Source organism: Pezoporus flaviventris, unplaced genomic scaffold (genome assembly GCF_033815535.1).
Source record: "Pezoporus flaviventris isolate CSIRO_AGI_PZ_B2104156 unplaced genomic scaffold, CSIRO_AGI_Pfla_v1 ptg000045l, whole genome shotgun sequence".
Taxonomy (NCBI): Eukaryota; Metazoa; Chordata; class Aves; order Psittaciformes; family Psittacidae; genus Pezoporus; species Pezoporus flaviventris.
This window is the reverse complement of record NW_026892593.1, coordinates 2,573,063-2,705,071: the sequence shown is the minus strand read 5'-3', so window position 1 is coordinate 2,705,071 and position 132,009 is coordinate 2,573,063. Positions and strand designations below refer to the sequence as shown.

Genomic DNA, 132,009 nt, shown 5'->3' with positions numbered 1-132,009 from the left:
CTTGGCACCTGAGAAACCAGGCTCCCAGCCCTTCCCCACACACCTCCTGTGGACTCTTTGGAATGCCTGTGTTCTCTCTGAAGCTGTGGAATAGATTGAATGTGCACTGCAAACCTTAAGATTTGAGTCTTTTCCTTCCTTCGTGGCTTGGAGTTGCCTGTCTTAGGCAGGGGGCACTGCTCCGTTGTGTCCGTATCGTAACCCTTCAGCAAAGGAATCAGCATTTTGTACCTTTGGAAGATTGCATTTGTGTTTCCTTCCTGTGACTACTGTTGAGACTTTCTTCAGAAATCTTTTTATAGGTTTATTAGAGAAAAAAAAAGAAGGATCATTCCATATTTAGGTAAAAACGTCTCAATCTTCTGTATATATGTTTTATTAATATGTAAATATTTAGCTATTTTTAAATGACTATGTTCTTAATAAAGCGACAAGGGACTAGTTGTGACATGGTGTATAACGTTGTGACGTGGTATGGATCTCTGGGAAACCCTCTTTGTCAGTTCAAGAAAAGAAAACTACAATAAATAACTTTAATTGCACGTGGGTTCCTGTGTTCTGTGCTGCATTCCCGTATTCCAGAGGAATTATCCACCCATTAGTGGGTGGAAAACCCTAAACCTTTACCACCACAACACTACTTTCCCAGCTGGCTCAGAGGAAAACCATGCCACCTGCCAATCACAGCAACGTCTATATCCAATCGCATAATAACTCTCGAGTATTAAGTGCTGATATGCTCGAAGTCTAATTTTAATTGAATTAGGTGCCTTTATAATCTGCACTTAAAAGGTTAAGCTCTGCTTCTATGGAAACAACACAGAGGAAGGACAAACCAATACTCGTAATTTGGAGTAGCTGCATAGAGGGATGCGTGGTAATTTATTATCACACCCTTATCAAACACTGTTTAGCCCTGGAAAATACTTCCTCCAAAAAACATGTTCCTGGTAATCTTCCATCAATTACAAGGAGCCAGTGAAGTGTGAGAGCAGCTCGGCGCACCTCTGTACTCTATGTAAAGAGCCCCAGGGATAAATGGCTGGTGAAATGTCTAGTGAGAGTTTCCCTTATGGTTTGGTGGCTGCACAGATCTGCTGAAGCCAACTGAACATCTTGTATTGGTGTGACATGGCCTGAGTCAGCACAGCCATCATCACTTGGGAGTACTGAAAGAGCTACTAACACAGATCATAGAATGGTTTGGGTTGGAAAGGAGCTTAAAGCTCATCCAGTTCTAACTGCCTGCCACGGTCAGGGACACCTCACACTAGACCAGGTTGTAGGCAGTTGTAGAGAGAGATAGGGTCCCCCCTGAGCCTTCTCTTCTCCATACTGAACCCCCCAGGTCCCTCAGCCATTCCCCATCACACTTGTGCTCCAGGCCCTGCACCAGCTCTGTTGCCCTTCTCTGGCCCTGCTCCAGCACCTCAATGTCTCTCTTGCAGTGAGGGGCCCTGAGCTGAACACAGGATTTGAGGTGCAGCCTCACCAGTGCCCAGTGCAGGGGCACAGTCACTGCCCTGGCCCTGCTGCCGCACTGGTGGATACAGGCCAAGATCCTCTTGGCCTTCTTGGCTGCCTGGCCATCTCAACAGGGCTGCTCCCAGTCCATTCACCCCCAGCCTTTACTGATACAGGGATGCAGGACCTTGCACTTGACCTTGTTGAACCTCATGAGGTTTACATGGGCCTGCTCCTTCAGCCTCACAAGGTCAACAGCGATTGCCAGCGCCTTCCATGTGCCTACAGACTGGCTTCAGATCTGAATGTAACCCATTACTCACACAATGAGGGATCTTCCAGCTGGATGGAACAAATCCATCCTTCACTAAACAAGTATTTTGACTCACCTGCTCTGCACTCCAAGTCGTGCTCCAAAATGTGGCTTTGTTTAGCTTGGGTTTTAAAACAGGGGACAGGTTTATACACCACCTGCACCCACATGTGGGCTCCAGCTGAGCTCCAGCATCCTCATGGGGCCATTCAGCCACTGCATCCCTCTGTGCTGTGCACAGGACACTAGAGATTAATGCTTTGGGTGAAAAAGAACCCTTCTGAAGCTTCAGAGGAAAAAGGATATCCTGCTGCAACATGAAAGGAAACCGGAGCCTGGGCTTTATAAAAGATGCATTAATTGCGAGACAAGAAGAAAGTCATCTCGAGTGCCTGTGACATGTTGGTTTAAGGAGGGATGGCTGAGTCTCCTGGGGCAAACAAAAGGATGGGGATGGGTGCTCCTGACACAGCCACCTCCTCCTGGAGAGAAACCTTCTCCCCCAAACCCTACCCTGTGTGGAGGTCGTGATGCCTCACTGTGAAGCACATCACTCCTTCAATAGGGATGGTCCTAGGAGAAACCTATGGGGCCACATCCTGCACAAAGAGAGACAGAGGTACCTCAAAAATAACACCACCCCCCTCCCCCCCGTGCATGTTCCCCCCAAATCTAAAGCAGCAAAATGCCTCATAGGAGGTGCTGAGACATCCCTTCTCCCTCCACTGCCTCTCCCACTGCTCCAGCATTCCCACAGCAGGGCTGGAGCAAGCACCTTCATCCTTCCCACCACACTGGGGTGCGAGAGGGGCTGGTACAGCTGGGTCAGGTGTAATTTCTCACCCATTGAATGCTAATAAAAGCCACCAGAGTGAAACCTGTAACATTATGTGTATAAATAATTTAGCTCCAGTGGGTAAACATTGACTCTGGGCTTTTAAAATATGAAATAATCCCATCAGCTTTTTCCCTTCCTCTCCATGCAGATGCCATTGCTGCCAACAGGAGCAGAAAACAGCTAACACTGAGGTTACTCAGAAACCAGGGAGACACATCTCTTGTGTGTTTGCACTGGCTCCTTCCTCCACCCGGATCCTCAGAGGTACAGGGGAATCAGGATAAGCAAGGCAGCTAATTAGGAATGAAGATGTCACTAGCTTGTAATTGCAAGTAACTGTTGACCAGAGGGATGGGTGTAAGAGAAGAGGCTGCGTTCTCCCCTTTGCTCCTCTCGCTCCCTCAAGTGGATGCAGACATCAAGCTTGCCCTACATCGCACCCATCTGACCTGTCCAGCTGCCCTCAGATGATCTATTTTGCCCCCAAACTGCCCTCAAAACGAATCCCCCCACAGTGTCCAAGCCCACCTCAAGCTGACCCTGTGGCTCTCCAGCACCGGATGTCCTCACTGCAGCAGAGCAGGGAAGGTGCACCTGGCAAATGGTAATAGCATCACTTGGAGAGCAAGTTCAGCCATCAAGGCCCTGTGGCTGGAAACACTGGGCCTAGGCCAAGAAGGAGCTGCTTTGGGTCACCCTTGCCCTGTGAGATCTTCTGGAGGGACCTTTGCCAAGGATTAGAACCAGTGTGGCAGATAGTGTTGCCAAATTGGTCCATAATCTTTCATGAAGGTCTGGGGAGGTGAATGGTCCACTGATGGCTGCTCTCCCATGCAGCTCATCCCAGCACATCTTTGTGTTAAAGTGTTCACAGTGCCACGGTGCCCCTTAAGATACCAACCAGATTGGGGTGAAGACCTTCATCTACCTCTGCCAAGCAAGAGCCATCACAGCTGGAGGACCATGGTGGCCCATGTCTCCTGCTGGAGCTTGGCCATGGAGGCAGCTTGAGGTGGCAACCACCACCATGGCCAGGGATGCCCCTAGTTGTGTCCATCACCCACACCCAAGAGAAATGTCACCTTCAGGTGATGCCTGGACAGGTCAGGGTGGATGGAAAAGGCCGACCTGTGTAGCCCTGCCATCCACAGACACTCAGGTGGCCTCGAGGACCTTCTCTGCCCTGGGCTGGATCATCAAACCATCATATGGACAGCACATGCACACACTGGGAGGTGGTCCTGCGCTCCAGCAAAGGAAATCAGTCCAAAATATCTCATTGGCACCAATGCTTCCACCCCACAGCATCCCTGCTCTGCTTTAGCCCCATGTCCAGCATTGTCCTGGAGGCACCAGGTGACAGCAAATGTGGGCTGGAAGGGATGAGGGGAACATGTGTCAGGACACTGTGAACCCATGCCAGCTTCACGACATGAAGTTAGCAGGGAGGGACCTGAACAGGACCCAACGTGGCTATTGCTGTTACCACGGCTTAGGGAAAGCAAAGATTAATGTAATCATTTAATCCCGAGAGATTTCAGGATTCACCGACTGGATCTCATGTCTCCATTCACCATGGCACAGAGCACATGTGTGAACTGCTCTGCTCTTAGCTGGACGTCTCTTCCCTTCTGCTTTCCCTTTCCCTGAGCTCCTGCATGTGTGCTTAGACCTCAGCTGCACACAGTGGTGGTGGTCCTGCCTGCAGCATCCAACCCACTGCTTGGCTGTGAGAATGGGGACACCATCCACCCTTGGTCTTCCTGACTTCTTGCTTGGTGATGGCTCAATGCCCAAAGCCTGCAGACCTCTCCACCTCCCTGCAGCACACGTTGTCCTGCCTGATGCTGGTGGGGTATCCATGTTCTGCATCTCCATCCTCCCTGCCTTTACTGATGCTGCGGAGAGAGCCACAGGCAGCCAGGCTGGGCTGGACACTGCAGGGAATGGGGTTTGTCTTCAGGTTAAAAACACCCTTTGCCTGCATAAAATACACTCAACCACCACGGTCTGGCCAGGCCACAGGACAGCATTGGTGACACCAGGTGACTCACAATGCATGTGTCCTTTCTGTCCCTCTGATTCAGGCTACCACATGCGGTCCAACACCATGGGAAGATGCTCTGTTCAGGGATGTTGTTGTCCTTTGCTCCTTCCCCCTGAGCTAAGGGGACACAGGCAGAGGCTGGTGATTGGCCCATGGCTGCCCTGAATAACGCAGGTGCTGCCAGTCCCCAGGGACGGGAGCCAAGATATGGCAGTGGATGTTCTGCATCCCACAGGGATGGAGTGTTGGGTACTGCTGCAAGACCTCCTCCATTTCCTGGCTCCTCTGCTCACTAGAACATCACCTTCCCACCTTCATCACCTGGAGAGCATAAATTGTGCCAACCCCAGTGCATTAACATAGATTTTGCATTTAACGTTTATTACAGCCATGAGCTCCTGCGTGGCTCCTTCGCTGCCCTTCACCGAGTGTGATGAATCACTCCCACCTCTCATTTAATGTCCCTTTGGAGAAGCCTTAGAGCAGTGGAGACTCCTGCTTCAACCACAGGTCTCCCAACACCCATCCCAGTGGGGTGGCATCCCTGAGGTGTACATCCAGCCCCATGGCTAGGGCCAGGCAGTGAGGACCTTCTCCTTCCCCTGGCTGTCTCCCCTCTCCCTTGGTTTTTATTCCCATCTCCTGCTCTTTGGCAACATTCTTCCTTTCCCCATCCTTCTCCACAGCAGAAGGGCTGCCCCTTTGGGGTGGCAGGGAAAAGCCCAGGCTGAAGCTGTATCTGCGGGTCTGATGGACTTGCAACAAGGATGATGATGTCCTGGGCTGCATCAAAAGGAGTGTGACCAGCAGGTCGAAGGAGGTGATCCTGCCCCTCTGCTCTGCTCTTGTGAGACCTCACTTGCAGCACTGTGTGCAGTTCTGGTGTCCTCAAAATCAAAAGGACATGGAACTGTTGGAACAAGTCCAGAGGAGGGCCACGAGGATGATCAGGGGACTGGAGCACCTCCTGTATGAAGACAGGCTGAGAAAGTTGGGGCTGTTCAGCCTGGAGAAGAGAAGGCTGCATGGAGACCTCATAGCAGCCTTCCAGTATCTGAAGGGGGACTGTAAGGATGCTGGGGAGGGACTATTTGTTAGGGACTGTAGTGATAGGACAAGGGGCAACAGGTTCAACCTTAAACAGAGGCAGTCCAGGTTAGATATAAGGAAGAAGTTCTTCCCTCTGAGGGTGGTGAAGCAGCTCACATCCAGTTTTTTGTCCATCTCTCCCCAAGTCCTCTGCAGGGCTGCTCTCAATCCATTCATCCCCCTGTCTGCATTGATACTGGGGATTGCCATGACCCAGTTGCAGGACCTTGCACTTGGCCTTATTAAACTTCAGGTTCACATTATGTGCACTCCTCAAGTGTGTCAAGGTCTCCCTGGATGGCATCCCTTCACTCTAACAAATCAACTGCACCACTCAGCTAGTGTCATCTGCAAACTTCCTGAAGGTGCAATCAATCCCACTCAGTCCCACTGTCTATGTCATTGATGAAGATATTAAATAGTGCTGGTCCCAGTACAAATCCTGGAAAGTCACCACTTGTTACAGGTTTCCACTTGGACATTGAAATGTTGACTACAACAGCTCTTTGGATCTGGCCACCCAGCCGATTTTTCATGTATCTAACAGCTCACCCATCAAACCCATATCTCTCCAATTTAGAAGCAGAAGTGTTGGGGGGTGACTGTACCAGAGGCCTTACAGAAATCCTGAACCCCATCACTGCAGTTTGTAGGATCTAACACTGTTTGAAGAGCCATCAGGTAGCAACCTGTCTTTCCCTGTCTATCCCTGCCACGGAATCAGAGATGCTTCAATCCACTGCAACCCACTCCCTGTTGGGTCTAGGGGTGCTGTGGGGCTGAGATCTCTTCTCCTGACCCCACACATCAGGTGTTGGTAGATGCATGCAGCACCACACCTGCCTTGCAAGAGGAAGGCCCAGGAAAGCCCAACCTTTGTAGCCACAGCCAGGACTCAGAAGATCCATCTCCAGGCTGTGTTTCAGGCTGCACGTTTTATTCCAAGAAACAGGAGCACTGCTGGGCCGACCTTGAACAACTTTGTCATCTCCATCCTCCTCCATCCCTGTCTCTGTGGGGAAGATGAACCCACACACAAACTTCTTTGCTTTCGTCCAATACAAACACCTCTGCAAGAGCAAAGGTTAATGCACAGTCAGCGTCGTGCCCTTCCAGAGCCGGGTGTGCTGGTGAATGCCAGATCTCTTCCTCCAGAAACAAATTGCTCTTCAACTATTGCCATCTTGTGGCGCCTGTGACCCGTTACGTGTTCCTTTTATCTGCTAATGGTGTTGGTGAGAATCAGCAGTGTACACAGGCAATTTGAAAATGAAATGGAAATGAATCAGAAATGCCTACGGAGGAGCCATTAGCATAAATCCAATCAAAGGGCTTTGTTTAACTTGTTAAAAATGACTAAATATTTAGCAGATGTGGGTGGCCGAGGTGATTCTTGCTCACACTCGGGAAGTTTTAGAAGCAAAACTAATACTGATATCTTAAATGGCTGAATTTAAAAGCAATTTCCTACCCTGAACTCTGCCTCCTCGGTCTAGAACTCACCGGAAGATTGTTGCCCGTTCAAGGAGATCAACTCTAAAGTATTATCTTTGCTTCTGATAGCAGTCAACTCACACAAGGATATTTGGACTCTATGTTGTGAGCACTGCAGGGTCTGTGGGCAGTGGGGAGTCACTTGGAGCAAACCGTGCCCATCCCAGTCATGCCAATGGTGCCCCTGGGTGGGATGCTGGGGATGCAGTACAGGACAGCACCACCAGTTGTGCAGGACCACCCTGACCCGCCTGTGTTATGCACCACCAAGATCATCATGGGCATGGCCATGATAGACTAGATTTAGGAATTAATGTTCTATGATGAGGGTTGCCCAAGGAGTTGGTAGATGCCCCATCACTTGAAACATTCAAGGCCATGTTGGACCGGGCTCTGAGCAACCTCATCTCTTTGAAGATGTCCCTGTTGGACTAGATGAGATTTAAAGGTCCTTTCCAACCCAAACCATTCTGTGATTCTATAAGCAAGAGCCATGCCAGTGCTTATAGTCTTTGTCCAAACTGGTAAGATTGGGTTGGTTTGCTCTGTCTCTGGCGCTATCGGCTGAGTATCAGGAGGTGCACATGAGGCTGATGTCTGGTGGCAATTTCAGTGGTGGTTGGTGGCAGTTTAGGTGGCACAAGCAGACCTGCCAGCAGCCCCCTATGTTTCTTTGCTGCAATCCACCCATCCCACAGCTGATCTTCACTCTCCAACTTCCACAGCACGTTTTGCAGAACCACCTAAATTAAATCAATGCCCCTAAAAGGGCAGAGAACCCATTTATTTGGAGCCCACATCTATTCCCTGACCCACCAGTTACACCATAGACACAAATAGTTCTAAGAACATTAGTCATAGCAAGGTTTGGCTCTACAGCTTGGATTAAATGCAATAACTGAGTTAAAAACAATGCTCAGACTTGGCTCTGCAGTGACTCCTTGGACTCCACAGGCATCATTCGAGCAAGCGGTGGATGGGGCTTGGGGCAATGCTTTGCATTTGGGAAGATCAGCCCTTTCCCGCTGCTTTGCTCTCAGGCACGGAGTTGCATCAGTGCAGGTGTTAATTGCATTTCTGGAAATCAAAGCAGCTTGGCACTGGGGCTGTTTGCTGGGTTTTGCTTTGCTGCTTACCCCCCAAGCACTGCCCGCAGTCACCTTTGCCTTCCCATCCGCATAGGACAATACTCCACCTGGAGGGATATCCATCCGCAGGGGCACCCACGCTGCCCCTGGGCGTTCGCCTCTATGGGCTTATGCTGCTGCCCAAGCATGAGGTCCTGCAAAGGCAAGTTTATTTTGTGCCAGTCCTGGGGAAAAGCATTTGGAATTGGCTGCAGCAGGGGATGGGAAAGCAGTGGGATGCAAGGGATGGATAAATGGGAAGATTTAATGGCATGATCATTGCTCTCCCTGTGTGTTTTGGTGGGTTATTTTCTTCTAAATGCTGGAAAAAAAGCCCTTAGAGAGGATGTGCACCACCACACTGCAGCACTCCCCACTGACACGGGCATGCCCACAGAGTGCAGGGCTGCATATGGGGGTGCAGAGGCTGCAGGGAGCCCCAGTGCCCTCCTCCATCCATCCATCCATCCATCCATCCATCCATCCATCCATCCATCCATCCATCCATCTATCCATCCATCCATCCACATGTCTCAGCATGGTGGGCATCCATCCATCCATCCATCCACATGTCTCAGCATGGTGGGAGATCCAGCCCCACCAGAGAGACTTCACCTCCTGGCAGCTTCACTGATGGTCCCTGTGAGACTATAATGGTAACAAGCTCACATTCAGCCCCTCAAGGAGAGCAAACCACTGAACCCCTGCTCAGGGATTTGGTCTGTTTTTGCTTTTCCAATGGGAAAAATACACCATTGTACAGCAGTGATCACTGCAGAGACAAGCAGTTGCATCGGAAACATGTGGCCTCTTCCAGGGCACCTCACCCGCAGCCCTGAGAGCACTTTGCTGGCATGGTGCCTGTTTCCCAAGGGAGGAATTTGGGGTATAAACCTCTATTCCCTGTTAGCTCAAGTTCTGGGTGCCTGGTTGCATGATCCCAGGGTGGGATTCAGCTCTACTTCAGCAACCAATAATTCAGACGTGTTAAATGGATCCGTATTAGACATTTATTAGTGGATACTCCTGGGGCAGAAGAAGGAGCAGAGGCAGGGACAGACCTGGAGGGCTCTGTGTCACCCAGTGGAGGGGAAAAGGAAACAGCTGCAGCACCACTCATCACCACCCTCTGGTTCCCAGCAGGGAAAGCAATCAGGGTTGCTGAGGTTGTTTTGCCCCTTCAACAGTTGCTTTTCTCCCTGGGAGCTGCTTGCTTTGCTCCCACATCCAACCAACCTCAGTTCAGCATCAGCAAGTGCCTGGAACCTCAAAAAACAAAGCACCCAAAGCAAAACGGAGTCCAAGCTGAGGCCGTCAGTGGTGGTGAAGTGGCGCACATCCCACCTGCATCTTGATGGGACTTGGGCAAACTCCTCTGGATGAAGCCCCAGCCCCTCTGCACCACTCCTGCTGGAAGGTCTGAGAGGTCTTTTAAGATGAAAGAGGGTAGATTATGATTGGATAGATTATTTGGATTAGATAAGAAATAAGTTTTTAATAATGAGGGTGGTGGGACATAGGAACAGGTCACCCAGAGAAGCTGTGGATGCCTCATCCCTGGCAGTGTTCAAGGCCAGGTTGGATGGGGCTTGGAGCAACCTGGGCTAGTGGAAGGTGTCCCTGCCCATGGCAGAGGATTGAAACTAGATAACCTTTAGAAGTCCTTTCCAACCCATTCTGTGATTCTACAATTACATGGTTTAAACAGCACGTTTCCCTTCTGCTGTGCTCTGGCAGCAGGACAGCATTTCTCCCATGGGTCCACCTAAACTCCCACCCATCAGCACCAACCCCCCCCAGCTGCTAGGTCAGGCTGGCAGCAGTGGGAGGCAGAAAAATCCTGGATGAAGAGTAAGTAAGAAGACTCCTTGCCAAAGAAATTTTCTGAAGCAGGTGGTTCCAGCTCGGAGGAACTCAATTTATATTCCCAAACAACACGCTGGGAGCTGCTCACAGCTTCATCAACAAGCACAGTGCAGGCGAGGCAGATGTTCCAGCGAGTGCCAGCAACTGGAATAGGATAGCTGGCTCAGCTCGGCTGCACCCATCGCTCCAGACTGTAATGTGGGAAGTCAAGGCTTATCCCAAGGGAGCCTGTATCGGGTGGCTGCAGGTCTGGCTGGCAGGATGGCAAGCCCTATCTGAAACAAAGAAGGGAGCAGCTCACAAAGCCAGGCAGGAGGAGAGGCTCCTTGATTATTTATAGGCTCAAGCCTTGGAAAGGATCTTGGTGCAGGAAAGCACAGGATGTATGGGCTGTGCATGGGGCAAAGCAGCCTCCTGATGGTGATCATGGGGTTGGGCTGGTGCCATCTGTGTTGCAGAAGCAGCTCTCCTCAGGGCATGTCTCTGCCAAAGCTTTTTTGGCATGGGGGAATGCCCAGGCTCAGCATGGTGCGATGAGACTTGGGAGAAAGAAGACCTACAAAGGGTGAAGGACACAAGCAGCATGCTAGTGGGCAATGCAAGGCATGAGGCTCGCCTACCAAAGCACATGTCATCAGCATGGGGCTGGAGGGGAAGGAGGTGGCTCATTGTAGGGTGAGCAGCAGCGCTGCAGGGAGTGTGGCAGAGGGGCATCGCCCAGCCCCATGTGCCTGGTTTGCTTCCCATGTGGTAACCAAATGGGCAGTAACAAAGAGCAGCTCTGCATTGAGAGCACTTGGGCACGAATTACCACCTTCCCAAACTGCTCACAAGGCTTCATGGAGGAGGCTCACTTCTACAGGAGGCACAGCTCAGCCTGCCCACCCCGTGGAGAGCCCTCACCGCCCCAGCCCAGAGCTGGTGGCTGTTCCTACGAGCCATGTGGATGTCTGGGCAAAAAAGCAGATAGAAACTGGGATGTGGGCTTTCCCTTGGGGCTTTGGGGATGGCTGAGTGCAGAAGCAAGGTAGGAAACACTGCAAAAGGGACGAGGAAGAGACGGACATTGTGAGGGTGTCTCTAGGAAGGGTCAGATCAGCTTTAAAGCACAATGGTATTTAACTGCTGGTGCAAAAGCAGACAGCAGCCCCTGGCCCAGCCCACAGAGGAGAACAAGCACCGATACCCCAGCAGCATTTGTGTACACACCACCCTCCCCATCCAACATCAGCAGTCATTGGAAAATGAGGTCCAATAAAGTCTAGTTGGACCCCATAGACCATTTGTAGGCAGCATCACCTCATTGGACCGGTACACAGTGCAGGTGGGTTAGGGGCTGGTGCTGGAGCAGCACCCACAACTGCAGACACCCTCCCATGGGTGTTCCCTCCACAGTAGATGCTAACCTCGGTGAGGGAGCTCAGCACAGCCTGAGGCCACCAGGGCTGGGGAAAGGGCACCCAGGCAAAGGGAGCACTGAATAAATAGACCCTGCAAAAACACAGAGGAAACTGCCCTACCTTAACTGCTGTAAACCACGATGGAAACATCTAATCCAAGCTGCGAGGCAGGTATCATTTCTGTGGCTTTTGCCAAGGCTTTTGATAAAATCTCACGTCAGAGACTATTAAAGTACCTTATCAAAGGTTAAAGGGGCAAAGTCCCCGTTTGGCAACAGAAAACAAAGACAGGGAACATCTGCTCCTCGAAGCAAAAAGGAGCAAACGCTGAGGCACAGCAGAGGCCACTACTGGCATCATTATTATTTATTTAATACCACTTGTGTATTAATGAGAAGCAAGAAGAAGAGAAAAATGAGGCAAGGGAAGCTGATAATAACACAAACTTACTTTGCTTTGTCAAAGCATTTTGAGGTGGGGGGAAAGCTATGCTGAGAGATGTGTTTTAACATGTGAAATATCACACCAAAGTTAAAGCTTTTGCATCAAAAACACATGCCCAGCCACACACACCAGTGGAAGTAGTTTCAGCACATTAAATCCAGCGTTCAAGCAGAGCTGAACCAGCTGCTCCCATTTTACCAGCCACTTCATTGTGAATCCTGCAATGAGGAAAAAACACAAAGATCACTTTCGCTGTCAGTTCTTACCCTGGTTTTAATCAGCAAGATTTTCTCATGCTCTTGTGGTGCCACAACTCCTTGGTTACAAACATTGCAGGGGGAGGCTGCATTGTTTTGTTTAAACACAAAAGTTTCTGCTCACATTTAAGAAACAGAAAAGGGAGAGTTCAAATGTAGAGTATTTTGTACACGCCAAAGACGCAGAACCAAGTCAAAAGCTTACACAGATCAGAAACACTGCTTAGATTTAACCTGGATGTATTGCAACAAAGCACTTTGGCCAAGGAAATCTGAGCTGCTAATAATCCATGCTCTGAGTCATCCAAGGGAAAAAGACTGAAGAAATACAGGCCCTGCACCTGTAAAGGTGAAGGACATGGGTTGTGTTCCTTATGTCAGCACAGGAGGCAGTGGCTCTGATAAGACTGAGAAATTAGGAGGGCTCCATCTTCTTGTCTTTTTCCTCTTTGCACTTCCTAAGGTGTGCAGAGCAGACCCTTCTCATGACATTAGACCAAATCACTCCAGATTACGGATTCCTGCTGGAGATTTTGCACACAGATGGTGATAAAAGCCCTTGGGAATAAGAAAAAAATAGAGAAAAAAAAAAACAAAATAAAAAGTGATGCCATTTGAGAATTTTCTAACTCTGGAAAACCATTACTTAACTCCAGGAAAATGTCAGATAAACCAGGTGGTTCCAGCAGTGCCAGCTCTCCCCAGGGCTGTTGGATCCATCACTACACTTTTAGGGTTCTGCTTATGATCCTGCATCAAAAGGGTGGTTTTTTTATGGCCCGGCACAAGCAATCCAGTATGTTCCTCGACTGTGTGGAAGACAACTTCCTTCTGCAAGTAATAGAGGAGCCGACAAGGAGAGGTGCCATGCTTGACCTCGTGCTCACCAACAGGGAAGGGCTCGTTGGAAATGTGACGCTCCAGGGCAGCCTTGAATGCAGCAATCACGAGATGGTCAAATTTGAGATTCTCAGGACAGTGAGAAGAGCGTGCAGCAAGCTCACTGCACTGAACTTCAAGAGAGCAGACTTTGGCCTCTTCAGGAACCTGCTTAGGAAGGTTCCATGGGATATAGCCCTAGAGGGCAGTGGGCCCAAGACTGTTGGTTGATATTCAAGGATCACCTGCTACAAGATCAGGAGTGTTGCATCCCAACTAGAAGGAAGCTCAGCAGGAGGGCCAGGAGACCTCCTTGGATGGATAAGGAGCTCCTGAGGAAAATTTGAAGGAAAAAAGAGGCTTACAAAAGGTGGAAGCAAGGACAGGTGGCCTGGGAAGAGTACAGGGATGTTGTCCGGGAAGCTAGGGACCAGGTTAGGAAAGCTAAGGCCCAGTTAGAATTAAACTTGGCTAGGGATGTTAGGGATAACAGGAAAGGATTCTGTAGGTACATAGCGAATAAAAGACAGACTAGGGACAACGTGGGCCCTCTATGGAAGCTCTCAGAACTGGCTACCCTGGATTTGGAGAAGGCTGAGGTTCTGAATTTCTTTACCTCGGTCTTCACTGGCAAAGGCTCTGCCCACACCACCCAAGTCGTGGAAGGCAGATGCAGGGCCTGTGAGGATGAAGACCTTCATATTTGAGAAATCATGGCAGTCAGGTGAAGTTCCTGATGACTGGAAAAAGGGAAATATAGCCCCCATTTTCAAGAAGGGGAAAATGGATGACCCGGGGAGTTACAGACCAGTCAGTCTCACCTCTGTGCCTGGCAAAATCTTGGAGCATCCCGGAAGGCATGCTAAGGAACATGAAAAACAACAAGGTGCTTGGTGACAGCCAGCATGGCTTCACTAAGGGGAAATCCTGCCTGACCAATTTGGTGGCCTTCTATGATGGGGCTACGGAACTGATGGATGGGGTAGAGCAGTTGATGTCATCTACCTGGACTTGTGTAAAGCATTTGACACTGTCCCACATGACATCCTTGTCTCTAAATTGGAGAGACATCAATTTGATGGATGGACAACTCGGTGGATAAAGAACTGGCTGGATGGCTGCACGCAAAGAGTTGTGGTCAATGGCTCAACGTCCAGCTGGAGACCAGTAACGAGAGGTGTCCCTCAGGGATCGGTGTTGGGACCGGTCTTATTCAACATCTTCGTCGCTGACATGGACAGTGGGATTGAGAGCGCCCTCAGCAAGTTTGCCGATGACACCAAGCTGTGTGGTTTGGTTGATACGCTGGAGGGAAGGAATGGCATCCAGAGGGACCTTGACACGCTTGTGAGGTGGGCTGATGCCAACCTCATGAGGTGTAACCATGCCAAGTGCAAGGTCCTACACCTGGGTTGGAGCAATCCCAGGCACAGCTACAGGTTGGGCAGAGAAGAGATTCAGAGCAGCCCTGCGGAGAAGGACTTGGGGGTGTTGGTCGATGAGAAAATGGACATGAGCCAGCCTCAGTGTGTGCTCGCAGCCCAGAAAGCCAACCGTATCCCGGGCTGCATCAAAAGGAGCGTGACCAGCAGGTCGAAGGAGGTGATCCTGCCCCTCTGCTCTGCTCTCATGAGACCTCACTTGCAGCACTGTGTGCAGTTCTGGTGTCCTCAACATAAAAAGGACATGGAACTGTTGGAACAAGTGCAGAGGAGGCCACGAGGATGATCAGGGGACTGGAGCACCTCCTGTATGAAGACAGGCTGAGCAAGTTGGGGCTGTTAAGCCTGGAGAAGAGAAGGCTGCATGGAGACCTCATAGCAGCCTTCCAGTATCTGAAGGGGGCCTATAGGGATGCTGGAGAGGGACTCTTCATTAGGGACTGTTGTGATAGGACAAGGGGTAATGGGTTAAATCTTAAACAGGGAAAGTTTAGATTAGATATAAGGAAGTTCTTTACTGTAAGGGTGGTGAGGCACTATATGGGTTGCCCAGGGAAGCTGTGAATGCTCCATCCCTGGCGGTGTTCAAGGCCAGGTTGGACAGAGCCTTGGGTGACATGGTTTAGTGTGAGGTGACCCTGCCCATGGCAGGGGGGTTGGAACTAGATGATCTTAAGGTTCTTTCCAACCCTAACTATTCTATGATTCTATGATTCTGTTCTATGTTCCCCTGGATGCACCGGATTCCCTTTCTGATCCCACATGTCCTCCAGCAGCCATTCCAGCAATGCTGCCCCAGCAGTATGTGGTACACGACTGCTGGTTGCAGCCACAGTGACCCAAAGCTGCAGCAGAGATGTGGCTCACTGCTCCTCTTGGCGATTTTTGCTGGCAAAGCTGCTTTCCTGCCCCTTCTTTCCTGCAGAGACTGAACCTAGCACAGGCAGGAGGGACCAGGGGACATATGCAGATCTATGTGAGGATGCTTCCCCATGGCCCATGCCAAGAACTATGCTTTTAATTAACCAGTGCAGTCAGTTATGCTCAGTGCCCACTTCCATACCCTGGTCTTGTTTAGTTTCAGCTCTAGAGGGTCACATCCATACCGGTACTAATGGGCTGCATGGATACCCCTGCATGTGTTTTCCTTCGTGGAGACACTTTCCCACATTTCTGTCTTCAGATGTGGCCATCCTAACCTCAGAATCAAGGGAAGAGACAAGGTCAGACCCCGGCATAGCTCCCGCAAGGCAGGTACCTCCCTCCCACTCCTGTACCTGACACAGGACATGAGGCAGCAACACCCGACCTCACTACTTTGGCATGAATTTGCATGTATTTGGCTTTTCTTTCAGTCATGTTAGCACCTGAAAATATTAATTTATTATTTTTTCCCCTAGAATAATTCCTCTATAATTTCTGCTTATTTCCAGGAAATAAGAGTCTACTCTCCTCTTGAGAGACCTCCACTTGCAACAGTGTGTGCATTTCTGGTGTCCTCAACATAAAGAGGACAAGGAACTGTTGGAGCAAATCCAGAGGAGGCCATGAGGATGATCAGGGGCTGGAGCACCTCCCATATGGAGATAGGCTGAGAAAGTCAGGGCTGTTCAGCCTGGAGAAGAGAAGGCTGAGTGGAGACCAGATAGCAGCCTTCCAGTATCTGAAGGGGGCCTACAGGGATGCTGGAGGGGGACTCTTCATCAGGGACTGTAGTGATAGGACAAGAGGGGAGTGGGTTCAAACTGAAACAGGGGAGGTTCAGCTTAGATATAAGGAAGAAGTTCTTTACTGTGAGGGTGCTGAGGCACTGGCACAGGGTGCCCAGAGAAGCTGTGGCTGCCCCATCCCTGGCAGTGTTCAAGGCCAGGTTGGAAAGAGCCTTGGGTGACATGATCTAGTGTGAGGCATCCCTGCCCATGGCAGGGGGCTGGAACTGGATGATCTTAAGGTCCTTTCCAACCCAAACCATTCTGTGATTCTATGAAAACATGATCCAGGCCCCTCGTCATCGTTGCCCCCCCCCCCAAAAAAAAAAAAGAAATCAGAAAGGAAAAAACTGTAAGTCAGGGCTTAAATATCAGCCATGCTCATTTCTGCTTTTACCTCCCCCTGCTTTATTTTTTTTAAATGAGGCACTGGTGGTAGAGGCAATGGCTAAATGGAGAAATGTAAGATCAGAGCATCCCATTACCACTTCTCAAGGTACTTAAGGTTTTTTTTTTCAGATTGAAATCCTCTACCAAGGAGCATGCAGACATGATCTTGAGGTCATTCCCAACCCTAACTATTCTATGATTCTACAACACAAAGCCAACACTCAGCAAATCAGCTTGGATCAATGGCAATCAGATGTCGAGATCTTCTGCCCCCTCTCTCTCTGAGAGGAGGCAAAGGCACTGAAGAAGAGCTCAAAACCTAGGTCAGGACTGCAGCACCACATCCTTGATTCATCTCTGCTGTCAAAACCATCAGTCCAATGCCCCACAGCTGCTCATGGAGAAACAACTCCTGTGTGTTGAGCTTGAAATGCTTCAGGAAATCAACACAGAGAGCCTGAAAATCAATTAATTATAAAAATAATTAGTGACTTCCTGAAGGTGCTGGGAGCTTCCATGCGTCTATGGTCCTCTACACCACAGGCCAGGGGTGCTATGTTTGCTTGGAGATAAAAAGAGTAATTAAAATCAGGTAAGAAAAGCAACATTTTAATTTCTTCTCTTTCTACTTGTTTTTAAGCAGGGTTTTTCAAAGAGAAGGCAGGCTTTGAATTAATGGCAATTATTTAATTAGGTAATTAATTGCAAATTACAAGAAGCAACGTGCCTTTTTTATCTATTAGCTATGTAAAACGGGTCTTATGCTATCTGTAACTCTGAAATCATAGAGTCACAGAATGGCTTGGGTTGGAAAGAACCACAAGATCATCCAGATCCAAACCCCTGCCATGGGTAAGGACACCTCGCCTAGACCATGTCACCCAAGGTTCTGCTCAACCTGGCCTTGAATACCACCAGGGATAGAGCATTCACAACTTCCTTGGGCAACCCATTCTAGTGCCTCAGCACCCTTACAGTAAAGAACTTCTTCCTTATATCCAATCTAAACTTACCCTGTGTAAGTTTGAACCCGTTACCCCTTGTCCTGTCACTCCAGTCCCTAATGAAGAGTCCCTCCCCAGCATCCCTATAGGCCCCCTTCAGATACTGGAAGGCTGCTATGAGGTCTCCATGCAGCCTTTCCTTCTCCAGGCTGAATAGCCCCAACTTTCTCAGCCTGTCTTCATACAGGAGGTGCTCCAGCCCCTGATCATCCTCATGGCCTCCTCTGGACTTGATTCTGTATTTCTGTAACACCTGAGGGCTCCTCTGGCTCTGTGCTCCTGTCTCTGCATCCAGAAAAACTGAACACTGGCCAAATTTTGCCCACCATCAAGTCAACCTGTCCCTCTTGGGGTCCTTCTTGCCAATCTTTTGTTCACAAGATGGATCAAACTATATCAGAGAAGGGCAACAGAGCTGGTGCAGGGCCTGGAGCACAAGTGTGATGGGGAACGGCTGAGGGACCTGGGGGGTTCAATCTGGAGAAGAGAAGGCTCAGGGGGGACCTCATCGCTCCCTACAACTGCCTGACAGGAGGATGGAGCCAGGAGGGGCTGGGCTCTGCTCCCAAGGAACAAGGGATGGGACAAGAGGAAACAGCCTCAAGCTGCACCAGGGCAGGTTTAGAGTGGATATTAAGAATTTCTTTACCACAAAGGTTGTCAAGCACAGGAACAGGCTACCCAGCACCGTGGTGGAGTCACCGTCCCCTGAAGCGCCCAAAGCCATGTACATGAGGCCCTCAGTGACATGGTTTAGAGGTCAGCTTGGCAGTGTTTGGGTTAACGGTTGGACTTGACCACCTTAAAGGTCTTTTCCAACGTACTTGATTTCATGACGTTAAAGGGAACGTTTTGCCCAGTTTCTGTAACGTTCCACACGGATGCAGCACCCTGTGTGAAGAGCTCAGGCTCCCCTCAGCTCCGGCTGAAATTTCCCGCCCAAAAACCTCCCAAACCCAGCGCTTTCCTTACTGAAGGACACCACCTCCCACCACCGAGTCCCACAGAGGACACGTTAACACTGGGAGCGCGGGGGCTCTCCACGCAGAGCCCACCACCACCGCGTCCTCTTCTCTGTCACACACCGGGTCCGCGCTCAAATCCCATTTAAAAACGCGTTTTGCTCCCCCATAAACCCACAGTGCCGGGGGGGGGCGGGGGCGCGCCGCCGCTACGCGGGAACGCGCGGAGAAGCTGGCTGGAGCTGATGGGGAACGGGGCAGAGCGGGGCGCGCGCGACCGGTGAGCGGGAGGGGCGGGAACCGGAGGGGAGGGGCGGGGGGGGTGGGTGTGTGTGTGTGTTTAACCCCTTCGTGCCCGGCGGCGGCCGCGGCGGCGGCATTTCTATTCAGGCGGCGCTGAGGGAGCCCGTCGCGCCCGGTGCATTGTGGGACTGGGCTGGGAGTCCCGTTCGCGGGAGGAGGCGGAGGGCGAGGAGGCGAGCCGGTAAGAGGGAGACCTGAGGAGGGAGGGGGGGTGCAAGGCGGGGAGATTTAAAGGGGAATTCGCCTCCGCCGTTAATGCTAGGCCGGGCGCGAGGGGCGGCGGCGGCGGGTGGCGCTGCACGGGGTGAGGGCTGGCCGCGGGCCCCGCCGCCCTCCCTCAGCCCGTCCCCGGGGGAAGGGCGGGGGAAGAGTCTGGGGGGGGGGGGGGGGGGGTGCGCTTCGCCGCGCTGCGGCCGCTTTAAAAGCACATAGCGCCGGCAGCGGGCGGGTTAAATGTTTCGTCCGCCGACATTTTTCTTTTCCCTCCCTCCTTTCCTCCCCCCCCTCCCCTTTCCTTTTTCCCTCACAGATCGGCGGGAAAGGGGGGAGGGGGGGAAGGCCTGGGCCCGGCGTCCCGTGCCGCCCCCGCGTGCTTGAATCCGTCCTAACCCGCCCTGCAAAGGGTTAACCCCGCCCCGGTGGCACTGTACCTGCGCGCACGTGTGCCCCGCGCTGGGGGTTGCAGGTTCGACCCCCGCCCGGGTGAGGACGGGGAAGCTGTGCGAGACCAGCTCTGCGCTGGGAGCCGGTTGCGTTCTTCCTCCTGCCCCCCCCCCCCACCCAGCCGCCTCCTCCTCCTCGCCGGCTGCACAAAGAGCAACAGTGGAGTGAAGGCCCTGGGTTGCCTTTAAAGGCAGCGGCTGGGAATTTAAGGTGTCCCTGAGCCATGCCTCCCCGCAGCGCTGCTCGCCGCATGCCGTGGGTAAATGGATGTTGCAGTTCCTCGCCCTGTAGGTCTCGGGTGGTTGTGTTGCTGTTGTTTGCTTTAGGGTTTGTTTTGGGTAGGTACCGAGCTCCGGTTCTTTCTCGTTCTTCCCCCTGTGCTCTCTTCTCTCTGCTCTTTAGGGAGGCAAGGGTTAAGCTTTAGCTTTTAGTATTATGCCGTTCTTTTAAAGTAAGAAACATCTGGGTTACGAGGTGCTTTCCTCTCCTGGGGTGGGGGATGCCTAACGCGCAGAAATTGCATGCTTGCACACTGACAGGAGTCACAAGGAGCTTGGTCTTGTGGGAAAGGTTACTCCCATGGTAGCCTCCGAAGTACACAGTTGCATGCAGGTTTATTCACATCTTCATTTAAAAGTTATTGTGCGCTTGTGGAGGTTTTCCATTGAATAAATTCGTCTTGTTTGTTTCAGTATTTGTTTTCGAAGGGGGGAACTCTGTCTCTTTACAGTCCTCAAGGCTGCAAAAAGTTCTTGGTAGGCTGTGGCCTCTGAATCCTTTCCTATGTAAGTAGGTAGGGGGTGCTAAGCATATTGCAATTAGTAGATAGATGAGGGGGAAATGTTTCCCTTGTGGGGCAAGCTGCTTTTTATACATTTCTGGAATTAATTAGAATGAAGTGTTAAAAAACACTGAAGGGGGGGTGGGAAATCCCCCTCCTTGAAAAGCTTTTGTCTCCCTTTTCTGTTGACAGGTTGTTTTCCAGACGCTATCTTCTTTTCTTTCATTGCAAGCGTTTAGTGTCTTGCACTGGAAGACAACAGCAACGAGCTGAATTCATTGCTCATCCAAGACACGTTCTTCTAGCTAGAGTTTGGATTACTGCCCGTGCCTGGGCTTTGGAAGATTGGTTTTAAATAAGCACCACACCTCCCAGAGAAGGAGGGAAAGCACCGCAAAGGGGAGTCAAGCTCCACATCAGAAGCTCTCAGGGAGCTTAAAACTTCAATTCTGACAAAGTGTATTCAATAAATCGGTAGACTTAAAGGTTTATGGGACAGATGCACTTATTATAAGTGATGTACAGTGGAAATCAGTTGCACAGTGTGTACATTTACTTCTTATATTTAAAGCAGTTGAATTCAGTGAATACCAGTCACTTGTATTCATTTCTTTTCCTTTTCAGCTTAACCTCATAACGATGTGACCATCAGTATCAGACTTTGTCAGCGATGCTGCTGAGCCCTGTGCTTGTTGTTAGGCAGGACCCTGCTTTCTAAGAAACTCCTGCAGGCAGGTCGTTTTTAGTAATTCCTGAAAACTTTTCTGGGAAAGATGTTTTTTATCACAGCCATTCCTGTTTAGGAGTCAGTAGCTTGGTTAGGCTTCTTATTAGTTTTGGAGTGTGGTGTATGTGAGTCAGAGTGGAAAAACGTTCTAAAATTAGCCATGCATTGTTAAGAATTTTATTAAATGAGTTGCATCAGTGTCTTTTTACGTTACCATTTTAATGGGCAATTCTCTATTCTCAGCCCTAAAAAAAGGGCTCGAGAAGCAAGAAACTTTTCAATGTTTTAATGTCTGCAAGCGTGCTAAGAGGTGAACTGGCATGTTTGTAGGTAAACCAGTCTGCTTAAATGCAGCCTCTTTGTTCTTCCGTTACTTGTGTTAACAGAACACTGGGACTGTGTTTTCCCCCAAAGAGAACAGGTGTATTACGGAGTTTCAGCTTCTTGCATCAGAACTGAAGCCAAGCCATGATTTGAAAAGCATCTTATTTTTGAGATTAATATGTTAATGTCTAAAATTATGACCCTGCACTGAGCTGAGTACAAACATATGTCTCTGCTGAGTGGGTTGCAGGATCAGGGTCCAGGTTGCCTTTTGGAAATTGGCCTTGGTGCTCTGGGAACTATTACTACTTTCATTACCTCTTTGTTAAATGAGGGCAGTAAGTGTGTTAAATTCTTTTTAAAATGAAAAACTTATGCGGCATATCTGGAAAAGAAATGCACTCTGATCCTCCTGACATAGGCAGAGTTTTAAATGTTGGAAGGTATGAAGAGGAGTCGTTCCTTTGTAGTCTTAGAGAAACAAGTTGTGTGAGATGTGCCCACCTGTCTTAACATGTGAATGATGACATTAAGTGCTTTCTCTTTCTTTTAAACTTTGCTCCATGTGGAAAATGTGTTGTCTTGCAGGTCCTAGGAATTTCTAACATTCCCAATTCTCATTTCTATTTCTAATTAGACTGATCAGCAGAGAAATTGATCCCGTAGCTCTGGGGTAGGAAAGGCCAGCAGTGTGTGAGAGAGAACCATGTCTGTGCGGGAGTCATTTAACCCAGAAAGTTACGAACTGGACAAGAACTTCCGGCTGACCCGATTCACTGAACTGAAAGGCACGGGCTGCAAAGTGCCGCAGGATGTCTTACAGAAACTGCTTGAATCTCTACAAGAAAACCATTTTCAAGAAGATGAACAGTTCCTGGGGGCAGTTATGCCCAGGTTGGGTAAGTAATTGCTTCTATAGACATATGTTGGGTCATCTTGGTGACATGATCTCATTTGCAGTTTGTTTAATCAGTTTGAAAAGTGTGTGTTGTACAATGCATGCACAGTGTCCAGAAGTCTGAAGAATGAATCTCGTGTTGTCATTTGTTGGCATCTGGGATACAAGAATATTAGTTTAATTATTTAACATCTTGCAGTATGCTCGACTACAAAGAGAAATCAGTCAGGAGTGGCCATTGTGATAGGCACATGCTTAAGCGTTTGTCTCTTCTTCCCTTTCCCCAGCAGATGCTTTGCAAACTGAAGTTCTATCATTTAATTTCTGGACTTTTCTATTAATACATTGCCTTTGGAAATTTATGCAATGAATGCAATAAATTTTAAGCTATTAGATGACTCACAGGTGAAGTTCCCCTCTCCCTCCCCTCCCTGCTGTTCTTGGGTCAGAGAAAGTGAGCAAGAGAAAAATCTCGCTTCAGCTGATGGGAGCACATTGTTTCACAATTGTCATTTTCCCTTTCCGTGCTTTCCTTGTTCCCCACTCTGCTTCACCTGTAGAAGGTGCCTGGGAAAGGCTGTCTTTCCAAGACCTCTCTCTGCTTGACAGCTTCACTTTCTCTCTGATATTTGCACAATGTTGCAAGCAGTAAGGGAAAGCAGCCTGCACAAGCCACCTACGTGGGGAACAAGGCGAATGGAGGCATTTTCATACCAATTACTGTACCTCATATTGATATAGATAAATTAATGTAGATAATGTGTTTAATGACACTTTTAATTCTGTCTATTTACTCAGCCCTATGTATTCAGTCTCTGCTTTGCAGCCCAGAATGATTATGGTTTTTCCTCAACTTAGGAATGTCAATGTAACATTTATTCTGAGTTATTTAATTATCAACCTAGTGTCCAATGGCCTTATTTAAAATTATTTTAATATTGCTAATAGCCTATTAGCAGGCTAACGGGTTGCAACCTATTACTCTGGTAGAGATTGAATTCAGTGAGAGATTAGTAAGGAACCCATGTTCCTGCTTAAACAATGGGGATCTTTGTATGAAATATCTAAGCAGCAATTGTGTGTGGAGCTGGGGGGGGTACTATAATTTAATATTCCCAATGAAGGACACTTCCAGCTTTTTTTATCCCCAGTTTGCTATTTAAAGGTTTTTGCTAAATTAAGTTGTTCACAACAGCATTTCAGTTTGGCACATTACTAAAATCGGTAATAGTTTGTTTTAGATTAGTTTATCTAGCTGTTTGTTTTTTCTCTTACAAACTTACAGGATCTAAACAGTAGAGGAACTGCAAATAGATTTTTCTCCAGGTATACGAAAAGGTAAAAAGCAGACTAGTGCAATCAATACATAGGTGTGATATTATGTAACAGGAAATCTGTTAGTAATAGCAAGTGAAGAGTTCAGATCTCTTCAAAAATATGCTGTTGTGATGAGTATCCTTTTAACAAATGTGTCTTTAGACAAGTTTGGTGTGATTTGCCTCTGATGCCTTGTGCATCAGGTATAGAAAGGTAACTGTGCATCCTGTGCATATGCACAATGCTTTTGAGATGCAGTCAAGAGGGAAGTTGCCAGTATCAAGCTCAAGCTCACTCCTCCTTAGTTCTGCAGCTGGTGTTACCCAGAGCAATCTTAAATATGGCTGTGAGTATATTTGTCAGTAGGAAACTGAGTTTGATATTAATTCTCAGAACTGTTACGGACCTTGAAATCGCTGTTTTCAGTCACCTCTCTAGATTAACTTTAGTCCTTTCTTGGTGGGACAGAAATGTAGCCGCAGAAGGACTGTCACAGCCCCTTGGCCTGTGTCAAACAGCACTTCTGCTATCGTTGTGAAAACCTCACAGTGACATCAGTCTTGCAGCATTTGGCATGTATAGGTTAACTGAGGGAAAACAGCTCCTATACACAAGCCACTTCTCTGTAACTCCTTACATGCACTTCTCTGGAGACATTGGACCAGTGTGTAGTGTGGGTTGATAGCTTCTATGGAGGGTGTGCAACTCTAAATTACTGCTTACAAGCTTCTGTCAGCATCCTTTCTTTTCCTAGGCTAGATCTAGTGCTTCCATAGGCAGGAGAGGCCGAGATCCTCTAGACCTACATACCTGCTCCCTGGCAGACCTGCTCTGTGTCCTTAGTAGGACTTGATGGAGCAGCTCACTCTATTGCTGTACAGCATACTGCCAAATACTGGCTTGTAGGTTTTGCTAGGTAGTGTGTTCTATAAATCCACGGGGAAAAATGACTCTGTGGCATCTGCTCCCTGAAAACTGGCTGGTTCAAGACCTTTGCCCTGTGAGGTATGCACAGCTTGCTGCCAGCCCAGGTAGGAGGGAAGCTATCTGCCATTGCCACGGGGATATTGACAGGGAGTGCAGCTCAGGTCGCATGTTGTGATTTGTCACCTTTTGTGCAGGCTCTTGCATCACAGCAGATGCCACATGGTTTTAATATTGCTTATTCTGTCTGAAGTATCCAGCAGCAGGGTAGAGGCTGTGCTTGGTAGTGTGGCTTTCCCAAAGGAGTTTCCATATGCAGCAGGTCATCTCACAGCCTCTCAGCCTCACAGAAATAAGGCCTGGAGCTTAGCCAAGTTGCAAAAGGTCCAAGTGGGTGAATCGTCTTTCACTGGGGACTTCAGCTGTGCCTTGGGCAGTTCTTTTTGTTTCTGCTGAAGTAAGGAAATGCCTGTTAAGAGAGGTTATGTCCTTTTAAAACTGTCACTATGATTTTGTTGAGAACACCTATTGAGTGACAGGAAAACCTATTTGCTTTTGACAGTATCAATGTATGTAGCTCCTCTTAACTTTAAATGTACATACATTCAAGCACAGATGTTCTTAATGCACTATTATTATGCTGCAGAAGAAGCAGAACACTGTAGTTCAGCCCTTTGCAGTCCTATTCAAGTCAAGAGTTGTCATTTTTTGCTTGGTTTTCCACTTTATTTGTGCTATGTGCTCGCTAAGGAAGGAATTTGCCATGTCTGTTTAGGCAATATTCAGAGTTCTGTTTCACAGGCATGTTTTATCTGTTGCTCCTAACAAGAGAACTTGTAGTTAAGAGCAGACTTAACCTCACTGCTGGATTTCTGTCTTGCAGGAATTGGGATGGACACGTGCGTTATTCCATTAAGACATGGAGGTTTGTCGTTGGTGCAGACAACAGATTATATTTATCCTATTGTGGATGATCCTTATATGATGGTAAGTTGGCTAAACTTAATTGTTATCAATATGGCTGAGTTGATTTGTGCTTTTCATTTACCAGTCTTATGGCAGTTTTGACCATTTCTTCTAGATGTGCAGTGCTTCCCTGAAGTGTTCAAGCGCAGGTTTGATGGGTCTTGGAGCAACCTGGTTTAGTAAAAGGTGGCAGGGAGTTGGAACTGGGTGAGCTTTAAGGTCCCTTCTGGCCCAAACCAGTCTGTGATTCTAATTGACTAACTGCAGTCTGAGACTTTCCTAAATACACATGAAGAAGGAAAGGCGTAGTTTCATCCTTAATCTTTTCCATGTTGTCCAGGAATGCTGCAGTGCTGCTTTCTATAGGTTGAAAGCTGGGAGAACTGCCACCTTTAATTCAAATTTCCCTCCATCTGTTGTTCTGTGGGATTTGGCTTGAAAAAGTGCAGAAGGAGGAAAAGGAGCTGTCTGTGAAGCAGCAGACAGTAAACTCTGCTTAAGAGCAGAACCACATTTTAATTGACTTTTTTTGAGGTTCTGAAACAACCAGGCAACGTGTTAGAACTGGAAATGCCTAAATGACAGTAGCTGGCAGTAACACCTGGCAACTTCAGGGTGTTTTGTGAACATCATTTTACCTCTGTCTGCAGACAGTAAAAAGTTGAAAGAACTTGTTGGAAGTCGTGTGCACTTGGACTTTGGTTCCTTTTGTGTCTCCGTTTCAAGTAGTCAGCCTCAGTAAAGATTCCTCTTTGGTGGTATGTGTGGTGGTGATCAGTATTGACTTGAACAGAAGGTCATGATGAAACAAATGAACTTTAAAGGAAGGACTTAGTAAAGCTGTAAAGAATTCTACAAGAGTTGTTTGTTAAATGAAAGTCAAGAAATGCTATAACTCATGTTTCCTGTGGTTTGGATGTGACTCCTTTGCTTTAAGGCATGCTTTTACTGCCGCTTATGCGATTGCATGCTTTATTTGCTGTAGTTGGTTGTTCTGTGAGACCCACTGGATAGGTTTTAGACATGCAGTTTGAGATCAGGAGTGACTTTCTTTCTTAAGCATGCTTGCCCAGGTGTTGCGCACATATGCGAGCCTGGCTCCTTGGGTTTCTGTTCCAGAGGAGCTCTCTTACTGCAGACTGAGCAGCCAAGAACTCAGGCTGGCTTCTGTAGTACAGAGTTTTTGAGCTCACCTGAGAAACCCGATTCAAGTGGCTTGCTTTAATATCATGTGGGAACTTGTCTGGAAAACAATAAATAGATATGTTGTTGGAGAGCTTTGTTCAAATTCATCAGCTGAGAAACTCTTTTCTCACCTTGTAGCAAAAACTTGTGTGGGACAGCGTGAGAAGTCTGTGGTGAAGGGGGAGGGCTGTTTTGTTTGGAGATACAAAGGGCTTGAGATGCCGCAGGAGTAGATAAATGAGCCTGTGCCCAGATGAGGTTTAGGCCAGTGTGGCTGGAGTGGAATGTAAGTTGGCCTTAGTCCAGTTTTAGTGGTTGCAATCAAGTTACAGGCTATACTGTGATCCGCATGCACCAGCAGCTGTAACTTTGGTATTTTCTAGCTCTCAAATCCCACTTTTCATTCTTGTCAACATTCGTTTTAGTGTGGTGGCTTGTCCCTTCCTAATCTTCTTGTAGATGTGTATTTCTTCTTAAAAGCCGAGAAGAGGGATTCTGTCACAAGCCTTGCTGACAGCTGCAGTGATGATTCAGCAGGGTTGGAGCTGCTGAATCCTCTACTTGGACCGCTCTGTCTTGGGGACTAGAGTACCTAGGGGCAGTATAGATTGCCATATTCTTGGGTGGACCAACATCAGTCAAATACAGTTTGCCATGTGTTTTATGGATTGTTGTTGAGAGCAGAGGAATAGTGAGACTTGGAAGTTTTGAGTTTCTGTCCAGGCTGTATAAAGGGTGTGCTCTGCAGTCCTCGCTTAAAAACAAGACCGCTGCTGCTGTGCTCCTCCAGCTCCTGGTTTCCCTGTTTTCAATCTGGATGCCCCCGGACCAATGCTTGTTCTTACCACTCTCTTGTTTTTGTTATCACTCTATGCAGTCCACACTCTGCTCCTTGCTCTTCTAGCCTATTTCCTTACGTAGTAAACTCTAGGCTGTTCCCTGGTTTAGAGTCTCTTCCTTTCTCTGTGCACACTGTCTTAACTGCAGCTCCCAATCTGATCTGCCTTTCTAGCTCGTGGGAGAGGAGTCAAGGAGGGAATACCAAAAGTCCACATGGACTCAAGCTGTGGCAGAAGGGTGCTGTGGCTGAGGAGGGTAGAGCTGCTTGTGGACTCTGCTGAGCTTCAGGTTTCTACTTCAGAAAACAGCCTTCTCTCACTCTCATTGCCTGTTCTAAAACAAAGTTCTGCAGTTATGTGCAAAAACCTCTTCATTCTTTTGCCCTTTCTCTTTGGCTTTGCTCTTGAAAACACTCAGTCCATGTTGTGCAGAGTATCTCTGGGATGTTCACTCGTAAAATCTGTATCCAGTATAGGACTGTTCAGCTGAAATGGACTGATACTGGAAAAATGAAAAGCAACTGAAAATAGGTTTCATAGGAAGTATCAAGCCTCTGGTAACAGGACGGGCACTGACCTCGGTTGTGGCACGTCAGACACCTTCAGAGTACAGGAGCAGGAAACCAGCTGGTTTGAGAGTGGACTTCCTTCCCCCTCAATTCCAGGAGCCTTCTTGGTGCTCTTTTAAGAAGAAGCTCCACTCTCGACGGGGGGTGGATGCCTGATACTTCATCCTTTGCCCTTAGTTCTTAGTATTGCACATAAATACTTGTGTTCCAAGGGGACCAAGCAAGCAGTAGTGTGCAGGATCCAGCCAGGTTGACCCCTGTGTGTGAATCCTGTTGTGTTTATCACTGCTTGAGAGCTGTATGTTGTTCCCTCTGCTTCTTCAGACTCGAGACTTGCACTCCCTGTATTTGTTTCCATAGTGATTTTGCCAGTTGGCAAAAGCAGTGTTAGGCTGACCTCTTACTACTGGAATGGAGCACTGTTGTCAGTGTGGTTTCAAAAACTTATCTGTCATTCCTAAGAGGGCATAAACGAGCAGTTTGCTTGGTAAATACTGCAGATAGCTGAGAACAGTCTGATAGTCCCCTTCCAGAAAAGGGAGATGCCAGGCTTTAGTGTTCTTAAACATCTAGAGTTTAACAGCCAATATCCATCAAACCTGCAGTACACAGCTCTCTTGTCTTAATAGCTTAAGATTTAAATGATTAAAACATATTGCAGTTCCAAATGGAAGGGATTCCCCTGATGCCACTGGAAGCTCTTGAATTTATGAAAGAAATTGGGATTATATCTAATTGTGATTTGCAGGTGTTATTTCATGTCATCAGCAAGTGAGGTAACTGCCTGAAAATACTAATCTCTATGCAAAACTCCTGGATGTGTGATTAGACTGTAGGGTTTTGGAGAGGGTGGAAATGTGTTTTGATTCAAACCCCACCATTTGTCATCCAAGTAAAGCATCTTTCTGTAGGCCAAACTCTGTCAAATAAATGTGTGTTTGTTATCAAGGTTCTGTTGTTTCTGAACTTCATGAAAGCACAGATTTATAATGGTAATACCAAATGTTGGTTCCAGTTGTGCAGCTGTAAACCTAAACCAGTTTTACTAAAAATGTGTGGAGTTTTCCAGAATAACCCAACAGAATTTGTCCTGTATTTTAAAATGATCTTGCCATGTCCTAGGGCTCATTCTGTACCAGAAAGTTCTTTCTCTTCATCAGGAAACTTGATATCTTGTCTATGTTGGGTTTGCACCCCAGTGAACCCTGACTCAGGTCCATTAATGCAGTAAAATTAGATTAGCTGAGCTCATGTGATGCAAGTGATGCCTTCTCAGTTCTGTCAGCTTCATGACTTTGTAGAGGAATCTTCAGCACACGACCAGTTCTGTCTCTTGGACCAATTTTTGTTAGTGGTGATGCTTACACACATAAAAAGAGAGGAAGGGTGTTAGAGCACCTCTGCTATGGAGACGGGCAGAGAGCTGGGGTTGTTCAGCCTGCAGAAGAGAAGGCTATGGGGAGCCTTTAGAGCAGCCCCCAGTGCCTAAAGGGGGGCTATAGGAAATCTGGGGAGGAGCATTTTACAAGGGCATGTAGTGAGAGGACAAGGGGGAATGGCTTTAAACTGAAAGAGGGGAGATTTATATCAGATATCAAGAAGAAATTCTTCCCTGTGAAGGTGGTGAGACACTGGCACAGGGTGCCCAGAGAAGCTGTGGCTGCCCCATCCCTGGCAGTGTTCAAGGCCAGGTTGGACACTGGGGCTTGGAGCAACCTGCTCTAGTGGAAGGTGTCCCTGCCTGTGGCAGGGGTTGGAACTGGATGATCTTTAAGGTACCTTCCAACCCAAACAATTCTGTGATGCTATGAAAAGTGAACAGAAATGTATGTGTTGTAGCAAGATTCAGCCTTGTCACTTGAACAAGTGACAGAATAGATGTTTCCCTCGCTGCTCAAGTGGTGAGGGATGGATATGGCCCCTCACTCAGTAGCTGTGTGTGCTCCTACATGGTGACAAGGCCAGTTCCTGGGAGCCCTCAGCTCCTCAATGCCTGGCACATGCTCTCTTTGCAGGCAGCTTCTTACTGATGTCCTGACATAAAAAACACCCCAGTGTGGCTGCCTGCTGCAGCACAGCTGTATCCTCCAGGAAGAAGAATACCCTCCTAGAACCATGAGTGTAGACATTGCCTCCAGGGTAGTGCAGAAGAGCAAACAGCTTTCCCTTCAAGGTCCCTGTCTCCTAAGTATTCCAGTGCGGAAGAGGTACAACAATGTATGCTTCTTGGATTAGCTCCCTAGCAGTTGTGAATGGTATACAATGGTCATCTTCAGTGTGTACTATTGAATAAAATTCCACTGTGCTGGAATAAAATTAATTGAAACATATCAGATTAAGTAAACTGAGCTTGTTATCACAGCTAGGCTTTGTCAAGCTTAACTTCAGCTTTCCAAATCAGGCAGCCACCCTAACCTCAGTGTGGGATTCCCAGGTAGTTGGTGAGAGTATGTTGACCAAGACATGGGACGACTTTTCTCCTTACCTGTAAAGGAAACCAGTATCTGCACTTTCTAGGTGGGCATATTGCACAAAATGCATCGTACGCCACATCCTTGGCTGGGTTTCTTAATGTGGGAGCATGTAGAATAAGCAGCTGTCCCAGGGTGCAGAGTTAAGCTGGGAGTGTTGTTCTTGGCAGGTGTTTGAACATCCACAAACATTCCTGCAGGTTTATTTTGTCTTTGTTTTTCCCCAGGGAAGGATAGCATGTGCCAATGTCCTAAGTGACCTTTATGCCATGGGGGTCACAGAATGCGACAACATGTTGATGCTGCTTGGAATTAGCAATAAAATGACAGATAGGGTAAGATTTTTCACTACTTTCTTTTGAAGGAAGTCCCAAACAGCTGAACATCTTGGAATGTCTTTACCTTCAGTGTACTTTCTCCTCAAAATTTGAACCCTTTTAAAGGAGAGATGGTTTTATTGAATGTTTCAGTTCATAGCTTGGGTCTTGTCTCATAAACATTCTGACTTCACTTGCTAAAGGCTTGGGTTTTTTGTGGCATTGTAATCTGCTGCTGCTAATACCTTCATGTCCACCAAAATGGGGTCTCTGCCTCCATTGTCAATTCAGGACAATATTGCTCCAGTGCAGCATTTGATTACCAATTCCTCCATCAATCTAGATGGATACTTATGGTCTGTAACAGCTCTCTGAAGCAGGAAAAAAATGAAATAATTTCTTTTTTCCTTTTTTTTTTTTTTTATTTTTGCTTTCTCCTTTTCTTCCCCATGGAAGTTACAGGCATGTGTTTTGCCCTAGAAAAAAAGGGATGTTTAGTCTTAGAAGTAAGTTGAAACTTCACTGGTTAGTGGAGGCTAAATGCAGCTTGGTTCAGCTTTGCCTTACTGCGTTGTGCTGCAGTGCTGTGGCTGTACCTGGTTACAACAGCAGGATAGTTGTTCTGAGTTTCCAGAACTCTGATTTCTTTACTTGTATGTGACTTTTTGGAGACTCTTTCTTCAGTGTAAGAGTGTCTCTTCATTTCTATTACATAGAGCTGTAAAACCATAGCTCTGTGTGGTAATATGGCCATTTTCAGGAGGCCAGCCTCTTCTTGGGGCTGGCTTTTCTGTCACGAGTTATTTGGCTGCAGTGATTAAAGCCCTCAACCAGTCTTGAAATGACTAGTACTGCTGTGTATGGAACTCTGACTTCTGTTTTAATCTCTAGGAAAGAGACAAAGTGATGCCTCTAATTATCCAGGGTTTCAAAGATGCAGCAGAAGAGGCAGGAACATCTGTTACTGGTGGCCAAACAGTGTTAAATCCCTGGATTGTTTTAGGAGGAGTGGCCACGACAGTCTGTCAGCCTAATGAATTTATAATGTAAGTTAAATCACTAAACAATCAAAGGCACTGGCCTGAAGGGATACAGTAAAAATCCTTTAAATACTCTGTTGTGATCTTGTGATCTGTCTCCTGATGAATAAAGCAGTCCCTTCTCCTGCTCCCATTTGTCCTTAGTGCTCAAGAGATACCGCATCTTGTGTACATATTTGCTTTCTTAAACAGGATGTCCTTTTACTTTTCCCTATCCTCCAGTATCTTTTGATCCTATTCTCCTTTTGACAGGAGAGTTATGCTTCTGACCTTTAAAGGTACTGAAGCCTGGTTTTGGACATAAATTTCTGTCATATTTACACATCCATTTTAAACCATCTCCCAATTAGCCTATTAATGGCTGCAGAGAACTACAGAATTGCTGTCTTTACAGCTTTGTGTCCATTTAACAGTAGCTGATTTTGAACGTCCCACTGTGGCATGTTACACTACACAAATGAATTTGTTCATGGTCCTAGTGCTGGTTATCTTATGCCCCAAATAAGGTCAGTCTTTTTCCCTATCCTATCTTAAATCTCCAGTAAACTGAAAGAAAAGATGTAATGTCATGTGTCTGACTGCAAACATTCTTGTATTCCAAGAAAGATTAGCACTTTTAAACAAGTCTGCAGCATTTTGCTCAATAATGTGCATGGCAATGAGTCCCAAAGTGTAATCCTGCCATTAGTCAGTTTAGCTGTGGAACAAGATACATGGGTCTGTGAAAACATAACTATCAGCACTTATTCCTAATAACGTGTGTGAATCTCACTGTGTAATTGATATATGAATTCTTTGTTTTCAGGCCAGACAATGCAGTGCCAGGAGATGTGCTTGTATTAACTAAACCCTTGGGAACACAAGTGGCTGTAGCTGTTCACCAGTGGCTAGATATTGTGAGTACACTGCAAAAAAAAGAACTAGGGAAGAGGGGTGTGAATTAAAGGTGACCTTCTTCATTCCCTCAAAATGGCAAAGTTCAGTGGTGTAATAAGTACACTGAGGGAGTGATCTACCACGTCTTGCTCCTCCTTCCTCAATGTCTCAGCCTAACCTGCTTATATACAAAGTTCCTTTGGAATCAAGGCAGTTTGCTGTTTTGTGGTTAGTGAGCCAATCTTAATTGCATCTAATTCTTAGTTAGTTCTCAAGTATTGCTGTAATAAACAACATTGTTTATCAACAGAACAACAGACTGGAACCCTGGGTAAAATTACGCCCTCCTCCACCTGCTAAAGTAATCGGCAAAAGCTTATTTATGTCAATTAGGCTAAGATTGCTGTCTGTGTTCATGGGCTTTCTGCCTCTGTATGTGGAAATGTATCTACGTTTCACATGTATTACCCTGTGCATTCAGTAAGAATATTTCTAGCAGCATTATGTATATAGACATACTTCCATCTGTTACTTCAGGCAAAAATGTAACTACTGAACTGAAAAGTGACTGCAAAATTGGCATCTGCTTATGTTGTCTGGCTCCCAGTCATGTGTCTTCAGGATGAGAACTGCTCAGTTTACACTTTAAAAAGATCCATCTTTTCTACTTTTGGGACTGCTGAGCCAATAGACTGGCAGAGGAGTGAGCTGGAATCTACTTAGTTTTGGCAGTTAGCCACTACATTGTCATTTGAATTCTAATTACACAGCTCGTGTTGGCAAAAGTGGGAAAGAACCAGCTTAAACTATCATTGAAGTCTGAAGTGTGAGCAACAAGAAAAAGTCTTTTTCTCCTTCTCCATAGGGCCTAGACTGGCAATTCTGACCTCAGCAGAATCCTGCATTTTCCTATCAGATATAAAGATCAGGGCCTCAGATAATCTTGATATGAAAATGAAGTGAAAGAACAAGACACCAATTTTACAGTATGTTTTCTGGCCATAATCTTCTTAACATATGTGTTATTGTGCTGACAAAGAGACTTGCAAATTAAGGACATTCTGAATTTCCACATATTTCAAGTACTTTTAATTTCCTTGACTGTCAACCAGAAACACCTTCTGGTCTGATAAATGAGGACAACAAGGAAATCAATCCTCTTATTACATGTAAACAGAATATATCTTTGATTGTGGTAGGAAAATCTCTGAGTAGCTGTGCTGCCTTTTTTTTGGCTTTGTTCCGTGAAAGAGCAGGGAAAGTGAAACTAGAATTACCCATCACAAATTCACCCATAAATCAAATTTTGATAGGGAATTTGACATGGTATTAAAAAGTATGTGGGAGAAGGTCCATAATACAGCAAGTTTTTGTATAGGCAAGAAAGGAAAACTGGAGCGTAGAGAGATGTGGCTGCAACACAAAAAAACAAACACCAAAACAACCTAAAAGCTGAGTTTTTTTAACCAGAGCAGTAACAAATGAGCTCCCAGTAACAAGTGAAAGGAAGATCCATAAAGAAACAAAACTTACCCTCCTTGCTTGGTAGCTGCCAGCATTATTGCAGTCAGGCCCCAGCTGTGTTCCTGGCAGCAGCTGTAGGGTGCAAAGGAAGAGACTGCAAAGAGTGTGCAGGGAGCTGGGCCCCACTGAGGGCTGGGTTAGGGATGTGCTGGGGGTGATGGAACTGTTCACTGTGGTTTCAGCTGCCAGGCTGATGATCTGGATTGATTCAGCTGGGCCACAGCTGGGGACTGGCATCCCTTTGCCTTTTCCTCTTTCAGCTAAAAAGCAAGATAGGGCTTGCTGTGCTGTGCCCCTTCAGAAAGGGTTCTACAGACCCTTCTTTCGAAATCTAAGCTTGCTTTTACAAGTTGTTTAGGGATTTTCATGAACTTTTCTGCCTTTGTTTCCGTTTTACTAACCAAAGAATGTAATTGCTATAGTGGAGAGGAGCTTAATTTGTATCTTACCTGTGTTTGTGGCTCTTCCAGCCTCCACCTCCACCTTGAGCAGCTCATTTGTAATATCTATGGAATGGCCTTGTGGCTTCAAACATCCTATTCTTACTTACTTCTAGTTCTCTGTTATTTCCAGTACAAAAGAAAAAGCAAATTAAACAAGGTTGTAGTATTGCTTCTAACAGTTAAATGGTTACTTTGTTTCATTCTGAATCTGAGATTACTTCAGGGTCCAACGAACCAACTGCCCTTTATAAAGGTACCTGTTCCTAAATTGCTCTGAGACCCTTTTGGGATGAAAAGCTTTGCTTAAAATGTGATGGAGACATGAATCCATACAAGACACCAGAGAATAGGTGGAAGGAGATCCTGGTATTAAACTGGTATTAAAGGAAGTTTATGAAACTGCCTTAGTCCTAACTCACTAGAGCAATTACATCCTGCCTTAGTATGCATTCCTCAGACCTGGACTTGTGGATGTCAGTGGCCTTTCCTGATCAAAGTGTCCAGATGGGAGATCAAGAATTTTTCCTTAAAGGCCCAAGAAGCCAGAGATTACAAATCTCAACGTCAGCCACAAAGTTCTGTTTACTTGGCTGCCAGAAAGTTGCTTTGAAGAAGTTCTTTGCCCTGGGGTAGGGTATTCCACTCCTCTCTGCTGCTGAAAGCTTAGTGCCTAATTGATCTTTCAGTTCACTTTGCTTAGGAACAGCAGAGTAGAGCACCACCTCTGACCGATGAACCTTTGCCCCTCTGAGTTAAAAAAAAAACCCAAACATTTAGCTGAGTTAAAAAAGTACATTTTGGCTGAAGGGATATTAAGTGGTAAAGGTGTATTTTAAAATACACATCTGCAAATCTAAAAGAATGATCTTTATTTTGTCCATTAGCCAGAAAAGTGGAATAAAATCAAACTAGTGGTAACGCAAGAAGATGTAGAACTAGCGTACCAGGAGGCGATGATGAATATGGCACGACTGAACAGAACAGGTAAGAAGAGAGGCGTGTGTTGGGGAGGCAAATGGGAGATGGGGTTTATCCAGTTCCATACTTAATTCCATTTCATTGCCACAGGGAAGTGTGACACAGCCACTTCATCCCTCCTGCCCCATAGTTCTGTCGTTCACTGTTTGTGAAGCAAGCAATTTAAAATCAAACACCCTCTTTTAATTACACAGCAAAAGCACAAATGCTGCTGGAGATGATTATGACTCATGTGAATGCTGCAAGTAACATCCCAGTGAGTTAGAGGATGTTTTAAAGGGCAATATATTGGATTTGTTCCTTATTTTCTGAGCCTGGAGAACTTGTGAGGCCTGATTGGAAAAATTCAGAATAAAAAAGGCAAAGCTTTTCAGTTTTGTACACTTCAATTTAAATTACTGCTTTTTAATTTTCTTATGTCATGTGCTTCACAAAGTGTGGAATGTGTAGCACATGGTTGTTGGGGGGTTTTGGAGTTTTCCTCTTCTGTTTTCATAGGTGTTTGTGGTGTTTTGTTTGTGTGTTTGTTTCTTTTAAGTTTGCTTTTATCCTGGAAATTTTAGTCCAGGATTTTCCTTCTTTGTTCAAAGTACCCTTGGAGGAGTGGAGAATTGAACTAGGTGTTCCGTTACTTCTCAGTTGGAGGAACAGGGATAATGAAATAGCTCTTCTCCCATTTTATTCAGTTTTCATTTGGCATTTGTTGTCATGTCACTGGTTTTTCATTCTTTCTCTAAGTATTCCAGGACAAATAAATGACCAGGATTGTCTTGTAGAAAAGAACTGGGGTCCTACTCACATATATAGAAGCAGCAAAGAAGGGCAAAACATTCTTGGTTTTGTTTTGTCCACTTACTCTTGTCAGGCACCTTTAACAATACTTAAATATTTTTAATAGGAGCCATTGTCCTTCATGCAGAGGTACCCTTTTCCCACCCAGGGCTCTGTAGCTGTAAATGCCCAGGAATTCCATGAATGCATAGATGGGAAGCTGGGGCCCTTCTCTCAGGACCTGCAGGATTTGATCTTAAGCTTTAAACTCAAGTGTTCAGAACTTAAGTTCTGATGTGATGGCTTTATGGAGTGGCAGGGGAAGAGATGTGAGAGAACTGACTCGAATAAACCTGGTCCTTGCCCTTACTGAAGCAAAGCTGAGCTCAGAACCTCTCTGGCTCTCAACTTTGGATCTGCAGCAAATCCCTAGTTCTATAGACTAATACAAATTAGTAGCACATGTCTAATGGAGCATGCTCATAAATATAACTGCAGTGCTGAATTTTCAGCATGATTTAATACCTTAAATAGAACTTTTTTATGGGTTAAATCAGTATTGGTGAACTCCAGTTCCCTTCAACCATGATTACTTACTTTATTAATTTAAACAGTAACCCAATTTGAATTAAAGGTATGCAACTTCATTGAAACTATGCATAATGTTGTTGAAGCATTGCTTTGCCTCATAACTTCCTTTCTGGTTTGGTTTTGGTTTTTCTCTCCCTCTCTTGTAGCTGCTGGACTCATGCACACCTTCAACGCTCACGCAGCTACAGACATTACAGGGTTTGGAATCCTTGGGCATGCACAGAACCTTGCCAAGCAGCAGCGAAATGAGGTGTCCTTCGTTATTCACAACCTTCCTGTTCTTGCTAAGATGGCTGCTGTCAGTAAGGCTTGTGGAAATATGTTTGGCCTCATGCACGGGACTTGTCCGGAGACTTCGGGTAGGTGACACTTGTACCACTCTCTTCCTTCCCCACACCTCCACATTAGAATTTAGTAACTTTACAAATGTACAAACCATGTGTTTTGCATTCAAAACCACAGTTGGTTTGGCATACAGCCAAGCTAATGAGCATTATTAGCCACACAACTGTTCACAATTCACTTGTTCAGTCTAACTTCCAAACCACCATCCTATTCTGAATGCCTTCTGCTTCCTTATGAAACAGTATTACACAAACCCTTGCTGTATCTAGAACATTTGGCAGTTAGAAGTTAGTGATGATTCTGAATTCTTTTGAAACCTGATTTGTTATATTAGCTGTTAACTCCAGAACAGCAAATAGCTGAAATTCCCAGCACTGCTGACAGGCTTTTCTCCACAGTAAAGCCACCTGCAGTAGGTTTGCCAGCCAGATGAGTATGGGTTTGGTTCTCATTATGGGTATGTGTGAAGTTTAGTGCTGAATGGACCAGTCTTGGTGACTGGGGGCTTCTGTTCACAGAATACAGACACCCAAGAATATAGATATTTTTTTTTTCCCTTATATTTATGAAATCTGACATTAAGGGACTGTGACTCGCAGCAAAGAAAAGAAAAAAGAAAAATAATTTGTTCTCTGATCCACTCGTTTCACTTGAGTTCTCTATTTAAAAGTGCTGCCACTCACAATATGATCCTATGACAATGAATACAACAGATGTGTACTGAGAATCGGGGTATGGACAAACAGTTAAGCCACCATCAGGTGATAAGAACTTCTGATGGGTTAGAGATTGCCCTGTTATTAGTGTAGGCCACTTTGCCAACTGGCTTGATCACTGTCTTCTCCTGGATGTGTTTATGCTTTCCCTTGAATCTTCTGTCCTGTTCTATTTTGTTTATCTTGTTTAATCTCACTTCTTTTGGGGAAATGGAGAAGATGTAGCAACAAATCTGTCTTTTTCTCTTGTCTCATTTCCCCACCCTCTTCCTGCTCTCCAAAAGTGTTATCCAAGTTCTCTGCAGCTCACAACTGAGGGGGCCTCTTGAAGCAAAACAGTCTGAAGATCTGGAAAGAAGCGTCACAGTGAGAGCCATAAACTTCCCCCCTAGTGAATACACAGCTTACCAGGATCTGCTGAACTGTTCCTTAGCCATCTGTATTTAAACAGACACTCTGTCTTACAGCGACAGTGTGGCTCAGATGATGTGTAATAGGATATGGGACATGAATCCTTTCAAGAGTTCAAATCCACTGTCAGTCAGCAGGGACCAGAAATATCTGGTGGCACTTTGGCAAGCTGCGTCAGTAAGGTTGGTAGTACCAGACAGATTCTTACTACCCAGGAGCCTGCACAACCAGAGCACTAGTAGCATTTGGTGTTGGTTGCAAGGAGTCCAAAACATAGCATGGGCACAGATCTGGGATTGCAAGATGCTCTTTCAGACGAGTGGCTGTGGCAGAGGTTTGTATGGGAATGGTTATGGAATGCTGCAGTCTTCAGAGCTGCCTGTCTTGCACCCTGGGGATATCCAGTTCTGTCCTTCCACTGAAGGAATATAAAGCAGCGCGGATGTCCGCACTGCTGGCAGAGTACTTGGAAGTGGAAAACAGCTGACTTGGAATTTCTTCTGGGACTGAGCAGGAGGTGTCTTTGAAGTGCTGACAGGTTTCAACATAGATGCTGATGGGAAAACCAGGACATATCTGGTCATTTGTGAACTTTGGGTGCCTCAAACATGTATATTTGATTTCATCACAGCGCTGCATTTCTTGCATTAGAGGTGGCTGGAGGGATTTGTTACAGGGCTGTGTCTGCTAAGTGTTAGAAAGATCCATAGCCACGTGGATGCAATAGCTCTGCTCTGAAAGCTCTGTAAGTGCATTCCCATAGGCTTTCAGCTTATGCTGGATAGCCTGACACATTGCAGCAATGTGTGTTAGTTTGGGCACAGTGTGCTGGGATGGCTCCTTAGCACTCAGACCTGGGCTGTTAACACACTTCATGTCCTGGGATTGATTTACATGAAGCATCTGCCTTGCTGTGCCTGTATACTCAGTTGTGAGGATGCCTTCTGGGGGAGCTGCTCAGGGCTACTCATACCACAGTACACATACACTCTTTCGCTATTGGCTTAAACTTCCAGAAATGCTGTCTGTGGCTTCTTCATCTGGGAACAGATGTTTTTCAGCAGTGGGAAGGCAATGAGAAATTTACTGGAAAACAGTTTGGATATTAAGACTCTTGTGTGGTTTTTTTTTTCAGTGCACATTTGTTGGGCACCTGTTGACAAAAGTCAGTGTTGGAAGGATCTATGATGTGATCTGTTCCATCCTCCAGGCACTCTTGCTTATGGTGTATTTTCTTCAGATTGCCATTTTACATGATTTTACACTCTCTTTTAGGTAACTCTCTGGCAATAGCTAAAGCTGCAGTCAGGCAGTTTGTTTCAGAAGAATTAGTTCTGTGTATTAGACTGGCTATTTGCAGAAACAAGTTAGAGTTACTGTGTGGGGTATTTATACATGTGTGTATTTTTGTCAGTCCTGATAACTTCAGAAGCTGTTGAATGGTGTCAGCCACCTTTTTTAGTGTAGTAGAAGTATCTCAGCAACTTAGTGTTTGTGCCGACTTTGTGGAAACAGGCAGATGGGTAGAAAAGAAGGGCTGTGGTAGTGCCTGACAAGAGGCAAGGAATTATCTCATCCTTTCATAAGTCACTTTGGGAGGAAGCCATTAGTAGGAGCAAGGACAACTTGGTTTCAATTGTCTGTTCTGCTTTTGAAGTCTTCAGTGTCCACTTCCCTGCTTGCAAAACAGCTGTTAAAACAGCAATGTTCAAAACCTCTTACCCAAAAATAAACCTTCATTTTTAAAAGTAAGGTAAATGAGGGCAGACACCAAGTACCTGCATCCTTCCAGCCCCCAACAGCAAAATGCAGCCAACTCTCAAATTGCCACAGCCATTCGTGTATTCAGTCTACAGCTCATGTGCTTTGTCTTCAGCAGTGGCTGATGCAGACCTTAGAAACGTGGCACCGTGAACTGCTGCTTGCTTCAGTGCAAGTGACACTGGGGCTTCATTTTCCACAGGCAACAACTTAAACTCCCTGGGGGTTTGACCTTGCACCGGTGAAGACTTCTTGTGGTTGTCCAGGGGACAAAACCCAGAGCAGCTGGGAACACCGGTAACATAGGCTAGACTACTTAGTGCAATACCTTAAGGACTTACCCAAAGGGTTAAAGAGACTGGTCAATTTAGCAGAAAATAATTAGAATCCCTACATACAGGAATCCTGTTGCCCACTGAGAGTAGCCCACAGCCTTTAATAAGGGTTATTGACCAAGCTGTGGGATTCAGTCAGTGGGTGGGAAGTGATTCTTGATTGGAAACTAGGATTTTGTGCATTTTTTCTGACCTTGCCAAAGAATGCTAACTGGGTATGTGTACAAGTGATGCAAATTAGCAGGAAAAGCGTGTGTGGTGAAAAGATAATGGAGTGAAGGTTACTCTTGTACTCTTCCTTATTTCCTTTTTCACCATACTTCTGTTTCTGTCTTCTGGCTAGTTCGCACATTCTCTGCACTACCACTTGTAAACCTCTTTCCTGACTCGTACCATGACATAAGTTTATCTTCAATTTGATTTAGAGCCTTCCATGGCAGGGGTACATAATTCCTTTGCAATCAGTTTGTGTCTTGCATCTGGAGTAGCTTAAACATTGTCTTCCAAGAGAGAGGCATTTTCTGGTTGGAACACCCATTTGCTTCATATAGAACCTGAAAAATAACTGTCACAGCTCCACACATCCTCATATACAATTCTCATTTCAGTAATTGCTTCTTCCTCACAGTCTCTTTAGTCACTACGAGAGGACTGTTTGCTTGGAAAAGCAAAATAAAGGTGCCCAAGGTGATGATAAGCTGTCCAGGGGCCACAGAGGAGGAGGTGGCACCCAGCTTAGGGTGGCTGGCTCAGCAGGTGCCCTTTCACCCCCAGGGTTGGCTCAGAGCTGATGGCACCGTTTGTGCTGCTGGCTGATGCCCATCTGCCCTTTGCCCCGACCAGAAGACTTGGGGTCAAATAACTCCTTAAGAGTAAGCAAGGTTCAGCGTGTGCCCAAATTCCTGTTTGTGTAAATGTTCTCTCTTGTCCAAGTTCTTCTATGTTTTCCAATGGGAGAAGATAGTTTAACATCCCTTACAAGAGGCTACTGTGTGTCAGAATATAGCATAGTGTATAGACATGAGCTGTGCAGTGCTTTGAGCTTTAATCAGAATTACAGACTGGTTTGGGTTGGAAGGGACCTTAAAGCTCATCCAGTTCAAACCCTCTGCCACGGGCAGGGACACCTTCCACTAGAGCAAGTTGCTCCAAGCCTCTGTGTCCAACCTGTCCTTGAACACTGCCAGGGATGGGGCAGCCACAGCTTCTCTTGGCAACCTTTACCAGTGCCTCACCACCCTCACAGGAAGACCTTCCTAAGATCTAATCTGAATCTCCCTTCTTTCAGTTCAAATTAAACTCTAATTAAGCATCTGCAGATGAGATCACTGCTCTGGGTTGCAGTGCTTCACATGTTTGCAACATAGCATAAATGTGAAAAAGGGATAGAGAAAAGCAGGATTCTCTTGTAATAAAGGGCAGCACCAAAACACCTAATGATGTGGTCAGAGCCTCCTGCAAGTCTGTGCCAGAGCTGCCAGTGAAACTCATTCTAGTAAATGCACTTGCCAATCTGCCTTTTTCAGTGCTCTTGGTTTTGGAATAGAAGCATTGTTAGGTTTAACAACTGAATGGGGAGCTTGCTCCCTGATTATTGTGCTGCTTCTGAAAAACAGTAGGAAATCAAATATTATTCAGCTGTCTCGGAGGAAAAAATCTCATGGGAAATGCTGAAAAAGGTTAGAAAACTCTGAAACAAAGGGGTCAAAAGGGAGCTCTGGATCAAGCCTCTGTTTCATTTTCTGCTTCTTGCCTTCTCTGATACTAGTCCCTACTCTGCTGAATAGTTTCACTGTGGACAAGAGGATTGCTTGCAGAATCAGCTGCTACCAGTATGTGCTTATAGGTGTCTGAAGATGACCTTTACCCAAAACGCTTCTGTGCAGAAGCGCTTTGCAGTCCTCTGTTGGAAGTTCACAATGCTGATGTTGTTTCAGTATGTCATTTGTTGGCATCAGTAGGGTGTCCTTTTGCCAACATCTTTTGTGCGTGTTTGGCTTCACTTACATAGCCACTAAAAGTGAATCCAGGCACAAACCTCTTTCTGTAAAGCAGGAGCTCAGACTTCCACCATTGTCTTTTCTTGGAGTTTGACAGATTGAAGTCACCAGGTGCTTGTCAAAAGAGGGATCTGGCAGGTCAAGGTTAAAATGCTTTGCAATCAGACCACTTAATGCTCTTTTTTACCTTCACAGGAGGCCTCCTCATCTGTTTACCACGAGAACAGGCAGCACGTTTCTGTGCAGAGATCAAGTCCCCAAAGTACGGCGAAGGCCACCAAGCATGGATCATTGGCATCGTAGAGAAGGGCAACCGCACGGCGCGGATCATTGACAAGCCTCGGATCATCGAAGTTGCGCCTCAGGTGGCCACTCAGAACGTGAATCCCACGCCCGGTGCCACCTCTTAATGTAGATGAAATGGCTGTTTTGTTTTTAAATAGATCTATTCCTTTATCATCCTACAATTTAAAGAACTGTAAAGAGAAAACTTGTTGTGTCTGCACATCTGGTGGCCTTCGGTCAGTTTATGAGTGGATACAATTAATGAAATAAAATCCATTGCCTTTTTTTCCTGTTACATTAACTGAAGATGCACCTAATCTTGAGGCAGCTTCTGAGTTGAGAATTATATTGTTATCCAATACTGTTGATTCATTTTGAATCTTTAGACACTTATCTCTTGCCGCATAGGCTCTTTTTAAAGGTGCTTTCACGTAGCACAGACATTACCAGTAGTAGTGTCAAATAGCAGTTTGTGTCCTTTCATTATATGTATATTTATCATAAGTCTAATTTTGATGCCTTGAGTGATATTCCAGAAAGGCAATAAATTGAGAAGTGACACCATGGGTATACCCAGTAGAAAGAAGGTTGCATGATTACATTCAATCTTTGATTTTTATTTCTATTTCTTTTGGGTTTTGTTGGTGGTGTTCCTTAAGGTTTAGTCTTACCAAGAACATCCACAACCCTGGACATTGCTTGGTAGTGCACTCTCTTTAAACCAGCAAGTGCTGACTTTGCATGGATAGCACTTCAGAGTAGAAGGAGTCAATTTCTAACTTTATTATTTGTAGACCTGACAATATTTACTGTATTATCAATGATTTTTTTCTTTCTTGAGAGTATGGAAAAAATAATTCTTTCTTTCTTTTGCAATGTGATTGGATGTGCTATAGTGCAACAAAGGTTTTTGCAGACCAAAAGGAGGTTCCTGTATAATATTCATTTACAAGTCGCTATATAAATAACTACACAAATAATTTTTAAATATAATCAAACTAAAATAAACCTCTGTTCTGTGGATGGTAGTGTTTAATACATTTTATATTTTGTATAGTGATTACCAGCCTTCTTTTTTTTTTTGTTCTTCCTTTAAAATCAGCAGCTGTTTAGTATAATTCCTTAGTATTATTTTGTTCTTTGCTCAGATACATTTTTCTGCACGCTTTTTGTGATCTGTGTTTAAAATCTACATTGCCAACATTGCAGCTTGGACTTCAGCTTGTTATTCAAAATAAATATTTAATTTTTTTTATTGCTCTTGTAGATGTGCATCAACTTTTTTGCTTCCTACCTGAATGACAGACTGGAAAGAGGAGAGCTCCTCAGGGGGTTTATTTGATTGCAAGTGTAATTATATTGATAGTTGTTCTTTCTCCTTTGATCACGTCTGCAAGCTGTGATGGCCAGTGGTAATCTGGAGTATCTCCCTCCTGCATACCAGAGCTGGGGACAAGCAGGTTATTTCCAAGTATACTATCTATTTGGTTAGCACAAAGCATGCGGTGGTTCTGAATTGTTTCTTCTGCCAGACAAGGGGTTGAGAGTAGCCCTGGGAGTGGAAATGATGCTGAAACCCAGCTTTCCCCAACAGCAAGAGGATCTTAGATAATGGTTACTGGTACCAGCAAGAGTTACAAGGGCTTCTGTCTGTGAAAAGTGAGTCACTAGAGATGAGCCAGTCCAGACATTGAGCAAGGTTCCCAGCTCCAGTCTTGCTCCTGTGACAACTGGCAAACATGGCTCATCTCTCTTCCACTAGTTGTGTTCTCAGCAGGTATCCCTTGCAAAACTAGATTTCATTTTATTCTTCCCCTACTTTGTGAGTAGCCTAAACCACACAGAGCCTCGTGCTCCTGAAGAAGACAACTTCCCAAAACCTCAAAGCCGTAACTGAGTTTTTGGCTTTGCTTTGGAGAAAGTTTTTTCACAGCAGTTCTGAAAATAAAGCCTCACAAACCAGTTGTCTGTGCAAAAGATACTGATTTTAATACCTTTTTTCTCCCATTTTTGAAGTGTGTTCTGTATCATGATACGAAATAGTGGAGCTGGCTTCTGTTTGTTTTCTTTGTGGTCAAGATTGCTAGTACACAGGTCATTTTATTAGATTAAAAAAGCAAAACAGTTGGGTACTTACGTGTGAAAGTGCTTGTTACAAACCTGTTGTATTTTAAACTGGTGCTAGCTGCAAGTTCACCCTCAGCAGAAAATCATACTAGTTGGTGGATATTGGTGTTTTTCTCATGCTTAGTTTATCACCCAGGTGTGAAACCAACACTGCTCCTTCCCCAGATGGGCCTTGATTAGTGGAAGGTTCATCGCTGGGAGGAAGGAAGGCTGCTTTTTCAACAAGGTGAAATGAAATTCACAGCCTTGGCACCAACCTTTCTAGCAGGAGCTGTTTGGACTTCCAGAGGAACACTTCCATTTGCAGTGGCTGGAGTCAGCCATGAGCAAAACCCCTCTCAGGTGAGCGGATGGTGGAAGCCTCTCCTGATGTTTCCTGATGACTGGAATTTACATCCCAAAGTGCTTCCTGGCTTGGCAGGCTGGTGATAATTGAGTTGGGAAGCCCTGTTAGCATCACATCAGCTGTTCAGGAGTGTGGTCATTTGTATAAGCGATTTATGATTTGTTTTGCTAAGTAAGAGTTGTAGATAAAGCATAAACTGTAGGAAGGCACAGTTTGGGCTAGCAGGTCCAAAGTTGTGTATCTTTAAATTGAGACAAGGAGGCACAAAAGCACAAAATGTAATCAGTTCTAAGCAATGTTAAGTGTGATGGCTTTGTAATGGAAAATAACTGCGGTGCTTGCAGGCAGTTGACATCGTTTCAGGTCCCTAGGACCTTAGTACAAAAGGTGTACAGAAAAGCAGAATAGAAAAACAGGATTTGGGGATGGGGAATATCTGGGACTAGCAGATGTCCAGGGTGGGCACCATTAAACTAACTCATAAGTAAAAGGACAGGATGATTGCTATGTTTGGGGTGTTAATAAACCCATTAAGCTGGTGTAAGCACCTATCAGGGAGTATCCGGGACTAGCAGATGTCCAGGATGAGTGCAGTTAAACTAACTGATAAGTAGAAGGACAGGGTGATTGCTATGTCTGTAATATTAATTAAGCTGGTTATGAACATTGTTGAGAAAAACGACCTTTAAAGACCACCATCACATTTCTGTATGCATGCCGGAAACTTTGGAAAATGATGTAATATGCTCAGTGACCATATAAGGATGACCTGTATAGCAATTCGGGGACGCACGTTAGGAGGAGCTATCCCCCGTGTCTCCCGGCGCCGCAATAAAGAATACCTGCTTGTCAACTTGAAACTCTGTTGGCGAGTTTGTCCCTGGAGTTTTCTCCGAATCAAAGTGTGGATCTTAAAGATCTCCTTTTAAACAGTTATTTAAGATTCTGGCATCAAAAAGCCATAACAAAGCAGCAGAGAAGAGTTGTTTGACCTCTCTTCAGTCATTGACATAAATGTCATGTACTGTTGTTTGCTCACACAGGTACCTCTGCATGCACCAGCTTCTATCCCTCAGTATGAGGAGACTGCTTGCAAAACTGCATCGAAGTTGTGAGGAGAGTGGAGATTAAAGACTTTTAACAATTGGAATATCCACCAGCCTAATCAACAAGTTTAATAAGTAGTAGATGTTCTTGAAAAGCCGGTATCTGTTCTAATGTGATCTAGTTGAAGATGTCCCTGCCCACTGAACGGGGGGGGGGGGGGGGGCGTGTTTGGACTTGAAGGTCTCTTCCAACCCAAACATGATTCGAATATGGTGGTTTCCTCAGCCTTTTGCTTCCCCCCTTGCATCAGGAAGGAATAACACTTTATCTGTGGCAGTATATAAAGTCCAAGGAGTTTTAGCCTTTCCTTTTTAGATGTTATTTTGAGCTCATGTTTGGCTACAAATTCAGGACTGACCTTTTTCTTCTTAATGATACAAAAACTACTGTGAATGCTGCAATGAGAGGGCAGCAAACCTGAGTGGGTGAGGGGGGGACAGATGGGCACCATGGCCAACCTGTGCTGTACTGATTTGTTACTGAATGTCTGGTAAACAGGCTGGAAGAGACCTTGGCGTGCATCTGCACGCTGACCACAGGATGTGATTGGGAATCTCTGTGGCTGGTGCTTGAAGAGGAGAAAGGTAACAAAATACCTTCTTACTTGGCTTTTGGACAGGAATTTTCCCAAGGCTGGTGGTCAGGAGGGGGAATACCTAAAGGGGGCCTATGAGAAACCTGGAGAGGGACTTTTTGCAAGGGCAGGTAGTGACAAGACAAGGGGGAATGGCTTTATACTGAAAGAGAGGAGACTTAAATTAGATATTAAGAAGCAGCTCTTCCCTGTGAGGTTGGTGAGGGGCTGGCACAGGGTGCCCAGAGAAGCTGTGGCTGCCCCATCCCTGGCAGTGTTCAAGGCCAGGTTGGACACTGGGGCTTGGAGCAACCTGCTCTAGTGGAAGGTGTCCCTGCCAGTGGCAGGGGGGTGCAACTGGATGAGCTTTAAGGTCCCTTCCAGTCCAAACCAGTCTGTAATTCTATGAGAAAGGAATCCCTTCTGGGAGCCTCAGGACCTCAACAAAGCAACATCTCTGTGAAGGAGGCTTCCACACATTAGGTATCTAAGCTGGAATTGCAAGACCAAACCACTAAGGAAAAACTTGGGTATTTTTAAGCTTTTGATGCTCAGAGCTGGCTATGATGGCTCCAGCCATCTCTGGCACTTGTGAAGCTGTCTGTGTCCATAGGAGTATGTTGGACCCACAGATCAGAGGTGAGGGACCACTGTAGCCCTAAGACCCCATTTCCCATGCTGGGGAGAGGGAAGCCAGGTTGCAGCATCTCAGGAGCTGCACAGGGGTTGCCCAAACCCTGAGATTCAGGAGAGGCCAGGAGCCAGAGGTAGGACTTTGCTTTCGTGAAAGGCAGTGCTGCTCGACTTGTCTCTCAACACATCATGTATCCTCTGCTTGCAGTGTCTCAACTGGCTTTAATCAGGCTTGCTCTGCTTCCAGCAGCAGCATTTAAACTTCAGCACAGGCTTTGCTGCTCCAGACATATTTAAGCTAATGCTGATATTACAACCACTGCTGTTTTGTGCCTTTTCTTGCAATGTTGACATATTTGCTGTTGTGTCTTTCTAAGGCACGAGAAAGCTGCTGCCCCACATCTCCAACCATCAGAGAAGGCAAAATCATAACAACAGAAGAATGCTCTTGAGACTCCCAAGGTAAAAATAGATTTGTCTTCAGATGCACGTTCCCTATGTAGTAGGTCACCTGGGGGATGCTCCTACCACTGTAACTGAACTCACAGAACAATTTGACTTAGAACAGATGTCTTGCAGTCTCCTGGTCCAAAGCAGGGACAATCCTGAAGTGAAATTAGGTTGCTCAGGCCTGTGTGCTGTCAGGCTTTGAATACCTCCAAAGACAGGGATTTCAGTCTCTCTGAACCCCTTGTTTCAATGCTGGCCTTCCCATTCCTGCAGGATTTATATCTAACAGGGTATTTTCTTACTGCAATTTGTGCCCATTGTCTCTCAATTTTGCTGTAAGCTTTCAAGAAGACTGTGGCTATCTTCTCTGTTTCTCCCCATCAGCTACTAGCAGGTAGCTGTAGGATCTCCCTGGAGCCTCCTCTTCAAGCTGAGCTATTTTCTCAGCCTTTCCTTGAGTACCATGTGCTTCAGCCCCCTCATTTTAGTGGCTCTCCACTGAACTCACTCTAGGATGTCAGCGTCTGTGCTGGGGAGCCCCAAACTAGACCAGATGTAATTGCACAAACTGCCTTATAGGAGGGAAGAACCACTTCCCTTGACACTGTGGCCACACTCTTGTCCATGCAGCCCAACACACAGCCAGCCCTTTTCCTCACAAGCACACACCACTTGCTCATTTTCAACTTGTCCATCGAGTACTTTCTTGCAAAACAGCTTTGGAGGCAGGCAGGACCCAGCTTGTCCTGCAGCACAGAGGTGTTCCATGCCAGGTAAAGCACTCTGCTGAACTTCCAGGGGGTTCTGCTGAGGTCCCTCCAGCCATCAGGATGGCTCCCCCAGCTTCCTGAGGATTCATTCTTGTCCAGGTCAGTAACAGAGATGTAAACCAGCATCAGTTCTGCTACTGAATGCTGAGAGATGCAACTAGTAACCAAGTGCACTTCATACTGCTCATCACAGCCCTTTCTGTCCCAAGAAGTCTTCCCAAGGTCAAGATGCAGGCTGCTTGTTGCTCTACTCTAATCCACAGTCATTCCATCACAGAAGGTGAGGAGACTGGCCAGGCCCAATTTGCTTTGGTAAATCTGTGCTGGCTGTTCCAAATCATGTTGTCCTTGGTAAACATAGACACAGTAAATCCAGGAGGGTTTACTGGACTGTCTTCTAGGAGACAGGTTGAGAAAGATCCTTCTTTTACCCCCCTTGTGAAAACAGGTATGATATTTGCCTCTTCCCAGTCATTAGAAACCTTTTCTGGTACCAGGGAAGACACAGCAGCTTTGCAGTCACGTTGCCTCCTACAGATAAAGCCCACATGGTCCCATGGGCTTGAGAATGCCCATCCTGCTTCAGTGGTCTCTAGCTTAGTCTGCTGTAGTGTGGGTGATGCTCTGTGGCCCCAAATCCTACTGCTCAGCACAGGGAAGCCAAATAACAGACCAGACCAGCACAGCCCAAGGCAGAGAAGCCATCGAGACCATTGACCTTTTCCATGTCCTTTGTCCCGACATCCCCCTATTTTGTTCTTCATTGTGTCTGCACTTTCCTTTGCCTCTTCTTAGCTGCTAATGTATCTGTAGAAGTCCTTCTTGAATCTTCTGGTGATGAGAAGTGAACCTGTGCATTGGTGGTGGATTTTGTTGTTATTGTCTCATCTACATCTGTTTTTGCTGGCATCTGAGTTGAAAAAGCTAATTTTGCTGGGTTGGAGCAGCTGCCACTTCCCACCACAGTAAATTAAGCTTTCCAAAGGCCTCATCTTTGGAATTACAGTTCCGATCATAATGTGGGTTTTAACAGTCAATTGAGATGCTTATTAAATTATAACACTGTGCATTAGGACCATTCCTGTACTGCTGGAGAAATCTCAATCATTTAGGTTTTATTAGTTTTGTGATTTAATGAACAGAAAACATTAAAAGCCAAATGCAAAACAGCTGTATAAAAACGTTCCATAAAATTCAGGAAACCAACAGACATAGCTGTAAAAGTACTTTGCAGAGGCACAGCCCCTCTTCAATGCCATTAATTTTAATAAAAGGATGAATGCCACCATCAGTTTTCATAATGAAGAAAATCTCTCCCTTGTTTCTTTTCCTAGGTTCATGAGATTCAGTCTGTACTTGAGTGAAGCTTACCAATGGACTGGAAAAATTGCTCTGGACTGGTTTGGGTCCGCATGCTTCTCTGTTTAGAGTACACGGCTACACCACGACGAGCCGTCGTGCTGCTGATGCTACTGTGTGGTTCTTAGCGCTGCAGCCTTGAGTGATGCCAGCAAGACCTGACATCAGTCTTTTATTGTATTGAAGTCTGATCATGGTCTTTATGAGTGTGAGGGCACCATAATCACCCACTTCTCCACGCCAAGGTGGAGGAGGTATCCTGTATTATTTAGCAGTTTGATGTGACACGGTGGTCCAGTGACACTGCACAAGCCAGTATTACCAGGTCTTACCAGCAGTATTATCAAGATTACCAGAGCAGCAGTAAGTAAAAAGGAATAATTGTATTCAGTGCACAGATTAGCTTTTTGAGGTTGCTCTTGTTGGAAAATTTATATATATGTCTATGTAAATATGTATTATGTATGTATAAAAAGCATCTTAGTTCTCAAACTCCTAAATCAAGACAGCAGAGTCACTAAGCACTTCTTATTTATTTTTCCCAGGTATCAAAGACACCTTTGCATAAGATGCTGTCAAACATGTACCAGTGGAAGAAATATCTACATTGCAAACAGGTCGGTGTCAGAACTGGTGTGTGTAACATTGTTCTGCTTTATCTTTTGAATGGAAATCTCACCTGGCTTTTGAAACAGATGAAGATTTATTGAGGTTTCTCTTTCAGTTTGGATTGTGAAGCCAATTGCAGCATATATCTGAATTACAAAGAGACCTTTCAGTGCAGTTCTAATTAGGACTTTGGTAATAAAACTGTTGTTCTGGTTGCTCTCCCCTCACTTGCATTTGACTTGACTTTTAATAACTTTGTTTACCTGTAACTAAGAGTTTTCCTATAGCTCTGGAGTCAAAGGTCTGATTTCGTTGGCAATAAAGGGCTGGTCCTGCCACTGCTGCTACTTCTGAGTACACAGAATGGTTTTGAGAGGTTTTTGTCTGGGTTCCTTACCTTGTTTGTCCCACTCTTGTGAACAGACCACGTTTTGTTGTAGCCCCCAAGGATGAGACTCCACTGAGCACACACGGAACTGCTGCCTATGGGAGCCATAAATATGGACGTACCCCGGTCCAGGCAGCTGCCACAAATAGAGTAGGTAAACCTGCTCTGGTACATCTTTACTTAAATCATTGGGAGTTTTGCTGCTGAGTTTTAAAGGAAATCAGCTTTTAAGATACAGGTTAAGTTCAGAAGCACTTCCTATCCATGCCTTGGCTTCTGTTTATCTGTAGCACCAACACAAAGCTTAGTATATTGACAGCTGACATCAACATGTCGCCTTGGGTTCCAGAAAAACCTGCTGCAAAATGCAGTTAAGCTTCCTGAAGTATCTGTGATGTAAAGATCTGGTGTACACCCTGTAATCATCAGACTGCCTGGAGCAACAGGGGATTTGCTCTTTGTGGTGCATCTTTGGGAGCAGGGCCTGGCTGGATCACTCAGGAGCAAGCAGTTTATGAACAAACCATGAGGATCTATGTGCATATACTGGGTTGGCAAAATAATGCAGATTCTCAGCATAACTCACCTCCAGTCCTGATGCTGCTCTCTAGCTTATTATAGGGTATTTGTTACTGGATTTGCTGCCCTCAGTTTACCACTAGTCTCTCATCCAGATCCCCAACTTCTCCATCTCCTGGGAGAGCGCCTGCAAGGCTGGATGTGGAGCAGGCAGCACAATGTCTTCCTCCCACCTTCACCCTCCTCAGAGCTGTTACCTCTGTCCCCACCTCCCTGCTCTGTCCTGCTCAGAGATGAATCCCCTTGGCCAGGACAGCAGATTCCATCAGGGAATACCTGATCTTCAGCAGCATCTGCTTTGCACAGGGCTGGAGGGGATGAATGACCATCACACCAATGGCACAAGCCAGCCTGAACCATGACACAGGGGGCCTGAAGTCCACTTTGCAGAAGGTGTGAGGCTCTGTGGTGCAGCAGCAAGAGGGAGACATGCAGAGATGATGCAAACCATTTTCGTAACTGTGCTGCAGGCCCTGGAGCTGTGTTCAGTTCCTTAATATCCTTCTCTTCACGTGTCAGTCAATGCACTCATGGAGTTAATTAATGCAGATGAGAGTGTGCTAAGGACAGTGTATGCTGAATACACTTGTAAGTGTATTCCAGCTTCAGAGGAATACCAAGCCGCTATAAAGTTTGTTCTTTCCAGTGGCTGTTTGTAGCTCCCCATTTTTTATGCTGCTTCCCATTCTCCTTACACCAGGTTTTCCACCCCTGAGTGTTTTTTTTTTCTTCCTCCCCAGTGCACTGTGACTCCTGAGTCCTTTTGCTCCTTCTCTTCTCACTGGAAAGCACCAGAGCTGTCCCAGAAGGCTGGACAGAAATGCCACCCAGCACAACACCCTGTATGTGGATTTAATTCCTGATCTCCATCAGTGCAAAACACACTCTGCCACCCTATCAGGGTGACAGCGGGGCCATAAAGAACGCCCCAAAGTGATTAATGGAGGGATGAGGCAAGCTCTGACAGTCTCCTTAGAGACAGGAGATAAAGAGATACGGGATGTGAGCCTCAGCCGTGCCCTGTGCTCATGGGAGCGCCTTCCCACAGGCCGGATGGAAGTGCCCCACCACAGGCACTGCTGTCAGAGAGGGGGAAGCCCCGGGTAGGGGCTGGGCGGTGCTAGGCCATGCTCTGAGCCTTCCCCACGTAGCCCCAGCCTCCGCCTGCCCTCCCGGCCGCAACCCCGCCGGCCTCCCGTGGAGCTCTGAGCATGCGCAGCTGCCGGCGCATGTGCAGCAGGGGCTAAAGGCGCCGACGGGGCTCTGTTGCTGCCCGGCTGCGCTCCTAAGGTGAGGCTGGGCACCGGGCTGGGGCAGCCCCGGCGCGATGGAACGGGTCCGGAGGCGGTCGGCGGCTCGGCTGGATGCCATCCTCCGGCACCTCAACCCGCGGGTGGGAGCAGCCCCTGCTCCTGTATCCTTTATGATGTGGGAGCGGGGCGGGGGCATGGTGGGCCTGTGGCGGTCAGGGCTGTACGTCCGCAGCCCCAGTGACTCCCAGCACCTTGCCTGTGTGTGCGGGGAGGGGTTCTGTGGTGGTGTGTCCTTCAAGGACAGCCTGCCTGGGAAGGAGGCGCCACTTATCCCTACGGTTATAGGGTGGTGACTTGCGGGGGGGGGGCATGTCCCACACAGCCTCTCAGCAAGCAGGGATGCACTAGGGCAGCGCTTCCCCATCACCCCTGACAGGTGCTTTGAGTTCAGCACCCATCCCACCCCAAAAACCTCTTTGTCTCTGACCTTCAGCCCTGCAACCGGCTGGGTGCTGGGAATTGCATCTGATGAACCACCCGTGGCACATATCTGCCAGCACGGAGCAGGGGGGTTTCCTGCAGAGGATTCTTCTGGAGGTTTGGGGGTGATAGACTCTGCAAGGCTTAGCAGCTGAACAGCAAGCCTCAGCCTCTGTTGGGAGGTACGGACTCGACTGGTAGCCCAGCAGCAGGAGAAACATCAGGGTTTGCTTTGTGAGTGGGAAATGGGGTGGAAGTGTTGGAGACTGGCAGCTTTATGATAGACCACAGAAAGGAAACCAGGGCAGAAATAAGTTTTCATGTTGATCTGTCCCATGTGTCCACAAGTTAAATAAGGGCTGTGTGCGGGTGGTGTTTTTAAAGTTATTGCCTTAAATGTTGCTTTTTTAAAACATAAAAAATGTTTAAATGCTGCTGATTCTCAGTGAGAGCTGAGTGCTGACAAGTTTCATCTGAATTACACTAAATTGGCAAAAAGGATGGGATCAAACAGGATGTAGGAGTCTTCAGATCTATTGAAAACTAAGAAGACGGATGGCAGTGACTCACACTGCTGTAAGGCAAAGGTGCAAGTGGGAGCATAACATCGGAAATAAATGAAGGAAAATGTTATGGTTTAACCCCAGCTGGGAACTAAGTACCAGACAGCCTTGTTGTAAAGAAGGAGAGGCACTGCCCAAGGTGTTTTGGCTTTAAATCCAGCTGCAGTGGTCCTGATGTAAAGAGATTTGGACAAAAACAGAACTAAGCTGGGCTGGAGCAAGAAAGGCATGTGGATAAAGTAAATGGCAGAATCTAATAATATGTTTATTTGATATAACTTAAACAGGGGAAGTTTAGATTGGATATAAGGAGGAAGCTCTTTACTGTGAGGGTGGTGAGGCACTGGAATGGGTTGCCTCATGAAACTGTGAATGCTCCATGCCTGGTGGTGTTCAAGGCCAGATTGGACAGAGCCTTGGGTGACATGGTTTAGTGTGAGGTGTCCCTGCCCATGGCAGGGGGGTTGGAACTGGATGATCTTAAAGTCCTTTCCAACCTTAACTATTCTATGATTCTGTGATACATGTTACATCAGGGCACTGATTTTGTCTTTACCAAAATGAGCTACCAGAGATGGCAGCTGCTTCCCAGTCTGTGTACCTCTTGTTTTCAGTTGTCCAAGCAACCCAGACTTATCCTTTGAGTGTTGTAAGATGGAAAGAGCAAAAACAGTGAGAGGAAGAGGTGCTGCAAAGCCCAGGAGGAAGGTGTTCAATGGAGCCCAGCTCTTCGTGGGGGGGATTGTCTGTTATATCCCTCTTTGAGGAAATGGAGGTTGAACCACAGCTGGGGTTCAGCCAGTGCCTGTGTCTCCATCTGCTGCCTGTGGACGTTTAGGAGTCTGAATCCCATGAGTCCCATGCCAGGCCAGAAGTTCCATCTGCACTGAAATTGGACCTGAAATATGGTGTGTGGAGCAGCAGTGCCCTCAGTTGGGGAATCCCTTGCTTTGGGACTCGCTGTGGTGGTTTCCACCTTGTCTCACCATGTCCTCTTCCTTCCCACTCTCTTCCATCTAGTTGTCAGCAGTTTTTCCTCCCTCTAGCTCATCATTTTTGCTACACGTGTTGTGTTTCTTCTCCCACTGTGTGTGACTCCGGACCAGCCAACATTTAAGCTTCCTGGGGTAGGAACCACAGACGCAACTGTTGTGATGAAACCTATTCCAGAAGCATGCCTGATTTATGGCATGTTTAAAAGGTAGTGGTAAGCAGTAGAGGAAAGTCTTTGGTTTACATAAAACCCGAAGCACAGGGGTCTCCAAACATGTGCATGCCTGAAGATGCTCTTTTTTGTCCTTGTACCTGAGTGATGCTTCAACCCCATGCACAAACCTCTTGTGAGGCTCCATTAACAAGTGGGATTTAATTGCTCTGTCAAGGAGAACACCTCTCTTTGCATAGGAGAACACAATTGTGTGTATTTAAAACCTATTGAAATTAATTGAGGGTGATGACAAGCCCATAGCTCTCCTCTTGGTGCTGTCCATGTCAAGTCTGGGAGGGACCTAATCTCTGCAGTAAGTGAAGAGAAGGTGAGGTTTTGCACCACCCCATAGGAATTTGAAGTTCCAAGTTCACCCCATGTGGCTTCTGGCTCTGATTTTAGGAGGGCAGAGGCAGGCAGTGCAGGTTTTGGGTAGGTCTGGCTGCTCTCTGGAGCATAGGGAGGTGAACTGGGCAAGTAAACATCTCCACTGAGCATCTCATTGGGTGTCTTGACATTCTGAGTGATGAATCAAGGCATGTGGAGTACTCTGGAGTCTCAGGCATTTTATACTGACTTTTCTTTATGTGGGGACAAGACTTCTATACTGTTACTTTATGCTTCTCTGCCAGACCTGCTACTCCAAAGGTGGGAAAGACTGTTAGAAGCAAAATAGACAAGAGCATGAATTGCATGTCCAGCACAGCACTCATCTTAACGCACTGCAGGATTCAGGATGCATGTGTAGCTGTTTTTCTGCTCCGTAGTGCTTGAATATATATTCCTTAATTTCCATCCCAGACAAGCGTTCCTACTTCAGCCCAAGTGAGTGCAGTTACTGAACCAGGGAGGTTTTGGTAAGCTGAATCTTTTTTCGTAGAGATTAAAAAGAAATACGACCTGTAGAACTCAATCCTTTTTTCCATGCCAGCACATGTGTTGATCACCAGACATTGTGTAGTCTTTTGTATCTTGCAAGGGTATAATCTCCTTTGTTTAATAAAGAAGCTCAACCATTCGTCTTGAAAATGTCTGCATGGACAGTGTGACTCCAGAGGCTGTTCCCATGTGCTTCAGAATCTCTGTTGAGAGTAAAGGCTGCTGAGGACCGAGCCCAGCTTTGGGAGGGTGCACAGGGGATGCTTTGAATCCTGTCGCAGACATGGCGGGAGGCTTTGTGCAGAGATGCTGCACAGCCATGGACACACCATGCTAGAGCATGGGGAATGCTACAGGCCTGAAGAGCTGAGGTCGACATGGAGATGTGAAGAATTTCCCACTGATTCTCCCCAGCAGCTTCTAATCCCCCACGTCACCATCTTCCTGCCAGGTCTCACCAACGTTGCTCCTGTTCTGCCCTACTAATGTGTTTCTCCTCTGTGTCTCAGCTATACCCTGGACAATGATGTCCTCACCACAGAGCAGAGGCAGTTCTATGAAGACAGTGGGTATCTGCTCATTAAGAAGCTCGTTTCTGATGAAGACATTGAGCGCTTCAGGTATGGGGTACTCACTGAAGGCACTGCGGGTTCCTGAGTGCAGCAGCATCCGGAGGGAGCTCTGGGAATCTGAAAGAAGCTGGACTCTCCCGTCATGGACATTCCCTCTGCTTTGCAGGAAGGAGTTCATGAGGATTTGTAGAAGGGAGGTGAATCCACCAGGAGCTATGATTATGAAAGATGAGTCCTTGAGATCCCAGTATGGTCAGTCTGAAAAAGTGGTTAATAAAGTGCAGGACTTCCAGGAGGATGAAGAGTTGTTCAGATACTGTACTCTGCCAGAGGTAACACTAAAAAGTAACCACAAAAAGGGGGATGATGGTGGAAGAGCCTATATGGATGTATCTATGTTCTAATGCCAGTGTGAAGAAGCTGATTTTTGGTTCCGCTAAAGCTATATCCTTTATCCCTTAGAGCCCCTTTATGTCACTCCTAAGGAAGGAATATCATTCCATCTTTTAAGAGTGTTCTGCATGAGCATGGCATGGATGGACTTTGGTCAGGGCATATGTAAAGCAGTGCTCCTCAGTTCATACGTTGCGGAGACAGTCAGGAATGTGAGAGCCCAAACCATGCTGGTCTATGGACAGAACAGCGGCGCTTTCTGAATGTCTTTTATCCAGGCAGTTCACCGGCTCTCTGGGCAGGTCCAGCTTTGCAGCCAATGCTCATGTTATGGCAGACAGCCACAGTAGCTTTGTGGAAGTATGACCCTCCCCATCTCTTCAAGCCCCCACCCAGCAGCCTGCTGCACCATCTCCTACCACCATGCCCATTCATGTGCTATGCCTGATTCTGCCTCCTGTCCTGCATCCCCCTATCCCAACCTCCTCCTGTACCCTAGTAAACATCCAGGTCCCAGTGCTTCCTGAGCAATCTTTCCTCTTGTCTTCATGCTTCTAATATCTATATTCTTAATGTTTTCTTCCCTGTAGGTCCTCAAATATGTTGAGTGCTTCACAGGACCAAACATCATGGCAATGCACACCATGCTGATAAATAAACTTCCAGATTCTGGTAAGGAAAACTTGGATAAGAGGAAAATAGAGATACTACTGTGCTGTCTACCCGGCTAAGATTTAACTTAGTGGTTTAGAAAAGCTGTTTGAAAAAATAAGTGAGACAAATCAAAACCAAGTAACTGAATATTTATGAAGCCACTTTGTTAACTGTTTTCTTTTGACCATGGCTAAATGCGATGAAGTGTCTTGTCTTTCAATGTTTAGTGGATGTTTGCCGAAGATGGTGGTTGTCTTGGATGTCTTTAAACACTCACATGTTCAAAGTGAGCAAGCAAGCTCTCTGTTGTTCTTTATGTAAGCACAGCTGGCTCAGGGTTTAAAACATGGCGTGGTTTTAAGCTTATGAACTTATTATCATTAACTTTTCATTAACATTTTCAAATGTGTTGAAAATGAGAGCTCCTGTGGACCTTGGTGAATAGAGATAACTACAGAGATCATCCATTGCTTGGAGTTTGTATGCTCCTGATCTCACTGACAGTGGGTGCAAGCTCAGCACTTCGATAGGAAGATACCTGAATAGGTGCCAAACAAAGGAACTTGAAGCCAAGCTCGTGCTGCTGAAAACAGATCATCATTCGTGCAGGGGTGGTGGGCAGGGAGAGGACGAGAACTGGACTGACCATGTTACAGTTCTTCAAATGAGCTTTAACTCTGCATAAGCTGCTTTGGTTTAGCAAAATTGAGACCTGAGCCTCAGGTTATTACTTTTAAGGTGTTTCTTCTCATGTGTGCAGCTTCTGAGCAGGTACATAACACTTGAGTTATTGAAACACTGACTTGTTCACGTCATCTCCACTTGGCATCTTAAATGCCTCACAGAAAGCTGTCATTTTGGCTTGGAAATTCAACAAAAGACTGTGGATTTTTAACGTAAAAACAAAAAATTAATGGACAAGAGAAGGGAAGCTGCTCTGTATTTGCAAGGTCTCCATGCAGTATCTTTGAGGAGTACTTTAGGAGAGGTGCAGATCTCAGGAGAGTTTTTGAGGCAAGTAAGGCCAGTGGAAACATCCTCACTATATCTATTTGAGCAGCAAACTCAATGGCAAAATAAATAATAGCTATAAAAGGCTGTTTTGGTGTGGATGATGTTTCCATTTCCATAGAGGGAAAAGAAGTAACAGAAAGACTTTCACAAGTATTTATGCTTGTTTAGACTTTAGGGAACAAAGCCTCTAGAGCAAAGGCTAATGGATTGCTGATAGACTGTCTGGGGAGGCTGCAGTCCATAAATTGAGATTTATTTTCTTAAATGAAGGCTAAATAAATATGTGTTGGGTGCAGCAAAGACTGGGCTGGTGCCGCTTGCAACACAGCCATAGATCAAGTGACTGCAGACAGCAACGGCTCTTTGGAAGTCCTTGTGCTGGAAAGGTTTGTGCAATGCTGTGCTGGTTAAAGTCCACATAGCTGGGGAGCAGCCAAAGGGAATGGTGAAAACTTGGCAGGGGGTGGCAATGATGGCCAGCAAAAGGAGTCTTCTGTGGGATCATGCAGCCTTCTGGTATTCACTGTGTCCTCATTGCTGTCCCAAGAGCTGCTACCGTGCTCCTTGTCCTTAGGATAGGTTTAAGCTAACCCATTTGGCTTCCATGGTGTACTGGTGTAGACCCTGAGTACATAAAATCTCTCCAATGTCAAGCAGCAGCTTCTTAGGACACATTACAACAATGGTTTTAATGGGAAGGAAAAGGCTGTGTCATGTTTGATGAGGTTAAAGGTTTTGAACCTGTGTTGCAGATAAACAGACTTTTCTCCACCCTATGCATCAGGACTTGCACTACTTCCCCTTCCGGCCCGCGGCCCGCATCGTGTGCTCCTGGACCGCCATGGAGAGGGCAGACCAGAGCAATGGCTGCCTGGTCGTGCAGCCAGGGACACATAAGATGCCCCTGAAGCCTCATGGCTATCCAAAGCAGGTAGAGCAGCACAGGGGGCTTGGGGAAGGTGTGCATGAGGGGATGGGAGAGCTCACCCTGGAGGGGTGATGGTCAAAGCTGGGGTTTTCAGTGATGGATCCTCTTTATGCAAACACTGACTTGAAGCTTTGGGTGTGAGTTGCTTGGCTGGCATCGCTCCATGTAACCTGGGTAGATTTGCATCTGCTCCCACCTTTGTGTGTGTCACGGCATAATGGCATAGACACACAAGTCTGAGGACTCTGTCCTCCTGTGAACTGCTGCCTGGTAGCGTGTGCATGATCCTAAAGAGGAGAAATTGGGTAGTGAACAACTGGATGCAATTACATACAAGGCAGCATCTTGATTCTTTGCAGCTATTCTATGATTCTACGATCTTCCTCCTAAGAATGGGTGTTTCCTGAGCTGGCCTGGTGTTGGTGATGATTATACTGGAAGCAGAAGGCTGGAGCCCAGCGGTGGCATCAGGTCACACTTAAGGGATTCTTCTCTGTTCTCTCCAGCCAAGAAATGCTCTTAGTTGCCTGAATCCAGCTTCAGAACATAGAGAAGTTGTTGCTGTAGCTCAGGCTTGAAGTAGGAAGACTTGTAAACAAGTTGGCAGGCTCTTAGGTGGGCACTGCCCTGAGGAAGGCAGAACAGTGGCTACCCCTTGCACTGAGAACTGGCACTCACTGTGATCTTAACTGAGTGATTTCAACTCAGCCTTCTTTTCTAGGGTGCAGGCAACAAACTTTTCCATGGGCTGCTTGATGAGGATGAGAAGATTCCCAGGGTTCACCTTGTCATGGAGAAGGGAGACACGGTGTTCTTCCACCCCCTGCTCATCCATGGCTCCGGGATAAACAAGACAACAGGTTTCCGAAAGGTAGGAAAACATCTCGATAGAACTCAGGATATTTCTGATTTTTAATAAGCTCATGAGTATGTGGATAATTTTCAGATGAGTTTTTATCTTACTGATACACTTTTACACACTCTATGTTTAAACATCTTTGTCTTTTGGGATAAGCACATGCTGCGGTGCTGCTTGAGAAAAACAGGACAGGAGTAGAAATTGGATGTAGAATCTGTGTTTGAAGCCTGGCTGCCTATATTTGCTTTTCCAATAGTTCCCTTTTAGTTGTCCCAAATATCAGAACTTCTCTGACTTTATTCCCCCTGCCTGCTTAGTATCTCCTCTCTGGATAGTAGGACCCTCCATCATCCAATATATAATACTGATTTATATGATAACACAGTCCATTTTCCTATTTAAGATTTGATCCCACACCATCTATTTATATTACATCATGATCATTTAACTGAAACAGGCAAAAGTGCCCTCCTTTGGAGGCCAGATCCTTCATCAGAAGTGGATTCATCCAGGCACGTTAGGGAAGTGTAGCCTCTACTGCAGCCACTAGTAACAATGCAGACATTTCCCCCCCAACCCCAGAACTGCAGCATGGGCTGCTCTATTTTTTGGTTTTGCCTGGATTGACTGCTTAGACGGCCCATTCCTTTAGCTCCTGTAGAAGTTTGCTGGTGTGGAATTCCTTCCTTCTGCAATACTGCAAGCAGAGAGAGCATCAGGTACAGAGTCTCATCTGCTGGCTCTTTCCCGGCCAGTGGAGCAATAGTCCTCTTTAATATCCTGCAGAAACACAAGAGCTTCCTTGTAACTGTGCCAGATCCCAGCATTTGTCTGTTTTTGGGGCAAATCAGTGACTATCCTGGAGCTCTCTGAGCCAGGTTATGGTCCAGCTCCCTCTGAGGTCTGGCATGATCTCACCTGCAGCTGGCACAGCTCATGTAATGAGAGCTTTTCCAGTGGGGCATTTCTGTTTATTTCCTCTGGACTCTGCTTAAGCAAGAGCTGATTGCAAAATGAAGTGGTTGATGTGATTGTCTGGGTGCAGAAAGTAAGCACTCTCACTGGGCACACACAGGTCTGCTCCAGCCCTGACTCTGGTTGCTGATACTCGCAGAATCCCAGACTGCTTTGGGTTGGAAGGGACCTTAAAGCTCACCCAGTTCCAAGCCCCTGCCATGGGCCGGGACACCTTCCACTAGAGCAGGTTGCTCCAAGCCCCGTCCAACCTGGCCTTGAACACTGCCAGGGATGGGGCAGCTGCAGCTTCTCTGGGCACCCTGTGTCAGTGCCTCAACACCCTCACAGGGAAAATCTTCTGCCTGATACCTAATCTCAATCTCCCCTTTGTCAATTTAAAGCCATTCCCCCATGTCCTATCAGTGCACACCCTTGGATCAAGTAGTGCAGTTCATGCTGGAGGAATGTTTGGGAGAGAAGGAAAGGAAGAAGAGCATGTCAGTAAGCGGGATTATTTCCCAACAAGAGTATTTCTCCAAGGGAAAACCCTCAGGAGAGTAGGAGTGCTCAGAAAGGAGGAATTCGCTGACATGATAAGGGGTGAGGTGTCCATGACCTGGGATGCATGAGGTTTGCTTCCACCAGTCATTCACAACTGATGTGGTATTGAGTGATGCCCAGTTTTCTCACACAGAGCATAAGCTGCCACTTCGCCAGCTCCGAGTGCTACTACATTGATGTCAAGAACACAACCCAAGAGCACCTGGAGAAAGAGCTGGCAGAAATGGTTCGCAAGAAGTACAACATGACTTCTGCGGAACTCAGGGTAAGACTTGGCTTTATGTTTTTTAGGTCCATTCCCTTTCCTAAGGGAGAATCCCTTGTGTGACAGATTTGTGCTTTTTACTATGCCCACTTTGCACATCAAGCTGTTTGATGCAGAGGGGTTTGGCAGAACTAAAGACCTGATGTTCACAGGATAACCAGTAGGCTTTCTGGATGCCTTTCTGCTCATAAGGCTGCTTCTCACTATGATGGAGAAGTGGCCTTGCTCTCTGGGCAGCTCCTTCACATCCGTTGAGCTCTAGAAGTTCCTCCTCCAGCTCTGTTTGTCACAGTGGGGTTTATGAGCATGCCTGGATCCCTTCCAGTACTGGCTGAGCTGGTGGAGTTGAGATCAGCACTTTGTTATGTGGCTGAGACTGATGTTGCAGCATAAGCGAGGAGGAGCTGCAGACCGCTCTTGTGACGGCTTAGCTCTGATGCTCCTCAGGTGCCCTTCTTAGAGCATTGGAGGGGGTCTGGCTTTCTCCCTGTGCAATGGGGTGGGCTAAAATGGCAAGGCAGGAATAGGGTGAAGTCCATGCAAGCTTTGCCCTTCACTGCATCTCCTTGTTCACAGTTGTCTGAACCAGTGCTCCTTGCAATTGTATTTGGACTGCATGATGTAAATAGGAAGATGTGGTCATCTCTTGCCCTGAAATTTCAAGTATAAGAAGGTGCAATAAACTCAGTGCTCATCCACAGCTTCTATGGCCACAGTTCTTAGAGTTTCCCTTCCAAATGGCAGATTTTCCCTTTAAATCAAGTAGCCACACCTGACTGCAATAGCAGACCAGATTTGTTTGGTTAAACATCTCCCGTCAGTTTACACTGAAGTCTACAGCAGGTATGTTGGCAGCAGCATACATCTGCCTCAAAAGAAAACTAAATGTGGGGTAATGGACTTGTGGTGAAAAACTGAAACCACTGTGTGAAATGGAGAGCAAAGCTCAATTCTTCCGGGATTTGGCGACTGAAAGAACACTAAACTTTGTTACTGGAGGGGAAATGTGCTGAATTTCTTCATCCACAGCAGTTCCCAAACACAGGCACAGCTGGGGTCAAGGCAGTGAAGTCTGGAAGTGATAGGCAGTGATTTTCCTTTTGAATGTACATATTTTACAGCTATTCCAATATCAAGAGCATTGTGGAGGAGACTCTCCTTTGGGGATTGTTGTGTTTTGTTTTCCCCATGCTGTGCCTGGGTCTGATGGGGTGTCCAGCTGTGTTTTGCAATCCTGTTCTTACACATTGTCTGCAAAGTTACAGCTTGCTTGGCTTTGGATTCCTGGAGCTATTTGGGTATGCAGTGAAACTCAAAGTGAACGCAGTGAGGCTCTTGCCTTCTCATGAGTAGAAATGCCATTGTGCCCATTCAAACCTCAGATGAGTCTGTGTTCATGTAGCTTTAACCTTTTCACCACAGGTGGAGCTTTTTTCCAGAGGATTGCTCCATAGCTCTTACATTTCACCTTCAAAAGGCTAATGATAAGAAGTAATCCTCACCCAGAGAAACTGAGGTAGCAGCTTGCCCAACATTTATCACCGTGAAGCAAATAGCAGTGGTTTCTGCTTTACAGCAGTGCCTGCCCAGCACCTGACTTCTAGCTGAGGACTTGCATTCATACCCATTACTTGGTTCCTGCTGCACAAGGACTATCACTTGCTCATGGGCAGCAGTATGCAAGATGTAGTCAGTTGGGAGCTTTTCTGACCACCCAAAGGCACACAGGGAAGGCTCTGTGACTTCTGCAAGGGTGATGTTCTTTGTGCTGCTCATGTTTCCTCTTCTGACCCCCTCCAGCATTGAACCATGGACATCTTGTCATCCAACAGCCTTGCAAACAAGCTGTCTCTTTGGAGTGGAGATTGCACCTCTTCCTTACTGTGTTTTTGTTCTCGATATTTAGGATTTGGAATGCTATTCAGTGAACGTTCTGGTGTGTTTCTATGGATAGGCAGCTGTATCTATATATATCTATTTCCATGTCTGTACACTGGAATCCTGGTCATTGTTTCTGCTGGCCCTTAAGATTTTCTGCTTTGTCCCATTTTTGTTTTAAAGGATATTTGGAACATCCGAGCACGGCTTGTGCAAGGGGAAAGAATTAATCTGTAGAACAACCCCTGAAGAGCAGGATGGAAACCATGGGCCTGAGAATGAGCTTCTCTGATCGGAGGGTGCAGACCTTGCCTGTGCTTTGTTGACCTCTGGATTGGTAACTTAGCCAAAAGCTGCATCAGGAAATCATTGTATGCTAATATGAAGTAATTGCACTGAGGTTGAAGAACTGATGTCAAGGGAAACTAACCTAGAAAACTGGATTGCTGTATCTTAGAAAATCAAAGAATTAAGGTGTTGAAATAGCACCTTGATTTCCTTGATGTGTTTATTCTTGTTTTTAGAAGTTTCTCACTGACACCCCTGTGTAATGATGCTAGATTAACATAAGATTTTATGCAAGAATTTCCAACTTCCTTTTCTATGCAAAAGAAAGAAAATGAATCAGTTTCATACAAGCCCTCGGTATGAGCTCACATGGGAAGGTATTGGTACAACTGATGGACATGGGCATATTTGTACCAGCAGAATCAACCGTGTAAGGAACTGGATAAAAGGGAAGCAGCAACCACTCACATAGAAAAATGGGATTGATGGGCTGGAGCTTGGTTGCTGGTAGGGTTCCTCAAATGTGACCTGGTGTTGGCATTGCCAACTGCCAATTGCAGTGCTGGCACAAGTGAAGAATGTGACTGACAGGGTTGGGAGTTACTGGAAGAGCAAACCAGCCTCTTGTTAGCCTTACAATGGATGGCAAGCTGTGGAAATGAGGGGGGAGTCGTTTGAGCCTGGGAGGAGGTGCCTTTTGGTGCTGCCAGGTTGTGGAGGTGGTTGTATGCTGCTCAGGATGCACTGGATTTGGGGTGGGGTAATGCACACTGACGTGATCCTCTCACCTTTTACAATGTTTTTTCTTGCTTTCTGAAAGATTCTTTTGCTTTCAGAATCTGTTTTCTGAAATACAGATTAAATCAGAGCAAACCTTGATCCAGGGCTGTATTGTGTCGTTTCTGCTGCTCAGTGGGTATGTCATTGAATACCCCAGTGCAAAATGTAAGCCCTCATCTCTTTTACACTACCCCTCCTGCCTGAAGAAGGTGCCAGAACAGCACCAATGGCTGCACTGATGGGCTCTCAAGGCTCCTTCTGTTATCCTGTGTTGGTCCTAACCCCTTGGTGATTGGGTGAGGTGTCTGGGCTGTCGTGCCCACCTGGAAACAGACACAGCCTTTCAGTAGCCTCTGGTTTGACCCCAACACTGAGAAGTCTGATGAGGGGAAGACTTTAGGACAGCCCCCCCCTCCCAGCCCTGCTCACTGAGTGATCTTGAGTATCCTGGTTCCTGCATCCCTTGCCACACACCCTCTATATAACTGGGGGATGTACTGTGGTGCCCCTCCAGACTCAGACCTTGTCATCCTGGTCTCCGCTTGCTGCATAGGCTTAAGTGAATGATTTGCAGTGAGTTGGAATCTCCTCTGCTGCCTTTGCTGAGCTCACAGCCTAGCTGGTGCTCTCCTTGGGAGTTCTGTGAGGACTGAAGAGTATCCTGTCTGGTCCACAACGCGGGGTTTGTGGAGACTTCACTGCTTGATGTTACCGGTGCAGCCGAGTTGACTGCAGAGGGAGCTGTGACCACGGAGAAGAGCTACATGTGTCGGTCAGATGCCCAGCTTCCAGAATGCATTATGGCTGGACTTCGTGATCTCAAAGGTCTTTTCCAACCTAGTTGATTCTATGATTCTGTGATTCTCTTACTATGGCTGGGAGAGGGAAGGAAAGGAAGAACTTTACCTTTGTTTTAGAAGTTTGTGCAGCTCCGCTTATGGATTTAGGCTTAAATTTCCTCTTTCAGAAGAACAAACCCATCAAAGACCTTACAGAGCATCTAAACTCAGCAGTTGTCCCACGTGATGAGAGGCTCAAGTCCTCACTCCCTCCTATAACAACAGGTCAAGGTACTTCAGAGCCTGGAGAGGATTAAGCTTGGGCAGGCTCTTCTCAACTGTGTGCAAGGCCAGATTGAGGCATCCTAGCAATGCCAAGGAGCCTGATCCCTGCTCTCTGAGATGACTGTGGGCAGAGCCAGAGCCAGCAGCTTCTTGGCTGCTTCTCAGTAAAGCCATTTGCTCATTGGTGCAGAAGTGTGTCCCCGGAAGAGCAAGGATCTACAAGCACTTCTGCACAGGACATTAGAGTAAGGGATGGAGTCCAAAGGATGCTTCATCAGTCCATGTAAATGGACATGTAAAGGATCTACCTGGTAAGTGGTTTCTTGTCCCTGTTCTCAGCCATCCCAGCCAGCAGAGATCCTGTAGTCGCAGGTTTCCAAAGCACATTTCCCACCAGTGGGAATTCACAGCTAGAAACTCATCTCAGCCTCCAGCACTTGGCTTTGCAGGCAAAAACCCAAACCACAACTGTGTATCTCTTAGGGTTTGGTTTGCTGCAGCTCAGTGCAGGTGAGAAGTGATAAATGCTCCAGTCCTGGCGTGTTCAAGGCCAGGCTGGACAGAGCCTTGGGTGGCATGGTTTAGTGTGAGGTGTCCCTGCCCATGGCAGGGGGGTTGGAACTGGATGATCTCACGGTCCTTTACAACCCAAACCAGTCTGTGATTCTATGTCAGGCAGGTGACTGCAGAGGGAGCTGTGGCCACAGGAAAGCTGCAAGGTCACATCAGCCTTCAGGTTCAGATTCCCTCTTTGAATTACCACCATGGCAGCAGGCAGGGGAGGAGGGGAAAAGCAATGATTCACCAGGTCGCTTTATTGTTTCTCTGCGGGGAAACCTACCCAGCGCACTGCAGCCCCGTGGAGAGCAAGTGCAGGAACCCAAAACCACTGTCCATCCGTCAGTGATTATTGCAGTCCCAAAGTATCAAGCTGTTTCCCTCAGACAAGGGACTCTGTGGTGAGCATCGCTCCTATGACAGCACCTGTAGGTGGTTTGCCTGTGCTTGGTTTTTACTCTGGTTAAAACTGCTGATAGTAGGTCCACCCTCATGAGCAAGCTCTTTTTACTTGCAATGTGTTGCATAAACCACATTTTCTTTCCTATTGCTTTTTTCCTCTGCAGATCCTCAAAGCTGTTGAATGCTTCACAGGGCCAAGCATAGTGGTCATGTAGATGATGCGGATAAATAAACTTTCAGATCCTGGTAAGCAGAGCTCCAGGAATACAGACATACAGAAGTTGTTGGTATGCCCAAGTGCTGCACATTTAACTGAAGCAGCACTTACCCTTTTAGAAAAGTTGCTTGAATTGAATCGAATGCAAATCTGAACATATCTGAAGTCATTTTGGGCACAGTATGGTTTAGTTTAGCCTTGGCTTGATGGGACACATTTCTTACTGCTTGGTTTGCAAATAGATGTTCAGGCTCACACACAGGGAGGTGCGTGTGTGCCTCCTAAACTGAAGTGCTCTTATATCAAACCACATGTTACACCTAAAACTTTCTTTACAACTAATTTAACTGTAGAATCCCAGACTGGTTTGGGTTGGAAGGGACCTTAAAGTTCATCTAGTTCCACCCCCCTGCCATGGGCAGGGACATCTCACACCAGAGCAGGTTGCGCAGGTATGTTTCTCCAGTTTAGGTCTCTGCACCATGTTAGCTCTCCCTCAAGTATTTGCTTTTTAATAAGCATCATGCAGGTTCCAAAAATGCACATGACACCATCAGCCCCCAGATTCAGCTGCTTATTTCGCACCTGCACGTGCATGAAACCCGACTCTTTAAGACACATTCTTTAGGCTTGACATTTCACATGTGTTGAAAACAAGCGCTTCCTGGAGCTTTTGGTAAAAGACCATAAATACAGAGGAGGTCCTTTGTTTGGAGTTTTTGTGCTGTTTTCCGGACTGTTACTTCAGAGATGTCAAATCCAGGCTGACTCCTGACCTTGCTGACAGTGGTTGCAAGCTCAGCGCTTTGATGGGAAGACACTTGAATAGGTGCCAAAGGAAGGATTTTGAATCCTGGCTTTGGCTTCTGGTGCTGCAGATCAAAGTCTTAACTTCATACAAGGGGAATGGGGGGGAGGAAGTTTAATTAACCACAGTTTTTACAGGGTTGATTTGACTCTTCATCACCTTCTGCAGTTCAGCAGAGCTCAGACCTGCGCTGTTCCTACTCTGAGGTGTCCAGCTTCTGCGCAGACACAGGGTACATTGAGTTCTCATTCAGTTTATTCATGCCATTCCCAACCACTCTGTAGAGCAGCTGTGACCCAAGAACCATGTTTGGGGCCTCACTGTGTCATAGAGTGAGATTTAAACTCATTTGGTCTCAGAACTGAGTGCCAGCAAGGAGCATGCTTAGAGCCCGTGCTTCACCTGCAGCTTTGGAGCAGCTCATGGGACACATTACCAAGGTGATGCTCTCCCAGGACAGTGCTGTGCCACATGTAAAGTGCATGAAGTCTTTTCAGTGCAGCCACCCACATTCCCTGTCCTCCAGATAACCTGAGTTCTCAACATCCCATGCATCAGAACTTGCACTGATCTCCTTCTAGCATGAGGACCATATTGTGTGCTCCTGGACCACAATAGAAAGGGACAACCTGGTTGTGCAGCCAGGGATGCACAAGTTGCCCCTCACAGCTATCCAAAGAGGGAGGTAGAGCAGCACAGTCTTATCCTATGCGTGTATGATACGATTGTTCAGAGAAGCTGCGGCTGCCCCATCCTTGGCAGTGTTCAAGGCCCGGTTGGATGGGGCTTGGAGCAACCTGCTCTAGTGGAAGGTGTCCCTGCCCGTGGCAGGGGGTTGGAACTGGAAAAGCTTTAAGGTCCCTTCCAACCCAAACCATTCTCTGATGCTATGAGGTGCAACTGGGGAAGCTGAGCCTTCTGTGAGATGTGCAAAGATGATCCAGGAAGCAGAGTGGATGACTCTGGTTCTTTTTAAGTGAGTCTTTACAACTGATCAGCAAGACTTGCAGGCGAACAAGCAGACTCTTTATTGGGTATGCCGAGTGTACTACCTTCATGAAAGAAAATGGATAACCTCCTTTGCATCTCTTCTACACTCAGAAACTTTCTAATTTTACTGACCTGTTTCCACTCTTGGTTTCTGGAGTCTGGCAATCAAATTTCTCCATGGGCTGCTGGATTATGATGAGAAGAGTCCCACGGTTCACATTGTCATGGAGAAGGGAGACACTGTGTTCTTCCACTCCGTTTATTCATGGCTCCAGAGCAAACAAGACATCAGGTTTCCAAAAGGTAGGAGACCAGCTGCAGATATTTCTTTAGCTGCTGAACACCATCGAAGTCTTAACTAGGAACTGATTACAGAATAAGTGGCTTGATTGGACTTGATGATCTTAAAGGTCTTTTCCAACCCAGCTGATTTTATGCTGTGACTGTGTGGGTGCAGAGTAAAAATCCTAATGAACACATGGATCTGCTCTGATTGCCACTCTGGTTGCTGGTAATGGGAGGTCAAGGAAGTATTGCTTTAGGTCACATGTGTCCACGATCGAGATGCATGAGCTTTTTCCTACCAGCCAGTTGTAATCGATGTGGTAGTGAGTGATGCCCACACAGAGTATAAGCTGTCACCTCACCAAACAGGCTTTGCAACATGGTTTTGCATTGGAGATTAGAATAAAAGGAGAAAAGTTTGGCTTGCACTCTTGTCCCACATGTACTTTACTTCAGAGGGGTTCTGTGGATGCCAGGTGACAATCTCCTGTGGGTGTGATATAAGGAAGAAGTTCTTTACTGTGAGGGTGGTGAGGCACTGCAATGGATTGTGCAAAGACATGGTAATTGCTCCATCCCTGGTGGTGTTCGAGGCCAGGTTGGACAGAGCCTTGGGTGACATGGTTTAGTGCAAGGTGTCCCTGCCCATGGCAGGGGGGTTGGAACTGGATGATCTTAAGGTCCTTTCCAACCCTAACCATTCTATGAATGAGAATATTGTGTGGCAGCCAGAGACACCAACTAAAACCACTTCCTTTTGGTGATTCAGCACCAAGCTCTTGGGCAAATGAAGATGTTGAGCAACTCATCCTCTTCCTCAGAGAAATGACACCATACAAACCCAGCGAGCCTTTTATTGTGCGCTCTATTTATTCTGAATGAGGAATCAACTGGAGCCATTGCCAAGCAATGTCACCTACATGTTAAGTCACCTGCCAGTGATGCCCCATTTACCAAATGGTAGTGACATGAATGCAATGCACTGAGCCAAGCTGCCCAGCTAAAGCACCAGAAGAACACTGCAGAACACCGAGGTAAACCTGTCCAGTTGCTTCAAATAAAGCAACTTATTTCTCTTCCAGCTCCTGTGGAAGCAAACAGAAGAGGTACCAACAAGGCCACTGGGACATGCGAGACTGTTGGCAGTTTCACCAAACCACTGAGGTACTAGTGTTTTTAGGCTCTAAAAAATACCCTGTGATCCTATGGGGCATGAGCTAGGGGCAGCAGAAGGATCAGGTCCAGGACAAGCTGTGGCAGCAGCCGAGGTTAACATGGCCACGACTGGAAAGACTTCAGGACAATTTAAAATGCCAAACCCCAGGTAAAAGCTATTACATGTAATTGCTTTAAAACCACTCAAACCAGTGCCAGATTCATGAAAATGCTTCTCAAAGTGGGAGATGCAAGTTTTTAGCCATGAAGATGCTGTAGTGTGGATGGTGGTGGGGGCTCACTAAGGGCTGTTAATAGGGAAAGGGGTTTCCAAAGAGCTCCCACTAGTCTGCAGTGTAACCACCACTGGCTGGTAATGCCAAGGCCAGTGGAGGGGATTTTAACACGTAAACCAAGGAGACCTTTTGGGAACTATTTGGCATCTGCTCTCAAGGGTTCAAAGAGAGTAATTCTGGAGCCAGTGAAGACTGCTCTGTACCTACGACCCTCTCACACCTCTTTTTGGCCAACAGTTGAACAACCATGACAGGCTGGCATTTACACACCACACAAGCGCTTATGGAACCTGCAGTCCTCCCAGTTCCTGATGATTTGTCACTTGAAATTCTAGTGAGGGCACTCTACACCAGCCATTCAGCATAACTTGTTGGATCCCTAAGGATTTCTTAGTACAAATTCCACCCTAGATGTCTATTTTCTAGGTTAAATCTTGTGAACAAGTTATTAGTAAGAAAGAACAACAGGCACGATGTGTGTTTCATATGGAGCCTGATTCAGTCAGTTCTAAAAACATCAAAGCTGAATATCCATGCAGTGGCCTGGTGGAGATTTTGTGGATCTCCTCATCAGGAACTGATTCCTCAGCTCATTCATCTCTGAAAACAGAATCCTCTGAGCATTCCAGTAAAGAAGTGTATGTCTTAGGCACAGAAATCCATCTTTGTGGTGTGGAAAAAACAAACAACTCCCAACTCCAGGTCATTTCAGACTATTGAGGAATTTTGGATGTTCCTCCCCTCGTGGCAGAAGTGTTTCTCCACCAATCTTCGGACCTTTTTTCTCCTAGAAACATGAACCATGGAGAAAAGAAGTTAAATGTGTGGTGAAATGTCTCCCACCATTTCTGTGACAGAAAGTGGTGGTTAGGGCTGTATTGTGTCATTGAAACTCTAGGAACCTTGACATTCTTACAACTTTGGTCAAAAGCAAATTCCCCACAGTTAAATAAAGAAAGCTTCAAGAAGAGGAAATCCACTAAAACACAGCCTGTGGTTACCTGTATGCACCTGACAAAACACAGACCTGTCTGGTTTTGCTAGGAGTTTGTAAGGGCCCTGAAGCAAAGCATGGGGCAAAAGTACCAAGAGAAGCTGGCAGAGTGCTGAGGTGCTCAGCAACTGCTGGCTCCCACTTACCTTTAGCATCCCGTCCCGCTCCCACTTGTAGAGGCCACAGGTACTGAAAGATGAAGAGGGCATGTGAGGACCACTGTGGTGGGTTTTTGCTACACAGTATTAGGAGGACCAAAAGTAGCCCCACATTGCTTAACACAAGGGCCGATGTTCCCATCTTAGAACATGGTTATGCGATTCCCAGCATGTTACTGGTGAATGGACAGTACAAAGGTCCCTGTCACTATTTCCCAAGGCTCATTCCTTACCTGCAGGGCTTTTTTGGGAGCCTGTGAAGGGAAATAGCTCGGCTTCCACAAGGACATTTGAAAAAGCGCTTGACAGCATCATGAAAGTGGTAGTCATGGTTATCCTGGACACACGTCTCCAGAGGCTTGAAGTAGGTGTAATTACACTGTCAGGGAGGAGAGAGAGAGCTGTGAGCTTCACCAGCATGTGAGACCTCTTCTGTGGGCTGGCAACAGCTTTGAACACTGAGGAAAGCATCTCTGTCTTCTCCCACCCTGCGGAGCCCACCAGTCTGAGATCATTGCCCAGGCTTGTCACTGCTCCTCCTAACATTTCCCTCTGCCACCGTCCTGCTCCCAGCACCTCATGAGGCATACAATGGCCCTCTGTGCAGTCCCAACACAGGAAAGGCAGTGAGAGGGAAAGTCCAGCAGGGGCTGAAACTCTGGGAATGGGAGGTAACTCCTCACTTCCTCTCTATTTGGAATAGTAACAAAGCTCCACTCTTCTTCCTGATGGCAAAGTCCCTGGAAATGCAGCTAGAGGAATCCCACTCAGTGTTATGTTCTCACTTCACTTTGTCTTGTAATACAAGAAACTGAGGGTCCCAGTACAAAGCACTTACTTCAGGGAAGAAACTGGTATTTTCAGGACACTAACACCCAGAAAACCCACTGGCATCAACACCAAGTTGAGGTGTTCAGCACAGCTCTAAAGGCTGCCTTGCCACTGTGTCCATGTCTCAGTCAAGCAGTGCATGGCTTGTTCTCAGCAACAGGTGTAAGGAGCAGAACTGTCTCCATTTGATCTCTGCACTGGACTACAGCCAAGAGAGTAACAGATGGGTGTTTGCAGGATGGTCCAGCATCATTCTGTTCCCCTCCACTACTGTCACCCTGGCTCCCCTTCACTCACGGTTTTACACGTCACAACTCGACATTTCACTTCTTTAATACTCCTCATCTTCTCTTCTAGTTCTTCCTTTTTCACCAGTGGCTCAAAGTATTGCTCCTGCAGTTCAGCCTCACCCTGTGGGGCACACACAAAAGGTTGTGGGAAGACAAAGATGGGAGAAGCTACTCTATAAACAGCATTAGGGCAAATTACTACTGGGCCTGTTTGAAGTAGACAGCAGTCTGGGAGCCAGAAAAACACCAAATGTGTCTTGCTTCCAAAAGAAACCCATATAGTGCACATGTTGTGATCACCAACCCTGAAACGAGCCACCTCTGAGATGTATGAGTGGGAGGATTTAACAACAGCTAAGCACAAACCTACAAGGACAGCGCAGGGAGAGGTCAGGTAGGCAGATGTAATAAATGAAGTTGGTTCTTAGCCAAACTATTAACCCTCAGGAGACCTTAAACCAGCTGGGACTTCATACCAATGTAATGTGTCCACTCTTCCAAACACAGCAAAAAAACCTGATGGCAGCTTGACCTTCCCATGGCTGTGGCAATAATGCTGATTTGCAGCCTGTGTGCTCAGAGATCCCTGACCCTACTCATAGAATCATTGAATGGTTTGGGTTGCAAAGGACCTTCTGGTTTCAACCCCCTGCCATGGGCAGGGATGCATCACACTAGACCATGCTGCCCAAGGCTCTGTCCAACCTGGCCTTGAAGCCATCAGATTTGGTGCCTGTTACACATTTGTGTGCCTGTTTCTTGCTCAAATGGTTAGGACTGCAGAGAGCTCCCTAGTTCTGAGCTCTCAGACATGGCTGGATTGAGGCCATACCTGTTTGAGGACATCTGTGTGCTTGGACTTGGCATTCAGGATTTTCTGGAACTCTTCTGACTCCAGATAGGCCAGCTGCTCACACCGTTTCTTTTGGGCAGGCTCCAGTTCATTCATATCTAGGGAGACAGAAAGGCTCAGTCCTGCAGAGACTGAGTTCAAACCAAGCTTGTGATCTCTAAGCATAAGCACTGCAGGAGACTTTGGAAGTCTCAGGTCTGTCAGGCAGATGTTCAGGTCAAACAGCAGGAACATGAATAGGGTTGCAGAACAAAAAGCTTTTGTATTTAATACCATTGCATCTTCTCTCAGAGCTGTATCAGGAATTTCCACATTACTTCCAGGGAGTGAGCAGCGCTGCCTCCCTGACTGATGGAGAAGCATTACAGGGAATGAAGCTGTTTGTCCAAGATCACACAGTAAATCACCAGCAGGGACCTCAAGTTCCCAAAGAAAATTCAGATACCTTCCCAGGTGGGACTGTTTAGTTTTCTTTGGTTAAGTCAGCCATGCTCAAGTGCCAGGAGACCAGAGATGAGGACAGGGAGCTATCAGAGATTACATCTCACATTCTCTCCACAGGGGTAGAGATTGTTCAGCCTTTGCAACAAACCCTTGAGGTTCTAAATAGACTTAACTTGGCCTGTCTTTGGTTTTAACTCAGCAAGTGTTCAGCAGGACATAAGCATGATTTTTCTCTCCTAGAAGCTAACATTACATACCATTCTCTGCTTCTGTACCTTGTGGCTGAGCAACGTTCTTCTCAACTCTTTCAATAATTTCTAGGACATCAGCATCATCAGCTCGTTTCCTCTTGACATTGTTTGGGTCAGTTTTAGCAAGAACCTGCCCTTTTGCTCGTAGTCGGTGTATTGCAGCCAGCTAGAAGCAAGAGAATAGCAGTGAATGTGTTGGTGAGCAGTCTGGCTCCTGTGTTCCTACTTCCAGAAGTAGCACAGGAAGTCTGTCAAATGGAGGAGTCAAAGATCCACTGGCCTGAGCACAGAGCTGGCCAGAGAGGCCCAGCAAAGTCCCCAGCTCTGCTGTACATGTAATTCACCATATACCCAATCTCTTGTGACTTCCTAAGCCATAAAATCACTTCTACAGTGGTGTTACCAGGCTTGGTAATGCTGCAGCTGTGCTTTAACTGCTTCTCACATTACTACCTTTTTCAGAGGAAAGAAATCAGCTGAGATTTCCACATAAATTGGTAATAATTTGGAACTAAGAGAAACTTGTGTACAACTATTCCTTGCCATGCTCCCAGAACACTAAGACTCATTTTTCCTTATTGGAAGAGAGAAGTTTCTCTGACAAACATGAACACATTTGTGCCAAGGAAAAAAGCAGTCTGTTCTGGCTAGCGACCCAAATTATCCAAACTCATGGCACAACACATCTGAACTAGTTTTGTTCACTGTTCCTTACCTGGCAAACAGAAAACACGATACACTGCACTAGCAATGCCAAAGGACAAACATGCAGTTTAGCTTTCCAGGGATTTTCAGCACAAATCCCATGTCCCTTCCCAGCACTTAAGAGTTTTCATGCTTGTAAAACTATCAATGGCAGCCCGCTTTGCTCTCCTTTGCTCTGACACTGTGTCAGGTCATGAAGAATGGAGTCAGTTCTGCTCAGAGAAGCTGTCTGGAAGCGTAAAAAGTGTTTCTTCAGCAAAAAGCTTAGCATCAGGTTCATGACTTAAATCATAGAATAGTTAGGGTTGGAAAGGACCTTAAGATCATCAAGTTCCACCCCCTTGCCATGGGCGGGGACACCTCACACTAAACCATGTCACCCAAGGCTCTGTCCAACCTGGCCTTGAACATTGCCAGGGATGGAGCATTCACAACTTCCATGGGCAACCCATTCCAGTGCCTCACCACCCCCGCAGTGAAGAACTTCTTCCTTATATCCAATCTAAACTTCCCTTGTTTCAGTTTGAACCCATTACCCCTTGTCCTGTCATTACAGTCCCTAATGAAGAGTCCCTCCCCAGCATCCTTATAGGTCCCCTTATAGGCCTTCTCTTCTCCAGGCTGAACAGCCCCAACTTTCTCAGCCTGTCTTCATATGAGAGGTGCTCCAGTCCCCTGATCATCCTCATGGCCTCCTCTGGACTTGTTCCAACAGTTCCATGTCCTTTTTATGTTGAGGACACCAGAACTGCACACAATACTCCAGGTGAGGTCTCACAAGAGCAGAGTAGAGGGGCAGGATCAGCTCCTTCGACATGATACTGTTGAGTAGAGTTTGCTCTTGGTAGCTTTTGCAGGAGGGCTCCAATTGCCCAGGTTGTTTCCATATGTGGCCAAATGAGATGCCCTATCTCCCCATCTCTTTTTCCCCAACCCAAGAGGCTGCTCTGTCCCACATTGGCATTTGCTGAAATTACCACTTGTGTCAGTGGCTTCAGTGATGCTTGCTTTTCAGGGAAGATTAGGAGTGAGCTCAGGAGCATCACACACATGAGACAGATCATAACAACTCATTTCTGACCAATTCAGGTGGAGTTTGAACAAGCAGGAGAGCCCAGCTCCAGTGGCCAAATGTCACACACAGAAGCTCCTCTTTAGCTGCTGTTTCACTGATCTGGAGGTTGACTACAGGCAAGATGGTAGCATGGACCTTGGTACTAACAGCTGTCAGGAGCGTAGGTTTCTTGTGTACTGCAGTAGGCCAGTCTGATCCCACAGATCAGAAACCACTAATGTCAGAGCTGAGCTGGCCTGTATCTGACCAAAGATTCCTCTACTACCACAAACCAAACTTCCCTTAACCTCCCCTTCTTAACACTTAGAAGATTCAAAGAGCTCTTACCTTTTTGGCTTCTGCCACGCTGTCTAGCTTTGATTTTGGAGGAGGAGAAGACCCATCAAAGAAGAGGATATCTTCTCCTTCTGAGAAGCCTGTGCCTAGCTTGGGCCTCTGAGGAGTTGACATTTTGGCAGCTTTGGGAAACTCTGCCCCAGGCATTGGGGACTGTCTGGAGGAGGACAGGGAAGCAGAGCTGCCAGCTTTACTTGTGCTCTGGAGAAACCTTGTAAGACAAGAATAGTCCATTAACATAGGGACACAAGTCGGAGACAGAAAGGTTTGAGAAACAGGAATGGAAGGGATGCAGACTGTGATTTTTCACTAAAATGTCTTCTATTGCTAGTACAACATGCATCAATTTAGGCATTTGGGGGTGTGAAATAAGACTGGTAAGGAACTCACTGAAATCAAGAGTGACATGAAGTCACCAAGAGCGAACAACCAATTGCTTTCAAAACTGAAATGAGAGAAGCATCAAGTGAAGCTGGGAAGTGGGAACCAAAAGCACTTTGAAAAATGGGCTTCTTTGCAGGAAAGGTAGTAAACAGGGGGACTCCTTGTCACAGAAGTCACATAAATGACAGGTTCATGGGGGTTGTGGGGGAAATCCTTTCAAAGATATTGTTAACAGACACCACCCTGGATTGGGAAGTCCCTGAAATACACACTGTTGTAGGCTGGGAGAGAATTTAGGGGAACTATCACCATGATTGTGCCTAGTCTTACTCTGCTTCAGGTTCTGTTTTGGCTCCTTCTGAGCCTTTTGAGGTTACATCAATCTCAGTCTCACCCAGGGTGGCTCTTTCTGAGGTGGTTCTTAGGTTTCTTAACGAGATCTGCACAAAACCCTTGGCAAATCTTGAGGTGCAGAAGACCCTTGCAAGCTGGCAAGGAACAGAACCAGGACTCCTGAGCCCAGTTTCCTACTCTAATCAGCTTCTTCCCATCATGCTGGGCATTATGCTGGAGCATTTGGTTCTCCACTGAATATTGGGGTATTTCTATTTCAATGAAGTTTTCCTTAAAACACCAAAACACCTCCCACAGTTATAGTAGGGCCACAGTAACAGAACCCTTCCTGTGCAGGTCAGTGTGCATTTTACCTCCTCTGAATCTCTTCAGACCGCTTCCTTCTGGCTTCTAGTAACTTCTGTTTCTGTTGCTTGAGCAGTGCAGAAGCAGAGACAGGCTGGATACTGGGCTCTTGCTTCTTTTCAACATCTGGGGAATAAACCAAACCAAAATAAAAAGCCACTAATGTTTGCTCTGAAGGAGGGTAAGTGATTTCAGGAGTCTGTTTTCCTTCAGGCAAAAGGACAATACCTGCTTTGGTCCAGTGTTTGCAGAGGTTTCGTGCTCCAAAAGTTGGCTGTGCCAGTAGTTCCTTGAATTCCTCAGAACACTGCATGGGTCTCTTTCCTGCACCTGGAGCAGAAGAGGCAGAAATACAATAGATCTGGAGCCAGGAAGGGAAGCAGGCATGGTTTTAGGTTGGAAGAAACCCCTGTAGGTCACCTGAGTAAGGACCCCCTCAAAGCAAGGCCAGCTTCTACATTATATTTGGTTACCCAAGCCCTTGTGCTCACAAAGCACATCATGAAGACATTTCCATTCCTTCAGCAAACCCATCAGTAAACAGCTCCTCTGTAGCCTTGGCTATCTGTGGTACTCCAGCATTCCCATGTTTAGAATGCTTGAAAGCCCTGAAGCCATCACATCTTATCCCTGGAAAATTAAGAGCTAGAGACAGGGACACACTCCGTGTTGTCTGCAATGGAGGCAACTGAGGGAACTGAATGTGAACAAGATTTCTAAGTGGCACATAGAGCACATAGTTGAAATCATATGTTATCTGCTCTCCACTGGGCATAAGGAGGATGTAATATTAACTGCTTTACAGAAACGGAGGCAGTGAAGATCGGTGACATCCCAAAAACTATGGAAGGAATATGCTTTGAAGATCACAAAAGAAAAGCACTAGGAACAGGCTGGGTACTCCGGAGGTCCCCTGCATTGCAGACCTGACTGATTTATACTTAATATTCCTTGGAAGCTTTCAAGATTGACAGAAGTCATTTATTTTAATCAAAGAAAATAATTTGTCTTAAGTTCTTAAAACTTCCAATTCCTCTTAATCTGTCAAAGAGCTTCTGTCACTGTCTGAAGACAGAACAGGAGACTTAATTCAGGGGTACTGATGAAAAACAGATCCATGGAGCTACGCAGTTGCTTAGTTACATTTGTCTTGCAGCTATGATCTCAAGATGGAAGATGGGTTTTGATCAATTGAGAAAGCAGCCTGCAAATGGCTATCTCTGTAGCAGAGCAATTGCCAGGTTTATCCAGTGAGTAACAAGGTCCTGGGACACATCTACGCATTCATCTGGGCATATCTGGAAGTGAAGAGGCTACATGGGTAACTAGGTACCAATTTTCTGCTTGGTTTCCCGGACAATTGCATCAACTCCTCTCACGACCAGATTGGAGAGAGTGGTTTGAATCTTCCTTTTCGGCACTGCAGCTGCTGCACTAGAAAGAGGAAACAAAACCAGAACATCAGTTTTCCCATTCTGAAAGGAAGGAGAAGAGCTCAAATGTTAGCCCAGGGATTCAACAAAACTCCAGCCTCCTTCAAGGGTGCCTCTCTTCTGCCACCTGTCTGACTTTGGGAATGATATGGAGCTAAGTCCAAATTCTAGCACAATGTTTAGGATCTTCCATTTCTGCCTGGGTTGAGATACGCACTTCCTATGCATTGAGAGAAAACTAAACATAGTTAATGGTTAAACTTTGCTCAGAGATAGTTTTGAGATACACACTGATCACTTAATAATAAGCAGGGTGTACTACTTCTCTTCATTACCACGCAGTAATACTGTGTTATTTCAGTCAAGGAAGAGAGGAGGAAATACACTAAATACGGGATTAAATGCCATGAGCCATAACGAAATACGGTAAGAGACTGCCTCTGAAAAATACTCATCTTGGAGACTCAAATGCTTGTGATTTCATGATAAAGTTAATTTCACCTACTGAAACACAATGCTGCCTGGCTGCACACCACTGTATTGAGAGGTATAACCACCCCTTATCACATCTTCGTGTTGCCTGTTAACATTCTCCTATCAAACAGCAACTCTGTTACCCCATGGGACCAGGAGGATTACACCAAACATGGGGCATCTCCTCCTCTCTGGTGAATGTAGTTACAGCAAAGGGATCACTAACTAAATAGACCCCCTTAGAGCCTCAGGCTCACTTGTAAGGGAGGAAGTCTGTTGAAAAGCAAGGAAAATAAGTGGTTTATCTTACACTGAGGCTGCATATGCTGCTGAAGAGACTCCTCCATAGTAAAACCCATCCTGACACAGCCTCTCCTTCAAAGAAGGATTCCTGCGGCCAACTTTTCTGGGAACGCGGCCACCAGAGAAGGTGGACTGAAGATCTGCCCGCCGGGAGCTGAGCTTTTTGTACTGGGATTGGATGTGATACTGGCAATATTCACAGTCATTCTGAAAAGAAATGGGAGAAGCCTGTTGCAGAACACCAGCAAGTACAACGTACTTCATTCCTCTCACCCACATGCATCCTTCTATGGCTAAACTGAAGTAAGAGTCCTATTGTACTGCTGCAGCATTTGATCAACAAATTTATGCCCACACGCCAGCAATATAAAACAGAACTCAAATTATCCATACTAATCCCTGGAAATTGTCCATACTAATCACTGAAAAAAGACCTGTGTGTTAAGGAATTTTAAGGTTATTCCTTGGCTCAAGTCAGTTGATGTCCCAGGCCCTTTTCCCCAGATTCTGCACTCTTGACTCTAAAGCTGTATGTAATTTTCTTACTGGCATGAACACGACGGAAAACTAATGGGTCAGTGTCAATCCAGGGAGTTTATAACTGAAGATAATGAGTCTACCAGTGAGAGACAGCAGTGCCATAAACGCACTCATTCAGGGTGTTCTTAACTTTCTCCCAACATCTCCCTCCCAGTTTTCATTGGTATTCATGTGCCCAGATCTGTGTAACTACAATTACCCCACAATCAAACATGTTTTGTCACCCATTAAACAGACAGCCAATTCCTTCATGAGGTTCTTCTGCCAGACATCCTTCATCTACAGTTTGCTCCAGGTGGTACTGAACATCTCACTGACACCTAGAGCCTTGTGTGCAGCCACCTCCTGGAGTGGGTCTGCAATCATAGCCGTGTTTTGCCACAGGTATCTTCTGTATTTGTCTTCCTCCTTCTCCACACACTTTGAATTCCTCCCCAGTTCTTCATTCCTTCATTTTCTCTCCTCCTAAGTGCTACCCTACTACCTGTAACCCTTCCAATTTAGACAGTGTTCCTTTCAGGTATCATGACATCACCATAGCCATTAAGTGACATTGTCCACCAGTCCTTTAAACCAGTACAGATCAGTACTGTTCCTAAAAGAAGAATCTCAACACCTTTTTCCTCTCATCTCCAGTGCCCCCCATGTTTATGTATAAATATTCTGGCAGCCTGCAGGCACGCTGGACCAGGGAACTCACTGGGTTACAACCATCTCTGAAAAACACAACCATTCCCAAGAAAACCTCCTATTGTTTTACCTTGGATGAGTTCCCTAGTGCAGTGCATGGAAGTTTGCACTGGTGCAAAGGAGAGTGAAAGGGTATGGAGACTGTGGTGCTCATGGATCAAGACTCTCTCTTTTCAGTGCTTTGCATGTAGGGAACTACTGTGCCATCACAGAAGCAGCTTCTCTGAGTTTCATTTCTCAACTCCTCCACATACTTTAGTTACAAGTGAAAGAGCCAGAACGTCAGAACAAAATCAGCAGCCAGACATGAGGATGCCCTTCCAAACTCCTGAAATACAGACCAGGTTCACAATCTGTGCACAAGGATCACCATTCTTCTTCCTGGCTTTGCAGGTGCCCATGTCCAGCGCTTCACCCATGAGAAGGATCTTCTGGGGATGGTCAACAGACAAACACACCTAGAAATCAGTAAGAGCATGTCTTGAGGAGGAACTGGATATGTTTCTCTCTAGATGGCACTGGTTTGGCTCTGATCCAGGTTGGTACCTCTGGTATTAACAATGCAGCTTTAAAATGCAGGCCCAGTTTAAGAAAACCACATATCCTGTTCAGACTGAGAAAAGGCTCAGTGAAAAAAAATGCATTTCCTTCTCACAAAGAGATAAAGGTGTATTTCTATGCTGAGCCTCAGGAAACCAAGGACCAGCAAAGGCAGTTGTGAATGAATGATGGTCCTGTCCAACTCAGCTCTGACACCATCACAGCACCCACATTCAGCAGTGGATGGGAAGAGCAGATGTAGTAGAGCTCTCTGTCCTTCTCCATATATTTAGATCAAATCAAAGCTGATGCTATGCAAGAAGAGTGTCTACTTCATACAACCAAAGATACTAGGAATTGTGTCTGTAGGTAAGAAACACTTTGAGTAGTCAATTTTAATGTAGTTCTAAGTATGTACATTTTAGCTAAGAACAATTCTTCACAGTTAAATACAGCCCTGCAGTAACTGCTGCTGTGCCTTTCTATTCACCAATAGGATTTTTTACTGCTTATTCCTGTTAATTTAAGCAATTAGATGGCTTAATAGACAGTTAATGAGATTATTTGTTTTTCCATTTGGAGAATTTAAGATGCAAAACAGTACATCACCAGCAACTAGCCTGAAATTCTGCTTTACAGAAGCCAGTCAAATCGGTTTCCATTCCAGTGCAATTAAAAATATATTAAACAATAATTAATTTATTAGCAAAATGAAGCCACCTTAAATGTTTTGATACCTACAGGAAAGTAATTCATCATGTTCTGCATTTAGAAGTAACTGATTAAACAAGTCAGCTACTGTTTATCAACTTAATATATAACATATAGTTTGTTTAATAAATCAAATGTTACTCCATCTCAGTCATGATTTTGGAACCAGGAAACATTTTGCAATCACATCTCCTGCTTAAATTAGAAGAGAGAAATGAGCTTCCCCACCTTTTTCAGCTTTGAGAGGCCTTTAGGCTGAAATAGACATTGCATTGAAGTAGCTGAATAAACTGAAATGAAAACACACTCTGTACATCAGTGTGTGAGACAACTGCAACTATGAGCACATTAAACACTTGAATAAACTCTACTTTTAGATACTTAACAGGACTTCTTTGAAGTTCAGTCTTCCAGAAGGCTGGGAAAAATACACACCATGCAAATATCTGAATACAATTAAAACTGTGCAGGCAAACTGCTGTAATTTCAGCCTAACTATGTGATATAGAGCTAATTCTCAAGCAGACATAAGAAAGTTCAGCTATGGGGTTTTATTGACGGCTGATGGACAAGTGAAAAATCCTCTCACCTCATCTGAGCCTTCTTTAGGTTTCATAGGATTGGCATTAAGCAGCCCAATTACTGTGCCTTGGTCTGTCTTCCAGTGCTCTTTGTGGACATCACCAAACAAGAAGAGTGAGACACACTGATTGAGATCCCGTAGGTCATTCAGCCGCCAGATACTGAAGGTTCTGCCCTGGAACAGACATTCACTTTCCTTTCAGCTCTCAATACAAGGACACTGACTGCAGCCCCTGTTGCTTTTAAAGAGTTATTCTGATTCCTACCCCCTGCCCAGTGTTCTGATTTCATAGAATCATAGAATGGTTTGGGTTGGAAGGGACCTTAAAGCTCATCCAGTTCCAATCCGCTGCCATGAGCAGGGACACCTTCCACCAGAGCAGGTTGCTCCAAGCCCCTGTGTCCAACCTGGCCTTGAACACTGCCAGGGATGGTGTGTTTAGAAAAGCACAACTTGTAACATCAGTAAGAGATGGAACACCTCCAGCCATACCACGCAGCCAGTTCTGGGGTTCTTAAAGGCTAAAATATGAAATAGCACAGTAATAGTGCTGTCACCAATATTCCTGATATTAAAGCTGGACAGCGCTCTTGCTTGCTGAATAAAGAGGGTTTTACTGCACTGAGAAATAAGCCCAAGGCATATCTCTGTTTCATCAATGACGTTCTATAGGACATGTACACCATCTAGGACAGAATGACCTCTAGGAAATAATGGAAGCAGAATGTGTTGGCACATTTAAAACAAAGACTGAGGATCACAGTCTTTTTTTTTTTTTTTTTTTTTATTCTCATTTAATGAACACTCAAAACAGATTGATGCAATGGTTACATTAGCCAGTGCTACTGTCTGGGACAATTGGTAAGCTAAGGACTTATCCCAGGGACTAAAAACAGCATTAGTGCATGAAAGCACGTGAGCCAAGATCTTTAATACAGGAGCTTTTCATTAACTCCATGGTGCTGACTGATAAAGACCTAGTTTCTCAGGAAAGAAGACCAACATTTCACTTGAGCTGAGCAAGGGATACAACAGTTACTTACGTTATTTGTGCTCTGAGGAGTGACCTTTTTCACTATGACTCCAAATGTTACCCAATCTGTTTCTTCCAGGTTTTCTGTGGCAAGTTTGCTCTTCAGCTGAGAAAGTCGGATGAGCTTCCTGTTAGCCATTTTCCTGTCCATTTCAGCTGAAGACACACGGGGTTTTCTGGATTGTATAAAAGAGAACACATTTAGTAGCATAAATGGACAATGAAAATCATCCAGCATTCTCCTGGGGAGACTGTGTCTTGCTGCAAAATGCCTTGTGCCTTACTTCACCCAGAGGTCACTTGAAACAACCCCCGTCTGTTCAGGACATTGTACAGACACCAGATAGGTATTGATCATACTGTTTAATGTTCAAATAGCTGCACTGCAACTTAGCCCCAAGCCTGCCCATTAACTCTGCTCGTTTCAGGAATGACTGAATACAACTGACTGAGCAGAGTTCGGAAATCCAGCATGGTATCCGATGAGGAAACACACCGTGAGTATTCAGAGACCTCTTGTGGCCACATTTAGTATGGAGATTGAGAGGCGGCTCAGTGTGGAAGAGAATGTGCTCAACTAGAGCACAGCTGGGCTTTGCACATGCCCACTGCTCCCCTCCACCACTGAGGACATCCAGAGGAAAGCAGTGCTAATAAAATTATGGGTTGTTTTTTTTGTTGTTAGAGAAGAGCAGAGAAATAGAAACGTGGTATTAAGCTAAAAGTCAATGTTTCGTATTTACTGATTGCCCAGCCAGTGCTATGGCTTTGTGCTACATCACCTAACGATAACTGACCGATGTGACATGGTTAAATGACGTCTATACAGCAAACCAGAAATCCAGTCCCCTGCACACCCCTTGTGTGACCAGCACCACAGGACATTAGACTGACTGCATTTTCACTGCCATTACTGGAGGATGGTGTTCCCAGGCAGAGGCCGGTGCTGGGCTGCTCACCTTAATCTCAGTCCCGAGAAGGTTTCCACAGACACTGGCTGAGTTGTTGCACTGGAGCTTGTAGGCATGTGAGGAGTCTTCTCTCTAGTCACCTTACTGGGCGTGTTCCCTGCAGCAGACTGGAGAGGCTGGAATGCCAGACTGAGGATTTGCCGTGGAGCAGGAGCCTTGTTCTCTTCAGCAGGAAAAAAAGCAAGGAAAAAACTCTTGATCACGAAAGAAAACTTCTAAATAAAATAGCACTAACTTAAAATTGACCAGAGACTGGAGTCTAATATAACACACTTTAAAAAACGGTGTGAAACTGTCTTATTTATACTGAACTGGTCTCACTGGGAATTAACTGACAGCTCCGAATCAGTCACATATAACTCAAGTAAATGTAACTGCCTGGTGAGGTGCTTCCCAGAGCAGCTCTCATTTTCCAGGCAAGCTAAACTGTCAGATATACAGTGTAGTGTCAGTGTCCAAGTTAACCATAGCAGTACAGAGCACAGAACCTACTGCAAAGAATATAATAATGAACTCTGTAATAAGCTCTGTTCTGCTCTACCAGACTGCTTTTAATGTACCAACTAGTGCAAAACTGTCCTGGATGTGTCTATACTGCTGCTGTGAACTAGATGAGCTTCCAAAACCAGTCCAGTGTGTTCCAGTGAAAAGGCAGACTGGGAATGGTACCTGCTTTTGATTTCTGGGTTCCTCGCTTGGCTGGAGGTAAAGGATTGCCCAGCTGGGCTGAGAAACAGGGTGACTCTTGCAGCTTCTGAACATTCCTTTCCTTTAAAGGTGAACAGGGAGATTTACCTGGCCAAGGAAACAAAATAATGTGACATCTCAGAACCTGGACTCAAACATTAAGAATTGCTCCAAACTAAGTAATTCTCTGGATAACAAATCCAAGTCAGGGTCCCACATAGAAGCCCTTCAGCTAAGTTGCCAGCATCTGAAACACAAGAGCTGGAAAAGGCCCAATGAGTCTTCCCCATGATGACCTAAAACTTTGGATGTCACTGAAACCATGAAGATGTGGAAAGCAGGAGCATCCCCTTGCTTTTCAATTTTCCCATGTAGTTTCATTACTACACCAAGCGTGCTACAGCAACAAACACAGCTGTATTTTCTGTGTGTTACAACATCTGCCACTAAAACAGGACCCTTCCAAAAGACCCTGGAGCACTTCATGAAAGCTGCCCCATGTAGAATCAATCCATAATGCAGATATCAAAACTGCAGCTCACTGATTTAGCCTGCAGCTGCAGGAAACAGTCTGGGTCAGAATACACCAGGGCACCATTCCTCCTTGCTGCTCAGTGGCCACTTTAGGATTATTTCCAAGACTCCATCTTGCCTATAAATTGCACATTGGTAAGACAACAAATTCTAAACCCATTTAATTAGTCTTATTACCAGGGGTTTTCTTCTCAAGGCCTGAACTGGATTGCTGCCCAATAGCAGCCTTTTGCAACTGCTCCTGTAAAGTCTTCATCTGTTCTTGCAATTTTCTCAGCTCAGCTAGGAAAGAAAGGAGAAGAAAAAGGATAATAATGAAGACAGCAGGAAGCCATTGCAAACAGGGATTTATGAGATCCCTGTAAGTCTGGCAGCTTTACTACATCATAGGAACTTACAAAACAAAGGCTCAAGCCACAGTACAGATTTATTTGGTTCTATGAAGCTCACACTGCAGGAACACTTTTCCATACAGTCTGGGGCTGACTTCTCTCATATTTTACTTGAACATGGTATGTTCCTTACCGTGTTGCATGTAACTTTCCTAATAAACATAAGACAATTTAAATGGCTGATTATCGCACTCCTTTGCATAAATAAATGCTTCTGATATAATCAAGTGTGTGGCTTGGACACAGGAAAGCTCAGTGGCCAGTTCTGCTTCCACGCTGACTGATACGGGAGATCCTCCTGCCAGTAAGTCCTGAGGGGGAAGGGATTGCTGTGATAGTGAAGGATGCCAGGATGCCAGCCCTGAGCATCAAAGCAACATTGTTCTTTATTTGATAAGGCTCAGGTACACAGGCACCTTCCCTATCCTAGCTTAGACTCCCTGGCTTAAGTCCCCTGTCTTTCTCTTGTGAAAACAGGTTTGGTGAGTTTGGCCATTGAGCACCAAAAACTGGACTTCAAAACTTTCACAAGGACTTTCTGTATTCTCTTTCTGGCACCACCCTAAACTGAGAAGCAGCAGGCCCTGCCTTCCACCCATTAGCTCTCTAGAGACAAGATGTGTACAATAGAACAGATAAAATATGCTGTTACAGAAACCTTGTAGTTCTTGGTTGGTTTTCTCTTTTGCCTGACTGGGAGCTGAAGTGGAGGGAGTTTCATCTGCTGCCTCTTCCTCTTCCAGCAGGTCATCTACATCTCCAAACAGCATAGCCAGATTCTCCTTCTGCTCATCAATGGGGATGTCCTCAGCATCCACCTCCTCAGTGTAGGATGCATCATCTTCTGCATCAAAGAGCTCATCGTATTCATCTGGTTCTCCCCCCTCATCCTCTGGAGCATCTTCCTCCTCAGGAGAATTCCTGTCCTCAGTTGCCTCACTTTCTTCCAGGAGGGAGGCCAACACATCCAAGTCATCATCAGCTAAGGTAAAAATTAAACTCAAGCATTAAATCTGCCATGGAATAAACCATCCAAGATACTCTAATTACAAGCTAATGAAAACCAAAATTAAAGCAGAGCAGCAATTACCATTTAGCTTTGGATAAAGGAAAATAGAGCGGCTTTCTGCTGTCTGGTTGGATGGAAATGTGGTTGCAGACACTCTCAGCTTGTGATTTAGGCTGGCTAGTCAGCAGAAAACTTGCAGACTGCTAGCACTGGCTTTTCTCTCCTATGCAGCTGCTTGTACAATTGCTGCTTGTTCAATAGCTGCTTGTACAAAGAAAAGCCTGGGGACCTGTAAAGGTGTAGCCAGGAGCTCTACAGAGACATGCATGTGGCTTTTGCCAGTGGAAGATGAAAAGGAAGATGCAAAGCAGGCAAGAAAGCATGTTTTCAGATATGGTTTGCTTAAGGAAGAGCATAGAGAACAAAGAAATATGGTCTAAAGGGGAAAAAAATGGAAAAAAAAAGAACAAGTAGAGAGAGAGGAATGGGACAGACAGAGCATAACTGAAATTCAGAACAAAACAAGGAATTAGCTTTTGCTACTGAAGAAAACACAAAATCAAGGAAGGGTTAAAGCAGCCTCATAGAAAGGTGACAAGAATGAAGGCAAGAGGCAACCTCAGATACTCTGCAAGTGAAATCAGTGTAATATAATTTCCCTTGCTAGAAGGTTTATCAAATTTTTTAACACTTGAACGTATTACCTAATATACTGATCAGAATGTACCTTTCCCACTGAAAGTAAGAGTACTTTCCCCCTTACCATCCATGATTTCACCAGGATTTCTTCAGCAGTCCCTCAAGGAAAAATATTGTCTGTTATGGGGAGAACAACAGTGATACTGTTAAAGTAGATACAGCTCATCTACAAATACGTATCATGTTCAGGCTCCTTATCTGATGAACTGCAAACCACCAGCTTGTCTTTAGTCACAGCTGCAGATGAGGACTCCACTAAATTTAAACCTCTCCTGTACATTTTCCACATCTAAAGTCTGACCTATGCTGAACTCCCTGCAGCGTAAGGGCATCACTTTTAGGAAAAAAAGCCCCTATCAGATAAAGATTTTAAGAAATGCCAGCCACATCCCTACAGTAATAACCACTTCCACTTCACCATCCTGCACCATAATCATAATTAGCATTTAACTAATTATTAACATTTAACAGTTCATAGAATCCCAGACCGGTTTGGGTTGGAAAGGACCTTAAGATCATACAGTTCCAACCCCCTGCCACGGGCAGGGAAACCTTCCACTAGAGCAGGTTGCTCCAAGCCCCTGTGTCCAACCTGGCCTTGAACACTGCCAGGGATGGGGCAGCCACAGCTTCTCTGTGCACCCTCAGCGCCTCAGCACCCTCAGAGGGAAGCAATTAGTCTTAAAAGTGTACTTTCTGCATCTTTCACAGTTCCTCCACTTCATAGACACATGGCCATAAAAATTAAAGATCACAGGCTGATATAAATGGCCAAGGGAAGTCTGGATTAGAGGAAGGGAAATCCACTGAGGAAGAAGGGAGGTTGTAGTACAGTGGGGGTCGGCCTCTTCTCCCAAGTACCAAGTGATAGGACCAGAGGAAATGGCCTCAAGCTGCACAGGGGAGGTTTAGGTTGAATATTAGGAAAGATTCCTTCACCCGATGGTGTTCAGGCTGCCCAGGGCTGTACTGGAGTCACTGTCCCTGCAAGTGTTCACACACTGCATAGATGAGGCCCTCAGTGCCATGGGTTAGTGGTGGCCTTGGCAGTGCTGGGCTAAAGGTTGGACTGGATGAGCTTAAAGGTCTTTTCCAACCTAGCTAATTCTATGATCCTTATTATTATTAAACCCAAACTTTTAACTCTGTGCTTACAGATCTTCCTGCTGCAGAGGCTTTTGTTTTGCCCATAAACTCCACTTTTAATAGTTCTCTCTTCTCTTGCTCCAGGATATCAATTTTCAGCAAAGCACAAAACACAACCCAAGCGCATACACGAGCAGGACTGGCTTAGGGGCCACCAGAGCTCCTGCTGTCCGGCCGGTGGCACAGGCCCGGGGACCACCCAGCTCAGCAGGACGGGCCAGCCCGGCATCTCCCCCCGACTGGCGGCCAGCCTCGGAGTACCAAGGCCCGGCTGTGCCGTGCCCGCACTGCGGGATCGCCATCGCTGCCCCCAGTGCATCCCCCGTTATCCCACAGGGCCGCCCCCCCCCCCACCAGGAGCCTCCTTTCCCTCCTCGCTCTGCCGCCTCCCCACCAGGGGAGCCCCGCCCGGGGCTCTCGGACCCCTCACGCCAGCTCTGCTTTACTCCCCCCCCTCCCCAGTGCCTCTCTGGACCCGCTCACCACCATGCCCGCGCTGTCCGGTACCCGCCAAAACTCCAACCTGGCTCCGCCCCGTCCCGCGCATGCGCGGTCTTCGTTGCGGGGCGCGCGCCAGCGCCGGTCCTGGCAGAGAGGGGGAAGCTCGGCGCCATCTTGGCTGTGGGGGTGGTGCTGGGGTTCGGGCCATGGGGTAATGTGCTGTGCCGAGAGGGACACGGGAGTGAGGGTGACGGTGTCATGGCACTGTTAGACGCCTCGGTGGGGCGGTGTGAGATGTCATGGCCTGTCCTCTGGGGTAGCACCATGGCGCCACGGCTATGTCTCTATAGAGCTGTGGGCTCTGGTTAGACCCCTCTGGCTGTGGAGAACTGGCCGTGTCTGGTCAGGGGAGCCTCTAGTCAGAGTCGTCTGAATAGAATCATAGAATCACGGAACGGTTTGGGTTGGAAAGGACCTTAAAGCTCAGCCAATTCTCACCCCCCTGCCACAGGCAGGGACACCTTCCACTAGAGCAGGTTGCTCCAAGCCCCTGTGTCCAACCAGGCCTTGAACGCTGCCAGGGATGGGGCAGCCACAGCTTCTCTGGGCACCCTGTGCCAGCACCTCAGCAGCCTCACAGGGAAGAATTTCCTATAGTAAAGAATAAGCTGAATAATCTCTGCACTTGTGTTAAGCCAGCAACTGCAAATCCAGGGATTGCCATAGGATTATCAGCTAGGTTGGAAAAGACCTTTCTGATCAAGTCCAACCCAGGACTGCCAAGTCCGTGAGCAACTGACAGGATTGTGTATTCTGGTTCAGTATTTCTTTGGTACAAGTGACTATGATTCTGTGAAAAATAGTATTCCTGAATACATACAAGCTCACTGCTCTAGATCCTTTTTGTGTGCATCAATTATATGCAGAAATTGCTCCCAAAACAGGCGGGTTTGAGCTCAGATCCCAAGGCTCTTGCACTAACCCCACCCTGAAAGACAGTACACAGACAAAGATGGGATCTCTGGTGTCCAAAGGGCAGCAGTACCAGCTTGGGTCAGGAAAGAGAAATTAAGGACAGCAATTCTGTGGTAGCTGAAGGAATCAAGTTCCAGCAGATGGCAGGAAACAGCTGAGACATGAATGCTCTGCTGAGCAGTTGTCAACTGAGCTGTCCAGAGCATGTCATGTTGGACTATGTTGGTTTTCACCCCAAAACCACATGCCTAGCTCAGGCATGCTGGACTAACTTAGTCTGGGAGCTCCTCTGTGTTGCTGCTCATCTGTGATGGAGGTGGGGAAACACCTTGTGTCCACCTTGACATGGGTGTAAAACTGTGGGCAGGCATGGGGGTGCTGTGTTTTCCCCTCCCTCTGGCTGGTTATTGCCAGTGAGACCCAGGCTAATCACATAGCATCACCAAGTCCTCCTACTCTCCATCTAACTGGAGTAATGATGGCTTGTGTGCTCCTATGACTTGAAGTTTGCAAATCCAGTGATACTTTGCTGCTCACCAGTTTCAGGCTCACCCCACAGGGCTGTTCTGGCCCCTTCCCAGTCTAGATTTTAAAACTGAAGTGGAACAAAATGTTTCCGGCTCGTGTTCCACATTGAGTCAGGATCGCGGGACATACTCCTACACCAAGAACCACAGAATCACAGAATGGTTAGGGTTGGAAAGGACCTTAAAGATGTCCTTTGTTAAAACAGAGATATGCAGACAGGTGCTATCTCATGGACATGTAGTATTTAGTCACTTTAAAACACAAATACATTTTATCTTACCTTTCTTTAGCAAGTGCTAAAGAGCATCTGCTGGCCGTGGCCTCTCTCATGGTCTGACCTCTGGACTGCAGTTCATGATGACAACAGCAGGAAAATAATCCTCCCTATTGCATGAAGAGGTTTCTGTTTTTCTTCTTTGCAGCTCCCTGTCCCTCCTGATTTGTACTATCAGATGTACTGTTTTACGTTTCTGTGAAGACCTACTTCAGCTAATGCCCATTAGTATTCCTGTACTGAGATTCCCCCTCTTTCTGAAGCCTCTTAAAATGATTAATTTTGACTTGACAGATGCAGAAGGAATTCCTCCTTTGGCCTTTCACATTGATTTTCTGTGTTTTCATTAAGGTTAATGCTCCTCAGATGAAATCTGCTTTATTATCATTCTATTAGTTTGATTTTGGTCTAACAGTGTTTCCATCAGATTTTGATCATTGCAGTATCCATAACTATCACAAAGCTCCTGTAATAAAATTGGATTCAGGGGAAAAAAGCCCATAAATCCTACTGTTGCAGGGAACCAATTAAAAGCCAATAAGAGATTGCATCTGCTGGGAGTACTTGTGATTGATGAAGGTTGCAACCAAGCATGATGAATACCTCTTCACAACAGATTTCAGTAAGCTCTCTTTCAGTTAACTGAAATTATGGATGAGGCTGTGTGAGAACACGAGCTACAGCTTACAGAAAACAAGAATCCAGAGTCTACAAGAGATAACTGGAACAACAGTGATACCCAGCAAAATAAAACAACTCATTGCTTTAATTATAAGGGAAAGAAAAGGGGGATTGGTATTGGTAGCTGAGAATTCACTGACAGCATGACATGAAAGACACTGAAGGAAGATTCTCTTTGCCCTAAGAAACATCTACAGGTATTTTTCTTGTGTATATTTTAAGAATATTCATCTGCTGAGAGTGAAACATAAACCTGACGCTATTGATTTGTCTTAATTTTGAATTAATCAGTTCTTGAATATTTTCTGTGTCAGGTTTGAAGCAAAATCTTGACTAAAACACTGAGTCACCCCAGTTATTTCTAATTCCACTATTGATCTGCTCAGTGTCTTTTTTCCTATGTGATTTGGATCTTCATCCACACTGCAAATCAGAGAAGCACTTACTTATGGAAGTAGGTTGACAGGAGAATCTGTCATGTACAAGTACAAAATACTTGCTGTAACTCTACCCATTCGGTTGTGGTATCCAACATCCCTAAGGCTTTCTCCTCCAAAGCTGTTCCATTGTCCTTAAGCTCAACATCACAAGATGACTTAAGCTATATATATATATATATATATGTATGTAAGTAAATTTCACTGCACAAGCATCTCTCCCACAGATTGTATCATCCTTTAATGTTCAGAAGTTCAGAATACAAAAGGATGATCATCAGCCTGATCTTCACCTTCATTTGGAAGAAAAGCATTCATGCCCCTATACCTGGAGTGTCATGCTGCTCTGCATTAGCCATCATTACCAGCAGTAATGGTTGGGGCTTGTGCCACAGCTTGACTTCTTTTCCTTGAAAATGCTCTGCGTGACCTTGTCTGAAGCTGGGGCCCAGTGGAGTTTTCCATGTACCCTGTTATGCTAGAACAGCCACCCTCAAAGAGAACCCAGGTCCATGAATATGCCTTCTTCTCACAGGGTAAAGTACTAACTAAGGATCTACACAAATACCCTGTGAGCACAGTGGAGAAAGGACAAGCAATGACAAATCATACTTCTTTTAGCTAATCTCTCTTAAAATTGGAATCCAGCGTTTGTGGAAGTGAAAGGCCTCTGTGAAATAAGTCAGTAGTAAAGGCCATGGACCAGCTGCTGTTGGTTACACACTTTCACTCACACTAGTTCTGTGGGAAGCTCATGGTCTACACAGACCTTCAGTGGGATTTTAGGTGACCATCTCCACAAGAGCCATTTCCCTCACCTTTTCCCTTCTGCTCAGTTCTTTCTGCATTAGGAATATACATTTGCCTAAAATCTAGACACACAAATTCCTGTTTGCTTGCTTTTATTCTGAACAACTTCTTAACCACTGAGTCCCTCCGATAAGCACACTCAATGGTTGGAGTAAGGTTTTTGGGATCAGAGCACCCCATCTTTTGTTAAAGCCATTACAACTGTAAAAGCAAAACTAATTAAAATTGCATTTTGTTATAGTTTTGCCCCTTACATAAACCTCCTCCAGTACAGGGGGTCTGGTATAAACACTGTTTCTCTTGCATTTTATCTTACAAGTGTTCCATTTTTACAGACCACGTTCCCTGTATATGAAGGAGGATTCAGGCAACCCAACACCTCTAAGACTTATGTGTAAAATGTCAACTCGGGAAACATTTAAGCTTATTGTAATGTGAGCTTTGAAACAGAAGGGTGAGCCAAGAAGTAATAAACTGAACTTCCATATTGAGGTTGGGTGATTATCCCACCCTGATGATGGATGATGCCATAAGGAGACAATATTTCGGCTGAAGGTTTTCCTGCATCTTTTACTTCCCCTCCCTGCCAGTTTCCAGCAGTGCAAACACTGGCTGTTCACAAGAGGTGAAACTTCTCATTTGCATTGATCCCAGCAGTTTGCTCCAGTTGTGTCCTACTGTTCATGCTGGTTAATATTTGTTAAGAGATGTGTACTTTCCTCCCTTACAAAATGACAAGTTAATTAACTGGTTTTTGGTATAAAGAAACATCAGGGATGGTAAAAACAGAACCAGCATACTACCATGTACACAAGCTTTCAGCTGTAGGTATCTGCAGTCCTGTTTCAGTCTCCAGAGTATTCACAGGCATAGATAATTTTATCCTTGCAATAGATTTATTTTGAGATGTGAAAATCCATCATACTTCTCTTATTAAATAAGGCTACATCCATTTCAGCGCTTTCTAGCACAGTACTGTACAGGTGCAAATCAACTGTCATTATAAGAAAGAAGAATCAAGACACCACCTTAAAAATGAACAGTTCTATAAAACCAAGTGACCTGTGTACACAAGGAGCTACATAAATCAGACACAAATGATCTGTTTCAAATCTTAACCACATCTGGCTAAAGCAAGAAGTTACATAAACCATCAGAAATTTAACACCAGATTAACATCAGCTGAAAGAGGGGAGATTTGGGCAAGATATTAGGAAAAAACTCTTCACTATGTGTTTGGTGAGACTCTGGCAGAGGTTGCCCAGAGAAGCTGTGGCTGCTCCATCCCTGGCAGTGTTCAAGGCCAGGTTGGACTGAGCTTGGAGCAACCTGCTCTAGTGGAAGGTGTCCCTGTCTGTGGCAGGCGTTGGAACTGGATGATCTTTTAAGATCCTTTCCAACCCAAACCAGTCTGGGATTCTATGATTAGCATGGTCACAAGGGCAGCAGTAAGGCTGCTATCTGGAGAAAGAGCAGGGTACATTTCAAAGGCTCAATGAATGCAGCAGTACTCCATTTTGCTAAAAGCTTCTCGAACAGCTTTTTAAATGTATTAGTTTCCTGATACATACATAGTATATGAGAGATGAAGTATTTACAGCCTCACAGTTCTTTTAATTGCTCAACAACTATCTCATTCCTCTTCTGACTTGAGTGATCTAGCTCCATTCTGCAGGATAGCCATGAGAGCAGAGCACATCAGAGAAATGTTCCTTAAAGATTTCATAGTAGCAGACACACTGGAACTGCTTTAACACATCCATGTTAACCTATAAAAATTCTTTTCCTAAAGCAGATTAAAACAAGATTAGTGAGTAAAGAGCAGGATAGGAATTTTACCCTTTCCCGTTGGATTCATGAGAAAACTGCTGAAAACCTCCACGGGATGTAGAGTTGAGCTTTATTCAAGCAGGATGTATTTGGCAGGTCAAATTCCAGAAGATTAAGAACTGGAGGGCATCACTCAGTTAATGCAGTCCATGACATGAATCTGCAGTGTGTCCAGATCAGGTAGAATTTCTTCACATTTGGGACATGAATATATTGAGATATTCCGCTCCTCTGGCCAGTGTTGACTAGTAGTTCCTGCAAGCAGAGAAGATAAATGATTCCCTGTTACATTACTTGAGTTTTCCACTCTTTGTGGAGTGGTTGAAAGAGGACTGGCTTGCTCCTAGCAGCCAGACAATCATGCTCTTCCCAAGCTACCCAGTTGCCAGAATAGCCACAGGGGAGCTGGGGAGCTGCTTGCAGCCAAGCGAAGCTGTTTTAAACTGCACACAGCAGGGGCCTGGCCCCGTGAGCTGGAGAACGCTTATGGTACCTCTTCGGACAAGGCAAGGTGAGTGCTCCCGATCCAGTGCCCTGGCTCCGTGCCGACTCTGCATCTCTGCCAAAGGGTTTCTGTGGAGAATCAAGAAGTCAAAGGCTCTGAAAAAAAACTCGGCAAAAGGTATCTTCCCTTTGTCCCCAGAAAAGGTGAGAGGATTCAAAATAAATCGAAGGATTTCTAAGTAAATCCTGTCAACTGGTCATGCATTTAGTTCACAACTGCTGCTCGGAAACAGGACCTACAAACACTGCTGCTTTGTGAGATCGTGCCTGGAGTTTCTGCTGAGATCAGGGTCATACAACTGATACCAGCAGGATTTGGGCAGCTACACACCCACCGATCTGGAGGAGGCTCCTCTGGAAAACTGTAAGGACTCAGCTGTTCAGGGCAAACTGCACATCTGATTAAAGTAGAAAGACAAGTTACACCAGAAAAAGGGTTGAGCGTACAATTTATGTGAAATGTAACTTGATTCTTTCAATTCTGGGCACTCTTGTACCCATGGCTTCCACATGAGTTGAGGACACATGGTTAATACTACTTTTGCCTCTTTTGCAGCTTAAGAGTGCTAAAATGGTGCAACTCCAGGATATCACAGTACTGTAAACTATGGGTACTTGCCACTGCCACCTGGAGAAGTGGCAGATATCCCTGGCACACATGCAGCAAGCTTAGCTGCAGATTCACCACTAAAACTGAGGCCAGAACGCAAAGAAACTCACATGAAACCAGCAGGGAGAATTTACCAAGCATGAATCATCCCAAGTGAAAACTTGCTAAGGCAACCAAGTAAGAACCAAGACACCTTATAGAGATTCTATCACAAAACTAAAATGAGAAATCAGGCAATTTTAAAATTCACGTTAACCAAGAAACAGAAGTCTGCAAAGTTGTTTGCCTTCTACTGAGCTGCTGGCAAGAACAGTCAAGACTCTTGTTTGGACTCAACAACACAGTCTAGAGGCAGCTCAGCCAAAGTCTGTTCTCACCGGCTAAGATCTTCCAGGTTTTGCTGCTCTTTCAGCAGGTGTGCTAGCTGGACAGCCAACTGCTCCTTCTCCTCATGGATCTTCTCTCTGGCTGCCCTCTCAGCATGGAAATCAGAACAATAAACCTCCATCTGATCAGAAAAATGAAATCCTGCTGAGAATTTGTAACTTAGATGAACTACAGTCATACATAGTAAATCTGTATCATAGCCTGCATCTACTCAAAACACTCCTACAGCATTTACACTCTGCAGAGCGAAGATCTGCACTACTTACAAGGTGAGGAAGACTCGGTGGATTCTGGGTAAGATACTTCAAGTGTCTTATTCTTATCTGGGATAGTGCTATTGCCCTCTGCTGTACAGAGGCAGAAATGCGGCACGGACAAGCAGTGAGGAGGTGACTTGTCCAACGACACGACAAATCTGTGGCACAGGCAGTGGAACTGGGCCAAGATGCCAGTTTTGTGCTTTAAAGGTTAGGCAGACCCTTTTTAGTCACTATTTACACACACTGGTTTGAGTAAAACCATCCCTAAAACATATGCAGTGATTCCTACGACTGTGGTTTTAAATACACATCTATTTGCAACTTTTGTTTGTTGTGCCAGACTCCAGCATACACAGTTCCTCCTACAGAACTGTAGGGTATGGTGGAACAGGCTCTGCAGGGATCTGCAAGGCAGGCTGAGTAAGGGAATCATGCTTCAGAACTGATGAAAAGTATTCAGTATTCCAGAGTGGGCCATTAAATACCTCCTTCTGGTCTCTGAATATTGGGTTGGGGGAACTAGCCAATTCCTAAAGAAGGGCTGATGGATACCTGAGCACGGAGCACAGCCATGGTTTCAAGGTCCTCCTCTTGCTTAGCAAGTATCTGCTTCATTTCATCTATCTGGAGCTGCTTTGCAGCAAGGGCTTGTTCTGCTAATTCCACCTTTGCGGTTAGTTGCTCCACCACCACTTTATCCACTCTGTCCAGCTGCAAGGAAGAACTCTGATAATGAGGCAAACTCAGAATACAGCCCTGCTTGAAGTGAAAGTTTGCTTCTTAATCCTCCTGCCCTTGGAAAAGCTTCCAACTTTGGACATCAAAGGAACTTGGACTAAGATAACAGTGGTTAACAATATTTCATTTTAAAGATTAGGTTTGACTTTTCAAACTATATTGTATCAAGTTAAAAGAACTCCCTAAAGGACACTTCAGAGGTTATTTCCCACTGCCCAAATTTGTTCCTAGATACATCCTCCCATCCTTACCCACTCCCCCCCTAATTAATTCTGATTTCTTCTTGCGATGAATTACCTCTTTGAGTTTCATCTGATCGATTGTTTTCATTGCCTCAGTGAGTTGAGGAAGGACTTTGCTATAAGCATCCTGCAAGCTACTGTATCTTGCCCTGTTGAGGACAAGAAGAGAGGTGAAAGTTTGAAACACTTCAGAATTCTCTGAAATCTAAATAATCTGTTAGAATTTAGGAAAAAAGCCACCAACAGCTCCTTGCAAATCAGTCTGCATTTCTGATGAGAGAAAAATCATGCTCCATGTCTCAGATCCCCTTCCTGCAAGTTGTGTGCTGCTCTATCCATGGACTAAGTCCAAAGAATCATCCTTACTGATCATTTGCATTTCATATGGAAGAATCTATCACACTAGTATTTTTATCAAGCTCACAAATGCTGTTCAAAATGTAACACCTTTCTTAGGAAGATATCCAAGTCTTGACTCAGAGACTTCAAATGAAGGAGAATTCATCACGAGAAGAACCAGACACAGACTGCAAAGATAATGAGCAGCTGAAGGCAGGTCCTTCAGGAAGTTCAGCCTCTCTGCAGCTTAGACAGATTTTCACACTCCTTAAACAGACTGCACATGAAAGGGAGCAGGAAGCCAGAGCAAACAGCGAGTCTTTTCACCTCAGTTCACTGCACACTTACTTCTTCTAGTTGCAAACATATTGTAGGGGCTGCAGACCTCTTCATTAATGTCACCTTCCCATCACTGTCACCACCTGACTTGTCGCTGCCCTCAAACATGTGGATGCATTTACCCCTGCGAGTCAGTGGGACAGCTTATGTCACTTTTCTGCTTCCTCTACTTTTATGTCATACCTGACCCTATTCCACCTTAGACTTTTATGACAAGAAGACAACAGAAGTCAGAGCTTACAACTCGAATTTTCATAAGTGAGGGTTCAGTAGATGGAAGAATACAGTTGGGGCCTAATGTGGAGACTCGAGAGTCAAAGTGACATAGACACTGAGGTAAACGCAGGTTTCTAGTTCAGATTCTACAAATATAACATGGCTTTAAAGGGTGCAAACCACAAAACTAGTATTTCAGATTCAATTTCCCTTTGGCCAGTTTGCCTTGGACTTCCCCTTCCTCACTGACACCAGCTCCCTGGAATATAAAACCAAGTCATACTCACTTCTCCTCATGTGTCTTGGCTTGTTCCAGCTTGACCTCTGTCTGCATGCTCTCCACCTGAAGTTCTAGCTTCTTGACAGTGTATATTAGCTGCTGCTTCTCTTCCAGTTCAGCTGCAGCAGCCAAGCTCTTTCTTTCCAGTACTTGGCACCTGAAAAGGAAAAAAGGTTTCTCTCTCCTGCTCACCTTTTCCTGAGGGATTTGCCATGCCAGACATACTATAAGAATCTTTGTGTGGTTCACTTCAAAGGCTTAGTTTGATGAAGAACAAGGAAAGACAAAAATCAACCTATTTACTACCATCAGAAAACAAAGCTACTGAAAGTAACACTTTCTTACTATTATGAATCTCAAAGAACTGGAATTTAACAGAAAACTAAGCAACGGAAGTGAGGGTTTTGTAACCACTTGTTATAACCTACACAACTGGTCTTCAAAAGCACAGACACTTCATGTAAGAAGGGTCACGAGGTCCCTCAGCTTCTTCCCCTAAGACTAGAAGAGGGATTCATTATGTGAAGCAGAAAATAGGAAAGATTTGCCTTTCTATCAGGAAGGTTTAAAACCCAAATCTTAACATTCAAGGCACTGGGGTTCTATTTGTAGAACTAGGTTGGCAGCTCAGACTTTCTGACAAATTCTGTATTCCTTTCAACTCCATTTACAAAGAAGGAGCACCATTTCTATGAAACAGATATTTCAGTTGGTATTTGTATGGCTGGTGAGTTTCCGAAGCTGGGAGTTGTCATACAAATATGTACCAGGTGTCACAGCAGAACCTTCTGAACCTTACTTTTCTTGAAGCTTCTTCTGAATCAGTTCTGCTTCTTTTATCTTCTCATGTGCTTCCTGAAGCTCTTTAAACAGAGCACAGACTTGCAAATTCAGGGCTTCTACTTCACTGCCAACCTTTTAGAGGAAAAAATAAGGAAAATTACATGTGGACAATTCAAGATAGCAAAGCTGCAGGCTAAGAGATCTAAGCAGGAATATCATTCTTTGTTGAGAGAAAACAGCAGAAGTCATTATGCACCATTACACTTGATAGTAACAAGTCCACAAAGCTTCACAATTACCTAAAAATGTCAGAAACCCGTTTTTATTTAACAGTTTAATAAAATCCAGTTGATTCAAAGACAGCACTAGTAACTGACTTTTCAACATTGGCTAGAATAAACCTCATGCAGGTGGGAAACACATAGAATCATAGAATGGTTTGGGTTGGAAAGGACCTTAAGATCATCCAGTTCCAACCCCGCTGCCATGGGCAGGGATGCCTCACACTAGACCATGTCGCCCAAGGCTCTGTCTAGCCTGGCCTTGAACACTGCCAGGGATGGAGCATTTACCACTTCTTTGGGCAACCTGTTCCAGTACCTCACCACCCTCGCAATAAAGAACTTCCTCCTTATAACTCACCTGAACTTCCTTTGTTCAAGTTTTCCCCTTGTCCTATTGCTACAGTCCCTGATGAAGAGTCCCTCTGTCATCATCTACATTCTCCTTCTCAAGAGCTGACAATATAAAACACATGAGAAAAGCAGACAGGCTTTGTGATTACTGCCACTGCCCTGAGCAACAGTTGCAGTCTTTCAAAGAAACATAAAAGATCTATCCCTAGGTAGGCTGCTAGCATCAGTGTGCTCTTTAGAAAGAGCTGTGACAGCAGGTGTAGAGCAGAAGCAGCGATTTGGAAGTAGAGAAGTAGATGAGGCAGACTCAAAGCTTAGACTTTCTCCTCTCAGTTATATCCTGCATTGGTATTATCCCTTCCATTCCAGTTTCCTCCATTCTTGTTTCAGGCAGAAAGCAGAGAACACAAAAGGTTTTACGCGTTGTAATTTACTTAGATTACACATGAAACCCCTCCAGCCAACTGGCACTCTTCCTACACATACAGCCTCTCCCACACCATACACATGGGAATCCTAGGTCTGGAAGACTTCAGTTCCTAACGTTTTGAAGGAAAAAATCCAACCCTAAATGGTAATTCTATTACCATGCATTCAAATTCAAGTTTGCAAACAAAAGGAGATGATTTCTAGTAAAATTGTAATCAGTTTTGTTGTGAGTTTCTGGCCTTTTCATTTGGCCTTCAGACCACAGGAATGTTACTGAAGGATCCTGAAGACAGGTAGAAAACAGGAGGAGGAAAGAAACAAAAGCTGGAGTGTCCTCCAACCCAAGGCTCAAAGGACACCTCACAGTTTCAATTCTTAAAATATAGCCCCACACTGCAGAAGGTGTAAAACCTTTGACTCCTGCTGGTTTGGAGCCTCTGGAGATATATCCCGGAGCTTTCCTAAAGGAACTTCTGACTCACAGCATCACGTTAGCATCACTTTAATTGTCCTTAGTACTGTCATTTTCATTGATACTGTCTTATCTCATCAAATGCATGGAAAGTCTCCAGTTCAGCTTGGGAATAAGCTGGTTGGCTGTGGCTAAAAAGATCCCAGGTGTATCAAAGCATGCTGCTGTCCTATTTCCTTGAAGAAAAGCTCCAGTTTTCTAACATGGAAAGTCCACCACATCCCCAGCAACTAAAGCAATATTAGTCATTTATCCATGATGACCTCCAGCTTTCATCTCAGAGCTGAAGTCTGGATCACAGCCAGTGGGACTGAGTTGCAGACAGAACTGTCTACTGACAGATGTTGTTGTTGAGGATACCTTCCATAAACTGCCCTAGCTAATATCATTCACCAGTCACATCAAGCAGAAGGGACTGAACATAACTGTGTGAACACTCACCGAGTACATTGCACTAAGCTTTTTCTATGTCAGAAGCAAAAAGAGGTTGTTCTACCATCTTAGCTGCATGCAGCAATCCAACTCACCTAATCACACTCACAGATGAAAGCCCTGATTTTTGTAAGATGATGATATTTCAAGTTGCAGAAAACTAGACATCCATAGAAATTGCCTTAACAGAAAACATCTCAACAAATGAAACCATGTATCACTGGCAAGAATCTTATTCTAATAAAGCTGGACTGTGAGTTCTTGGTCCCTGGTGAAATCCATCATAATTCAAGGTATTTTACTTTACTTGGAACGCAATCAATCCATGCTTTTGGGAAGCAAGTGTGGCAGCCTTGCTGAAAAGGCTAATCTGACTCAAAAAATCCCATCCGGCAGTATAGCCTGTCTCTCCCCAACACCCATTTCTTACCCTGCCCAGGAAAGGAGCAACACCTAAATCATAACCTCCTTGATCTCTCCTTCCAGGAAGCTCACAGGCAGCCTCAGGAAAGGCAGCGTAGTAGCTGCTTTAAGATGACTCCTCTTGGGAGAGCTGGCTCAGGTTAGTGTCCAGCTGCTTTCTGGCAGAGGTCAGTGCTCTAGCCTCTTTTCCCCCAGCCATTCCTCACTCTCCAAACAGAGCCAAAGCAGGTTTGTAGAATGTTTCCCTCTCTCCCAGGATGTCTTCTAATGCAGAGCCATCAAAAATGGTCCACACTGCACCCCTCACTGTTTCACCGAAGGTCTGCATTTTACAATAGGGCCAGGTAACATGAGCCCCACTGACACAAGCCTTCTGAGGAAACTCAACAGCATATAAATGGAAGTAACTGTCATTGCAAGCATGTCACTACGCTGACCTCAGTATCAGTGCTTAGATGAGGAGCATCTGGCTCAAGCTGTAACTCAGGCAAAGTTGAGATAAAAATACTGGAAAGAATTAACTGAGATGTCATCTGCTTTCCCTAGAAAAGCTATCTCTTGGTCTGACTGCAAACTGGCCTTGTTAAACTAAGCCAGCCTTGTCCTAAATACTTGACCTGGACTTCAGAAAGGTAAAGATCTCCAGCAGATCCCACAATGTATCTACTGGCCCCATGCAGCACCTCAGAACATTCACACAACCTCATATGCAGGCATAGTTGCCTTTATTATGCAGTTACACTAAACCTTAATGATGTCCACTGCTATGGAGGCTTACGTGCTTCCCTCACACAGACAGGCTTACAACAGTAGGCATTTAAATTCATCTATCTGGAGCTGAATCCCAACCCCAATATCCACCCAAACCCTTAATTGAAGACATGAGGACTGAGTTTTCCTGGAACTGCATCTCAATCTAAGATAGTTATCCTCCACCTTTGTAATACATCCCACCTTTGTAATACATCCCACCAAAATCATGAAAAACCCCAAACCAAAACAGCTGCTATACAAGTTCCACATCTGAACTCTATTTTATAGTAGGCTGTCATTGGATTTTGATCCAAAAGCTGTCCTACACAGCAGTGAGGAATTTACCCAGACTAGAAGACTTTCTGGAGCCAGAAATAACAGCATCTCTCTCTGCTTAGGGGGCAGTGAGGTATACCTGCAGTTATGCCATGCTTCCCCAATTCTTGGCCACAAATCTCACCTCTTTTTGGTGGCTGCTGTAGTCTGGAACTACCTCTAAGATTTGGAGAGTTCAAAATGCAGTTCCATACCCTCTGCAGAATAACTGCCCCTTGCTCCCTGAGTGCAAGTAGAAATTTAGGCCCTAAGACTGTTGGCCTCAACAAGTAAGCTGTATGGTGTTACACCTCAGCTCAGGAGGACAGGTACTTACAGCCTCTGAACTCTCCTCTTCCTGTTGAGTTTGTGTCCCACTCTCCAGGCAGTTGCTGCTTTCCTTCTCCAGCTTTGACAGTCTGGAAAACAGAAGGAGCTGATAATTATGGATTTGGCTTTTATTTAAAGTGAGATTGCCAGCTATTTGAGGATTTCATGCAAATGAAACTCTCTTTATAACATCACAGCTACAAATGAGAGGCAGAACTGAATGCACAGACACGCAGGAAAGCATGCAAAATCATGGGGGCTCCTGAAGAACACAGGACACCAGCATGTATATTTAAGTGTAAGTCTGCAGGTGAGGTGAAGACCAGTGACATTCAGTCCACAGTGGTCCATTTTTGGTACATTCCAAACCCACTAACCCTTTGGAAATGGGTCAACCTGTTCACTAAATCCAGTGATTAATACTGCCTCTGTTTTCCTTAGGTATTTTCAGAGGGTGAGGTATCTAAGAGGTGAGGTATCTATATTTGGCTATGGCTCATCTCCTCTTCTGGGAAGACCACGTAGAAACAATTATTGTGACACCAACCTTTCCTAGTAGGTAATGTCTACTATGAAGTCTTACTCCCTCTGCAAAGCTGCTGCTTAGGCAATTTACCACACCTGAACAGTCATAACAATTTATACCAATAAAACTAAGCTGAGACAGACCCTCATGCAGGTCTCACTGGAACTCTCAGACAGGTTTGGAATTAAACTTCTTAGACACTTCCACGGAGCTTTTGCAAGCTCACACATTTCTAAATGTAGCCTGCCAGTATCACGAAGAGCACTGTAATCCCTGTTTTATACATAGTGATTTGCTTAAGGCTCCACACGCAGATGACTCATACAAACCCAAGTAACTATGGAGGAGTGAACGGGGAGAATGTCCTCAACTAGTCATCGTATCATTCTGACATAACCAGGGGAAAATTTGAACCCACGAGGAACTGGTAATTTGTCCACATCTGTGGTGCTATTGGAAATAATAATAAACCATGGAAACTCTTTTGCCCATGGAAGAGAACCTGTGGTTTATCTCTGTAGGGACTAAAATAAAAATAAGCTATTACTACGGAGTACTCAGGGAATTCCCCATTGAGGTCACACTGACATTTCACCTTGTCTCTGGATCAGCCACAGACTTGGTAACTGCAGTAGCCCTGAAAGAAAGCAGCTCCAAATGTTACAGTCCACCTGCTTCATACCTCTCCTTGTGCTCCTGCAGGTCCTTCTCAAGTTCTTCCCTCTTCTGAGTTTCATTTCTAAGGCAGCAGAGGAGCTGGCTCACAGTTAGCTCCTGAGACTCCAAATTCTTAGTTTCATCTGCAGGTTTGCTCCTGCTTTAAACCAAACCAGATGTAAATAACAGCAGGTATGATTTTACTAGAACACCCCCTTATCCCTAAATTCTGGGACCCAGTCTGAGGCCACCACTTCACACAGTGTTGAAAACCAATGTTCTAAGCAAATGGAGCATTCCCAAGAACCAAGACTGCAAGTCACAGTCCCTGCATGTGCAAGTGCAATCCTGGCTTTGTGCAGTGCTCAGACAGTCCCCTTCAAGCTGTGGGAACTATTTAGTACTTAAGGAAAAGCAAGCAAAACCAGTCAGATGCAAATACAACCCCCAGTGCATTTCTTCTGACCTACTCTGCAGCCCCTTTTGCAAAGTGCTCCCAAAATAACATTTTTTTCCCCAGTGAAACATGAAACGTTTCTTATCTCTGTCTCATTCCTTTCCAGGAAAAGAAAGCACGTTCTGCTAAAAATGCTGATCAGAAATTGCTTTCTTTCTCAGAAAAAAATCCCTTCAGTGTTTCACCTCCCTCATATTCTAGAGCTCTTTTCAAAATTGCACCATGCTACTGTAGAAGTGAAACAAAAGAAACAGAAAACTAGCTGAAAAATAGGCAAGTTAATTTTCTGGTCGTAGAGTACTGCATTCCATTCCCTCCATTTTTATGTCCATGTAGACAGAAGGTCAAAATCCCCTAACTACATGGTAAGATAAGCATGTTATGTAAACTTTAGGAGCTCTGCTGTAAACCCGCATGTGTTTAAAACTTTGCTTTTGTAGGTGGGAACATAAAGTAAAACAGAGTCTTCTACATGCTCCTGACAGCTAGAAACCTTTGGTGGGGAAAAAGTCAACACCCCAAAGACAGTGTTCAGCCAGGATATTATAAGTAAATAACTTTTCTCAGGGGATTTTTAGTGCACAGTTCTACTCTTACAGAAATAAACCTGTCCTGAATGGATCACATTTCTTTGAACCTGTTAACGGCACCAGCGTAAAGTTTCAATGCTGGACAAAGACGTGGTGACACAGGAAATATTTTAAGAGGTACATACACCCCCTGTTCTTGTAGTTATGGCCTCAGATGCTCACCAGAAGTTAAGCAAGTTCCACAGAGAATGTCTTCACGTAATCAGAACGTTCTCACAAGCCACTGCTAAGGACAAGCTTAACACTTGCAGCCTGGTCTGTGGTCAGCAACTGTCTCAGTTTCAACCATGACACCCTCTCAGCTTCAACTTCTTATCTGCACCATGAGGGACAAGTTTTCTACGTCATCACATTAAAAGGCCATTACTCCCTTGTGGGAACGTAGGGATAACCTGTACGTAGAGCACAGCAATCTGGCCTGCCACGCCCCTGGCATTTTCTATATCCTTTCCTTGAAAAAGCAAAGGCCGCAAACTAAGAGAGTTCAGCCACAACCATGTAGCTGCTAAATTGGGCAGTATCCAAAATGGAAAGTTAAATAGTATCAGCTGTCTGTGTCCATGAGAAGGACAAAGGTTCAGCCAGGGGAAGAAAGTCCCTAGTGCTGTGGAGGGGATGTAAAGATCAAAATCTGAGAAGTAACCTAACCAGAGGTTAGGAGGGAAGGAATGCCATCCAGAGGGACCTTGACACGCTTGTGAGGTGGGCTGATGCCAACCTCATGAAGTTTAACCATGCCAAGTGCAAGGTCCTACACCTGGGTCAGAGCAATCCCAGGCACAGCTACAGGTTGGGCAGAGAAGAGATTCAGAGCAGCCCTGCGGAGAAGGACTTGGGGGTGTTGGTTGATGAGAAAACGAACATGAGTCGGCTTCAGTGTGCGCTCGCAGCCCAGAAAGCCAACTGTATCCGGGGCTGCATCAAAAGGAGCATGACCAGCAGGTTGAAGGAGGTGATCCTGCCCCTCTACTCTGCTCTTGTGAGACCTCATTTAGAGTATTGTGTGCAGTTCTGGTGTCCTCAACATCAAAAGGACATGGAACTGTTGGAACAAGTGCAGAGGAGGCCACAAGGATGATCAGGGGACTGGAGCACCTCCCGTATGAAGACAGCCTGAGAAAGTTGGGGCTGTTCAGCCTGGAGAAGAGAAGGCTGCATGGAGACCTCATAGCAGCCTTCCTGTATCTGAAGGGGGCCTATAGGGATGCTGGGGATGGACTATTCATTAGGGACTGTAGTGACAGGGCAAGGGGTAACAGGTTAAATCTTAAACAGGGGAAGTTCAGATTGAATATAAGGAAGAAATTCTTTACTGTAAGGGTGGTGAGGCACTGGAATGGGTTGCCCAGGGAAGCTGTGAATGTTCCAGTCCTGGTGGTGTTCAAGGCCAGGCTGGACAGAGCCTTGAGTGACATGGTTTAGTGTGAGGTGTCCCTGCCCATGGCAGGGGGGTTGGAACTAGATGATCTTAAGGTCCTTTCCAACCCTAACTATTCTGTGATTCTATGATTCAGAATGCTGGTATCTTAAGGCCAGTAACCTGAAAAATAAAGACTATGTTCTTGTACTGTCTGTCCACCCTCCCGTGATACACTTTTATGCCAACCACAAAGAAACAGGACAGGTTTAGATCTGAAAAACAGTGATTCTTTCCAATATCATTATTACTGGACAGAGGACAGATACTCTATTAGAAGGTCTCCAATGACTAGAAGGAGAGTTCCTGAAGCCTCTATCTTTATCTTGTCTGTTTGTTCTCCTGTCTGGCTTTTAAAAGCCTGAGAAGTTGACAAGCCAACATGTACATAAAAGCCTGGCCAACTGGTCAGAATATACACTCCCTCTTGTCAGCAGGTGAAAACTGGAAGGAAAAATATCAGAGAGCTGAGGGGCTTCCTGACATGGTAGGGAGGTAGAGCTACTGCAATGGGGGATGCAAGGGCACAGGGAAAAAGGATTTTCTAATGCATTCCTCATTCCTCATAGAAAAAAGTTCCCTCACACTGAAGACAAAGCACACTGCAGGAGTCTGAATCACATGCATCACACAAGAACCTACATACATGTAGACAGCAACATTACTGGTCATTTCACCACTATTCTCTTGATGTTCCTTTGCAGTTCTTTTCATTTCTCCTTCCTAGGAAAAAAAACAAACCTACTATTAGCTTGGTAATTGGACTAAGCAGGACACAGTTTTATTGAGTTAAGGAAGGAAGAAAAACTGGGAAAACTGCTATCATGGCAATAAGAAGAAATAAAACCACAAAACTCCTACACATCAGTTTCATGTTTGGAAATTCTTAAATAGTTTACATGCCTTTCCCTGTATCTCTTCAGACTGATCAGGGAAGAGGAACAATAATGAGATTTGGCTTTCTCCTTTTTTTAGCAACTTCTATGGCCACTCGCCCCTGTAAAGGAGCAGATGCCACAGAGCAACAACCAATATCACTGCAGGCGACTTTAAATATTAAGACTAAACCCCACTCTCCTGCCTCCAAAAGAACCACTCTTCTTTCCCACTACAAAATCCACTCCTTGATCTTTGTACACCTAAGGGGAATCTTTGTAGCAAAACCAGGAGAATGCATCCTTGAAGGTTTCCTGCAGGCTGAAGTTTTCTTTGACAATTCCAAACAAGATTTAATTAAATCTTACTTTCTTGTTGCACTTGTATTTCCTAGAGAGGGATCTGCTATTATGGGCACAGCAGAGACCCACATTTTCACATTTCATGTTTTGCCTGTGAAGATTTTTCAGATACAAGAAGAGTAGAAAAATAAAATAGATCTTGCATTTGGTTTTGTTTGCCTGTGTCTCTCCATACGTTATCAGCAGGAAGTGAGACCTGTTCTCAAAAGGGAACACCCCTCTCTATGCATAGGTGTTGCCTCTTAACAAAACATAGTACCAATGTTCTCAGGAATTCCAATTAGATAAATTCTTAACATTTTTAATTAGTTCAAAGTCACCTGCTGGACCAGGTTCACTTCTCCCGGGAATATTTTAGGCTATGAAATTAATTTACTTTGAGCATGAAAGTGGAAGGATAAAAAATAAACTCCAAGTCCTTTACCACTACATCTTGTAAGACACAAGTGCTCCATGTCAGGTAATCTAAGAGACCATAAAATCATATAGGCTGGAAAAGACCTTTAAGATCATGGAGTCCAACCGTGCAACTCTTCTCTCAAATCCACCAGATCTGTATCTTGCACTACTGCTGTTGCTGGAAGTTTCCTGTTCCCCTTCAAAAAGGCATAAAGCCTCTTAATTGACACAGGTATAGATTCACTTTTTCCATTAAAGGAAGACAGGGTGCTAAATACCTCATTGTAGAATACCATTAAGTAAACCTTGTCAGTGTAATTAGACCTGACTTCCTCATCCTTTAGACTGGTATGAGAAGATTAAGTTTGCAAAAAAAGTAGGACCAAGCTGGAACCAAAGTTTCTTTCTGTATGTTCTGTTTCTCTCACTGTGTTCTTTTTCCTCCCTTCACTTACAGTCATTGCAATCTCCACAAAGGAATCCTCTGCTGAGGCCGTATTCAGCTTGATATGCAGTTCCGAAATGATAGCCAGCAGATCTGCCTTCTCAGCCTGGAGCCGCTGCAACTGGGACTTCAGCTGACTTGCTTCCTTCTCGAGAGCCATGCAGGTCTCCTGGGATAAACAAACCCTGCATTAGCCAACTGTAAGGAAACACCAGCCAAGGAGCACAGAGCCTGAACAGAACAAGGGTGTCCAGCATCCCTTCTCTGTTTAGATTTGCCTGAAAAAGCCCACAGTACAGATCCTTAAACTATGCTTTAGTCCACTCTAGACAGCAAGAAGTCTAAACTGTGAAACCAAGTTAATCAAATGATAATACTTCTGGAAAACATGGGGCTGGTTCTCTGAATGCACAGAGAATTAGGATGTAAACCTCTGCTGAATCTATGCCTCTCACAACCACATAGGGTCTCGGCCAACCTACAGAATTATTGTCCAGAGTTATTGTATTTTTCCACCCATATTCTTATTCCTCTTTTCCCAAGTCTACCCAAGATTCTAGGGAGAAAAGGTCAGTGGGCGGAGAGCTTTTCCACACCCCCCACTTTCAGCCTTTCCCCACCATACAAATTCTCTGTACCCCACCTCCACATATAAATCTCTCCCTGTATCCATGGCCTTCCCACACAGCCTTATATTGCTTCCACAAAGCCTCTTTCACAAAGTCCCTCAGAGAGTCTCCCTAAACCTAATCTCTTCTTCCAGCCATGACAGTTTCCTTCACCTTCTGCCTCTTCCCTTTCCCCAGGATCCCCAAGACTTTCTCTTAAGCCTCTGCATAACCAGGAAGCCTCTTTTTTTTTTCCTTCCTCTCTCCTTTAAATACCACTCCCCATCATGAAACTTTCCTTATGAGTTTATTTCTTCCTCGTTTTGTAACCTGAACCTTCCATTTCCTTGTAATGCCTTTATTACACCACATATTACCAGTGTAAATTCTGCACAATTCCTGGAGTCTGAATTACATTCTAATCCATCATTCATGCCAAATCTCCAAACTCTTGCTCTGCTCTCAGTGTCTCTCATCCCGAAGTACCACCCTACCCACCTCATTTGCTGCTGTCTCTGATTTTGTGCTTATGCTGTAAAAGGATGCAAGGAGAGTCAGCTCCAATGAAGAAGAGAGAGCTTTGCAGTAACCTAGGCTAACAGAGGTACAGTTTTGAGAGAAAACCTTCTATGAATTATGGTTTTTCACTAAAAGAGGCAACACAACATATCTGTGATTTATTTTGAGTGAGATAGACAGGTCACTGAATGGTAGCAATGGCCTATAGACTATCTCAGCTAACAATAAAACATGGAGGGAGAGAAATAGGACTAATTTTAAATGTCTTCCTGTAGGAGGATTTTTTCTATGCTCTTTCTAAACAATAAAAAGAGAAAGTAAAACTAAGGTATTCAAGAAAGAAAGTAATCTTTGGCTTAAATGACACTGTCAGCCTGAAAATCACTATCAGAAATGAAAATGTTGCTGTTTAAATTACAGTTACTATTGGCTCGTAAAACTGCAAAGAATCATAGAAGAACCAAGGTTTACCCTATGAAGCTCTTGGAATGAGATCATTACAAGAGAGTTATTTTTACTTTTCTGGATATTGGATTACTCAAGCAGGTTGGATCACTATGTCAGTAACATGCTTTAAGCATTTAAAGTACAAAAAGTTCTAGAACAGGTAAAGGCAGAATAAATCCTCTATTTCCTCTTAAAAACTATTCCAGATTTATGAAATTCTGAGTTTCTTTGACAATCCTGAATCACAACTTTTAGCCTATGAAGTAAAGACTGTGTAATACTTACACAACCACACTATTAATACATGACTTTCTTCCTCCTTGTAACTTCAGAACTCATTGGCTGATTTTGATTTACACGCTGAAAACATTCTAACAGAGTTCCATAAAACAGACAGTCAGGAGAGGAAAGGTGAATCTACTAGTGCCTCCATTGAGAAAAAGGCTAATGTAGTCATCCTTCATCAGGCAACAGAGAAACCATCAGTTTGGCTCTGCATGAAACTTCTTGTTTAACATCTCTTCACATGACCATGTGAGACACAAAGCAGGTTTTGGTTTAATAGGCTTTGTCCATAGAAGTCTTCTGTACTACCAGAAAAATGTTGCCTGGCTACTAAGCAATTACCTGCAATATTAGAAATGACGTATTACAGAGCCAAAGGCAAGGCAGAAGGAGAAAGCTCAGAATCAAATAGGACAGCAGAAGTACAGATCCAACCTGACCTCAGCAAAAGAGCTTTCGTGAGAGTAGAATAATATAATAAAAATAGAAGGAAGGTCATTATTGTATTTTCTTTCTTAAATGGAAAGTTCTCCCTGGAAACAGAAATACAAAAGTAATTAAACAGTCATGAGACGCAGATAATCTAATGAGCAATAGGAGGGATAAAGTCAAGAGATACCAAAGAGAAGTCAAAATAAAGAATGAAAAGTCAGCAAGAAATGTTAGTTTCTTATTTCTTCTGTCAAGAATGTTAATTATTATTGTTAATTAAATGTTAATGGAAATATAAATTGTCTCAGGTGTGGCACAATTTTCTGTTACTACACTCTGAGAAGCCTCACTTCTAAGTGAGGACAAGATCTCTTGTTAGAGCATCAGATAAAAGTAGAGATGTTAACAAATCTCCAAACCTCCCAGTGTGATGCAGGACCTGAACACTCCAGACTTTCAATTCAAAAGCATGTCAATCCAACCAATTCCTTATTTACCCTTTCAGCTCCTTCTTCTTTTTCCTTTAAGCTCTGAAGCTGCTGCTGTAGCTGTTCATTTTCAGTGCACTTGGCTAGCAAGCACTGCTTAGCCTCCTTAAACTTCGACTCAAAAAATTCTCTTTCTTCTTTCTGCTTCTCTCGCCAGATGGAAAGCTCCTCATACCGGTCCTTCATAGCTTGGTTATGCAACTTCATGGCTTCTAAAAGATACCCAGAGACAAGACATGGATTCACATTAATCCTCTTATCAATGAAACAGCAGATTTCCACTACACTCAGCTCAGCATTCCTCAGTATCAAATGGGTTAGCAATAATCGGGTATGAAATGCAAACCTCCTCGTGTACCTTAAATGCCAAACCAGAATTAAACATCTTATGCTATTAGCACTATAATAAATAGCATTAAATCCACTGCAGAAATCACAAGCCCACAATTCTTTCTCTTCTTGACTTATTCCTAAACCAAGAAGTATTCACAAGAGGCACTTGGTCGTTTATATGATCAACCCAAATGAAACTACTGAACTGAGATTCTGAAACTACTGAGACTTGGAAGGGATAACAGACATCCTAGACTGGTAAATGGAAACAGATGCTATCAAATCAAGTGTCTCAAATATGCTCAAGAATGCTCTACTTCAACATTTGGTTAAGGTAAAAAATATACCAAACAACTTACAGCAAAGTCAATTCTCCCTGGCTGGGAAAAAAGTCTGTATTGCAAAATGCTTACAAGAATCTTAGGAGGAGTCAATGCAAGTACTTCAGACTGGCTTTTTTTAGGGCAAGAAACTCAAAGCCAGTTATGTGAAAATCTTTTCTACACTGTATTTTTCACTGACTTCCATTATGTCCCGATGTCATATTATACACTGCCAACAAAACCTTCAGGTTATGTAAATAAGCGTAGCTCAGGAGAATGATTCTGCAAAGCATGAGTTACAGCAGCTGTAAATATAGTCCCAAAACATTATCTCATACGATACAGGACCTTTTAGCAAAATACCAGAGATAGCTCTAGAAACAACTCTCCTGCCAGATACCCATGGGACTCTTAAGGCAGAGAACATGGACCAGCTCCAAAGATAATTTAGGTGGAATTTAAACATTAGTGTAAAAACAAAATACACAAGATATGTGACTTCACCGCCATATAAACAGTGAGGTACCTCTGTCTTTTACACAGAAAATTCCCAGATCCCTTGGGCTCTATCCATTTAAAAAGGAAAAAATATTCACATGTGACATCTAAATTCCTGGGATCCAGAAACAAATCTATCTCACCTGCAAGACTCAAACCATCAGGCATTTTCAGGGAAACCTATAATTTTCTCCTAGATAGAGCCTGCCATGGACACCACTTCCTTTTGAAGTATAGAAGGTACTGCCACATCTAAACATTCACAGTTGTTATTACACACAGTTCAGTGCCAGCTCCAATTGCCCTCTCTGCCCAAGAGGATGCAGCATCCTAACCCAGACTGTTCTGAGCATTGCACAGTACCCAGCCCTCCTGACACAGCTATGGCAAAATGTTAATCTGTCTGCAATGGAGCTGCCCAACAGTCCTAAAATGCAAACCAAAAAAGCTTTTAGAGGTTGATGAGCAAAGAGCATATCGTAGCAGGAGATTTTTCTCCTCGCCTCCTAAAATAGACAGTGCTATACCGCTCATATATATAATTCTAAAGCAAGTCAGTCACCCATATATTGGGCTGTTCTCCTCCTAATCTTCCATACCAATTCAATTTGATGAGTCCTATCACTTAGCCTTGCCATTTACAGAGTTGTTTATACAGCAAATGCTACCCAGGTATAAAATGTTATCCAGCAAGGGCAAACAAGCACAGAATTCATACTCATAGGACAAAATAACACCCACAGAAGAAACTCAGGGCTTTTGCATTTCAAGACAAGTTCACGTGAACCTTCACCTTTTAACTCATTGTTCTCAGTGATTAGTTCCTTCATCTGTTGTACCATCTCCTCTGGGGTGTAGGTACTAAGGGCAGGGGTAGCCACACTGTCTGTTCCATTCTCCATTTTTCTCTTGGGATGCTCTACATTTTCAGCAGGACGGCTCTTCAACTTGCTGGACATCTCTGAAGCATCTACTACAAGGTTTGCAGAGAAAACTCTTAATTTCTTGCCCACTGGACAGTGTCCCCACCTGTGGCAGGAGGGTTGGAACTAGGTGAGCTTTAAAGTCCCTTCCAATTCAAGCCATTCTATGATTCCTTCATTTTATTAAGCAAGCCATTCATCTTGTCATAATACACAGTCACCCTCCAATGCCTCTGACCCCACTACACCAGAGTATCTATGAGCCTCCATAACCCATTAAGGGCTGCATGACTAAAGCAACTGATCCCCGTGGGATCTCCAGTGATCCTCGGGAGCCCTTTTCCCTGGGACTGAGGCAGGGAGAAGCTCCCTCTCACCCACTGCCCCTCTCCCCTCAGCCGCCCTGGACGCGGCCTGGCAGTATGTCGAGAGCCGGCACTACCATCCCTGAGGAGACCGGGCTCCGACACCCGCCCGGCCTTCACAGGGCCTGTGCCGCCGCCCCCCCTCCCGACGCAAAAAAAAAAAAATACCATTTCCGCTCGTTTTTAACTTTCATTTTCGCTTTCTTGGCCCCTTTTCCCTTTTCCCTTCCCCGCCGCGGTACCGGCGGAGGCTGAGGCGCTCGTCCCTGCACATTCGCAACCCCTCCTCTTCCCCCGTGTAACCCCGGGAGCCGCAAACCCGCGTCTCCGCGCTCGCCCATCCGCAGGCCCACCCCAGATCCGCCGAGTCATGGGGCGAGCCCGCCCATAGCGACTGTAACGGGAACCAGAAGCCGCCCGCCATTCCCCCCCGCACCGGGCCCGCCTGAGGGGCTGCCCCCCGCCGCCCACCGAGCGTCTCCCCTCTCACCCCTCTCACGTCACTGCACGCCCATGGCGCCGGCGGCCCGGCTCAGCTGACTGCCCGTCCCCGCCTCCTCCTCCTCCGCGGTGACTTCCCCAGCTCCGCGCTTCCCGCCCACCCCGGGCAGGCTGCGGGCTCCCTCAGGTTTCGCTGTTTGCTCTCCGTTCCCTCACACCCACCCCAGTTCCCGCCCAGGGGAGCGGGAGAGGAGGCAGAACCCTCCAAGGAGGGGCAAGGTCTCTGGTGCTTGTGTAGTCCTTGGTACTGTGGGAAGCATGCTAGTGTCAGGGGTAAAACCGTGTGCTTCCACAGGAGAAGATTAGAGGGTATGGTAGAGGAAAGCTGTGTCAAGAGGGATGACGGGGAAAGGCTTCTTATTGCACAAGGCCTAGATGGGATCAGGTGGAGGGTTTGAGGCAAATGAAAGGTAACCCTTTCAAGGGCTCTAAGGCATAGTCATAGAGGCATGAGATGGTTTGGTTTGGAAGGGACCTTAAAGCTCACCCAGTTCCAACCCCCTGCCATGGGCAGGGACACCTTCCACTAGAGCAGGTTGCTCCAAGCCCCTGTGTCCGACCTGGCCTTGAACACTGCCAGGGATGGGGCAGGCACAGCTTCTTTGGGCACCCTGTGCCAGCACCTCAGGACCCTCATGGTAAAGAATCTCTTCCTAATATCTAATCTAAATCTCCCCTCTGTCAGGTACATGACCTTAAAAGAAGCCCCTTGCCAGATTTCTTGTCAGCCTTTTTAGGCACTGGAAGCTGCTCTAAGGTCTCCCCAGAGCCTTCTCCAGGCTGAACAATAATGATGTTTTAGTGATTATTGCCACAGGATTAAATCCATTAGGATGGCATTTGTCACACTACGAGGATGTAGCCCATTAATGCTTAGCAAACAACAGAGCTGGATGTGGTGTCTGGCCCAGGAAGTCTTTAAATGTTTGGTTCCCAGGGATGGGGTTAGTTGGGGCAGCTCATGCTGAACAATCCCAGTGGCTGGTGACTGTGTTCAGCAGGATGCTGGGCTGGAAGTACCTCATTGTACCTGTTCTTAAGTAATAGGGCCAACTATGATATTTTTGTTCCTTTTCAGTGGAAAAAAAATGCCAATTAGCCAAAATGTCAGCTTCCCATGTAGAAAATACCAATCTTTCATTAAACAACTGCACAGCTTGAAGGTAAACACTTGATTTGAAGATGCTGCTATGATATGAAACTGCTGTTTGATGAAATAGTACCTTTCTGAGGACTGGTGTTCCCAGCTGCCCTTCAAGCCCTGCAGCCACAAGGGAGAGAAGAGAGGTGCACAGTGGATGCTAGCAGGGAGCAATCCTATCACAACTCACGAACTTCAGCATTCAAACTGAAGGCGCAGGTTACAAATCCCCCTAGAAATGAAACCACCTGTTTGGTAGGCAACAGGTCTGATAGCATATTTATGCATGCTGAGCCCATAATCCACGTGCTTTCTGCTTACACTGCCAGCAAATGGAATCTGGCTCCTTGTAGGTATGCTGAGAACTTTTCTTGAGGGAGTGTGATCTCTGAATTACTGTCGTGTCCCGTCACTGCATCTATGGCCAGTGTGTTAGGAGTATATGGGAGTTAGAAGGGCAATAAAAAGAGCTTCTCTGAGAGTGAGGAACAGAAATACTAGCAGCTCATCATGGCTTTTTATTTGAGCTCTGAGCTCACTTCTTGCAAACTGCAGGACCTTACTGCATGTGCTGCGCAGGCAAAAGCAACAAAGATCAACTGAGTTTTACTTGTCAGAGGAAGTTAAAGAAATATTTGCTATTTTATTACACTTCTGGTAGCTGTTTGCTCCCACTGTAATTCCAGATCTGCTTTAAGTACCCAGAATGAATTTTTGAGAACAGATCTTATTTAGACAGTAAATATCCAAGTTCTGGGGGAGCAGTTCAGCATTTTCATGTGTACCGCACTGCCAATAAGCTCTGTGTATCTCACAGTTCTTTAAAGAGATCCAAATGCAAAAACAGTCCTTAGTTGCAGTTGTAAAGTGGAGGGAATCAAAAGCGGTGTATCTGATTCTAATTGGAATGAAACAGTTTGCTTTTTAAAAGCCAAAGAAAAATCCTTGTAGCTCAGGGAAGTAGAGAAATAACCAAAAACTAAAAGGGACGAGTCAGTTATTTTATGTAGAAGGAAAAATTGCTCCTGTCTAAGGAACATTAAAGTGTGTTCACTAAACTCTTGTTACACATGAGCCCTCTGGGAATACAACAGAGAAGACAATTGTTTGGACCCACCTAATTTATTCACATCCTTCTTTTTCTCTCATGAGATGAATTTGGTTTGTCCAAGTAGGGGTGGAGTGTGTTGGCTTAGTGAAGGAAAGAGACTTCTGTTCTAACTCTCCTGGTGAGTGGTTTGAGCTGCTGAGCTATGAGTAGCTCATCTATCTATGCTGTACTGCACAGATGGTAAATATTTGGAGGTAAGTGGTATAAATGTTTCTAGCTTTCCCCATGCTGCTCCCTAACATTTGTTTGCAAAAATAGACTGAGGTCTGAGGGCTCAGATTCAGTGAAATTACTTAAGAAATTCCCTTGCAGCAGCTGAGCCATGAAAACAGTCCTTTGTGTACACCCTTACTCCCTAGTGAATATGAGATAATGCAGCTTAGCTTAGTCTGAAATGATGACGGGTTGCACTGAATTATCTTCACATCACTGTGGGCTAACAGCTTGGATCCTGTTTTTACAGTTGTCCAGCAGCTGAACCCTGAGAATCAAACAAAGCTGGGACAAAGGCTTGAACTTCAGAAAGCTTTGATATGAAGGACCTCTCTCTGTGTATATCTCTATGTATATACACACATGTCTTACGTTTTATCCATCTGTCTATCTGTTTTATATTATGTGGAACTCATGCTGCCTTTGATTCTCTTATGTTGGCCCTGTTTGTCCTGTCTTTCTAGTCTCAGCGTTGCTTTCTTGTTTCTGCCTGTTGCTGTGGTAGCTGCTGGAAACTCCTGATTTTGGCCAGGATCCTGTAGATACCATACAGATATAGTCCAAAGACTGACTTCTCTCTCAGGACCCTATGAATGCACACCACACCAGTCTGGATTGCTTCTTCTGAGCAGCTCAGGTTCCTAAACAGACTGTTCTGCCCACAGAGGTATCTACAGGTCTGAGGAAGGTCTACTACCCTTGATTAATACCCAGGCTTCTTGCCAACTGGATAGTGTTTGCTGCAGTTTCAAATTTGCTGATGAAGCTTAATTTCCAGTTGATATGTAATTTGAAAACACCATGAAGATATGTTCTTTGCAGGCTTAAGTGGGGGAGAGGGGGTGTTATGAAGTGCATCCAACTTCTGCAGTCAGCAGTACTGTGTGATGAATGTCACCATAACCTAGAGAGAAGATAATGAAATGTATTAATTTCTTCCAACAGTTAAATGCTACCATGGCCTGGAAAGCGCTCAGAGCTAGTTGGTAAAATTTACATTAAGCAGTGTCAGGTCTTAGATTATCATCTACAGTAAAACAACTACAAAGAGCAGGAAAGTAGATGTATGATCTGAATGTTTATCTGCCATTTACAGATGGTGTGATATGTTAAATCTAGGATCGTCACGGATTTTTGATTATCAGTCTAGTATGGAACCTACTGCTATTGATACTGTTAGCTCAAAAGGGAGAATTTTCAGATGTGAAGTCCAGGAAGCCAAGAGATTACAGAAATATAATAGCAGAAAATGTGGCCCAAGATCATGTTTTCAATCTGATAACCTTGTTGTGGGCATAATATGTGAAGCAAAGGTTGTGCCAAAGAATGTATCTAATTGGTTTTGGCCTATACTGCACAGTTTAATATGGTGTGTCATTATCCCTCCAATGTACAGCTGAATAGATAACTTATTTTACATCTGCAATTATGTAACTGCCTGCGCAATGACATGAAGAAGCTCTAGTGCAGCTTTTAGATGATCTAATTTGGAGCTTGCTTCTATGTAGAGAGATTGTAATGTAATGGTTTTCCTTTTCAAATTTTACCTTCCAAAAAAGAGTTGCAGTTTGATTGTGCTGAGTTGCTAGAATTCCTCACCAGGAGCTCTGATTTCTTTCTTGAAACAAATTCATTCCATCACCAGTCATCTATAATGTTTTATTTTCTAATAAACATAGTGATTGGAGTCAAACTGGCAAAAATGTCTCCACTTACTGTCAGTCTAGCAAGAGCAGCAGCCGTGAAAAGTACTCTATGCTATTTCCTCTAGGTACATGGCCCTGTGTTGGAAGCCCTGACGATTTAGATTAGATATTAGGCAGAAGTTCTTCCCTGTGAGGGTGCTGAAGCACTGGCACAGGGTGCCCAGAGAAGCTGTGGCTGCCCCATCCCTGGCAGTGTTCAAGTCCAGGTTGGACAGGGCTTGGAGCAACCTGCTCTAGCGGAAGGTGTCCCTGCCTGTGGCAGGGGATTGGAACTGGATGATCTTTAAGGTCCCTTCCAACTCAAACCATTCTGTGATTCTGTGATTCTATGACAAAGCGCTTTTGTGCCTGTCAGTGAGATGCTTTAGACTTTTCTCTGGGAAGAAGAGAAAAATATTAACCGAAAGTCTGGTGGTTTAGTGATTCTGTCTCTGGCAGTTCAGAAGAGATGAACCGACTTATGACTGCAGAATAGCTGCTACTGCTGGTACTGTAGGATTTTTGTTTGGGCTGTCTTCTCCTTTCTTGCCCACTCAAAGAATATTGGTGTCCACTCAGGAAGCAGTATGTTACAGTCAAGAGTTGCCATGCCAGCAGGTGCTGCTTTTTCTGTATTTATACCTTTGATGACAAAGGGGAGGAAAAAATAAAATGGATAAGTGCGCAGAAAAGCTAGAAGCCAAAACTGACGACTGTCCTTGTTTTCTCTTTCCAACAGATGGCACCAATTCTCTTTCCAGATCTTCGCTGGTCAAACAGGTCGGGAGTTCCAGAATACCTCAAGCTGTTTAAAAACACTGGCATCTTTGCCCTTTTCTTTTGCTCTTTCTGAGTGTGAAATTTGGACCAAGAAGGCAGCAGACTGAGAAAATGTCTGAATCCCTTGGAATGTGGCACTGCTGCCAAGTACAGCCATGCCAGGAAAACACAGGCAGATCAACCAGCAAATGTGACCCAGGGCTAGGAGTTGAGGGAAAGGAGGTTTACTTTTGCCCAAGGATGGTCAAAAGTAAAAGTGGGACTATTTTAGGGAATTATTGAGAAGGAATTGGAGAACCATGGAGAGAGGAGAATGAAACATGAGGATTCCAGGGAAGATGGAGAAGTCTTGGGTAGCCAAAGAGCAATGACAGTCCACCTTGTTGAGGGAGAGCGGTGGTCTGTCCAGCTCAGCACACTCCCCTTGGAAGAAGGCACTCCTCAATGTTTCCTTGTAGGGGAGATCTGCAGTGCTTCTATAAAGTTGCAAGAGGAAATTAAGCCAGAACAGGGCTGAGGAAGCCTCTATTCTGAAATCACCATGGCAAAAATCTCTTGCAGATAATACAGTTTTCTTTATCCTCAAATGCACCCTTGTTCGTCATTAGAAGGGAACATATTCTGCAGCTCTGTGCCACCATATGGGCCATGGGGAGAGATGAGCCAGGCTCCCATCGTGCATTATAACATAAAGGAAACATTGCTTCCTGGCTGCAAAGAGATGGTCAAAACAAAAACACATGGGTAGAAGCGTAACACTATTTTAAAAGGCATAACTCTGAATAAAGCCTGGAGGCAAATGGATTCCTCATGTATTTTGCTACTTAAATTCTTTTGAAAATCCCCTTCTAATATTTTTAGTTTGACATGCCTCTTATTTTGTTTTTTACCTCAAATATCTTGCTATGATTTTTGGTTGAAGGGCTCTTTGACTCCACAAGCTGCTTTCCTACTAAGTATAGGAAATATCACTTCTGGTGGGTTGTATAAGTGCACTCAGCACTAGTTCCCTTTTTACACAATCTGGAGGAGGGAAGTACTGGATTCATCATGAATTGAGCTGCACTAGCGTTTTTGATAGGATGCAGCAAAGACCATGCCAGGTGTTACAAGCCACAAAGAGAACAATAACAGCAACATTATGGAGGTTGTGACAGTACAGAGTTTCCCAATGAAACACCCTCATGGTGTAGTCTGGGGCATCTTCTGGCTCTAGAAGCCATGAGCAGTCAACTGGACTCCAGAGGGCATGGGATCACATCCTCATCCTGCTTTTGAGATCCTGGGGCTGCTACTGAGTGGAAATGAGGCTTGCATGCACATCTCAAACTGAAGTATTTGTCTGATCACTTATCATGTGTTTCAGCCTTGGCTTATCTCTGTGAGGAGTGCAGGAATACCCCGGCATACTTGGGAATAGACTTCCTGCAAGGAAGCTTTAAGGGCAGTTTATCTGGTATTTAAGCTTGTGTAAGATAATGCTGCCGTTGAAAGGAATGCAGGTGGGGACATGCAGATCAGAGCGAACCAGAGCAGAAGAGAAGTTTTACCTGTTTTTACCTAAATCAGTTTCCGTTGTGCTGGCTCACCACATGCTTGCACAACTGGAAGACTATGAATGGCTTCTGGACTGGTTGGACTGGTCTAGAGGAGGGTCATGATATCAGAGGGCTGGAAGGCTGAGAGAGCTGGGTTTATTCAGCTTGGAGAAGAGAAAGTTCCGGGGGGACCTTAGAGCAGCTCCCAGTGCCTAAAGCGGGGGTTGTAAGAAGGATGGAGAGGTGCTTTTTACCAGGACCTGTAGTGATAGGACAAGGGGCAAGAGTTTCAAAGTGAAAGAGGGTAGGTTCAGGTTGGATATAAGGAAGAAATTATTCACTATGAGGGTGGGGAGGCCCTGGAACAGTTTGTCTACAGAAGTGCAGCTACCCCATCCCTGGCAGTGTTGAAAGCCAGGTTGAATGGGGCTTGGAGCAACCTGGTGTAGTGGAAGGTGTCCCTGCCCGTGGCCACATAAACTCTGCATGAAACTACAGTGTGTTTGAGAACCTCAAATCCCAAGGCAGAGAGAGCTCACGGGATCAAGAAAGGATGCTACCATCACAGAGACTTCTGTGAGAGGCCTTCAATGGACATCTGCTCTGCAGACCACAGAGAGGTACCCAGCTCTCAGTGATTCCTGGATCCCAGAGGGGTGCCAGCCCTGGCTGCTCAGTGCTTCTGCTCTGCCTCCCGGGCACAACAGGGGCAAAACAGCAGTCATCCTCTGCAAAACAGGCCAGAAATCCAGAGCCTGCCATTGCACTGGGAGAGTGGTGGATACTGGGAAGAATCTGGTTTGCAAGAAAAAGAAAAGATTTTTTTCCCGAGGCTATTCAAGGCAGTATGAACACAGACTTGACATTTTGGCGGAAAACAAACTGCTTTTCAGACAGCTGAGGGCGCTCAGCGCTTTTTGAGTGAAGTTGGTGTTTGTGCTGTCAGAAACAGCGCTCGTGCGCTGATGATTGGCATCAAAAGTAGTGCTGCTCGTGAGCAAAGCCTGGGCAGGGGCTTAGGCTCTAATATTGCCAACAACTAACAAATAAAAGGCCCAGAGCTGGTTAAATAGCTGCTTATGTGCTTCAGTACAAGCATAAATTTAGTGCCTTAATGACACCTGAAAAGATCTCTTTGATCACAGATTTCCCCTTCTGAAGCAGCAGGGGTTTATTTATTCATTGCAATTTAAGTACCTCCATAAAAGTAGAAAAATGGAGAAAGACAATAGCCTAATATACCTGGATGTTTGTGTCTTGACCATCTTCCTGCAGTTTTCTCTCATCCTGGTTTTATCCTTATCTTTAGGATCTGCTTCTTGGTACCTTTGCCAGAATCACCATCTATACCTATCCTGAATTTCCCAAGAAAAGGACCTCTGTTATGGTGGGTTCTGTTTTGTGGGCATGTCTGTTCAGTTCTGGAAAGGGATACTTTGATCTCATTTCACCCAAACCATGTTACATTATTGTTTTTAGGGATTTTTGATAGAAAGCAGATTTCTCTGGGTTCCTGTTTATCTTCCATTGATTTGTGTGGCTTATTCAAACTTCTTAAAATCCTTCTGTGATTTGTGTTTATTCACCACTCTTTATTAACAAAACCTTTATTCCTTAGTGCTTCTAAAGCTACTTAGGACATGAAACAATGCTTCTGATTTGTTAACTGTTACTATTATCACCAGTGGTATGACTGAAAATCAGTGCATTTAGCTGAAATACACTTAATACATACAGTTAGTTTATTTAAGTCATGTAATTACTGCTACTAATATCTTGTTTAGTTGGGTACCTCATGTCCATGAAAAGAAAGATTAGTCTCGTTATCATGGCAATGATGTCTATATTTGTTTCAGCTCTAGAGGGACATCTTGGCTTAGAAAGTTAAGGATTTTTATGTCAGTCAATTGCCCTGTTTTTCATCCACAGAGACTTTGATTTGGGTTTTCAGGAGCTGATAATTGAATTAAAGTACCTGTTACTTGCAAGGCCAGTTGACATCAGGCATGTAGCTCATTTGTCTTAGGTACTTGTGTGCATGGTGAATTCCTCCATCTTAATTTAGGGTTCATGTATGACAATGTGGCTGTAATAGTGCTTCCTAACTCCAGCTGTGCAGAGCCTCATACATAGCATGGGCTTCCTCAATTGCTTTGTTTAGGTGCCTTGGCACCTAAGACTACGTTGTGTCATGGAACAAATGTCTTCTCTTTGTCTTCCATGATGGCATGGGGCCTTTAGATGTGATTTCCCTTTCACCCCTGAGGTTGGCTCCTGAGCTACCTGACTCCATGGTTTCCCCACTGAGGATTGAAGCACAGTGCTGCGGAGAAATGGCAAAGCATTCCTTTCTTGTCCTGATGCTCTCTTTGCTGAGAAAACGTAATTTCCCAATACTTACAATCTGGAATTCCCAACACATGTCAGTATTTCCAATGAGATAAAAAATGGCTTTGACAACATGTAAGTTCCTCATATCACAGCCAGGCAGCACAGCAACCATTTATTTTCTCCCCAGAAGGACGTACCTGGATATTGAAGGGAGAAACATTGGTGCATACAGAAAACAGGTCCAGCTTCCTGATGAGAGGCAGACTGAGACACACATGTGAGATTCTTTGCGGAATCCTGTTTCTGCATGTCAGCCCTACTGGGGGTGATCCAGACTGGGTTTCTCAAGGGATAGCCTGTGGATGCTACAGAAATCTCAGGTATCTCCTACTTAATATGTTGTCTGTCTTTGGCCTTCAGGTGCTGTAGGCACCAGAGAGCTGTTTGAAGGGCATCCACTTCTGTGCAGTTCAGCATCCCACAGGTGTGACCCATGAGGACTGTGAGATGCTAGAACACAAGACAGAGGCATTTTATCCCTTCTGCCAGCCTTTCTGTCTCCGTCCACAGCACTGATATTCTCTTTTCAGCCAGGACCAGATCCAGGTATGGTTAATGGCTGGAGGCTCAGTTACCAGACATCCTCAGCCACTGCACTGGAGCCAGACTGTGCTACCCTTGTTAATGGCAAGCTAGGGAGGGGATGGATGCCACAGACAGCCACCACTCTAAATCCCTGCTGCTTTCAAAAGTGAGAACCAGCCCAAGGAACAAAGCAGATGAGGGAGCAGACTTTATAATCAGGTTTACAAGTTGATCAATTATTATCATAGCTGCAATGAGCTAGTTACAGAGATGAGAACAAGCTGATGTTATGGAAAGGCAGCTATAAAAACTGTGTTTCCAGACATGCTGAGTTCTGTGAGAACAGAGAACCTATTAAAAGATCTTGTTAACACATAGGTTGGGTTAAAGCTGATATTTGCTTTTTTCCTCCCCTCTTCTTCATTTACTTGTTCCCTTGCTTTCTTGTCTAAAGAAATGTTGTTTTCTTTGGGTAGATTATTGGAGAACATAGTGTACAGGAGGTTTACTTCTGTTTGCTCAGCTCCCCTGAGGTGAACAGAGTTGTACAAGACATGATGCAGACCTGAATTGGACCCCAGGCTGCTTCTTTGTGGTCACTCCTGTGGTGCTCACTGTTTCACTTGCAGACATCTCTTTTATCTCTTTCCTTCCTCCCTCACTGCTCAATACTTCTGGCTGGCCATTGGGCAAGAGGGTACAGAGGAGAAAGGGGTACCTGGCCTCAACTGTGTGCCCTGCAGAGAAAGAAAAGTCAGGCTTATTTGATTGCATTACATCGTAGTTTCTGTCTACTAAAAGGGGGTATTTATGCAGGAGACACTGAAAGGGGAAGGAAATGTCATGATTTTTAGGGACCTGGTCTTGCTGAAGGGTTTGGATACTCATTTAAGATGCTGTTGGTTTGACATATTATTTTTACCTTATGCATTAATTAGCACGGCAATGTCAGAGTAGGGCTCAAATGGCTAAGTTCATACCCAGGTCTCATTGCTTTGGCCTAGCCTGTTGCCCAGGGAAGGGACCTGTGACAAAACCTGAATCAAGCCCAAGGTCAAATATCACTAAGACCTGGCACCATTGCCAGCAGGGTTTCTGTTTAAGGGATTGCTTTTACTTGCAGTGTTTTCTGCAGTGCATCACTAGAGGATCTGGGCTCCCCTTGATAGCATGGTCAAACCCTATTGATCTGTACATGGCCACTTCCGCAAAGATTTTTCCTTCACCTGGTCACTTTTCGTTTATAGGCTGTGCTCTGGGTGGGGTTTTAGTACAAATCTCTTTAAAAGGCCTACCCAAGGCCAAAGCTGAGCTCTAACACAGATGCTGCTGGAGTCCCACCTGGACATGATGGGTTTGGGCAGTATAAGTGTATCCCAGAGCAGAGACACCATGTTGGAGGGTACTTTAGGGTCCTGGAGGATTTTGTGTGGAATATCTAAACTGTGGGGTGGTTTAGGGCTGGGGTGGGGAGACCTCATGAAGGTAAATGTCTTAAGAGGTATTTTCTTTGCTTAATTCTTTGGAAGCAAGTGGTCATCTAAGATTTTGGACTGCCTGAGACTGTACCCAGTGAAGTAGATTTTGGGATTGAGGGGAGAAGACCATGTTTGAGAATGAGGGCTGGGCTAATGCATTACTTTGGTTTTGTAACTTGTTTTTCATGAAAGGATTTCAGTGCAATATCTATGTACCAAATCTCAAAGAGCTTCCTAGATTACAGGCAGCTCATTTAAAGGTACCATTTGCCCAAAGCCGTTACCCCAAAACACCTAATCCTTGAACTGGGAAAGTAAGAATATGTTGAGTGAAAGTAACTAGAGGAATTTGAGAGGGGAAAAAGAACTTCAGTGGGAATGACTTTTCACAGGTTAACATTATTCATGGGCCACTTGGATTTTAGATGACTGAACCGTGCTGGAAGCAGATGCTGTTTTCTGGTTGTTCCTTTGCTTGCCACTTCCATTTTTCAGTACTTGTTTGTGACTAAGCTCAGGGAAGTGAAATCAATAGTGCTCCAACATTAGTAATTGAACAAAGCAGGTAACCAGCTGAGTAAACCCCATCTCACTTGAAATCAGAGTAGTTACTTCTTAGCTTGAGCTAACATAGCTGAGAATTAGGTGAAGACTGAGGTGGAAAATGGGATAAAACCACCCAAATAAATAAGAAAAGCCAAACAGCCTGTTCCTCCTCTGTGCGAATCTGTCATTGCTCTTACCAAAAGAGCATCAGAAGTGAATAAGGATTCCTCTCTTGAATCATTCAGTATCGGGGTGCAATCAGGCAGAATGGTTTGAAAGCATTGTTTGTAGGAATGAACTCTCCAGGGGTCTGAGTGCTATTTCCAGGTTTCATCCTAAAGCTTAAATGATGCACTTATTGAGAGCTGATCATATAAAATACATGAAGAAGAAAACAGCCTGACAAAGAACAGCTTTTAACTTAGGGAATGAAAAAAAGAAAGGCAATAAACACACTGCTGGAGGCATTTCTGAAGGGCATTTGGATGCTCTTGAAACTAGAATATGACATTCCAGAGCATCCCCTCGCTGAAATGCGGTTGTCTGTGGAAAAGACTGCAATAAACTTCTAACACCCTTGATGAAATCACACAGTGGTTAAGGGAGAGGGTCTCTTACTCCCAGTTAACCTTTGGGAAGGCTTGCAGTAGGATGGCATGCGAGATTGTCATACCACCCCAGTGGCTTTTGCTGATTGCAGATGTAAGTTGGTGTATTCTTTGAAAGGGCAGGGTTTGGGAATCTCTAGATCAAATCCACTTATAAATATTGAGAACAGGGGGCTTCTCTGAGGGATAGTAATGTTTTAATGGGGTAAACTGCCTACTGATAGACTTGTCAGTAAAGGCATAAATCATATCTGAGACATCAGGATATAGCCAGCAAAGAAATCCAGTGAGGATTAATGCCAAGATGTCATAAGTCCAGGAGATACATGATAGCATCACTGTGGAGGCAACAGACACAAAATGCAGACCCTCTTTCCTTCATGGGGTCTCCAGGGATCCTTCTGCAGAGTGTTCAGGAAAAGTGCTCTGAATCCTAAGCAGTATGAAGAGGCAGACAGCCTCACTGAAAGGTGTTTAAATACTGCCAAGGGATGGGAGCATCCACCAGGATGGTGCTCTGGGATGATGCTGAACACTCACTGCATCAGCACTTTTGGGTACTATGTTGTGGACAAGCTGTGTAATGCACCAAGGAAAATGATTCCATTAAGAATTGTGTGCCATTTCTATAAGGAAAAAGAATTACATGTAATTTCTACAGGAGAATAAAGAAAACCTCTGTAATGGAGTGTGCAGGAAATCCCACCACTGTGTATCAAGGCTTTCTTTAAACGGAAAACACAAGCTGCAGTTGTAGACCCAGTTTGTAGTTTGGATGAAGACTGTAAGAGTCAGTTTCCAGCAGGTGCAGCTAATGCTGCATTTCAGCAGGGTGGAGTTTGCAGCCTTTCTCCCAAACAGCAGAGTAGGATCAAAGCCTTCATTTTCATGGCTTTCAATGGCCTGCAGCGCAACAAGAGCTGCAACACGAAGAGATTGTGATGTTCAGAAGCCATCAAAAGCTTTGCTGCGCAGGGCCCATTTGTATCTCCTCTCCTAGCTCTGTCTTTCCTCACTGTCTCTCTATGCAGCAGCTGACAGCATGTGTGAATCCAGGAACAGCCCTGCAGAGCCAGGGGAAACCCAGGAGGCAATTAATTCATCTTGAAACAGCACAGCTTTAAACAGTCACAGTGACCTGGAGTTTCTGTACAGAGAATTTAAGTAATTGTGCTGCCAACTTGCCATCAGGGCTGGGATTTCATGAACAATTTTGGGTTTTTGCAATGAGGAGCAGTTTGCCAAATACTGCCTTTAAATATGTCAGTGAAGGAGCAATTGCATGGCTCTCCACTTCAGCAAGCACTTCTGGTCTCATGGGCTCTCTCCATCACCCTCTGAGACCCAAGTGACTCCAGCAGAGGGTGGAAAAGAAGCTCCAACAATGGACATGAGGGCCAGAGGAAAGAACAGAAGAGTAGAGGATTTTTTGTCCCTGATATTCCACTCAGGTGTGTGCAGACTGGAGGTGTACGGCTGGGGTGAAAAATAAGACCATATAACATGATTCAGCTGATCCCAAACAAAAGTTAGGGAGGAGGAACTCCTACCTGAGTAGAGAATCTTCCCAGGGGATTTCCCCTGGCCACCTTTCAAAGCTCTGGCTGCTCTGTGACCTGTGAGGAATTTGTTAGGTTTGGGTTTTATTTTCTTCCCCCCCCCCTCCCCCCTTTCTTTTCCTTTTTCAGTTCTTATCTGTTTTGTTTCTTAAAGAATGACATCCTGGCCCCTAGCATTTCTAGAGGCAACACTCACATTCCTTGCAGCTCTGTGTTAGCAAAAAGACATAAAATGTTCCTCGTAATTACACATGATTTGATCATTCCAGCATTTCCACCCCTTCCCAGAGGTTTTATTATAATAATTAATTTCTGTGGCACCTCCTTGCAGCTCTAGGCATTTTCCTAAACCTTTAAACACACATTTAGCAGTTCTGAACACTTCACTGCTGTATTTCTTTCCCTCTATTTGCTAGTTATAAATTCTTTGTTCATAGTCTTTCCTACAACTTGAGCGTTATTCATGTAGTCTCCATTATTGTAGTACTGTGATACTCCAGGATCTCTGCTTCACCATGCCACTGTGATCAAAGAAAATGCTGTTATCCCTTGTTACACATGGGAATCTGGGATACAGTGGGACTCATGTTTTTAAGGATTTTAAGCCCAGAGTGTCACAGGAGGTCAGTGGCAGAAAAAGGAATTACACTCTGGTGTCCTGATTCCAAGTCCCAACTGGGCCAGCTTGGTTTTGCTGTCTTCGAGTGCATTTCTATTTCAACATTCTGCAATTTCCAATCCATGAAGGACTCCTCACTTTCTCAGATACCTTTAAGGAAAGGTGAACCAAGAGGAAAATGATTTAAGAGCCAACAACTCCTCTCAGGAAATTGTCTTCTAGCAGTTCTGGATATTGGATAGAAAAAGATCTTTTGCTAAAGAGAGATCTGAACCCTGATCTGAACCGTGGAGTATTAATCATATCATGTATTCATCATATCTATGTATGATAGCACTTGTCCATAGTAAATTTCTTGGATCTCGGGGGCAGTGCCGCAGAAAAAATATGGACTCAGTCAGAGATCAGTGTGATCAGACCAAAGCCATTTATTACATAGCATCAATCCTTTTTATACTGTTTCTCTGTATCTGCTTACAATAGCTTGCTGTGTTATAGTCGGATATGTTTATTATAATCAGATACATTTTCTTGTAACACACAGCAACTACGGTTACATTTACAATAGCTCGCTGTATAATATTTGGATACATCTACAATAGCTCGCTGTAGTATAATTAGATACATATTCAATAGTTTGTTGTATTATGATTGGACACATATACAATAGCTTAGTATGTTATACTTTGGTACATATTCTTTCAGCACACAGCAACTAGTAACAATTAATCAAATAAGCGTATGAGGACTTAGCCTTTCAAATTTGCTAACAGTCCACTATTTTGTATCTTAGCACAGTCCAGTTTCTTTTTATCTTGCTTGCACTGTTACTTTTGCTTCTTTACCCACATCCTCCTTCATTCGGTTCATGTTGAGTTCCACGTAGGCACTTGCTGACTTGGGAACGTGGCCATTCTTTGCTAAAAATCCATCCACAGGGCAGAATGTGAGAGAGGTGATCTCAAATAATGTTGGGTTTTAACAACTAACCCAACTCATTAAAAACCTCAGTTTCAGCCTCCTGCTGATTTCAGTGAGGGCTGGTAGATTATCCAAGCACAATCCAGCACAACTGTTGGTATGATTCAGTGTGATCCATCAATCATCACGCAACAGGCAGAGCTGTACATTAGCCTGAACTTCTGCATGTCCCCAGGCACAGCCATGCACTATGGTGGTGGAATTCATTCTAGCTCTGTCATTACCAGTTAATTGCATAGGCTGCAAAAATGTCATGAATTCTGACGTTTCATCTCTTTAAACCCAACCCCATGTAACCCTCCTGCCACAGCTCACAAGACCCACAGGTATCCTCAATCTGGAGTCAAGCCACCCATGGCTTGTTTGCTGGAATCGGAATGGCGGCCCCAGAAGCAAAACTGCTGAAATATTGCCCTTTGTCAGACAGAAGCTGAGCCAAAAGTCATGTTTCAGCCTATGCAGAACTTGGCCAAGCCTTCTTATTAATTTGGCTTCCAACAAAAGTAGCACAGCACTGAAATGCAAAACTGCCCTGGTGGGTAAACTGGTTTCCCTGTACTGTCAGGTTATAGCTAAATAGGATTAAAGCTGTTTTTCACCTGAACATGAGGAAGAGCTTACTTACCTTGAGGGCAGCTGGGCATTGGAATAGGTTGCCCAGAGAGGCTGTGGAGTCTCCTTTCCTGGAAATGTTTAAGAGCTGTCTGAACACAGTCCTAAGCAATGCTGTAGGTGATCCTGCTTGAGCAGGCAGATTGGGTGACTTCCAGTTGTCCCTTCCAACCTCAACCATTATGTACTTCAGCGGTTCAGTGTTTCTGC

General features: G+C 45.3%; 4 protein-coding genes and 3 long non-coding RNA genes across 14 annotated transcripts; 4 read left to right on the top strand and 3 right to left on the bottom strand.

Moving 5' to 3' along the window:
* Positions 1-11,986: 11,986 nt before the first annotated feature.
* LOC133276461 (uncharacterized) lies at positions 11,987-19,803 on the bottom strand. 2 transcript variants are annotated; one of them, XR_009745877.1, is made up of 2 exons: positions 19,679-19,803; positions 11,987-12,300 (listed from the first exon to the last, which is right to left on the bottom strand). It is a non-coding gene; the product is annotated as an uncharacterized LOC133276461 (long non-coding RNA). The 2 variants fall into 2 exon arrangements; XR_009745876.1 differs by lacking the exon at positions 19,679-19,803 and adding an exon at positions 12,681-13,808.
* SEPHS1 (selenophosphate synthetase 1) lies at positions 19,070-44,351 on the top strand. 4 transcript variants are annotated; one of them, XM_061467241.1, is made up of 9 exons: positions 19,070-19,209; positions 22,161-22,422; positions 25,546-25,649; positions 30,920-31,027; positions 31,901-32,055; positions 32,855-32,945; positions 35,777-35,876; positions 37,379-37,591; positions 42,996-44,351. In XM_061467241.1, the coding sequence occupies exons 2-9, from the start codon at positions 22,230-22,232 to the stop codon at positions 43,208-43,210; spliced, it is 1,179 nt and encodes a 392-aa protein (XP_061323225.1). In that variant the 5' UTR covers positions 19,070-19,209; positions 22,161-22,229; the 3' UTR covers positions 43,211-44,351. The 4 variants fall into 4 exon arrangements, with proteins under 4 accessions (XP_061323225.1, XP_061323227.1, XP_061323226.1 ...); XM_061467243.1 differs by lacking the exon at positions 19,070-19,209 and adding an exon at positions 19,796-19,978; XM_061467242.1 differs by lacking the exon at positions 19,070-19,209 and adding an exon at positions 19,796-20,029.
* Positions 44,352-45,356: 1,005 nt separating this feature from the next.
* LOC133276437 (uncharacterized) lies at positions 45,357-50,493 on the top strand. Its single transcript, XR_009745873.1, has 3 exons — positions 45,357-45,554; positions 46,602-46,742; positions 48,257-50,493. It is a non-coding gene; the product is annotated as an uncharacterized LOC133276437 (long non-coding RNA).
* Positions 50,494-53,291: 2,798 nt separating this feature from the next.
* Positions 53,292-65,657, top strand: PHYH (phytanoyl-CoA 2-hydroxylase). Its single transcript, XM_061467196.1, has 9 exons — positions 53,292-53,441; positions 56,332-56,387; positions 56,919-57,029; positions 57,148-57,313; positions 57,965-58,046; positions 59,795-59,973; positions 60,692-60,841; positions 62,481-62,612; positions 64,674-65,657. The coding sequence occupies exons 1-9, from the start codon at positions 53,355-53,357 to the stop codon at positions 64,725-64,727; spliced, it is 1,017 nt and encodes a 338-aa protein (XP_061323180.1). The 5' UTR covers positions 53,292-53,354; the 3' UTR covers positions 64,728-65,657.
* A 5,073-nt stretch (positions 65,658-70,730) lies between these two features.
* MCM10 (minichromosome maintenance 10 replication initiation factor) lies at positions 70,731-90,654 on the bottom strand. The gene is made up of 20 exons (XM_061467256.1): positions 90,582-90,654; positions 89,017-89,069; positions 87,903-88,226; positions 87,030-87,134; positions 86,301-86,426; positions 85,620-85,794; positions 84,671-84,836; positions 83,634-83,801; positions 82,135-82,251; positions 80,571-80,770; positions 79,687-79,787; positions 78,582-78,683; positions 78,362-78,479; positions 77,262-77,481; positions 75,161-75,320; positions 74,439-74,557; positions 73,614-73,727; positions 72,719-72,864; positions 72,474-72,516; positions 70,731-72,120 (listed from the first exon to the last, which is right to left on the bottom strand). Exons 2-20 carry the CDS (start codon positions 89,021-89,023, stop codon positions 72,037-72,039), a joined length of 2,595 nt encoding a protein of 864 aa, XP_061323240.1. The 5' UTR covers positions 89,024-89,069; positions 90,582-90,654; the 3' UTR covers positions 70,731-72,036.
* A 4,464-nt stretch (positions 90,655-95,118) lies between these two features.
* On the bottom strand, positions 95,119-115,941 carry OPTN (optineurin). 2 transcript variants are annotated; one of them, XM_061467225.1, is made up of 14 exons: positions 115,680-115,941; positions 115,017-115,196; positions 113,079-113,281; positions 110,301-110,459; positions 108,855-108,931; positions 105,770-105,904; positions 104,569-104,650; positions 100,789-100,904; positions 99,997-100,146; positions 98,871-98,964; positions 98,388-98,546; positions 97,566-97,696; positions 96,568-96,647; positions 95,119-96,329 (listed from the first exon to the last, which is right to left on the bottom strand). In XM_061467225.1, exons 2-14 carry the CDS (start codon positions 115,180-115,182, stop codon positions 96,208-96,210), a joined length of 1,674 nt encoding a protein of 557 aa, XP_061323209.1. In that variant the 5' UTR covers positions 115,183-115,196; positions 115,680-115,941; the 3' UTR covers positions 95,119-96,207. The 2 variants fall into 2 exon arrangements, with proteins under 2 accessions (XP_061323209.1, XP_061323210.1); XM_061467226.1 differs by having other exon boundaries at positions 105,770-105,901.
* Positions 115,942-116,188: 247 nt separating this feature from the next.
* Positions 116,189-121,755, top strand: LOC133276354 (uncharacterized). Of its 3 annotated transcripts, none has more exons than XR_009745836.1 (3): positions 116,189-116,231; positions 120,627-120,780; positions 120,902-121,755. It is a non-coding gene; the product is annotated as an uncharacterized LOC133276354 (long non-coding RNA). The 3 variants fall into 3 exon arrangements; XR_009745837.1 differs by having other exon boundaries at positions 116,189-116,256; positions 120,622-120,780; XR_009745835.1 differs by lacking the exon at positions 116,189-116,231 and having other exon boundaries at positions 119,327-120,780.
* The last annotated feature ends 10,254 nt before the right edge of the window (positions 121,756-132,009 follow it).

Coding starts and splice junctions, on each gene's coding strand:
- PHYH (XM_061467196.1), top strand. CDS start 53,355: ATGGAACGGGTCCGGAGGCGGTCGGCGGCTCGGCTGGATGCCATCCTC. Junction 58,047..59,794: donor AAATAAACTTCCAGATTCTG/GTAAGGAAAACT, acceptor CCTGTGTTGCAG/ATAAACAGACTTTTCTCCAC. Junction 60,842..62,480: donor AGACAACAGGTTTCCGAAAG/GTAGGAAAACAT, acceptor TTTCTCACACAG/AGCATAAGCTGCCACTTCGC.
- SEPHS1 (XM_061467241.1), top strand. CDS start 22,230: ATGTCTGTGCGGGAGTCATTTAACCCAGAAAGTTACGAACTGGACAAG. Junction 22,423..25,545: donor GGCAGTTATGCCCAGGTTGG/GTAAGTAATTGC, acceptor TCTGTCTTGCAG/GAATTGGGATGGACACGTGC. Junction 37,592..42,995: donor GACTTGTCCGGAGACTTCGG/GTAGGTGACACT, acceptor TTACCTTCACAG/GAGGCCTCCTCATCTGTTTA.
- MCM10 (XM_061467256.1), bottom strand. Junction 85,795..86,300: donor AACCCAGAAATCAAAAGCAG/GTACCATTCCCA, acceptor TTCCTGCTGAAG/AGAACAAGGCTCCTGCTCCA. Junction 83,802..84,670: donor CTCCTCAGAGCACAAATAAC/GTAAGTAACTGT, acceptor TGTCTGTTCCAG/GGCAGAACCTTCAGTATCTG.
- OPTN (XM_061467225.1), bottom strand. CDS start 115,182: ATGTCCAGCAAGTTGAAGAGCCGTCCTGCTGAAAATGTAGAGCATCCC. Junction 110,460..113,078: donor AAGAAGAAGGAGCTGAAAGG/GTAAATAAGGAA, acceptor TGTTTATCCCAG/GAGACCTGCATGGCTCTCGA. Junction 98,965..99,996: donor GCCAAGACACATGAGGAGAA/GTGAGTATGACT, acceptor TGTCCTCAACAG/GGCAAGATACAGTAGCTTGC.